Source organism: Buteo buteo, chromosome 4 (genome assembly GCF_964188355.1).
Source record: "Buteo buteo chromosome 4, bButBut1.hap1.1, whole genome shotgun sequence".
Taxonomy (NCBI): Eukaryota; Metazoa; Chordata; class Aves; order Accipitriformes; family Accipitridae; genus Buteo; species Buteo buteo.
In genome coordinates, this window is record NC_134174.1 from 27,200,005 (window position 1) to 27,336,471 (window position 136,467).

Here is a 136,467-nt window from a genome sequence, read left to right on the forward strand (position 1 = left end):
AGGTCGAAGCACTTGTGCAAGGCTCCAGGAGGAGTTGATTTGGTGCCCGCCTTTGCTAACTGCAGGTGGGTGGCCTGCAGCGGGCAGGGAATGGGACAGGCCTGCTCGCAGGAATGCCGTGGGAGGGGAGGTCCGTCGCTCAGGGAGACAAGGATGAAGGGTGGGCCCTGAGGGTTGTGGTGCTTCTCTTCCCAGGTCCCCATTCCACGTGAGGAAGCTCTGCTTCCCTGGCAATGGCCAAACATCTGCCTGCCCTTGGGAAGCCCCGGGGAGCTCCCTTCGGGAGTCTCTGTGGCGCAATCGGTTAGCGCGTTCGGCTGTTAACCGAAAGGTTGGTGGTTCGAGCCCACCCAGGGACGCCTCTGCCCTCCTGCCTGCCTATGCCACAGTGTGCTAGCCTTGTTTAAGTTCCTTTCCAACCCAAAGCAGCCTATGGCTCTAGAAAAAAACACAGGCTCTTCAGTCCCCTCAGCAAAGCCAGAGGAAGGAAAGAAAACCGATAGCACCAGTTCCTTATTCTGATTTGCCTGCCCAGCTTGGGGAGCAGGGCTTAGCTCCCACCTGGGCTCAACCCACCACATAATTTGCCTTAGTTCTACTTTCTCTAAAGACACTAACAGTAGCGTGCTCTAAAAACATTTCTCCTTCTTCTTGATGCTCATAAGACTCATTTCTTTACTCTTAGTAAACTTAATTGCTTTAATGTTCTGCCTTTCACCTGGGCTCAACCCAGCACATAATTTGCCTTAGTTCTACTTTCACTAAAGACACTAACAGTAGGGTGCTCTAAAAACATTTCTCCTTCTTCTTGATGGTCATAAGACTCATTATTTTAGTAAACTTAATTGCTTTAATGTTCTGCCTTTCACCTGACTTGATCCCCATCCACTGCTGCTTGTTCTTCTCCAGACTCCTGCCTTCAGGCACAAGGGCCTGGGACACCCCACCAGTATCAGTCCCCTGCCGAAGGAAAAGTCTTCTCCTCTGGAGCCCAAGGCTCCGCCACTTGGTCTCCTCACCCCCCCGGCATCTGGGACCCCACCATTTCATGGTCACTACAGCCAAGGATGACACTGAGTATCACATCCCTGACCACAGCTTCCTTGTTTGCCCGTACTGGAGCCAGGTGAAGCACCCAGGGCCATTGCTGGCCCACCTAGGAGCTGTCTGAAGAAGTTGTCCCAAGATCCTCCAGACTCTTTGCATCCTGTTGGACCTGGTCCGTGAATGCCAGGGCAGTTACAGTCCCCAACAGGAACTGGCTCATTGACCTGCAGTCTTCCTTGGGCTGCTGACAGAAGACTTTTCCTGCTTCCTCACCCTCGTGGAGAGGTTCAGAACTGCCAGCACGATGTCACCCTTACTGCTTCCTCTAATCCTCAGTGACAGAAGCTAACTCATCCTGGAAGAGCTCCATACATCTGAGCCGCCCCTTCACACAGGGCCAGCCCCATGCTCACCTTCCCTGGCACTCTCTTCTGCAGAGCCTCTACCCCTCTTTTGCAGCACCCCAGGTGAGCAAGCTGTCCCACCACATCTCATTTCATCCAAAACCTGCACCGTGCCGCGAGGCTCCAGCTCCTCCTGCCTGTGCACGTTTGGGCTGCAGCATCTCGGCCGTGGCACCAGGGCTGGGCGCAGACTCCTTGCAGGCAGGTACGGTGACAGGGACCCAGGACCCCACGCCGCTTCACGCGCTGGAGTGTTTGACAGAGGTTCATGCAACAAGGAACTGAGCTGCCCGCAGACTGCCCTGCTGTCTCCAAGGCCAGAGAAACGCGGCTGGGGAATGACACCGTGTCCAGAGAGGCGTTTGGTGACTCTGCAGGAACTCTGCAGGGCTTGTAGGGCAAACCTACAAGAAATAAGAAAGATGGGGAGAGATTTTTTTAGTACAGCCTGTTGTGATAGGACAAGGGGTAATGGTTTTTAACTAAAAGAGGGTGGATTCAGACTAGATCTTAGGGAGAAATTTTTTACAGTGAGGGTGGTGAAATACTGGCAAAGGTTGCCCAGGGAGGTGGTAGATGCCCCATCCCTGGAAACTTCAAGATCAGGTTGGATGGGGCTCTGAGCAACCTGATCTAGTTGAAGATGTCCCTGCTCATTGCAGGGGAGGTTTGGACTAGATGACCTTGAAAGGTCCCTTCCAACCCAAACTATTTTATGGTTCTATGATTCTATGAATGTTGCTACACGTTCCACCCAAGACTGCCCTTCTCTGGGCTGAACAAGCCCAACTCTCTCAGCTTCTCCTCACATGGCAAGTGCTCCAGCCCTGACTTTCCTGGTTGCCCTCCCCTGAACTGGCTCCATTTTGCCAATGCCTTTCTTCCATTGTGTGGCGTCAAAACCTGAGAAATTCTTCTGGATGTAGTCGAACAAGTGCTGCGCAGAGGAGGACAATCCCTTCCACTGGCTGTGCTCCTGCTCACATAGCCCAGGGTACAGACAACCCAGAGCCTTCGACACGCAGCTGCAGCCCAGCCAGGCAGTCTTTGACCGCTGTGATTACAAGGGGTTAGATCGCCACAGTAATTTGGATTTGTCCTTGCTGGGTATCAGGAGGTTCCTGTCCATCCCCCAGTCCAGTCTATCAACATCCCTTGGGATGGCACCACTGTACTCCAGTGAACTGTCTGCTCCCCCGAATTTGGTGTCATCTGCAAATTGATGAGAAAGCCAAAGCTATTGCCCACTAGGCTCTAAGTTGATGCCCCCAGGCGTCTCTCAGCATTGCTCCTTTAAAGCTTGCAGTTACCTGCACATATCTTGGGCCCCCTCTGGCCCCTCAAATGTCACTAGGTGTTTGCATCAGAAAACATGACTCCCAGCCTCCATCTCCATTAATTAGCAGGGCAGATGAGAGCTTTCCTGAGTTTGTGCTTTGAGTTTCTTACTGCTGGTGAGGGTTGGGGAGGGGGAGAAATGGAAAAGAAGATGTTAAGTTTGGACAAGAGACTGAGGCTGAAAGATCAGTAGGTCTGCTGAAAACCTGGTAACATCCCATGACCCACTCGTCAGCCTAAGACTGCAGCAGCATCACGTTTTTCTGGTTGTTTTCTTCTGATCTGCTCCTCTGGACCACCAAACACCAAGAAGTCCCAGCGTGTGCCCTGCCACTGGAAGGTTTCTGCAGCGCAGAGCTGAGTGCGCACACAGGGTGGGATGCAAAAAGACAGAGAAACAGCTAGAGGGGCAAAGAGCTCCAGGTGGTGGAGATACGTCAGGAGAAGAGAGGAAAGTGCTGTCAGAAGTGCTACTGAGGGCGGATTTGAGCAACTCCCTGTCCATTCCTCCGGTGCAGATGCCTTCTGCTGAGCAAGCCCCTCGTCTCCTCTCCCACCCGGAACGGTTTCTACCACAAAGACCGCGGCATCCAGGGCATGAGCTGCCTCCTCTGCAGCCAGAGCTCTGGCAGAGGAGAGGTGTGTGTCTGCTGACACTGCCCCTTTCCTCCTGCATGACAGAGGGACTTGGAGCGACTCCCCAGCAACGTCGATGTCAGGAGGGGTGTGCACAGCACGGTAAGGTAATGGCTCTTCAGGGTATTTCTCTGCCTCTTTGCCTTATTCAGCATGAGGGTCATGGTATTTCCCCATGTTTCTACATCTGCCCATGCCGCTGTTTTTGATATTGTTTGCAGGCTCTCTGTGGGTTGGAGCTTCAGCTGTAGTTCAGACACTGACCCTGAGAATCCTTCCACAGAGGTGTCTCCACGGGAATAAGATGTCCATACCCACCTCTGACTCTCTCTGGTGTGGACACAACCCCCCAGAGTGGTGGGGTGTTGGCCTGGTCATCTGCGTGAGGACTCACAACTTCTGTGTCACTCTCTGCCTGTCTGGGTTGAGAACAAGAGAGAGGAGTTTGGAGATCTGCACTTTGGATCTGGAAACCCCTGCTCTGCACAGTTCCTTTCTCAGAGTGACTTCGGAGTGTGATCATCCTCCAGCTGAGACAGGCAGGACAGGGCGGCTGGGAACAAGACCCCTCCCCACTAGATAACTTCATGCTCAGCAATAAAAAGCGGGATCAGAGAAGAAGGGGTGAGAAGATATCTCCCAGGGTGGGTGTAACTCTGAAACTGGCCGGGCAGCTGGGAGGTGGTGAGTGTTTGCTTTTGCATCGCTTGTTTTTCGTTCTTGTTCTTTCACTTATTAAACCATCTTTATCTCACCTCCTCCAAGTTTACTGCTTAGCTGCTGGCCAGGGTCAACTCACAGGCCATCTCTATGGCTGGGGTTTTCCTCCTACCTCCCAGAACCTGACTTTCGCTTTCGGTCTCTGACTCACCCATTTCCCAGAATAGGAGGAGAGGGCTGGCTGTATGCACAGGGCAAAAGGCAGGGCAGGACCCCGATTGCAGCAAAGCAGTTGCAGCCCAGGGCAGGAGAAGAAGACAACGGTGAGTCCCTTCCCCTAATCCCTCCTCCCCACCCCATGCAAGCAGCCCTGGACACTGGGGCCGCAGAGTGACTCCTTCCATCTGACCCCAGCAAACAACAGGGAGCCCAGTAAGTGACAGGCATCCCACCAGGGAGGAGGAGGAAGAGCTCCAAAGGTCTGCTCAGGCTCCGGGATGGAGCAAGGGGAATGGGTGGCTGGGAGCCTGTGTTCAACCCCCCCAGGCTTTGCATGCAAGTTAAGACTCGCCGAAGCTTGGAGCCCGTGCACTAAGCTTTCCTCTCCTCCCTGCTGTGCTGGGGGTACCTGTGACATGAGGGGCAGCCCCTTGTCCCCGATTGGCAACCCCCTTGATGTTCCTGGGAGAGGTCGGGGCTTGCGAGGTCCTCAGAGAGGGTTCGAAGCCCAGAAGCGGGCAGTGTCCGTGGAGCTCGCCATTGCCGGAGCAAGTCCCGGGGTGTCCGGGAGGTTGCAGTGGGGCAGCTTCTGGGTCTGGGCATGGGATGAGCCATCGTGCTGCCGCCACGTCCGTGGGTTTACTGGTACCTGGCAGGGGCTGGGTGATGGCTGGGGCTGTGCAAGGGAAGGGTCTGGACTGGGTGAAAGCCCCCCTGCCACTGGCAGTCTCACCGTCCGGGCGAAAGGCAAGGAGAGGCGGGGGCTGAGCACTGGAGTGTGTGGAGGGGGTCACCCACCAACGCACAGAGGAGGAAAGGCGAGATGGGAGCCTCGCAAGGGCAAGCACCAAGCATGTGCCCGTGAGAGGCACAGAGGGGCGTGAGAGGGGCTTTGATGAGGTCAGGCATCAGAAATTAATGAAGAAATTCATAAGCAGCTCCCCTAAGCTTCAATTTCCCCCCCCTAACCTATCCTTCCCTTAGTGCCTGTGTCACTCGTCAGTCATCCCTCCTGCCCCAGAGCCCCGCCTGAGGCCATTGCTATGTCCCGCACCCATTTTTGCACAATTAAGCATTCAGCAAACTTTAAATTGGTGTTCAGGACATAATGCAGAGTACTCCCACTATCCCACCGGGCTTTCAGAAATTGAGCTATTTCTGCTGTGGGGCAAACGGGGAGGGGTTGTGCACCTCTTCCAAGTGTCACTGTTGTCTTCACAGCATCACTTGGGAGGGGCAAAAAGAGGACGCGTGGTGGAAGGAATTGGGTGCAAGGCACGATTTGCTTGGAAAAATGAAGTAGAATGATAATAACTGTCCTTGTTTGGACTGTGGGGTGGTGCCCCCACCTCGTTAACCAGCCCATCTCGCCATCTCCTCTGCAGGCTGCGTTTGCTGTCGGCAATGGCATCTGAAACCCACATGCCGGTGCCTGTCTGCCTCATTGAGAACACCCCGGCGAGGGGGCTGGTGGTCCGGCCGGAGGCTCTGCAGGTGCTGTCAAAGATCACCCAGCCTGTGGTGGTGGTGGCCATCACCGGGCTGTACCGCACCGGCAAGTCCTACCTCATGAACAGGCTGGCTGGTCAGAGGAGAGGTGAGGGAGGTCCCAGCCCTGGGTGGCCAAGGTACCTGCGTTTTCCTACTCTGTATTTAACACCGTGGAGACCCTTGTGTCCTCCCCACAGGTTTCTCCCTGGGCTCCACCGTGCAGTCCCACACCAAAGGTATCTGGATGTGGTGTGTACCTCACCCCTGCCGGCCTGGACACACTCTGGTGCTGCTGGACACCGAAGGGCTGGGCGACGTGGAGAAGGTGTGGAAGAAATGGGAGCTCCCTTTGTGCAATTCCAGCACTTTGTGGAAGCTCTTGAGGGCCCAGCCGTGGTGACCAGAGTCAAGGTGTCGCCACCACCTATGGTGGCCTTCAGCCTGTGTGCTGGGAAGAGCCAGAGGCCATGGGGAAGGAGGTCGGGGTAGACAATTTGCCAAATTCCTCTGCTTCTCTGGAAAAGAGCAGCAAACGGGAAGGACGAGCTCAGGGAGCACTTTGATAGAGGTCTGTGGGACCCTGAGAGTAAAGAGTTGAGGATAAGGCCAGCTACAGAAAGACATGGTGATGGCATGGGGGTGGGTCCCTCCAAAAATTGGTCTTGCCGTGGCCTGTTGGTTAGGGGCATTCAAGGTCTGGGGATTTGGTGCTTTGCTCATTCTTAGGGGGTCTTGTTGATAAGAGCCGAGGGTTGTTGTTCCAGGGCGACACCAAGAATGACACATGGATCTTTGTGCTAACCATACTGCTCTCCAGCACCCTGATCTACAACAGCAGAGGCACCATTGACCAGCTGGCCATGGACCAGCTGCAGTATCCTTGGTGGGACAGCAGCACCAGGGATGCCCTCCTCCCCCTGTGTGGTGGGTTAGGGGTTGACAAATCGCAGTTCCTCAGACAGCTGCAGAACCTTCTGGTGGTGCCCAGCGATGTGCTTTGAGTCCTTGGGAGTCCCATGTTGTGGACCTCGGGGCTGAGGGGTTTTCTCCCTCCTCCTTCTGGCGGTTGCCGGCTGTTCTCTGTCCCGCAGAGTCTCCTCTCTTCCCCATGAAGTGCTGAGGGGTTGCAGGATGGCGATGCCCCTGCGTTCAGAGCTGAGGTCCCTGTTTCCTTAGCCAGCTCCCTAGCTATGTGGTGAAGCTGACTGACCATGTCAAGTTGAAAGCAGCACCCAAGGAGAGTGAAGATGAACTGGATGATTCAGAAAAATTTGTCCTCTTCTTCCCTACTTTGATCTGGGCTGTCCGGGATTTCACACTGCATCTGAAGAAGGATGGGAAGGAAATCTCTGAGGACGAATACTTGGAGGAGGCACTGAAGTTAAAGGCTGGTAAGGGAATGATGCTGTGCTGCTGGAGATGTCCAGCCCCAGACACAGCAGCATTTCAGTGTAAGTCAACAACAGCCCAAGCCCGGTCAACTTGCTCCGTGTCCTCTTACCCCACAGGTAGCAGCCAGGAGACCCAACGCTACAACCAGCCCCGGGAATGCATCCGCCAGTTCTTTCCAGATCGCAAGTGCTTTGTTTTTGAGCAGCCGGCCAGCAGGAAGGACCTGGTCCGCTTGGAGGATCTTCAGGATGATGAGATCAATCCTGAATTCCAGCAGCAGGTGGAGAAATTCTGCAGCCACGTCTGGGAAAAGTCTCCGCCTAAGACCATCCCCGGTGGCCACATCATAACAGGAAACCGTGAGTTTATCCAAACCCTGCCCAGAGGGTTGGATGGCCAGCAGCTCCTGGGACTGTGTCTGGGGAAGGAGCAAATGCAGAGTCAAATGATGCAGGTGGGGAAAGGGAGAGATTTTCTGCTGGCTGCTGTCCCTGCCTCTGGATTTGAAGCTTCTGGATGCTGCAGGTGGGGTGGGAAACAATTAGGAAAAGATGTTCAGGAAGACTCTGGCAGGAAGGCAGCAGGGATATGGCAGGACCCAGGGCCGAATGGGAGCCTGCGTTTTGTTCAGGCTGCAGATCTCTCATCCTTGGTCCTCCTTGGCAGTGCTGGGGAAACTGGCAACGACCTACGTGGAGACCATCCGGAGCGGGGCAGTGCCGTGCCTGGAGAGTGCGGTGCTCGCCCTGGCAGAGATTGAGAATGCAGCAGCAGTGAAAGAGGCTGTGACGTTGTACCAGGATCTGATGGCGCAGCGGGCAAAGCTGCCGACAGAGAATATTCAGGAGCTGCTGGAGCTGCACAGCCAGTGCGAGCAGGAGGCGCTGGAGCTGTTCATGGCGCGGGCGTTCAAGGATGGCATCTGCCATTTCCAGGCAGATCTCATAGTAGGTGCTCCCCAGCCCAGCCAGGGTTCCCCCAGGGACACCATCATCCCCTTAGCTTTTGGTCCTGGGATACAGGGGTCTCCTTGCCTCCTGCCAGAGGACAGCGCTGTGCCCTCTCCAGAGCTGACTCAGTCCCAATGCCTGCTCTCACGCTCTGCAGACTGGCAGTCGTCCCTGCTGCACTACCCCTTCTCCCTAGGTTCAGAAGCTGCGCTGCAATGGGGACGAAGCTCAGCCCTGCCCCTCTCTCGCTGCAGCCCGGAGGTGTCTCTGCCCTGGCTGGAAGCCTGTAGCCTTCCACACTTCCCCTGTCCTGCTGACCAATTCTTGTCCCTGCGTTTTGTGGAGCCCGTGGTCCCTGGCGTGCTCTCTGTTCCTGTGCACCTTGGCCCAGAGACGCCCACGGGCATGGACTGCCCTCCCCACCCGTCACCTCCCAGCTGATTACCCCACAGACTGGAGATCCCAATTCCCATGTTGACCTGGCTTGATTTTTGCCTAGCATGAGAAAGGCGGGTGCAGCTCAGCCTGGGCTGATGCATTCCGTCTGCATCTTTCCGGACAGAGCCAGGTAGAGGCAGTCAAGGCAAAGTTCTGCAAGGACAACGAGCAAGCGTCCTATGAGAAGTGCAAGGCTGCTCTCGGGGACCTCTCCCAAGACTTGGAGAAACGAATCAGTGATGGTGTCTACAGTGTGTCAGGGGGCTATGAGCTGTTCAAAGAAGACCAGCAAGCGCTGGTGGAGAAATATTGGGAACTGCCTGGCAAGGGGGTGAAGGTAGGAATGAGAGCAGCTCCTCTTCAAGGGGAGAGGCTCCGTGTCCCATCCCCTTCCCCCAGGAAACCATTTCCCCGCAGATGCTGTGTCTCCCCTTGACTCCTCTTCTACCTGTGGTTCTACAGGCTGATGCTGTCCTGCAGGAGTTCCTCCAGAGCAGAAAGACTCTGGCCGAAAGCATCCTCAACACGGACCGCTCCCTGACGGAGAAGGACAGGGAGCTAAAAAGTACCTTCTGGGCTGGAGAAACGCCACTGCCTGTGGGGGGCCAAGCTTGATGGAGGGGGACAAGAGGACTCCTTGGGGTCAGCTCCTGCCCTTGCAACATCTCTCTTTCTCTGTCACCAGGTAAGCAAGAGCAGCATGAGAGAGCTGAGCAGGAGAGGGCGGTCCAGAGGCAGAAGGAGGCTGAAGAGAGACAGAAGCTGGAGGACCAGTTACGCAGCTGGGAAAAGCATGTGCTTCAGCTGAGAAAGAAGCTGGAGAATTGCAGTGAGAAGCAGCTGAAGGAGCAACAGAAGATGATCAGACATAAATCAAAGGTACCAAGTGGGAGGGTGCAGGTGCCAAGATGTGGCTAGCAGGCAGGAATGGCAAAGGGGTCCCAGCTGGATCCCTCCCATTGCTTCTTGTCTCTGTGGCCCTCCCCCTGCACACACTGTGCCCTTGCCGACAACCTGACTGTCTTCACAGGAGGAGGCTGTGTTGCTCAAAGATGGCTTCTGTGATAAAGCCACCCACCTGCGCATGGTAACCTCTAGACTGCAGCAGGAATATGGCAGCACCAGGAGCGAGTTGCCAACCTGGATCAACATAATGGTATTGATACTGTTTGGCTTGGTATCTGTCCTATTTCGCTTTAGAACACTAAGATTTTTTTAATAACCCCTCTAATAACAAAGTAAGAGAGGTGTGCAGTGCCCCCACATACAATTCTGTGAAATTTTGAAAGCCCTTCCTGGAAGATGCTTGCCATAGACCATGAAAGTGGCCTCCACGTTCACTTGTCCTGCACCACCTAGCGCTTTCATGTGTGTCTCCTCCAGGAGAAATCCTCCTCTTCCCTCCCAGAGCACCTGGTCTCTCACTTCAGCTGAAGGCACGGGAAACATCTAAAGCCAGGGTGGCTTGGGGCGCAGAAAGGCCATAATGCCAGCAGGCGGGTCTGGGAGCATTTTGCCATGCTCAGAACATGTCATTGGGAGAGCTAACCCACCTCTTCTAGAGACCTCCTCACCAGGGCTATGGGAAACATGCCCAAGAGAGCTTTAAGCTCATGTCCTGGGGTCACACTTGTCCTGCAGCAGCATGAAGTAGCATGGAAGCTGTGAGTAAACCAGGAATCCACGTGGTGAGCGCTGCCTGGTTTGCTTGGCATCAGTCCTGGGCAGAGTCACCCAGAAGGAGTGAGCCCATGACCCAGGGAGCAGTGGATGAAAGCCATCCTCTGCTATGTAGCTACTCCCACCCTGGTCCTTAGCAAGGCTCTTCTCACTTTGAAGCCGTGAGGAAGTTCTCCCCACAGGGCTGTTCTGCTCTCTGCTCACTCACCCCATCTCCATGCTGCTCCCCCTTTCCTTCCTTCAGACCAAGAGATCCCCAAGTGCCCGTGGGGTGATAGAGCAGGAGATGGCTGTAGAGGGTTCATGGGAGGTGTGTGTCCCATTGCACTGGCTTTGGCTGGGATAGAGTTAATTGTCTTCATAGCAGCTGGTGTGGTTCTGTGTTTCGGATTTGTGACCAAAACAGTGTTGATAACACCCCCCTGTTTTAGCTGCTGCTGAACAGTGCCTGCCCAGCGTCAAGACCTTTTTTGTTTCTCACCCACGGCGAGTAGGCTGGGGGGTGGGCAAGAAGTTGGGAAGGGACACAGCTGACCCCAACTGACCAAAGCAATATCCCAGACCATATGACACTGTGCTCAAGCAATAAAAGCTGGAGGAAGGGGGGGACACGTTCGGAGTGATGGCTTTTGTCTTGCCAAGTAACTGTTACGCGTGCTGGAGCCCTGCTTTCCTGGAGATGGCTGAACACCTGCCTGCCCATGGGAAGCGGTGAATGAATTCCTTGTTTTGCTTTGCTTGTGCACCCGGCTTTTGTTTTACCTATTAAACTGTCTTTATCTCAACCTATGAGTTGTCTCACTTGTAGCCTTCCCATTCTCTCCTCCATCCCCCAAGATGTGTGGGGCTTAGCTGTCTAACAGGATTAACCCATGACACTCGTGGACAAAGGGGTTTCCCTCTTCCCTACAGGGAATTAAATCTTCAGCAGCACCATGAGAAGAAGCAGGAACACCAACCGTTCCAGTAGTGTGAAGGCGTGGAGGTTTTTGAGTTCTTTATGGACAGAGGGGCTGGTCCAAAGGCAGTCACTCCAGTGGCACTAGCTCCTGAAATGACTTTCCTGACGTGTGGGCACTCCACCCCTGCAGGGGAGGTCTGCAGAGCACAGCCCCTCCTCACCCAGCAAGGTGCTGGGGAACCTCCTGAGGATAAAGCCCAAGCTCTGTTCCTCCATGTACCATTGTGCTGGTGCTGCTTTCCCTCCTGAGCCCCCACGCCATAAGAGCCTGTGTCCCTCCATCGCAAGGCTCCAGACCTGGGAGCCATCCCACCACGTGTCCGTGATCCCAACAAGATCGTAGCCCTGCAGCTGCACGCAGAGCTCTAACCCCTCGTGTTTATTCCCCATACCACGTGCGTTAATGTACAGACACTTTAGAGAAGTACCCCAGCACCTTGAGTTCCTGGAGAGGGTTTGGGGATTTTTCCATCGTGGTGCCATGTTGGCACTGCCTTGCTTTCACGCAAGTGCTGGAAGTGACCCGCTTAAGGTCTGTTTTGTTGATTTTGTGATCCCTTCCCATCACATCACCCCCTGCCCTTTGCTCATTGACCCTGTCTGTCACTCCCTCACAGCACTGCTGGATACTCCCTCCCTCTCATCCTTAGTTTAAAGCCCCCCTTACGAGGTCAGCCATTCAATCAGCAAAGATTCCTCTGCCCCTTTGGTGGGGTGGATCCTGTCTCTCCCAGGCAGACGCTGATCTGCATACCGGGTCCCATGGTCGTAGAGCCCCAAACCCCCTTGCCAACATCATTTCTTCAGCCAACTGTTGACCTGCATTAGCAGTGCTCTCCTCCACACACCCTCGCCCCTGGGGCCAGCAGGCAGGAATTTCCTCCAAACCACGGAGATCTGGGATGTGGTATGACTTGAGGTGTCTTCAGGCTCTGCCTTCTGAAATGAGAGGGCACCAAAATGCCTCCCTGAGGCAAAAAGAGGCCTGTTTTGGGGGGACCTCTGGTGAGCTGATCTACTGATATGTCCTCCTGGTTAGGATTCCTTGCTTCTGCAAAGGAGAGGCACAAGGTCCTGCTTCGCCCCAGCGTAGGCAAATGAACATGGTTCCTCTCAGCCTTGTTTGACTTCTTCCCGAGCATAAGCACCTCCAATATCCGGAAAGGCAGCAGAGGTGGGCCAGTGGTGCTCTGGTGGTTTGAGGCAGGTGAGATGAAGCTCACTGAGACAGCAAAGTTTGCTCCAAATCACATGGAGAAGTGTAAAGGCTCTCTGCCTCTGTCTACATCCATGCTGCTCCACGTGCCGCCTCTCTGCCCCTTCCACTAAGTGAAGATGGCATTGAGGTCTGCCTTTTGCCTTCTAAGACTGAGAAAACCCACTTCACTCAGCCTCTTCTTCTGCTTTATAAGCATCAGTCCCCTGACCGTCTTGGTGGCCCTGATCAGATAAGATTTAGAATCCCAACCACCACACCAATTTGTCGTGGGTGGGCGATTTAGACCGCTTAAAGAATCACCACCAAAGGTATCAGCAAAAGTGGGTTTTATTGAAATATGGTGTTGTAAAAGCGCAACTTATCAAAGTTCAATGGCAAGGTTCACTCTATTACCTACTGCAAAAAGAATGTAACGATGATTCAGAACTACCAAGACAAAATCAAAGTTACCAATATGAAACCTTAGTGCACTGTAATACAAGATTATACACAACATCGGTCACTTACCAAAGATCTGCAGCTGGTGAGAGGTCTCTGCCTCGAGGAGCAACCTTGAGAGGCGTCCCAGCTCAAGGGGAGAGCACTGCCACACAGCCAGCTGCTCCGCAGGGAGAGCTCAAGGGTGGCTCACTCAGGCTGTCGTACCGGGTCCTGCACTTGAGTCACAACAACCCCACACAACGCCACAGGCTTGGGGAAGAGTGGCTGGAAAGCTGCCCAGCAGAAAAGGACCTGGGGGTGTTGGTCAACAGCTGCCTAAATACGAGCCGGCAGCGTGCCCAGGTGGCCAAGAAGGCCAACAGCATCCTGGCTTGTATCAGAAATGGTGTGGCCAGCAGGACTGGGGAAGGGATTGTCCCCCTGCACTCGGCACTGGTGAGGCCTCATCTTGAATACCGTGTTCGGTTTTGGGCCCCTCACTACAAGAAAGACATTGAGGTGCTAGAGCGTGTCCAGAGAAGAGCAATGAAGCTCGTGAAGGGTCTGGAGAACAAGAGAAGGGGCTAAGGGAACTGGGGTGGTTTAGCCTGGAGAAAAGGAGACCAAGGGGAGACCTCCTCGCTCCCTACAACTATCTGAAAGGAGGTTGTGGTGAGGTGGGGGTCGGGCTGTTCTCCCAGGTGACAGGACGAGAGGAAACGGCCTCAAGTTGCACCCTGGGAGGTTTAGGTGGGATATTGGGAACAATTCCTTCACCCAAAGGGTTGTTGGGCACTGGAACAGGCTGCTCAGGGAAGGGGTTGAGTCACCATCCCCGGAGGTACTTAAAAGACGCGTAGACGTGGCGCCTGGGGACACGGTTAGTGGTGGAGTTGGTAGTGTTAGGTTTATGGTTGGACTTGATGATCTTAAGGGTCTTTTCCAACCTAAATGATTCTATAATTCTATGAATAAAGTGGCTGTCTTGTAGTCAAATTACATGCGATGGAAAAAGTATGCATGAGACTCCTTGTACCCACAATTTTCTTTGTTCCTTGATAAATGAGTCTTGGCAAAGCCGCTCGCTGTTCATGTGTTAATTGCATGATCGGTGTTCCAAGCTCATATGTATCGATACTCACTGCGTCACTATTTCTTTGGGGGGTTTCAGAGAACAGATTGGAGCTAAAAAAGTTCTTGGCCCGGTTATGGCTTAGACCTTTACCTCCATCGGAGCCTGAACAAAACTACCACTAGTTTGGTCAAGGAGTCACAGAATCATAGAATGGTTTAAGTTGGAAGGGACCTTAAAGATCATCTCATTCCATGGGCAGGGACACCTTCCACTAGACCAGGTTGCTCAAAGCCCCATCCAGCCTGGCCTTGAACACTTCCAGGGAGGGGGCATCCACAACCCCTCTGGGCAACCTGTTCCAGTGTCTCACCGATCTCATAGCAAAGATTTTTTTCCTAATATCTAAACTAAATCTACCCTCTTTCAGTTTAAAACCATTACCCCATATCCTATCACTAAACTCCCTGATAAAGAGTCCCTCCCCATCTTTCCTGTAGGCCCCCTTGAAGTACTGGAAGGCCTCTATAAGGTCTCCCAGAGCCTTCTCCAGGCTGAACAACCCCAACTGTCCCAGCCTATCCTCATAGGAGAGGTGCTCCAGCCTCCTGATCATCTTCGTGGCTGTATTGGGTCTGGCTGAGATGGAGGTAATTCTCCCCACAGCAGCCCTCCTAGTGCTGTGCATCAGTAGCTAGAAAGGTGTTGATAACACACCAGTGTTTTGGCTACTGCTGAGCAGTGCTGGCACAGCATCAAGGCTGTCTCTCCAACGTTTTTTGCCCCCCCTCAATGGCAGGCTGGGGCTGGGCAAGACCTTGGCAGGGGACATAGCCAGGACAGCTCACGTAAACTGACCAAACAGATATTCCATACCATGTGGTCAGCTCATCTGTAAAAGCTCAGTAAAGGGAGATGGAAGAGGGGGGGCATTCGTTATTTTACATTTGTATTCCGGAGCAACCGCTATGAGTACTGAAGCCCTGCTTCCTGGGAAGTGGCCAGACATCGCCTGCTGATGGGATATAGAGAAAAAAATCTTTTGTTTTCCTTTGCTTTTGCAGGCGACCTTTGCTTTTGCTTGATTAAACTGTCCTTATCTCCACCCACGAGCCTTTCATTATATTTTCTCTCCTCTGTCCAGCTGAGGAGGGGGCGGGATAGAGCAGCTTTGGTGGGCACCTGGCATCCAGCCAGGGTCAACCTACCACAGTCCTTTTGGGCGTCATGGGCAGGATACGACAACGGCAGTTTTGCATTAAGCGTGCTATAGCTATAGTAGTTTTTAAGCGGCAAGCTCCTATGCCGGTCAGGGAGTTTGTTGGCTGCTTTGCTTATCTCTATTTTGCTGAGCTTGGGAACATGGTAATACAAATAATGGCTATATGCTTTGCCCTGGAATTAATGTCCTTGCTGGGCCGGGGGAGCTGTTTTGCGGGGAGGATGAAGGAACGTGAGAACGTGCTAATACAAACAATGGCTATGTGTTTTACCCTGGCACTGGTGGCCTTGCTGTGCTGGGGGAGCTATCTTGTGAAGGAGATGAGGGAATACATCTCCCTCTCCCTACCTGGCATTGATGTGAATGGTTTTACTGTGCAGGCTCCCGAGGTCCTCGTTCACCCTTACGTGAGCTGTTCAATACTACTAATTAATACTGGTCGCATATTATGGCGTTTGTGGAATCTGGTCTCATCCTGGTATAAGAGAAGACAACTTTTGGGTGAGGCAATACTGAAATGTGCCCTCAAGCAGCTGGTCCCTGGGTGGCAGGGTGTATAGAAGGAGTTGGGCAGATTCCTAGGATGGTTATCATCTCTCATAACCTGGGACTTTACACCCGAACAGTCAAGCAACCCTGACAAACTGACGTGCCACCTGATAGAGGGGTGCCTTGCCTACCCCAGTGAAAACCAGCAGCTTCTCGCACTCTACTGGGGCCTGGCCTGTGCCTATCGAGCCACAGTTCAGTACTCAGAGGACTGTGGTTGATGCAGGGACCCAAACTGCATCTGAGGACACCATGCTTGAGATAGGGACCCAAACAACAACAACTATAGTAATTGCCCCAGTAGTGAAAAAGAAACAGTGGACGAGGAGATCAATGGGTCCATATCATCAATTAGTAGGGGAAGAGGAAGATGAGGAAAGGTTGGATCAAGAAGCCAGTCCTTCGATAAAGAATTCAGCCAGGGAGCGGAAACTACCCGGTCCGTGACCTCCTCAGAACTTGGAGACATGCAAAAAAATTACAGCTGCCAGCCAGGTGAACGGATTGCTGCCTGGCTGCTCCGATGCTGGGATGCTGACAGTCAGCAACTGGAAGGTAAGAAAGCCCAACAGCTGGGATCCCTTGCTAGAAACTGGGGAATTGAGACAGGAATTGGGGAAGAGGCAGCAATTTGCAGTCTCTAGAGACAGCTCCTCTAAAGTGTGGGGGCAAGATATCCATTCAAGGAAGATCTTGTGAACTCCTCAGGAAAGTGGACTACTGCAGAGGAAGGCATCCAGTACCTGAGAGAGTTAGCAGGGCTGAAAGTCATCTACAGTGATCTAGATGATGATGAGGTCTCCAAAGATCCAGAGGATGTCCTGTGCACATGGGCCATGCGGAGGAAGGTGATTCAAGGTGCCCCAGCGTCATATTCTAACAGCTTGGCAGCAATGTATTGCCCAGGTATGGATACACCAACAGTGGAGGAAGTGTTGTCTTGGCTCCAAAACTTTGAAGAAAATCTCCATATCTCCTCATCCCTACAGGACAGTGCCTTAGCTGTTAGGGACACCCCAAGAAATCAGTCCTCTCCCACCCTGGTCAGAGGGAAAGGGAGCCCGCGGTGTATGCTGCATGGTGCACTCTCATTCTTCCTGCGTGACCAAGGGGAGGACATGAAGAAGTGGGATGGTGAACCCACCTTTAAGCTGGAAGCCTGTGTACGTGAACTGAGAGGGAAGACAGCTGTTAAGAAGAGGTCACCCGAGAGAAGGCTGTCAGCGTAGTTGCTGTAGAGACCCAAGAAAGCAATCAGCGATCTTCCAGGCATAGAAGAACTGAAACCACCTCCCTTGATTCTGGTGAGGGGATTTCTGGTCTGGCACCACAAGGGTCAGACAGTGAATACTCTGACGAGGAACAGCAATAGATGATCCTTGCCTTCGGCCAGGAGGAGGAAAGGGATGACTGGATATACCGGACTGTGTGGATTCAATGGCCTGGCACGTCAGACCCACCGAAGTGTAAGGCTTTGGTAGACACTGGTGCACAGTGTACCCTGGTGCCATCAGGGTCCAGGGGCACAGAACCCATCTGGATCTCGGGAGTGACAGGGTGATGCCAAGAATTGGCTATGTTGGAGGCTGAAGTGAGCTTAACAGGGGACAAGTGGGAAAAGCACCCCATCGTGACCGGCCCAGAGGCCCCCTGTATCCTTGGCATAGACTACCTCAAGAGAGGGTACTTCAAGGACCCAAAGGGGTACCGATGGGCTTTTGGTGTAGCCACTGTAAACACAGAGAAGATCAAACAGCTATCTACCCTGCCCGGCCTCTCGGAAGTTCCCTTCATTGTGGAATTGCTGCGAGTTGAAGAACGGCAGGTGCCAATCGCTACCAGGACGGTGCGCCAGCGGCAATATTGCACAAACTGACTCCCTGGCTCCCGTCCATGAGTTGATTCATCAACTGGAGAGCCAAGGAGTCATCAGCAAGACTCACTCACCTTTTAATAGTCCCATACGGTCGGTGCAGAAGTCTGATGAAGGGTGGAGGTTAACAGTAGACTATCGTGGCCTGAACAAAGTGACACCACCACTGAGTGCTGCTGTACCAGACAGGGTAGAGCTCCAATATGAACTGGCATCAAAGGCAGCCACGTGGTATGTTACAATTGACATTGCCAATGCATTTTTCTCAATTCCTTTGGCAGCAGAGTGCAGGCCACATTTTGCTTTCATGTGGAGAGGTGTCCAATACACCTGGAATTCACTGCCCCAGGGGTGGAAGCACAGCCCTACCATTTGTCATGGACTAATCCAAACTGCACTGGAACAGGGTGATGCCCCTGAACATCTATAATACATAGATGCCATCATCGTGTGGGGCAACAAGGCAGAAGAGATGTTTGAGAAGGGAAAAACAGTAATACAGATTCTTCTGAAAGCTCATTTCGCCATAAAGGAAAGCAAGGTCAAGGGACCTGTGCAGAAGATTCAGTTCTTAGGAATAAAATGGCAGGATGGGCGCCATCAAGTGCGTATGGATGTGGTCAACAAGATAGCAATGATGTCTCCACCAGCTAACAAGAAGGAAACACAAGCTTTCCTAGGCCTTGTGGGGTTCTGGAGAATGCATATTCCAGGTTATAGTCAGCTTGTGAGCCCTCTCTATCGAGTAACCTGAAAGGAGAACTATTTTGAGTGGGGCCTTGAGCAACAACAAGCCTTTGAGCTTATCAGAAAGGAAATAGCTCGTGCAGTAGCTCTTGGGCCTGTCCGGACAGGACCAGATGTACAAAATGTGCTCCACACTGCAGCTGGGGAGCGTGGTCTCACCTGGAACCTCTGGCAGAAAACACCAGGAGAAACCTGAGGCCGACCATTAGTGTTTTGGAGCCAGGGGTATTGAGGATCAGGAGCCTACTACCCCCCCGACTGAAAAAGAGATCCTAGCAGCATGTTGGGGGCCCCAGAGCTGAATGCAGTACTCCAACTGGGGTCTCATGAGAGTGGAGCAGAGGGGGAGAATCCCCTCCCTCAACCTGCTGGTCACGCTGCTTTTGAGGCAGCCCAGGATGCGATTTGCTTTCTGGACTGCAAGCGCACATTGAGTCGAGTTGCATCCGTCACACTCCACCCTGTGACTACAGTCAATCCACTTCATCAATTGATAGAGTGGTAGTAGGGTTACCTCTTGCCCTTATGTCATAAATATGTGGCATATTGCAGGTCAGTGGTAAGGGTACAATTATTCAGTAAATTGCTTAGCTTAAGTGTCACAATTAATGCTAATTATATACCATTTCACATACAGAATCAGTTGATTGCATATGCTTTGCATGTTGGATTGACATAATTTGTTTCGTATTTCACTGAACTTTGATATACAGAATGATTATAAGCAATAAACACAATAAAGTCAAACCTAAGCATCCAAAGAAGAGCAACAAAGCTGGTGAAGGGTCTAGAGAACAAGTCTTATGAGGAGTGGCTGAGGGAACTGGGTTTTTATAGTCTGAAGAAGAGGAGGTTGAAGGGAGACCTTATCGCTCTCTACAACCACCTGAAAGGAGGTGGGGGTTGGTCTCTTCTTCCAAGTGAAAAGTGATAAGGTGAGAGGAAATAGCCTCAAGTTGCACCAGGGGAGGTTTAGACTGGATAGTAAGAAAAATTTATTCACTGGAAGTGTGTCAAGCACTGGAAAACCCTGCCCAGGGAAGGGGTTGAGTCACCGTCCCTGGAGGTATTTAGAAGACGTGTAGAGGTGGCATGTGGGGACATGGCTTAGTGGTGGACTTTGCAGTTTTACGGTAATGGTTGAATGTGACAATCTTAGGGTCTTTTCCAACCTCAGTGATGCTGATTCTGCAATTCTAACTGGATGTAAAATGAAATTCAAAGGTCCAGTTGCTGTTGGTGACCATCCAAGGAGGGTTTCCCACCAGTGATGTTCTCTGTCTTTCCTCACTTTTTCTAGGATGCAGTGTATCCTCTTTGCATTATGATGGATGATAGTCAGGGTTCTCTGTCCATTGTTCCAAATTCGTTTTAGCAATTGACACGGGTCATCATGCTGCAACAGCTTTCTTACCAATGTGAGATTCATTCCAATGGGGGTAGGCAATAAATCTTGATACAATGTGTAGTTAGATGGCAGCAATTGGTGGGATGTGACAGGAGCTGGGTAGTTAAAGTTATATTCCATAATTTCAGTAAAACTACAAATACAGGTATTTGAGTGATTGCATATGCCTACAGTGGTGTTGTCTATAAATATGGAATCACAAAGGGTTCTCATACAAGCACATCCGTTTCCAACATACATGAGTACGGTTTCAGGGGTTTCATCAGGATGTATTTCAAAATGACGAATATTTTGTTCAGTGTCAAGACAAATGTCTTGGGTCCTAATGGTATTACTTTCACAGATAAATCCCTGTTGTTCCCATACAACACATGCATCAACATCAATGGTTTGCCATTTGTTCCCGTTTTGTTGGGCCCATACTCTGTGTTCTAACGGATAGAGTACAGTTCCATGGTGATTTCATCCCAGCGCAATGATTGTGTATATGGTCCACAGCGAAGCATTGTGTATTGCTAAAACAAAAGCTGTGGCTTTACTGTTGGTGGGATCATAAATGAAATTAACCAAATACCAGCAAGATTGGAAATCCTTTTCACATTGGGTTGCATTATCCCAAATTACCTTTTGAATCTCAGTGGGCAAGGTGTCCTCATCGCCTTCCCTTGTAATTGCTGCTACGGTAGTTTGCACCTGTAACTGAGCTTGGGTGCAGCTAAGAGCTGGAGACACATTATTCTGGGCAACGCCAAATGCATCTACAATTAGTTGGTGGTCTTTCTCATTAATTCTTTCCCACTTAGGCAACGTATCAGCTAAAAGCCATTGACTAGTTCCCAGTGCCGTCAAAGATCGTAATGGGTGTTCTGGTTTATGCAAATCACTTGTTGCCAAGCTTACTTTGTTTGCTAAAAATTCAGCGTCTGTGGTGCTTAATACTCCTTGTCCTGTCCGAGGGATGCCAGTCACATCTCTCCTTGATGATTTTGGGGAGGTGAGGGTTCCCCCATTCAACCATGCTAACCAGCCTGTATAAGATGTATTGAGGAATGGTGAGCAGGTATGTTTAATTGCAGAGATATTAACCCGCACTGATAGTTCCACTTGTCTGAGGGACCCTGGTGGATTAAATAGCACTTGTTGCTGGCCTGTATATTTGATGGCATAGGGTCCACCTTTAGAAGTCAGTGGGTATGTAGTTTGGTCGGTTGTGGGAGTAGATTGATAGTCCGTAGGGGTAGCTGTTGGAGTAGTGTGAGGTCTGGGAATAGGTGTTAGCATGATCTTTAAGGATAGTCCATTTCCATTATTTTTTCCTGTATCTGCCCACAGGGATACTGCTTCCACAGTTGTGTCACTAACAAAGAAGCTAACCATACAATAGGGGCGTGAGAAGTGGTTTGTTCTGCTTTTTGATCAAGCTTGATTTGTCCTTTTGATGACCACATAGGTATTTCCCTTTAAATAATTTGTTACGTTGCATTCAATAGAGATCTGTCACCTGGTGTAGCAGAAATAAGGTAACTTTTATTTGCTTTTACCATTATGTGATTACCAGTGATTGCCATTGTAAGATTTTGTGCTGGCTTTTCCCAATATTCCTGTATTCGGGTCAAATGGAAACATGTATGGTGCAGAGTATATTACAGTTACCATATTGATTAGCACAAATAAAGGAGGTGAGGGTCTCCACCCCATGTGTCGAGCTTGTTGACATACAAGCTGAATTTGGTCCATGCTGGCGATGCTTGCTCCTGCGAGAAGGATAAGCAATCCTCCGATGGTTGACCCAATCTCCAGGGGAGGCGTGCTGTGTGGTATCATTCCCGGTATCGTTCCTGGAAAGAGAAAACAACACAAGTCTTGGTGGGGTTTTTCTGGACTGGTTTCCCCTTCTAGTTAGTGGCTAGGATGTATCCACCTGGTGCCAATACCATGTTTAGCTCCATTGTTGTCTTCTGCTTCCTAGGCCGGAGGGCTGTGGGGTTTTGTTGGTGTCAGTGGAACAGTGCCAATTTGTGGTAAGTCTACCATAACAGGTTGCTGTGCTTGAAGGGCAGTGGGGTGTATCTTTTCATCTGATGGGGTGCTCCGTGAGATGTTGATGGAAAGAATGCACGAGTCACTGGGCTCCCTGTTAGACTGTATCCATTCTTTAATTGGTGAATCACTTTAGGCAATCAGGTATCCCAGTGTTGTCCCACAAGTGGGGTTCAGTACCCAGTGTGCAATAAGCCAATCCTACACACAGAGCCGAGATATTTATTTCATGTCTGCGCAGAGATAGGTGCCAGGTCGTAACTCCACAAAGCTAGCACACCACACCAAAGAAAAGGTATTTATTCTGTTACATGATTAGTAAAAACCTGCCTAAATTCACGTTCATTGGTTAGTAGTCACCATCTCATCTAGTATTGCCCGGTTATATTTAAATTAACCTCACTTGCTATGTAAATTAGCACACATGCTCCTTGCAGTCATGGGGTGCAAGTTCTTCCAGCCTTGAATTGAGTTGGTGGTCATGATCTCCCCCTGCCGCCTTTCCCTTTCCCTTAGTTCATGCTTCTTTGGCAATCATCCAGCCTTCGGTGCCTTCTGGAGCAGGATGTTTCCTTTTATCAGTCTTTAGTTCCTTCTTCAAGGGCATAGTCGGCAGCAAAGCACGCATTGTTTATACAAAGTAATCAGGCTTGCATAGTGAAGCTGTCCAGTACTGGTCCTCCTTAAAGGTCAACTCATCATGTTTAGCCCTAAACTGAGCAGTATCACCACGACTAGGCCGTAGCTCAAACATATGACTGCACCAGTGGGGCTCATGTGGTTTAAGGCTTCTTTTTAATAGTCCATTTACTTGCTCTTTCTACTATCCCCTTTGATTGAGGGTAGTAGAGGGTAAGGAATACCCATTAAATTTCTTCCTGCTTTGCCCATTCCTGCACTTCCTTGCTGGAAAAATGTGAGCCATTGTCACTTTGGATGACATCAGGGGTTGGTAGGCCTGAAAACCAAGAGGATAATCCTCTAATGGTGCTCTGACCATTAACATTCTGACATTTAGTTGCCATAATTAGGCCTGAGGTGACCTCTACTCCTGTGAGAATGTACCCATATCCCGAGGAGGGTTTAAAGGGTCCAATGTAATCAATTTGACATGTTGACCATAGGGTTTTTCCTTTATTAATGTGTAGGGGTGGTGTTTTAGAAGGGTGATCCGTTTGCAATTTCAATTTACATTGGGAGAATTCTGTAAGGATGGTGTTGCGGTTTAACCCCAGCCAGTAACTAAGCACGATGCAGCCGCTTGCTCCCTCCTCCCCGGTGGGATGAGGGAGAGAATTGGAAGGGTAAAAGTGAGAAAGATCATGGGCTGAGATGAAGACAGTTTAATAGGTAAAGCAGAAGTTGTGCACACAAGCAAAGCAAGACAAGGAATTCATTCAGCACTTCCCATGGGCAGGCAGGTGTTCAGCCATCTCCAGGAAAGCAGGGCTCTATCACATGTAATGGTGACTTGGGAAGACAAACGCCATCACTCCAAACATCTCCCCCCAAGATTTATATGCTAAGCACGACATCATATGGTCTGGAATATCTCTTTGGTCAGTTGGGGTCAGCTGTCCCGGCTGTGTCTCATCCTAACTTTTTGTGCACCCCCAGCCTACTCGCTGGTGGGGTGGTACGAGAAGCAGAAAAGGTCTTGGCTCTGTGTAAGCACTGCTCAGCAATAACGAAAACATCTTGGCATTATCAAGACTGTTTTCAGCCCAAATCCAAAACATAGTCTCGTACTAGCTACTGTGAAGACAATTAATTCTACCCCAGTCAAAACCAGCACAGATGGTTTCACATATTTTCCTATTTAGAGGCCAACCTTGGCTTTGGGCTGCAAAATAAAGTGATTCTCGGCCTGTGTGGCCTAATTTCCGATGCAGCCATTCTCCCAGTCGGTACCATTCAGGATCTGGCGTACCTCCTGTTTTTATTCCCCTAATTCTGGCTAACTCATCCACTTTTTGGTTCCGTTTTGTGGCTGGTTGATCATTGTTTACATGGGCTTTTACCCACCCTAGTTTAAATGGCACTTGTCTCCCTGTATCTAACAGTAATTGCCAGTCTTCGGTTATCCAAACTGGGGATCTACTAAATTCCCAGTTTGGGGCTTCCCATTGACAGAGCCCTTGTGTGTCACCTGGCACAGGAGTCGACATAGATAACTTTTGCTGCGTTTTGTGCTGCTACAACAACTGCCCTTAATTCTCCTACTTGTGCACTACCTTCACCTTCTTCTATTACTTATTTCTAATGTGGTGGCTTTATACCACCACCTACTGTTTACCCTCTTTGCTGATGTATCAGTGTCCTGGTTTTGGCTGGGATGGATTTTCTTTCTAGTAGCTGGTATAGTGCTATGTTTTGGGTTCAGTATGAGAAGAATGTTGATAATACACTAGATTTTCTTTCTAGTAGCTGGTATAGTGTTATGTTTTGGGTTCAGTATGAGAAGAACGTTGATAACACACTGATGTTTTCACTTGTTGATAAGTAGTGTTTAGTCTAAGGTCAAGGATTTTCCAGCTTCTCATGCCCAGGCAGCAAGAAGGCCGGAGGGGACACAGCCAGGGCAGCTGACCCAACTGGCCAAAGGAATATTCCATACCATGTAACATCATGCCTAGCATATAAACTGGGAGGAGTTGGCTGGGGGGGGTGGATCGCTGCTCGGGAACTAACTGGGCATCGGTTGGCGAGTGGTGAGCAATTGCATTGTGCATCACTTGTTTAGTATATTCCAATTCTATTATTATTATTATCATTATCATTTTATTATTGTTATTATTATCATTATTATTTTCTTCCTTTCTGTCCTATTAAACCGTTCTTATCTCAACCCACGAGTTTTACTTTTTCTTCCCAATTCTCTCCCCGATCCCGCTGAGTGGGGGGAGGTGAGCGAGCGGCTGCGTCGTGCCTAGTTGCTGGCTGGGCTTAAACCACGACACTACATTAGGGGGTAAAACAAGCCCGTACATGAAGGCAGGGTTGGACCTGAAGTGGGTGAGGAGCAACCTTGCGGAGACGGGCCTGGGCATTATGAGGGATGCCATACAGGGCAGTGGTGTAAACATGAGTATGGCCATGTGCATACTGGTCTGCACTGGGAGGAGCGTAGCCACCCAGGCAAGGGGAGTTGTCACCCCCCTCCCTGCCCCCGACTGAGCACTGGTGTGGCCACATCTGGAATAGTGTGTCCCAGTGTGGGGGTCCCTGTTCTGGAGGAGCGGGGAGGAACTGGAGTGGGCCCATAGGAGGTCTGCCAAGATGGGATTAGGGACCGTGTGTGGAAAGGCTGAGACGTGGGGGCTTCATTGGCCTGGTGAAGTGGAGGCTCAGGCAAGTACAGCAGTAACTTGAGAAAGCTTGACGGTTAGTTTCAGAGTTGAGTGCGTGATATTTGGTAACGGGAGACAGCACGAGAAAGGAAAACCACAAGTAACGGCAGGTTTGGATGGCCAGATGGACATGAGGAGGAAGAAACGTCACTTGAAGGGTAGCGCTTTGATGCAACAGGTCACTCGGAGGGAGTCTGGGTTAGCCCATGATTTTGTGTTTGGAGGGACAGCCAGTGAGGATGGAGAGGTGTCAGTAAAGGTAGGGACATGCTGGGGGGAGAACAAGGTGGGGAAGTGTGCCAGATGTCTACAGCCTGCAGGGAAAGAGGCACATGGGACAGTGTATGGCAGCCTATGGTGGAGATGGCCAAGGGTGCCTGCAACGCTGACAGGCCCTGACAGAGCTGAGGTCTTTGTCCCCTCAGCATGGCTGATATCTCTGCCACCAAGGCCTAAGAGGAGACCCATTGTCCTCATGGCGCTGAGGTTACGTTGCCTCCTTGCACCTCCCCGGGCAGGCTGGGAGGTGTCGTACTGTTGTCCTTCACTTGGCATCACACCCCCTCGCAGCCCATGAAGAGCCCTGAGCCATGCGTGATGGACAGGATCTCTCTTCTGAGGGGCTGGGGTCAGGGCTTGGCATTTGGCTTGATAAAACACACCAAGGCTTTACTCAGCATCAGAGCCACCGGCACTTTGCCTTTGCCTGCCTGCCATCACTGCATCCAGTTTCCTGCTCTAACGAGTCCATGGGGAGGCTGTGTTGGTAATGGCCCTCAGTGGGGCTCATTAATACTCCAAGAAACTTCAGCACTTTCTTCTGACTTTGCTCCTTGAGCAGCTTGTGCAATCTCCTCTCAGCATTGCAGATCCATGGACTCAGCACCAAAACCATCATGGGGCTCATTACAAGGCAGAATCCCTCAGGTGCCTTGTCTCTTCCCATAGTTTTCTTCAAGTCTTCAAGACTTGTACAGCTAATTGGAGAGGTTTCAGGATGGTAGTTAAAGAGGAAGAGTTCAAGGAGCTTTTAAGATAAAAGGCTTTTTACTTTTAAAGGTAATTTTTTGTTGGTTTTCTTTGTTTACAGAAGAAGTGATGGCAGCATTCTCCAATTGATATTGATCCAGAGGGTCGCCTAAGCAGCTATGGGCAGGTAGGAAAAGCAATCCCTTGAGGCCAGACACTTTATGGACAGCCTTGCTCATCACCTCCCCAACCCCAGCGTTTTTCTGTTTGGACCTCTGGGCTTCGCATCACTTGTCCTTGCATCGGACCTCTTCACCGAAGTCTGCAGCTGGATGTTACAGCTCCTCGGCACCAACTCCCACCTGCTTTCCTCAGAGAACTGGCTGCACACAGGCACGGGAGGACTTCTCCTCATTGCCAAAACCCAAAAGTTACACATGATGCAATTTAATAAGCTTTAAAACACTCTCCTCAACTGTAGGCCAACTCCAGGCTGCAAGTGCAAGAGCTAGGAAAGGATAGATACAAACATACTTAAGGAGTTGACTCAAGAGTTGATTCAGCTTCTCAGAGATGGAGCAAGTTTCTAACTCCCTGAAGCTCAAAGCAGCAACCAGATAGTTTGGAGGTATCTGAATGATCAAAGAGCAAGGGGAGAGGGAAATCTGGAGAGATACAAGGGTGTGCATCCATATAGTCTGCTGAAAAGATGCCTTTAGAGATGGTCATTTGACCAGGAGAGGTGGGAACACCTGAAAGGTGAGGGAGATCAAACACACAGTGTAATAGAGTAGTGGTAACGCAAGTGCAGAAGGAGATCAATATTTCTTCTCCCATGATTAACGCGCTTCCCGGAAATCCCCTTTCTGGCACAGTGGGAAAACATTGCCATTTTATTAAAAGCCCTCAGGTGTTTCAGCCTGAGCTTGAACCAGCTGGATTTCAAAAACCTCCCAGGACAGAGACTGCACGGCCTATCTGGCTGACCTGTCCCAACAGCTGATTGAGCTGATGGTGAAAATTTTTTTCCTTATGTCTAGGCTGAACCTCTCCTCTTCCACCTTCCACCCATTGTTTTTGTCCTCCCACAATGCACCATCACGAAGAGCCTGGCTCTTTATTCTCTGTGACCTCCTCACAGGTGAGGCAGGCTGTGATGAGGTCTCCCTCAGCCTCCCTTGGCCTCTTGGCCACTTGGCGTCTGCTCACAGGCCCCCCCACCTGGGGGCCATTCACTGAACCCGCTCCAGCTTGCCAACGTCTTTCCCGTATTGAGGATCTGAAATATGGATGCAGTAACCTGGATAATCCCTCCCCTCGATCTCCTGGCCATGTTCCTGGTCATACAGCCGAGGACGCTGTTGGCCTGCCTTGCTTCGGGGAACACAGCTGCCTCCTGTCCAGATCGCTGACCACCAAGACCTTCTCCACAGAGCTGCTCCCCTGCCAGGATGCTCCCAGCCTGTGCCATTGCCAGGGTGAGTGCATTGCAGGGGCAGAAACCGGCATTTGTCCTTGTGGGGTTTCACGAGGTTCCTGCCAATACATGCTCTCCTCCTCCTTGAACCCTCTCCCTAACACAGGGTAGGGTCCCGGCGAGCTTTTCAGTAAAGATGAAGGCAAAGAAGGCATTGAGTCCCTCAGCCTCATCTGCGTCTGCTGTTACTAAATCACCGTCCCCATTCAGCAGCAGCCCTGCATTTTTCTTGTTCAGCCTTGGTCTCCAACGAGCGATCAAAGCTCGCTGTTTTCCTCTCGACTTTCCTTGCAACCAACTGCAGGTAAGCTTTGCCTGTGCCAAAGTCATACCTGCACAACGAAGGCAATGCACACGAATTCCTTGTTTGTACCTGTCTTTGCTGTCACCCTCTGGATGCTGCTTTGTGGCCCCGTCATCACCCTGTCCCTTGGATGGCCAAGCAACGGAGCTGCAAATATTGTTCCAGCCCAGCCCAGTCTCTCCTGTGCCTGCGTGTCTCGGCTCCCATCCACGAGCCCTGGCTGTGCACCACAACCCCCTGGTGTGAATCCTCACCCTGCATGGTCACACAGCTCAGCTAACGTTGGTGTTGTCCTCTCCCAACTTTCCAGCCCGGCCCAGTCCCTTCTTGGCTCTTCTCATCTTGCCGGCGAAAGAGCAGCCTGCCCCAAGCTGGTGCATGCAGAAGTAGGTTTCTCCTGGTCATTTATTCCCCCTGGAAGCACAGAGTTGCTCCTCTGCTCTTCCCCAGGGACACCCCTGTCCCAGAGAGCCTTTCCCCATGGGAGCGTGTCCGTGCTGGCCTGGCCGTCCACTCCTGCCCCCTCCTTGTGCTCCCCGCAGAGCCCTGAGGTGGTGCTGCTGCCCTGCAGACTGAGAGGGCTGTGGTGCCCGAAAACCATGGGGAGACAGTCCCAGGGAGATCCCTTCTGATCATTCACCATCTCCACGGGCACTGGTCACACAGCCCAGGCCTCCTTCCCCAACACATCGCTCCTTGCCCTCCTCCCCAGAGCCCATGGAGAACCCAAGCACCACACCATGTAGGGGCAATCTCTTCAGCCTGTTTTTGACTTCAGCTTTGGAAGAAGAGCCCAACCTCCAGACACTGGCACTGAGCCTTTTATTACAGAGATGCGACGCAGGAGACCAGCTGTAACATCATGCCAGAGACATGTACGAAGGTCTCTGGGTCGGACAGACTGGGTTCATGTCACTGGAGAAGTGGAGTGGATGCAGACATTCCTGGACAAACAGGATTATCACAAACCAAATCCCCAAAGCAGAGGAGGAACAGTTCCTGAGATGAACTGGAAATGACTTGTAAAGGTTATTGCTGCTGAAAGACAAGTGATTGAATCAGCTTCTTCAGCGTGTCTTTGAGCTCCTGGTTCCTCATGCTGTAGATGAGGGGGTTCATTGTTGGGGGCACCGCCGTGTACAGAACCGCCACGACCAGATTCAAAGATGGTGAAGAGATGGAGGGGGGCTTCAGGTAGGCAAACATGCCAGTGCTGAGAAATAGAGAGACCACGGCCAGGTGAGGCAGGCACGTGGAAAAGGCTTTGTGGCGTCCCTGCTCAGAGGGGATCCTCAGCACAGCCCTGAAGATCTGCACGTAGGACAGCACAATGAAAACAAAACAGCCCCAAAATACGAGAGCACTAACCCCAAGAAGCCCAACTTCCCTGAGGGAGGAGTCTGAGCAGGAGAGCTTGAGGATCTGGGGGATTTCACAGAAGAACTGGTTCACGGCATTGCCTTGGCAGAGCGGCAGTGAAAATGTATTGGCAGTGTGCAGCACGGCATAGAGGAACCCACTGCCCCAGGCAGCTGCTGCCATGGGGGCACAAGCTCTGCTGCCCAGGAGGGTCCCGTAGTGCAGGGGTTTGCAGATGGCAACGTAGCGGTCGTAGGCCATGAGGGTGAGGAGATAAAACTCTGAGGACATCACAAAGACAAACAGAAAGACCTGGGTAGAACATCCTGCATAGGAAATGGCCCTGGTATCCAAAAGGGCATTGGCCATGGATTTGGGGACAGTGGTGGAGATGGAGCCCAGGTCAAGGAGGGAGAGGTTGAGGAGGAAGAAGTACATGGGGGTGTGGAGGTGCTGGTCACAGGCTATGGCGGTGATGGTGAGGGTGTTCCCCAGGAGGGCAGCCAGGTAGATGCCCAGGAAGAGCCAGAAGTGCAAGAGCTGCAGCTCCCGCGTGTCTGCGAATGCCAGGAGGAGGAACTGGGTGATGGAGCTGCTGTTGGGCATTTGCTGCTTCAGGGCACTGTTCAAGAGGGAAAAGGCAGTGAGAAAGTTAGAGAAGACTTCTCTGAGCAAAAAGGAAGGAATTTCTCATGGATTCTCCCCCTGCTACACACCGCCCCCTTTTCCTTTTCCAGGAGACCTTCCTTCACCTCCGTGGTTGGAGCTTTGGTTGCTGCTGGCTGAGTGCGCCGTGAGGAGCAGAGCCTCTGCTGACAGAGTGCCCAGGAGTCAGCCCTGCTCTGCAACAGCGGGTTCATGGGAATGGTAGGGGTGGGAGACATCGCCCTCATATGCTTCTCTGAAAAGCCACCAAGCAGTGCTGAGAGCAGAGGGATCCACTGCAGACCATTAAATGTCTCACCTCTTCTCAAGGTCTCAGCACCCCACCTCTAGCCAAGGACACACGTGGCTCATTTCACCAACCCAACAGCATTTCTTCAGTCGTAGCATCTCTGCGCTTCTCCATGGGGCTTTCAGATAACACAAAGGTGTTATTGGGCAGACTTGCACCCTGGAGGGCAGCTCGCAGCTTGGAAGGACCCCTCAAGGAGATAGCCAAGTGCCCTAACGATGGTATCTCATCAAGGGGTGACATCAACATTGGTGGGCAGCTGCTCTCGGCCTCTGTGCTCTTCAGAGGGAAATGGGCGAGATGCTGGAGAGCTGCGCCACGGCTCTGCTGCAGCTCTGGCTGCAGAGGAAGCGGTTCATGGTTCGGACCCCACAGCCCCGAGGGCAGAGGCTTTGCTGGGTGGGAGAGAGGCAAGGGTCTTGCTCAGAGGAAGGGATCTGCATTGGAGGGGATGATACGGACTTTTCTGAATTCTCCCTCCCATAACATTTCTGGTTTTAGTTTCCTCTCATTCTCTGATCGTATCCCTGCTGCCTGGAGATTTTCCTCCGGGGAGATGTTTCCCTGTCCCATGCCTTTGCCCTGTCAGGGCTCAGAGCTCCCATCCCAGCCTCTGTGCACTCGTCTTTGCTCCAAGAAACCTGCCTTTTGCAGGGCACTGGCTGAGCACATGTTCATGCTTGCAGGTGGAAAAGGGCAGGTCAGAACAAACCTGATGGGTCCAGCAAAGCTGATGCTGGTGCTGTCCATAGGCAGAGGAGTGGCTGAAGGCACTTCAGGAGGCTCCTGGCAGATCTACTGATCACTCAAAGTTACAGTCCCGGAGTGTCAGTGACTTCTTCAAACCTAGGAGTTCCTTTTCCATTTCTTCCTCTCCCCCCACCTCGCAACCGTAGGAAACTAAAAAAACCCCTGACCCTTTAAAGCTCTTTAACTTTACAGTAATCCCTGCTTTGACTTTCCTCTCAAAAAGTCCCCCAGGAAATGTCCTGGGGTGATGCGGAGCCCCGAGCAGCCCTGGCCCACGCAGCACCCTCCCGACAGCAGAAAGACCTGCCCTGCCGGGGGTTGCTCCTTCCACCCACAGCTTCCCCCCAGAGAGCCGCGGGGAGCAGAGCCCCGGCACGCAGAGCCCTGGGGTGCGGGGACCCTGCTCTGAAGGACAGCCCTGGGCACCCCTGGGTGCACGCCCGGCTTCACAGCCCTGCAGTCAACCCCGGGAAAAGGGACCTCTCCCTCAGAGGGTGCCGCAGGGAAGCCCTGCTCTGCACCACATCCTCTTGCTCTACACTAGAGAAACTGTGAAAGTCCTCCTGGCAGAGGCCATAGGTTGTGGACAGCTTTAGGAGATCCCTCCAGGAGCAGCAGCTTCATTGCCCTGCACGCACAGACTTACCACGTGGAGGACTGTGACGATTTCTCAGCATCCACCTACCCCACACTGCCTGTAACCTCTCCCTGCCTCGCTCCTCTCCCCTCGCTGCCTGCAGGCAGTGCCCTCAGCCCTGCTGCGCTTTGCAGGGGAGCTGCTCCTGGGCAGAGCTCTCTTTGTGCAGCGCTGCTCGTTTGCCACCAGCTCCCTCCGTCCCAGGAGCCCAGCTCAGCAGCAGAGGACCAGCCCAAGGCGTCACCTTCTCTGCTCCTTCTGGGCTCCCTCTGGGCGTCCCTGGGGCCCTACCGTGAACCAGGCTGAAGGAATCACTGATGTCTCCTGTCAGAGACAGGGCTGGGCGTGAGAATAATCTTTCTCATCCCATTATAAGACAGGACAGCCAGACAGTGACAGGCAGGGATCGCATTTGTCCAAGCTGAGGGAAGCGATTCAGCTGAGTCAATCAAGGCATCTCATTCTGGGTTTGTAGTCCTGGGGCTAGAAGGGGACTTTGCTCCCTCCCATGCCTGCCACAAACCCTCAGCAGGTGGGATTCCTCTCCTTAATTCAGGTGTGCACCTGTGTGTGAGCTGCTTGTTTCAGCTCCCATGCTAATTAATGGAAATGGAGGGTAGGAGTGAGCTGCTCAGATGAAAACACCTGGTGACATTTGAGATGCCAGAGGTTGTCCGAGGTATGTGCAGGACAGCTGAACCTGTCCCTGTTTCTTGTCTTCTGGGCAGCCTACACGGGTTTTCAGTTGACCAAGTCATGTCATGTACCATAGGGAGATCTCAGCTTGACTCTGTCTTCACCGTCAGCTGGGTTTTCTAGATCTCCTTTGACTATAATGACAGTTGTCTCATCAACATCCCCACATGGCCTAATGAAATTCAAAGCAGTTACTCTATTTATTGGCTAAATACAGACCTGTAGTGCTATGGGAGAGGGGTGGCTGGAGAGTAGCCCTGCAGAAAGGGCTCTGGGGGTGCTGGTCGACAGCAGGCTCAGTATGAGCCAGCAGTGTGCCCTGGCAGCCAAGAGGGCAAACCCCATCCTGGGGGGCATCAAACCCGGCATAACCAGCCGGTCAAAAGAGGTGATTATCCCACTGTATTCAGCGTTGGTGTGGCCTCACTTTGAATACTTTGTGCAGTGCTGGGCCCCACAATTTAAGAACGATGTGAAGGTCCTTGAGTGTGTCCACGGGAGGGCAACAAAGCTGATGAAAGGGCTGGAAGGAATGTCCTATGAGGAGTGGCTAAGGACTTTGGGCTTGTCTAGTTTGGAGACACGGAGGCTGAGGGGCGATGTCATCGCTCTCTACAGCTTCCAGAGGAGGGGAAGTGGAGAGGGAGGTGCTGACCTCTTCTCCCTAGTATCCGGTGATAGGATGCGTGGGAATGATTCAAAGCTGCACCAGGGGAGGTTTAGACTGGACATTAGGAAGCGTTTCTTTACCAAGAGAATGGTCAAACACTGGAATAGGCTTCCTAGAGAGGTAGTCATTGCCCCAAGCCTGTCAGAGTATAAGAGGCATTTGGACAATGCCCTTAAGAACGTGCTTTAACTTGGTCAGCCCTAAATCCGTCAGGCAGTTGGACTAGACGATCGTTGTAGGTCCCTTCCAACTGAAATAGTCTTGTCTCTTCTCTTCTCTTCTCTTCTCTTCTCTTCTCTTCTCTTCTCTTCTCTTCTCTTCTCTTCTCTTCTCTTCTCTTCTCTTCTCTTCTCTTCTCTTCTCTTTCCTCTCCGATGCCAAGGCTTTCCCAAAAAGCTTCATGTATCTGGCGGGGATTGCCTGGTTCAGCCAGGTAGCTGATGAGAGAAACGGTGGGGTTGGGGAGCAGGGACACAGACTGCCCATGGAGTGTCTGACATGAAGGTTACTGATTTCCCTACACATTCAGGCTCCATTAGGAGATGCTTAGGATCAATCTCAAGTGGAGATTGCTGACATCACTTAATCTGTAAGTACAAAAATGAAGAAAGCTGGAAAACAGAGAAGGCCTTTCTTAGTTTTAGTTACTATTGAAAAGTTTTCACTTTGGCTGCACTCCCGAAATCTCTCTGATCAACCAAAGAAGAACTGAGGAATTAAGGGAAATTACACCCAGAGACTTGGCTTGTTAGGGTGTTGTGCGTGTTAATGAGCCCTCTGGTGCCAAGCTCCTGAACTGCAGATACTGGAAGTTTGAAGAAGCCTCTAGAGAAGTAAAAGTCAAAAGCAAACATCCAGGTTTCTGAGGGTGTTAGCGGGCCTCACCGAGGGCCATCACTGAAGAGCCCATGGATGGAAGGACCAGACAGGTTGCCCACCCCTGGCGGCTGGTGAAGCAGGAAGTCGGCGGCACCGGTTACAGGTGGAAAATCAAATGTGGAGGTGGCTCTGAAAGCCTTCGATGTGTTTTGCCAAGCAAGACGGCCAAGCCTCGACCCTCATCCCCTGCAAAGCGGGAACCCTTCTCTTGACCCTCATCCCCTGCAAAGCAGGAACCCTTCTCTTGACCCTCATCCCCTGCAAAGCGGGAACCCTTCTCTTGACCCTCGTCCCCTACAAAGCGGGAATCCTTCTCTTGACCCTCGTCCCCTACAAAGCGGGAACCCTTCTCTTGACCCTCGTCCCCCGCAAAGCGGGAACCCTTCTCTCACGGGATGCTCAGGGCTCTTCCTGGGGGCAGTATGATGTGGGGGTGCGCGATGCTGAGGGGAGCACAGCTCTAGGACACCTCCCATGCTCCATGGTGGTGAGGAAGCAACGAGACCCTGGGGTTGTAAGGAACCGACGTCCTCTCCTGGGCCTCACTGGAAAAGACAACAGCCATAGCTGAGAGGACAAGGCCCTCAGTTCTGTTGGGAGTGGGTCTGGGCCCCACCAAGTCCCTTGGCTGTCCCTACCAAGTTGCCCTACACTACCCTACGCCTGCGCCCGTTTCCCTGCAGACTTCAACCCCCTCCCTTCACAGTAGGTTCCTCCGGAGCCCCAGGGACACGTGGAGGGAGCCCAGAGGGGTCAGAGAAAGAGCTGCCTTGGGCTGGTCCTCTGCTGCTGAGCTGGGCTCCTGGGACGGAGGGAGCTGGTGGCAAACGAGCGGCACTGCACAAAGACGGCTCTGCCCAGGAGCAGCTCCCCTGCAAAGCGCAGCACTGCCTGCAGGCAGGGAGAGGAGAGGCGAGGAGCAGGAGAGAGGTTACAGGCAGTGTGGAGCGGGAGGATGCTGAGAGCTCACTGGGGAAGAAATCATCACAGCTCATAACCCAGTAAGTCTCTGGCTGCAGGGCAATGTACCCGAGTTTCCTGGAGGGGTCTCCTAGAGCTGGCACATCCCAGGGCAGATAGGATCTGGCAGGGTGGCTCTCAGGGTTTCTTTCGCGTGGAGAAGGATGCGCAGCAGAGCAGGGCTTCCCTGCGGCACCCTCTGAGGGACAGGGCATCACAGGTCCCTTTTCCCGGGGTTGACTGCAGGGCTGTGAAGCCGGGCGTGCACCCAGGGGTGCCCAGGGCTGTCCTTCAGAGCAGGGTCCCTGCACCCCAGGGCTCTGCGTGCCGGGGCTCTGCTCCCCACGGCTCTCTGGGGGGAAGCTGTGGGTGGAAGGAGCAACCCCCGGCAGGGCAGGGTCCTTCTGCTGTTGGGAGGGTGCTGCAGGGATCAGGTCTGTTCGCAGATCCAGATCACCCCCAGGACATTTCTGAGGGCAGTTTTCATAAGAGTTGTTGATGCAGCATTTATTACAAAGACAAAGAGCTTTGCACTTTCGGTTTCCTACTGCTGCTGAGGGCTGGGGAGAGGAGAGGGATGGGAAAGGAGATCACAGAATCACGGAGCAGGAAGATGCTGAGCAGCCTTCCCCTGTGACAGGTTCCTCTCGGGTGAGCGAGGATGTGCATGTAGTGATAGTCACCCCCTGCCCCTCTGTCATGACCACGTCTGCAGCCAAAGGGCAGGTGGAGGGCAATCGTTTGGAAGGCAGGTTCAGTCTCAGTGGTGACTGATTCAGACCCGGTCACCTCTGTTCAAAAGGGTAAAACCAGAAAAAGGAAAGCCCTCCCAGGGCACCTTTCCAGAGGCAGGTGGCCCAAGTGCTAATGTCATGTCTGCCTTCAGGATGTAGAGACTATTCCCATGGGGGCATTTCATCCAGGCTCCTGCACTCAGCCCAGGGTGTCTGTTGTCAGTGACCACCCCGATATACGGGGCCTTTTGCTGCTTCTGTCTGCCAGCTGCTGTAGAGCGGGTCTGACTCCTGAGGAGCCCATTGGATGAGGCTCCTCCTCCTCATGGCACAGTCAGCCAGAGTAAATCAGAACAAAATCAGAACTGCCATCCCTTTGTACTGGGCACTGGTGAGACCACACCTCAAATACTGTGTTCAGTGTTCTTTCAACACAAGAAAGACATTGAGGTGCTGGAGTGCATCCAGAGAAGGGCAACGAAGCTGGTGAAGGGTCTAGAGAACAATTCTTATGAGGAGCGGCTGAGGGAACTGGGGTTGTTTAGTGTGGAGAAGAGGAGGCTGAGGGGAGACCTTATCGCTCTCTACAACTATCTGAAAGGAGGTTGTAGCGAGGTGGGGGTCGTTCTCTTTTCCCAGGAAATAAGTGATAGGACAAGAGGAAACAGCCTGAATTTGGACCAGGGGAGGTTTAGATTGGATATTAGGAAAAATTCATTCACTGAAAGTGTTGTCAAGCATTGGAGCAGGCTCACCAGGGAAGTGGTTGAGTCACCATCCCTGGATGTATTTAAAAGCTGTGTAGATGTGGTGCTTAGGGACCTGGTTTAGTGATGGACTTGGCAGTGTTAGGTTTACGGTTGGACTCTGATCTTAATCATCTTTTCCAACCTAAATGATTCTATGATTCTGTGACTGGGGGGAGCAGCATGAAGTTCCTCTTGAGAAGGACAGAAACAATGTGGGCAGTTTCTCTGAGAAACAGGTTTTCCTCAGAGAAGCCTGCGCTGACTTCTCCGTGTATTTTTCTCCTTGTACAGCACCCAAATCCGAGAGGCAGCAAATGTCCAACAGCAGCTCCATCACCCAGTTCCTCCTCCTGGCATTCGCAGACACGCGGGAGCTGCAGCTCTTGCACTTCTGGCTCTTCCTGGGCATCTACCTGGCTGCCCTCCTGGGCAACGGCCTCATCATCATCGCTGTAGCCTGCGACCGGCACCTCCACACCCCCATGTACTTCTTCCTCCTCAACCTCTCCCTCCTTGACCTGGGCTCCATCTCTACCACTGTCTCCAAATCCATGGCAAATTCTCTCTGGGACACCAGGGTCATCTCCTTCTCAGGATGTGCTGCACAGGTTTTTTTCTTTTTCTTTTTGATGTCAGCAGAATTTTTTTCTCTCACCCTCATGGCCTACGACCGCTACGTTGCCATCTGCAAACCCCTGCACTACGGGACCCTCCTGGGCAGCAGAGCTTGTGCCCCCATGGCAGCAGCTGCCTGGGGCAGTGGGTTCCTCTATGCCGTGCTGCACACTGCCAATACATTTTCACTGCCGCTCTGCCAAGGCAATGCCGTAGACCAGTTCTTCTGTGAACTTCCCCAGATCCTCAAGCTCTCCTGCTCAGACTCCTCCCTCAGGGAAGTTGGGCTTCTTGGGGTTAGTGCTCTCGTATTTTGGGGCTGTTTTGTTTTCATTGTGCTGTCCTACGTGCAGATCTTCAGGGCTGTGCTGAGGATCCCCTCTGAGCAGGGACGCCACAAAGCCTTTTCCACGTGCCTGCCTCACCTGGCCGTGGTCTCTCTATTTCTCAGCACTGGCATGTTTTCCAACCTGAAGCCCCCCTCCATCTCTGCACCATCCCTGGACCTGGTCATGGCAGTTCTGTACACGGTGGTGCCCCCAACAATGAACCCCCTCATCTACAGCATGAGGAACCAGGAACTCAAGAACGCCATTAGGAAACTGATTTCATCAACACCTTTGTAGTAGTGATAGACTTCCCATCTCTCTCCAGAAATGTCTTCCAGGCTATCCCATAGAAGTCTTGACCTTTTTCTTGTTCTTCTTCTTATCATTATAATTTCTGTTTAGAATGTGACTACAGAAATGTTTGTTTTCTTCTATTGAGGCATGAACTTGCTCTCTGTCACCTGGAGCCAGTATAAAGGTGTCGACCACTGGGTCAGAGTTGAATCCCTCATAGCATCTAATGGAATGGGATGTCCTGTGTGCCATGGGCTTTTCTTCCAATGCTGGTGTCAGGAGTAGGCATGAGCGATTGCACCCCCAGAAGGGCATTGGTCAGGATTCTGCATGGCTGTAGGAGCAAAAACCTGTCAGTCACATTGTTACCCGTTAGCAGCTGAGGAAGGGATTTTGGACTCACCCATCAGTGTCTGGTGACAGTGGAGGCAATGCCTGGTCACCGTGTTTCATACTTGGGGTTCTCCCCTATTGACTTGGCAGACGACATCATTCTTGAGGGTGACTGGAGCTGCCTGGAGAGCCTGAGGGATCTTTTGTGCACACTTGAACTGCGGCAAGAGGAATCCCAGCTCCTGTGGGTCTGTGGGGTGCGTGGGGGGAGTTGAATACCCAGCCAGGCCAAGGGTTTCTAACCAGTGGTAGGATATCTGCCTTGGCTCAGCTGAACCACTGCCCTACTGTCCTGGTTTCAGCTGGGATAGAGTTAATTTTCTTTCTAGTAGCTGGTAGAGTGTTGTGGTTTGGGTTCAGTATAGAAGAATATTGATAACACACTGATGTTTTCAGGTGTTGCTAAGTCATGTTTAGTCTAAAGTCAAGGATTTTTCAGCTTCTCATGCCCAGCCAGTGAGAAAGCTGGAGGGGCACAAGAAGTTGGCACAGGACGCAATCAGGGCAGCTGACCCCAGCTGGCCAAAGGGATATTCCATACCATGTGACGTCATGCCCAGTATATAAACTGGGGGGAGTGGGGGTGGGGGGATCACCGCTTAGGGACTAACTGGGCGTGGGTTGGCGGGTGGGGAGCAATTGCATTGTGCACCACTTGCATATTCCAATCCTTTTATTATTATTGCCGTTTTATTATTGTTATTGTTAGTTTCTTCCTTTCTGTTCTATTAAACTGTTCTTATCTCAACCCACAAGTCTTACCTTTTTTTTCCCGATCCCCTCCCCATCCCACTGGGGGGTGGGGGGGGGGGGGGGGAGTGAGTGAGTGGCTGCGTGGTGCTTAGCTGCTGGCTGGAGTTAAACCACAACACCTACACAAGGGAAAATGTACCTCTGGCTGCCACTGCCTAGGTGTCCAGCCAAGAAAAGTAAAAGAAGTAGGGGTTAACAGAGGAAGAATCTCCATCTCTTTTTGGTACCCATTCTCTGATAAGCCAGATCACACTGCTGGAATTAGCTGCTCTCTGCTCTTTGGAGAAGGAGCTCAAGGATGCACTGAGCAAATGGATTTCATAGCCATTTTTCACCTGTAATAACTTGCTAAGCCCTGTGTAGTCATGACACCCATGGTATCTCAGGTCAGCTCTGCATTCTGCTTGGTGTTCATTGTTATTGTTTGTGGTCTATGTGATCCTCATGTTCATACAGAAATGTCTGGATTCATCCCAACTTTGCTAATGCATAAACCTGTTGTGTCTGACCTCGAAGCATGTTGTGTATGTTTACAACATTGTCACAGCTGACTCCCTAGTACTATCTCTTTAAAAAATGTCATCTCACTGCAGAGATCTTCAGGGCAGGTCCTGAAGACCGGGCTATAATTCCAAAGATCATGCAAAGAATACAGGGAATAAATGGCACCCAAAAAGATCCTCTGGCTTTGCTTTGGTTCCCCAGTGGCCTGAAGGAGGAGCTCAGCATCCCAGAGTGATATGATGGGGACCCAGGTCTGGATCCAGGGCTCAGGTGTCAGTGCCTAGTACAAACAGAGTTGGACAATTGTCTCATAGTTACCTGCCTTGAGCTGCCACACGTGCTATAGAGCTAATCGCAGACGCTCATCCTTCTGGAGGGGAACCGGGAGAGCTCAGGGGCTCTGCAGGGACCGTGTGAGCCCAGGGGTGAGCAGGGAGCTTCACAAAATGAGAAACCATCCAAAGTGTAGTCTTAAAAAGGGAAAGCACTAAATCCAAGTGTGCAACGTGAATTGAGGACTCTGCAATCCCAGGAGAGGCAGCAAGCAGGAAGAATTGTTGATTCCCTCCGTGGTAGAGAGGCCTTATAGAGACATCTTGATAGATTAGAGTGCTGGGCAATCACCAACCAGATGACATTCAACAAGAGCAAATGCTCAATTCTGCACCTGGGATGGTGCAATACTGGAGGTGCATATAGACTGGGGGACAAGAGGCTGGAATGCAGCCCTGTAGAAAGGGATCTGGGGGTTTTGATTGCTGGTAAGCTCAATATAAGTCAACAATGTGCCCTGGTGGCCAAAAGGGCCAACCATGTCCTGGGGTGCATTAAGCACTGTACAGCTAACCAGTCAAAAGAAGTGATTGTCCCACTATACTCAGCATCAGTGTGGCCTCACCTCAAGTCCTACGTGCAGTTTTGGGCTCCACAGTACAAGAAGGATATAAAAATATTAGCATGTGTCCAAAGGAGGGCAACAAAGATGGTGAAAGGACTAGAGGGCATGACTTATGACGAGTGGCTGAGGATACCAAGTTTGTTCAGCTTAGCAAAGAGGAGACTGCGGGGTGTCCTCACTGCTGTCTACAACTTCCTCATGAGGGAGATGGAGAGAGAGGTGCTGATTGCTTCTCTCTGGTGTCCAGTGATAAGACACAAGGGAGTGCCTTAACACTCAGGGAAAGTTCAGATTAGATATTAGGAAAAAGTTCGTCACTGAGAGGGTGGTCAAGCACTGGAACAAGCTCCCCAGGGAAGTGGTGATGGCCCCAAGCTGTTAGTGTTCAAGAAGTGTTTGGACAATGCTCTTGGATATGTAGTTTAACCTTTAGGTTGCCCTGTGTGGAGTTGGGAGTTGGACTCAATGATCCTCATGGTTTCCTTGCAACCCAGGATATTCTATGATTCGATTATTCTTTTATAAGATTTGGGGTATAGCCACAAAACCAATCCCTCCAAAAAAGCCTGAGCCTGACTGTCCCTTCCCACAGTAGGGGCAAAGGATAGCAGTGGAGGGTGCTGCAAGCCCACTGAGTCCAAGGCAGATGAGGACTTTGTCTGCAACAGTAAATGATAACAGAACAGGAAGAGATATTTTTTCCCCCTCAGTCTCTGCAAGGAAGAAATAACTAAAAGTGCCTGATTGATCCTAGTCATTGCTTAGGAAAAAATCCCTGAGTCTTGAGTTCAGCACATATCCATTACTGACAATTGCCAATGGTATTTTTGGCATGCCTAAGAGAAATAGATCAGCTCTTAATTATGTCCCTTGCAACCAATTAACAATGCCTATCACTGGTGTGGACACAGCAGTCCCTAGGTGGATTAAAGAATATGCACCACCCCCTCCATAAGAGCTGGTAGCTGCTGGCCCCTTGCCTAAAAGGACAGGAGGGCTAGGACTATCAGAGAGGCTGGTGATGCCTCCAGCCACGAGGGCTGCAAGCCTGCTCCACACCTGAATATCCTTCTGGCCAGTGCAGGTATGGTTTCTGGCTCATTTTTCTCCTGGCTCCACAGTTTTCCTTTCTGCATCCTTATTTTCCAGTGCTGGGGACTGGAGGGGAGGAGAGGGAGAGGTCCTGTAGCAGGACCCTGCACACAGCCCTGCTGTCCTGGCATGCATTAACCCTTGCAGAAGGAAGAAGGTCTGAGTTGCATACAAAACCCCTTTGCATCACTGCCCTTTGTATGAGGAAGGAAACATGCCGTCTATGTCCACCACTATCCCAGGGCAAATGGTTCCCTCGTTCCTGGGGAGAGCTAAGACTCTTCTCCACATGTCTCCTCTTGGAAACTACTGCAGCACCGGCAGCTGTTTACACAAGCTCCCCTTGCTGGAATAACCCTGACTTGGGGTCAAGGATTGCCATGGGTTTGCAGTGGCAGTTAGCTGTGCTGCTCAAACCCTATTTTACCTGCTTTTCTTCCCCATCCGCTCAGCGCAGCATTGCCAGCAGCTCCAGCGCTTCAGCTTATACAGCTCTTCACATGTCACTGAGAGCTAACACAACCCTTGTATGAGTGAGAGGCTCTGAAATGATGTTCCCTTCCTTGCAGGTCTCAGGAGGTCTTTCAGTCACTTTCCCAAAATCACAGCTTACAAGAAAGACTTCACAGACCCTCCTCCACCCCTCTATCTCCAGGCTGTAACTTTCCTGCCCTTGCAGTGATTGCCTGCAGCATGCTTGCACGTAGGTAGGTGTTGCCACTTTCTCCACTGTGAAGATGAGAAATGGGACTTCCCCGAAGGGGATGGTGCTTTCTAGGTGAGCTCCAGCCACTGTGCCATCACAGCTCCCCAGATCACAGAGAAGGAGCCACGTGTCCCTGAGCTACCTGTGCGCTCTCAGGAGCTGCAGCAAGGCCAGGAGCTGCCCACAGCGCCCACCCGCCGTTGCGTGCCCCAAGCCAACGCACAACACTTGTTGTCCCAGGAGGACAACCAACACTGCAAGCACAGAGGCCAGGAAAGGGGTTTTGTGAGGCACACTCAAGCAAAAATTCTCTTTGTCACAGCAGCAGGCCACCTTGTACTTTCTGTGACCCGGGTGCTGTTTTTCTTGCTGCCTGATGTCCAGAGAAAACCTTTCATTTCCATGGAGAACAACAACCAAACCCTCGCCACAGACTTCATCTTCCTGGGTTTCTCCAGCCTCGCGGAACTGCAGAAGCTGCTTCTTGTGGTGTTTTTGCTGCTGTACCTGGTCACTCTGAGCATGAATACCACTATAATGATTATCATTTGGGCTGATCGGAGCCTTCACACACCCATGTACTTTTTCCTTTGCGTCTTGTCATTTTCCGAGACTTGCTACACCTTTGTCATTGTCCCCAAGATGCTGGTAGACTTGATAGCAGAGAGAAAAACCATTTCCTTCCTAGGCTGTGCTGTACAAATGTACTTCTTCCTTTTCTTGGGGTGCTCCCACTCTTTCCTCCTGGCAGCCATGGGCTACGACCGCTGCGTTGCCATCTGCCACCCCCTGCACTACAACAGAATCCTGAATTGGCGAGTGTGTGTTCAGCTGGTGGTTGCTTCTGCTCTGAGCGGCTTTCTGGTTGCCCAGGTGGTTACCCCCTTGATATTTTGTTTGCCTTTCCAGACATCCAGGAAACTCAACCATTTCTTCTGTGACATCTCCCCTGTCCTCCAGGTGGCCTTTACTCACACAAACCTCAGTGAGGCCATTATCTTCACACTGGGTATCTCTGTCCTTACAATCCCACTGATGCTGATCCTTATTTCATACCTCTTTGTTGTCTTAGCCATCCTGCAGATCCCTTCAGCTGCAGGGAGGCACAAAGCCTTCTCCACCTGCAGCACTCACCTGATAGTAGTGATTGTTCATTACAGCTGTGCCTCCTTCATCTACCTGAGACCCGACTCCAGCTACTCATCGGATCAGGATGCACTGATCTCTGTCACTTATACCATCCTCACTCCCCTGCTCAACCCTATGATTTACAGCCTAAGGAACAAGGATGTCAAAATGGCTCTTCAAAAAGCAATCAGGAAAAATATACTATCTCATAAAGTTTTCCAGTGAAGAGGTTAAGATGAGCTGCTTCCTGACCAGGTATTTTCAGCCAACAACTTCCAAAAAACCATCACCCCTTTTCCGTACATCCTTTTTTGCTCACAGAGAAGCTTTCAGGAATGACATGACAGCTAATCATGACTGCTAAGAACCTGACATTAACAATCAACAAATTCGAGTCACAGTGAGTCTGGAAACGTGACTTTCAGTGAAACACAATTTTTTTTTAAATTTAGAAACCCACATTTTCACTGCAGTGCTTTACACATGACACTGGGTAAATCAGGCACCACCAGCAATGACTTGAGCCCATTTTCATGCAAAAAATGGATTGTGGAAGGAAGAAGCCTCTGCAAAAATGGTCCAAGCAAGAGATGGTGAAGGAATCAGCATTTCACCCAAACAGTGAGAGCCTGACAGACTGCAGGAGGAAAACCCTCTCCTTTCTGTTAATTGAAACTAAACCAGGCAAGTCCTTCCCTTGCTTTATGTCCTTCTTCATTAACTCCTGGTATAATGCTGTTAATGGTCTCAATAAAGGAGTTGCAGAGCAGTTCCCCAAGGAAGTTTGTTTTTGCAGGGGCTGTTTGCAGACCTCTTGTGGTCCTTGGCTCATTTGCAGGGTTCAGCTCCCACCCGGCAGCAGTGGTGCCAGCGAGGAGCAGGCTGGGGCTGCCTGTGCCACCCTGCGGTGTCCTGTCTGTGGTGCCACCATCATGAAGAAGGGTGGAGAAACTGAAGCTGGAAGGGCCTTCCCAAGCCCTGTTCAGAACATCACCAGCTTCAAAGGCAGACCCGGTTCTCCAGGGCCTTTTGACAATTGCTTTGCAGGAATGGCTGCGGGAAAAATCTGTGAAATGATGGATGAGAGGCTTGGCTCCTCTTGGCACAGAGTTTGGAAATGCCAGCCTGCCCCAGCAATCGCGTTGGAGCCCCCTGAGACCAGGCATCTCCCAGGACCTAGCTATCCAGGCTTCCCTCTGCCCATGGCACTGGCAACCTTGCCCTCTACCTGTGACTTGCAAAGGGAAGGGGGGACTCTGGCATGGGGGGAGGGGGTGGATCCTGGATCTGACATTGGAAAGGCTCTTGGCTTGGCATTTTTACGGACACAGGTGGGGGAGGTGTGTGGGGGGGTCTTGAAGTCTCCCTGAAGAAGCCCAAATATTGCCCATTGCAGCAAGGAGAGCAGGGTGATGCCACGGCCACGTGGGAAAGCCGTGCTGCAGCAGATCAGCCTTTCAGCAGGGAAGGGCATTTCCATCTCTCGCAGAGGGCTGTGGCCACTGCTGCACGGTGCCAGCAGCTCCCCATATCCCACCGTCATTGTCCTTGCTGTCTCCTGAAGCAGCTGCTTCTACTGGGTCCCTTCTCCTTGCCCGTGGGAGATCCTGGAACCTGTCTCCCATGCTCCCTGAGGAAAATCCCTGCCCTGGCACTTCAAATCCTCATTGGCCTTTGTCTCTACGTTGCTCCCCAAAAGCTGCCATCAAGCACGGTCTGACTGATCTGGGGCAGGTAAAAGACAGCAAGGGTGGGGAAGGGTTTCGGTGCAAGGGATAGACTGGGCAGGAGGCAGGTTGGAGGTCCATGAAGTCAGGAGCCACATGGGAAAGACATACAGGGGCTGGGTGCTCAACACCCCTCCAAAGACACTGGCACATAGGGAGGCAAACCAGGAGCTACGTGGTCAGCACACAGACACGGGGAAGTGTTTCTCTGGGTGCAGGGTTCACCCACAAGTCTCCCCGAAGCTGGCTGGCTGGCCCTGGTGTGAAGCCAGACCTCGCTGTGGCTGTACCTGGAGGCTCAGCCCAGATCCTACACCTCCCTCTTCGCACAGGGAGCCCCGGCTGCCCCGGCCATCTCCATCCTGCAGGTACGTGCAGGAAGAGAGGTTTCACAGAGAAATAATATCACCTGTACTGCGGAGTCTATGCCGGATCTGGTGCTCCGGCAATGAAGGCACCTTTCAAGAACCACATACTTCAAGAACCATGAGATGGTCTTGCAGGTCGCATGGTCATGGACCTCGCTAAGACAACCTTTGAGAAGCTGGGTGCCCCGTTCCTCTGGAGAAGGGATCTGCCTGGGACTGCCTTCCCGTGGCTTTCAGGCATCACAGCCTGCTCACTCTGCACAGCAACCCCACCAGCTCGGGGCCCTGCGGGGAGCATGGGGAGGGGGTGGGAATGGCTGGCCAGGCCAGCATGGACACAGTCCCATGGGGAAAGGCTCTCCTGGGGCAGGGATGTCCCCAGAAAGAGCAGAGGAGCAACTCTGTGCTTCCAGGGAGTAAAAAATGACCAAGAGAAACCTATTTCTCAATGCACAGGGAGACACTGGCCTCTGTCTCCTCATGCCATGGCTGGCCCCCAGTGCCGGGGCTGATGCAGAAGACAACCCACCTCTCTGCCCTCCAGGACCTGCTGTGCCCTTCAGACGGGACGGTGTTGTCGTGTGAGTGCCCAGAGCTCTGCAGCACCCTGTGGTGGGCGCTGCCATGGGGTCAGCCCACACTGGGCTGCTGCGCTGGGGAGAAGTCGTGGTGGAGAGCAATGGAGAAGCAGGGCTGGGCTAGAAAGTGCCTGGCAGAGGAAAATGCCAAAGTTAATGGGTTAGTTTTGTCTGTGCAGCCACCTCCATCCTCCTGCTGGATCAGTGCCTGTACCGGGGACCGGCCAGGCCTCCCAGCTTCTCTCCTGTCCCAGACCCCAGAGCAGGATTGTCTGCGAAGCCTCTTGTGGGGCACGTCCTGAGCAAGGCAGGGACTGGGAGCTGGGAGAGGCTGCCTAGCAGGAGGTCCATGGGGGGGACAGGGCACCACGGGCTGTCCTGGGCATTGTGCCGGGGGGACCATTCCACACCCCCAAACATACCCTGTGCCCGCAGAGCAGGGCCGTGGGACCCTGTGTGGGGCAGCGGGGCTGGGCCAGCACAGGGACAGGGCAATGACAGGGGCCACAAAGCAGCTGCCAGGGAGCGACAGCAACGACGGGTACAAACAAGGCATTTAGCTGCTTTGCCTTCACCGCCCAGGTATGATTTTGGGAAAGCCTGAGATTGCTGGTGGTTGCAAGGGGAGTCAAAAGGAAAAAGAAGAGCGTTGATCATTGCGTTGGAGACCAAGGCTGAAGATGGAAAATGCAGGGCTGCTCCGGAACAAGGAGGGTGATTTAGATGGGGCTGAGGGACTAAATTCCTTCTTTGCCTGAATCTCTACTGAAAAGGTCTCTAGGACTCTGTGCCCAGTGAAAGCGTTCAAGGAGGAGGAGAGCACATATTGGCAGGAAGCTCGTGAAATCTGGTAAGGACAAATGCCAGTTTTTGCCCTGGAAGGGGACTAACCCTCGCAATGGCACAGGCTGGGAAGAGCCCTCTGGGAATGGTCTTGGTGGCCAGTGAGCTGGACAGGAGGCAACCATGTGGCCTGACAGCAAGGAAGGTGTTGTGGTTTAAGCCCAGCCAGCAAGTAAGCACCATGCAGCTGCTCACTTACTCCCCCAAGTGGGATGGGGAGGAGAATCAGAAAGAAAAAGTAAAACTCGTGGGTTTGAGATAAGAACGATTTAATAACTCATGTAAAATAAAATGTAATACTAACATTACTAACAATACTACTCCGACTAACAACAACAATAATAATAAATATAACAACAACAATAATAATAATTACTATAATTAAAAAAAAATTAAAGAAAAATAAACCCCAAGAAATGACAAGTGATGCACAATGCAATTGCTCACCACGTGCTGACCAATGCCTGAGCAGCGATCCACCACTCCCAGCCAATTCCCCCCCCAGTTTATATACTGAGCATGATGTTCTATGGTATGGAATATCCCTTTGGCTAGTTCGGGCCAGCTGTCCTGGCTATGGTCCCTCCCAACTTCTTGTACACCTGCTTGCTGGCAGAGCATGGGAAACTAAAAAACCCTTAATTTAGGATAAGCGCTACTTAGCAACAACTAAACCATCAGTGCTTTAACAACATTATTCTCACACTAAATCCAAAACACACTGCACCAGCTGCTAAGAAGAAAATTAACTCTACCCCAGCTGAAACCAGGACACAGGCAAAGTGGGATCATGCCTTTGGAGATGTGGGTTTGTATGGCAAGGTTTTGGTAGCATGTTAGTGTCTTTAGTGAACATAGAACTAAGGCAAATTATGTGGTGGGTTGAGCTCAGGTGGGAGCTAAGCCCTGCTCCCCAAGCTGGGCAGGCAAATCAGAATAAGGAACTGGTGCTATCGGTTCTCTTTCCTTCCTCTGGCTTTGCTGAGGGGACTGAAGAGCCTGTGTTTTTTTCTAGAGCCATAGGCTGCTTTGGGTTGGAAAGGAACTTAAACAAGGCTAGCACACTGTGGCATAGGCAGGCAGGAGGGGAGAGGCGTCCCTGGGTGGGCTCGAACCACCAACCTTTCGGTTAACAGCCGAACGCGCTAACCGATTGCGCCACAGAGACTCCCGAAGGGAGCTCCCCGGGGCTTCCCAAGGGCAGGCAGATGTTTGGCCATTGCCAGGGAAGCAGAGCTTCCTCACGTGGAATGGGGACCTGGGAAGAGAAGCACCACAACCCTCAAGGCCCACCCTTCATCCTTGTCTCCCTGAGCGACGGACCTCCCCTCCCACGGCATTCCTGCGAGCAGGCCTGTCCCATTCCCTGCCCGCTGCAGGCCACCCACCTGCAGTTAGCAAAGGCGGGCACCAAATCAACTCCTCCTGGAGCCTTGCACAAGTGCTTCGACTTCAAGAAGCACAAGAAGAAGCGGGAGGGCAAGACGGGTTCCCTCCGAGCGCCCCTCGTCCAAATGCCTGCCGCTGGAGAACGCCCAGCTCAGCCGCTTGCCCTGCGCCTGGCACACTCAGCTCCCAGGACTGCCGGAGCCCTCGGCACTGCAGGTGCCTACAGGAACCTCCTGGCCCCATGAGAAGGCCCCACCTTCTTCTCCCATGGGTCAGCACCGCTGGGGAGGGCTGCCAGTCTCCTCCCTTCAGGCGGTGCTGCCTCGGATCGCTCCCCTCGGCTGTCACTGTGCCCTGCTTTGGGGCCCGCCCTCCCCTCAGGGCTGCCTCTGACTGGCCCCAGGGCTCAGGCTGCCCAGGTGCCCCTGAGGTGATGCTCTCTGGGATTGGCCGCCTGCTGCGTGTGCTGCCCGCCCTCCCCTGAGGCGATGTTTCCTCCGATTGGCTGCCTGAGACTGCTCCTCCCATCCGGCGATGGGTCAGGCGGCTCATCAGTCAGCTGTGCTCTGCTCTTGCCAGCTGTGATTGGTGGAGCGGGCATGCCCCGCCTCCAACCAGCACCCCCCCACACACCCCGGCAGGGTGCCCAGCTTTTGCCCCTCTTGCCGCCTTTCCTGCAGGCCTCGAAGCTTGACTGGTGGGTTACCTGTCCATCACATGCCTTGCCCCCGCCTCCTCAAACGCGATTGGCTGACTCCCCAGGGACTGCTGGGTGGAGGTTGCCAGGCAACGAACTCCACCTTTAGGGCTGAGCGCCTCAGCGTGGAGCTGCGGGCCCTGAGGAAAGGCAGGGGGTCATCAAAGGCGGGTTTGGACCCTAAAACCGAGGATTTCGGCCCGAAACAGGAGGCTCTGGGCACTACGAAGGATAGGCGCGATGCTACAGCTGACGCTGGGGACCCTGCGAAGGAGGGGAACCTCTTGGTTCCTCTGCCCTTTGCCCCAGGGTGCCGTGTATGGGGCAGGACTCTGGACTCGAGAGGGAAACTTCCTCTGGCTCGCGGGCCAGAGCAGAGCACGCAGGAGGTTGCCACCTCTGAAGACCGGGACGAAGGAAGACTGGCCAGCTTGGCCCTTGCCGGTGCCCCCGCCACAGCAGGAGCCCCCCTCAGCCTGCTGTTCAACCCAGAAAGGGGCTCCGTTCCCGCTTACATCCTCACCTTTACCAAGGAACACCTTTAGGAAGGACTGGGCAAGGCGGAAGCACGTGCTTCCTTTGAGCGAACTTTGCAGAGCGTTCCGTTTGGGTCACGCGTGTGGTGGGACCCGCGGGACAGGGGGCTGAGGCTCACGTGGGCTCGCAGCCGGGCCGGCGTGCACAGCAGCCCGAGGGACAAAACCACGTCTCTGCTGGTGGCCTCCCTGTGTGGAGCTGCCCCTGCCCCCTGCAGATGTGCAGAGGCTCGCTGGGGGTGAGGAACAGCACCAGCGGGGCCTGGGTTAACGGGCAGGGGTCTGATGGGCCAGCCAGATGCTACTCTCCGTCCCTCTGCTCGGCCCCTGTGCCACTGCTGACCCTTTATGTCCCCCCGCCATTCCCCACTCGTCCCCCAGTGCCCCCCTTCCGCCCCCTGCCCACACACCTGTAACCTCCTGTGACCCCCTCGGTTCCCCCCAGTGCCCCCTACTCCCCCCAGTGTGTCACTGGGCAGTGCCGTGGGGGGGCCCAGCGTGATGGGACACCGGGAGGGCGAAGCCTGCTGTGGCGATATGGTCGGGGCTCTCCCGGGCTGTTCCCTGCACCAGCGCGGGCTGGTGCTGGAGGTGGTCGTGCCACGGCGGGAGGGGTGGCGAGGGGATCCCCATGGGCAGTGGGAGGGCACGGCAAGGCCCCAGGACCCCACGGGGAGACCCCTGCTCTGGGGTCTGTCCCGGCATGACTCCATTGTCCCCAGCCCGGGAAGATCTGAGAGGGGCCCCACAGCTGGCAGCCCCCAGCCTCGGTGTCACCCACACGTTGTCTCACCAGCCGCCGGGGTGCTGTTAGGGAAAGAACAGATATACTCCCCTTTCGGTGTCTTTTGATGAGCTTTAATTAACTCTGTGGTGCTGGCTGGGGCCAGGTATTGCGGAGGGATTCCTCTAGCGCCTGCCTCGCTCGGAGGTCCCTGTCGTCCTGCGGTCCCGAGAGATCTGGAACAACACCACAGGCAGCGCCGTGGGGACCTGGTCCCGGCCAGGTGCTCCCCTGGCCACCCCGCTCCAGGGACCCGTTCGCCGGGGATCTTCCCACAAAAAAAGACATCCCAAGCAGCAGTATCTCAGTAAAAGTCCTCTGACCCCTTCCTTCCCCATCTCCTGCCTTACCTCAGCAAAGAAAGCTGTAGCTGTCATCGCAGTTGAACTGAGCAGGAATTCAGCCACAGCAAGAGGTTCTTCACCAGACCGGGGGAGATGACCCCAGTGTGGAGCAGTAAGCTGCGCAGGGGTCACAAGCGAGGGACACAGTTACCCAGGAAGGCCACAGGCCGGGCCTCCAAAATTCACTTGTGCTGATGCAGACACTACTCTTCAGCTCCCGACGGCTTCCCAGGCACACCGGGAGGGTTCCAGCGGCCATTTCCCTGGGCACAGCCCTGCAGGAGTTGGCCAGATGCATCCCTGGGGCTCTTACCTGATCAGGAGACGCACCCCCTGAGGGTGAGCCACGGGGTCTTCCAGGCGAGCCCACACTCCCCAAATCTCGAGCAGCTGCATCCATCTCTGCCCCATGCATTTGCCCAGCACCAACTTTATAGCTGAAAGGAAAATCCTGGCAAAAGAAACAAAGCGCAAAATAAACAAACCCAATCAAACAAAACAAGTCCAAATAGCACCACTGCCAGAAACCCCAAGAACTCTCAAATGGCAGCAGGTTAGGGGAAGACTGATCTGCAGCAGAGCTAAATACCCCTGGAAAGATGCTTCACAGCCTTTCAGACTGCAGCTAACGACACTGGCATTTTCTTCATGCCCCAGACCCACCGAAGCAGAAGAAAACCCACGCCTCTAGACTGACTCCACGCTAGGTGTCAACCAAGGCCAACACCTCATACCTCTTCCCACCAGCCTTTGGCCAAGAATGACACCAGGGCCCGCAAGAGTCACTTCTCCAGCGGGGGTCCATTGAGGGAGTGCAATGCTATTGTGCACACAAGGGTATGCAGGAGGCAAGAGGACGGCCGTCCGCAGTATGAGCTGCGTAAGACCTTCCTGCCTGGGAGCTGGAGTTTCTCCATGAAGGAACAGAAGTAAAACCAACCACGACGACCGCTTTCCACATCTAGGAAGTGGGGCAGGCGAAGCCCTCCCTCAGCCCCACAAAGGCACATGCCTTGGCACGGGGAACTGAAGCCAGCCCCTCCATCTGCCCCTTCGGCTCTTTACCTGCACGGCTTCTCCACATGCAGTTGTTTCCAGCTGGTCATGAGCAAAAGCTGCCTCTCCCCACCCAGCATTTCACTGGCCCACCTGAGCAGGCTGGGAAGGAGGTGGGGAAGCAGTTGCATGAGCTCCTCCGTGCTCCTCAGGTCAAACACCACCTCGGAGATGGCACGGGTGATCTGCAGAGAAACATGACCAAGAACCACCTGTTCAGGGAAGGCCTTTTCCCACCAGCCTGGTTCCCCCGCCTGCCCGGGGTGGGGGGTCACTGTCCACACTTGTCACTCCTGCGACAGCCTTGTGGCTCAGGAGTACCAAACTGCCCTGGCTCCCCACACTCCTTGAGGCCGGCCCAGCACAGCGCCCTGCGAATCTCCACAGGCACCCGCAAAGGGCACCTGACTCCCTTGCGCCCAAGTGTGAGTTAGCAAGCAGATGCCGAGCTGCAGAAACGTGTCTGCCGTTGAACGTACCTTCAGAGTCTCCAGAGCAGTCTGACAGCTGTGCTGCTCACAAGTGGAGGAGTCCGTCCCCAGGCGGTCGTTTCCTGCTCTGTTTAATTTCTCCACTAAGCACCTCAGGATCTGAATGCCGAGGATGCTTCTCCCCAGGCTCCTCCACAGCTCCACCGTGTCACTGCAAGGGAAGAGACGTTCACCCCTGAGCCCGTATCCTTGCGGTCCTGCGGTGCCCTCAAACCTCCTCACCTGCAATGGGGCTTACAATGCCCCACTCACAGCAGAGACACAAGCATGCAGTCTTGCAACACTCCAGACTGCTTGGGCAGAAAAAAAAGACCTGCTTCTCAACCGGACCCCCCCAGGGCAAGGAAGCTGCAGGGTCCCTGTTTGACTACAGTGGGGAGGTGGGTAGTGCCCGTACCTGTCCATGAGCAGACTCTTCTGGAGGAGACTGCTGATTACAGGCTCCTGGTGAAAGCGGGTGAGGAGAAACACTGCACGGAGCACGAAGGGCCTGTGGGTGCTCTGCTGCACGTAGCTGTAAAGGGTGCTCAGGATTTTTGGCACCTGAATGGAAGAAGAGGAGAAAGAAGGGCTCCTTTACCCCCTCCTGTGGGGCCCAGACACAGTCATTCGGCAGACAAGCGATGCCTGCTGCCTCGACACAGAGTCCAGATCCAGCTCGAAACCTCACGCCTTCCACCCTGCCTGACCCTGGCTCACATCTGGAGCCCAGTGTGCTCTTGGCAATCGTGCACCTGCATGCACACACGCACACGCATGCACACGCTCACATGCACAGCCTCGGTCGCTGCACGTGCCGGGGCCCAACCCTATGAGCAGCTGCGTGCCCTGTGTGCACACAGAGGACACGGACCCATTTCACGCTCAACGCTTGGCTAACTCTCCCCATGTGTCCATAGCGATGCAAGACCACGACCAAACACGCTCTTTGAGACCCCGCAGATGCCTTGCAGGGCCTCTGCAAGCGCACGTGTCTCCTTCCAGAGGAACCCCGTTCTCCAGGGACGCTTTTCCTTGCCTCCACCCTCCTGAGACTGAGTTAGTCTGCACTGCTTGAGCCACTGGTGGCCCTAGAGCCCAAGCGGAGCGCAGCAGAGCGTGAGCGGAGGAGAACAGGAGCCTTGAAAGGGCAGGCACAGCACGAGGCCAGAGGCTCCCAGGCTACAGATGGGCAGCAACTAGTGGCTAAAGGAAGGGCACCTCACAGGCTGGGTAACACCACAGTCGGGGAAAGCAATGAGAGCAATGAACAGCGATGCAACCTGTGGAAAACCTAGCGTGCCCAGCAAAGCTCAGAGTAGATGGAATTGGGGACCAGTGAAGAAAGAGAAGGGTGAGGTGGGTCCCAGGGCAGGGAGGACTGACAGTGACCCCAGAGGAAGGGGAGGAATGGCAAGGCTGGTGCCTCCCAGTGCCTCACTCATGGGAAGGACCCAGACCAATGGCAGACTTTGGACAAGAAGTGCCCATAGCCTTGTCACCAGCTGGAGCAGGCGCCAGCAGCGGGTGCTAATGCACGACTCGGACCATCAGTAGCCCCTTGGCTTGGCACACAGGCGGCATTTCTTGAGCCCATGCCAACTGCACAGGGTGTAGTGCAACAGCCAACAGGAGAAAAGACAAAGTCTAATGGCAAAAAAGCTCTCCTTTACCTCCTGGACTATCTCCTCTCTGCATTCCACCAGGAAGATGAACACCCACTTTCCCACTGCTCTTGCACGTGGGCGCGTGACATGCAGCAAGCTGTCCAGGATGGCAGTCAGAAAGTCCACAGCCTGTGCTGCAGGGATGCACCTGCAAACAGCCTGGAGAGAAGTCAGGAACAGGAGAGCCCGCATCACAGCTCTGCCCCAGCGATTCGGAAAGGAAAGGCAACTTGACGGGACTGTTAGTTCAGCAGTCATGGAGGGGCCAGTCTCTTGGCCCTCCTGCTGTGCCTACAGTGCTGTTTACATCTGGTGCAGCTAACCGATTTGGAAGTGTCTACCCCCTTGTTGTTTGCTTATATACCAAATTGGTATTCTGACAAGAGCACTCACGCACACACACGTGTGTGCAAACACACACATCACGGTGTCTGCTCCAGCGTGCCTAAAGGACGGTCTTGCCTCAGAGCCTCCTGCTACTTGCTAACAACAGCTGTCCTGGACAGCCCGCTCTGGAGACAGAGACTCTGGAGGGGAGCAGGGAGACGTGCAGGAGCCCAGGAGCTGGGCCCCCACCCCACTGTTTCGGGGCCAGTTACCTTTGTTATTTGGGTACAGGTCTCCGCAACAGTCTCGGTGTCCGGGCTGTTCAGCTCCTCATAAAGGCACCGGATCTCATCTGCCTGCGGCACCTTCATGCTCTTGGCTGGAACAAACAGCAGGAGAGAAGAGGAGTCACGTCTACAGAAAGCCAACCTCTGGCCCCAGATACCAGTAAAGGAGAACCCCCCGTGGTGGCAGGGAAGGCCACAGGGAAAGCCAGGGCTCTCCTGAACTTGGGGCAGCGGGATTTCCTGAGCCCGATAAATGGCTGACAAATCCCGGGCTGGAAAGAGCCCTCTTCCTCCTTAAACCATTTGCTGGGGCTTCAGGGTTTCAGCAGCCTCTGCTCCTAGCAGCTGCGTCCCCTATTCCCACACAGGCCACCATCGTCTCTGGGAGGCAGGAAACCTCCCTGTGACTTCCCCAGCACAGGCAGACCCTGCTGCCTGAAGAGGAAAGGGTGCAAACACAACCCTTTGCAGCACGCTCTGGGCCTGCAGCTCAGATCCCTCCTCCCTGCCCAGTTTGCTCTGGGCAGCAAATTGGCTTCCCCTCTTGTGCTCCACAGGAGATTTCTTCCCTGCCAGGGATGACTTTGGAGACTGCCTGGGTAGCTGCCTGTCTCTCCAGGCTGAAGGCAGGGAGCGAGGGGGCAGGCACCCTCTGAAACGTCGGGGACCTCATCCGAGCGAGTTGTCTGACCACCCTCTGTCTCTCCTGGACCGTGGAGAGGGACAGACGTGGAGGGGGACAGTCCCCAGCACTGGTGACGATGTCCTGCTCTCAGACAGCAGTGAGGGATGGCCCTGACCACCCAACCTCACGCACGCCCCGGGGAGGTGGGACTCGGCAACACTCTCTCAGGGATCCTTCCTGAGATGGGCAGGGGGGCAGAGGGCTAACAGGGTGGGGGCACAAAACCAGCCGAGCACGTTGCCTCCCCCTTCCCTCCACGGGACCCCGGTGGCGCCAGGCCAGGAAGGGAGGGAGGGAGGATTGGGCTGAGCAAGGCTGGGAAGCGCCTGCTCTCCTCACCTTGCATTTGGAGAAGGTAGTCAAGGCAGACCCATGCCCTCTGATGGCACGTGTCCAGGCAGTCGCTGGTCAGAGACCCCAGCAGTCCCACCAGGGAGCCGAACTGCTTGTAGGAACATCCTCTCTGCAGGGGACAGCAGCAGGAAAAAGGTTGCAGGCAGCCCCAGCGCCCGCTCGCCTCTACTGCCCAGCCTGCTCCCTGGGCAGCGACCAGGCAGAAGGGCAGGCAGAAGGGCTGCCCCATAATCCCAGGGGCCCCGAAAGCCAGCACCCAGCTGGGCAGGGCTCCTTTCCAGGGCCACGAATGGTGGCAAAGGGGCACCAGGGCACGCGGAGGGTCCCTACTCACCGTGAGCTCACATCGCTCCTTGCAAGCGCCCAGCACGTGGGTGCAAACCTGCAGGGCTCTCTCCCGCTCCCCTTCTTTGGCTGAGGTGAGCCAGCCCTTCAGGACCTGGGGCAGGGGGCATCTCTCTCGCAACAGGAATCTTTCTCTCCCCGAGATCCCTCTCCCTCTCCCTTCTTCTCTGGCCCCTTCCTGGTGCATCCCCCGCCCCACCAAGCACCGGCCCTGCAGCCTTCACCGCCTCGCGCTCTGCAGCCGCCTCTGCCCTGCCCTCGGTCTTGCTTCCCTGCTGGCGTCTCCCTGCTCCGGCCTTCCCCCCAGGGCTGCTCTCGCCCAGCTCAGGGCTGGCTCTTGGCTTTCCCTCCACCAGGGCCCACTTCGCTGCCTGTCCTGGGGCTGCAGTGGCCGGGCGCTCCTGACCCCCAGCCCCGGCCAGATGCACAGCCCCAGAGCAAGGAGCCAAAGCCCCATTTGTCTGGAGGAAAGGTATCCACCTCCTATCACCCACTAAGGTCTCGATTCTCTGCCCTGGCAACGCTTTCCCTGTTGCCCCGTGGCTACTCACGTGGAACGCTTTGCAAAAGCAGGCAGAGGTCGCCTCAGCCTCCAGAATGGTTTCTATGAGGTGGCCCAGATCTTCCATGCCTCTCCTGCGCAGAAGCTAAAAGCAGCAAAGGAGAGCTGAGGCTATGCATCATGGGGGCTGCCAGCGCGTGCTGAGGTGGGATCCTGACCCAGAGGTGGGCAGGCACTGGCCGGTGGGTACCTCCATGTTCGCAGCTGCCCTCACACTCTTCCTTCCCTTTTTCATCTGCTCCTTGGAAGGATGGGACAAAACACTCTGGCAGCACACTGCCAGCAGGTTGCCATTTTCCTTCCTGCTCAGAGGCGGCCTCAGCTTGCTGGCCAGAGGAAGAAGGGAGACAAAACAGAAAGGGGATTTACTAGCCCTCTCCAGGGTGGTTTAAACCACAACTGAGTCCCTCCTAATCGAGGGCCCCAAATCCAACCCCCCCAGCCCATGCCAGCGAGCACTGCCTTCAGCTCCAGCAATTCCTACCTCCTCCCAGGCAGCAGGCAACCCCCCCCACCAGGTTAAGGAACCCCTGGGGCTCCCTTCTTCTGGGAGACACCTGGAATGGGGAACACCCTCCCACTCCACAGCCCCAGCAGCTCCTGGCCCCATGCTCAAGCTGGGCTGGGGCACACTGGGAGTGCCCAGAGCCTGGGGAACAGACCTCACCTCAACTCCTCCAGGGCCTGAAACACTCCATACACCAGGGAGTCCCAGGGCTCCCTCTTTATCCAGTCCTGCAAGTCCCAGAGACAAGTGCAGAGTTGGCAGCGGGCAGGGACACCGGACAGCCCTCCCGCCGCCCCGGGGACAGGCTCTGCTGCCAGGCCTGGGCAGACGCTGCCCCATCTCCCCCACGGAACCCCAAAGGCACTGCAGGAGGGACCCTGCTCCTCAGCCACAGCCACCCAGTACCAGCACCCAAGGGCCCCACCAGCTGCGGACACAGCTCCAGGAGCTCACGTGAAGCCGAGAGGCCATCGTGCCTCTGGGGAAACCAGGCTGATGGCGCAGCCCAAAACTCCCCCGTGTGACGGCTCCAGCTACGGACACTCACCAGCAGGGTCCGCATCGCCTCCTGCTTTAAGGAGAGCTCAAAGCTGCCGCAGTCGCCCGCAGCCTGGATGGCACAACTGACCTCGGTGATGCTCTGCACCAGGGCGAGCTTGAGCTGCAAGTCCTGAGGCCAAAGAGAGCAAAGCACCCCTTGAACTCTTTGAAGGGCTGAGAGGTGGAAGAGGAGCATGGGCAGGGGGAACCCACGGAGGGCTTGCATCTGCACGTTGAGGACAAACCCCTCCTTGGGAGGTCTTTAGGAAGAGACCGCCCATCTCGGTAGACCCCAGCCCCGAGGGTCCGGAGCTGGGGCACCCGGGCATCCCCACCCTACGCGCCCTGTGCTCCTACCCTCTCTTTATCTCTGGAGAGCCTCAGGATGTTGCCCATGATTTCTTTATCCACACAGGTGAGCAGCTGCTCCTTGGGGGCATGCAGCGCAATGCCGCTGTAGGTGCGCATGAGAGCAGCACGAATGGTCCGGGTTCGCTCCATCTTCCGCCGCCGCTGTACCTGTGTCGACAGAAGTGCCCTGAGACATCAGCCCCGGGACTCCTGCGGCGGGCTCCTGCGGCAGGCCCTGCCCCGCACCCTCGCCAGCTCTTTGTTTCCCCCAGCACCTCCCAGCAGCTCCCCGAGCTGCGAGTGCTGGGGCTGGGAGTTGTTCCCACCCCGCAGCTTGAGTTCTCTCCCTCGGAGAGGGAGGAGGTGCAGCCAGCATCGCACACGCTGCTGGCTGTTACACCACTGACTCGAGAGGTCGAGGAGCTGTCTGGAACCTTTCTGCGGACAGGTACCCGACATAGCCTGTCACGGTCCTGCTCAGAGCCGTGCAGCCTGTGCGGGTCAGTGGCGCAGATGAGCCTGGTCTGCTCACCTCCCCAGGCCAGGCTGCACTGCTCTCTCTGCAGGGCCCTGCCCTGCCCAGAAAGGCTTCCCCACAGCCCCCAGGTGGGGAGCAGAGCCAACGAGACCTCACCAGGCTCCTGCTCCCAGCCCTCAGCTTTGAGGAAGGGGCAGAGTGTCACACTGTGCCCACCCCCTTGTCACCAGCTCCTGCTGAAGTTAAGTCAGGGCAATGTGGCTGCGAGCAAGCGAGCAAGCAAGCAACTGCTGCAGCTGCCCCAGCTGGGTGGCTCTGATCCACCAGGTGCCAAACCCCATCCTCTCCAAAGACACCTCAGGGGCCCCAAGGCCAGGATGTCCCCTCTGAAACACAGGTCTCGGGTAGCTCTTCCAAGAAGGTTAATCTAAAGGCAGCTGCCACAGGGTGGCTGCTGCAGGTGTAGAAGTGGAAAGAAGGCCAAAAAAGGAAAGCCAACCAGCAAGCCCCTCATTCCCTTACCTCCCAGCCCGTGGAAGCCTGGCGGGACCAGTCTTTGGTGAAAGCGGCAGAGAACATAGTCACCGTGCCCAAGACCAGGTGGAAGTGGCTCTCGGCAGCGTGGGACACAACAGAAATCATTCCCTGCAACCACGGAGAAACGGGGAGTCGGTTCCAGTCCAGGCATTCAGCCGTGGCCAGCGACAGTGGCCAGGCAGGACGTTGCAGCAAGCAGGAAACAGCAGCAACGGGGAAAGGAAGGAGGTCTGGAGCTGGCCCAGGAGCAGCCCTCCCTCTCCCCCAGGAAAATCCAGGGGATGCTCAGGACAGGAGCATCACCCCACCTTGGCCTCAGACAGCTCCACAGGGTTTGTCTCCTGGAGGAACCTCAGCACCTGCCCTTGGACGTGTCTGAGGTCCTGACAAGCTGCCAGCACCGTCCCAAGAGCCTTGTACAGGAAAAGCTGAAAGAGAAGAAGCCGAGCCCGAGATGCAGTCATGGCCCGGCCCGTCAGGAGAGGGCTGGCCCCAGATGGACCCCACCACCTCCGGGAGCAGGCAGAGCCGGCCACGATGCCAGGCTGTGGCCAGCCGCTGGGGCAGCCCAGGGGAAACGCCTTTTGGGGACGAGGGAAAGGAAAGCAGTGAAATCTGCCTGCGTGGGCAGAGCACCAGCGCCAGCTCCAGCCCCAGTGCCGGGCAGGACACACACCTTCTCCCAGGAGCCGGCAGCAGAGCTGCCCAGCCGCTGGCTCAGCTCCTGGCTCAGGCCTACGGTCCAGGCCTTGTCCTCCACGGGCTCCAGCGACGCTCGCAGAAACTGGTGTGAACGGGAAAGGAAGCGAGTGTTCCCCGGACCTTGGCCAGGGCCCTTTCCACGCTCACGTGTCCCGGGATGCTGCGGGGGAGAGCTGCCGGGAACGGCAGTCTCTTCCCTCACCCCACCCAACCCTCTTTTCACCAGCTTCCCTCTTCTCCTAACGCCTCATGTGAGACCCCCCGGCAGGCCGGACTTAGAGGAGGAGGCAGTGCTAAGGCGCGTGCCACAGCGTTAGAGGGCATTAGCCATCAGCCGTGGCACGTGTGCAGGCAGCAGCTCCTCTTGAGTGGGCCGGCACCTACTGCCGGGGGAGGCGCAGGGTGCTCAGGAGGTGCCCCCACCTCCTGGTGCCTACACAGGCAGCCCCGAGCTTCCTCCCACAACTTTGCTCCCTCTTCTCCCCCCTCGATTTGTGACACCCCCGCAAGGATGCTGTACCTTAAGCACACGGCGCTCCCACTCTGCAGAGGCCAGGGAGCTCTCAGTTCTGCCTAGGAAGCAAGAGGAAGCAAAAGCTCTCGCAGCTATTTAAGCTCACGCCAAAGACGAGTCCGGCGCTCTCCTCTGCAGTCCGACCTCCCAAAAGTCCCAGGCCATCAGGCTAGAGAGGGCCTACGCGAAAGCCCTTGCGAGGCCAAAGACACAGGAGGGATCCCAGGGGCGGCCGTCAGAGGCATTGACTCAATCTGGGGAAGGACGCACTGGCCGCAGCAGATCCCCACGGAGCGACTGCAGCTCCCACAACAACTCCAACCACCCGGTCCCAACACACATTTTCTCCCGAACCACCCATTGCCTTTTGCCCATTTCCAGCCCTTCTCCCAGGCTACTGCCGAGGACAGCTGCTGCAAACCTCGCCTGGCCTGGGGACTTGGTCCTCCAAAGCCGAGGGCTGCACCCCCTCCAGGAGCACCAGTCCTGTCCCTCTCCCAGACACCATCCTTGGGTGATGCCAAGACCTGCCCTCCGAGGGGACATCAACGGCCCCGTCCATCCCCTGGGCCGAACTGATGCCAGGGGACAGCTGCCCCCAGCCTCAGCACCGGCTCCCTGGAAGGGGAAAGGCAGCAGAGCAAGTGCTGGAGAACTGGGGACAATTGCCCTCCGTCGCGCCGGGCAGCTGCGTTTTCCTGCCCCCCTCCCTCCCCTCCAGCCTCTCCCTCCCCACCTGCACTTTACCTTCCAGGTACTGCAGCAGGAGGGGGATCTCGGTCGCCCACGCCGCCCCCAAGCCTCTGTGGATCCTGCCGTGGAGGGCCTGCAGCAGCTGCAAGGCAGCGACTGCGCGTTCGCGGCTCGGGTAAGGAGCTGCCGCCACCACCTAGAGGAGGGCAGGAGAGAAGGGTCGCTCCTGCCGCCAGAGCCACAGCTTCTCCCAGGAGGGAGCTCGGGAGGGAGCTCGCTGCCGCTTGGCTGGCAGCAGGCAGCCGATGGCTTCACCCAGGGTGCTGCCAGCCCTGAGAACGGAGTGGGATCCCTGATGGGCTCGGGCATGCTGCCTCCTCCTTGGGGGCTCCCGGCACTGGCCTCAACAGCATCTCCACCCCGGGATCTCCCACCACCCCTGGCCAGAAAAGCTCTTTCCCCAGGGCCCCGCTACTCACCAGCAGTCGAGCCAGCAGGGCCTGGGGAGCCGGCAGCCGGGCTGTGGGGAGGCAGAAAGGCTGGGTGAGCTGACGAGCCTCACGCCTCCGATAGCCCCACACAGGGCTGAGGGCTGAGAGCAGCTGCGCTGCAATAGCGCTGGCTGGGGGGCTCCCCAGGGCTGCCCAGCAGGAGATGAAGGCAGCTCCAGCACGGCCAGGAGCGAGCCCCGGCTCACCAGGAGAGCGCTGCGAGCAGGAGAGCCAGGCCTCTGCGCCGGGCAAGGGGCCACGCAGGGCAGAGCCCCTCGTGCCCAGCAGCAGAGCCTGTCTCTGCCCTTTGCTTTTCCTGGGCTCCTGCTCAGGGCTGGTGGGGCGCAGGGAGACGCGGGCTGGCCTGACCCCTGGCCAAACCCAGCAGCAGCACTCGCTGGGGCTCCTACCTTGCTCCTGGGAGTCCATGGCATCCGGCTCCTCCTCCTCCTCCTCGCACCCCGCTCTCTCCCGTCTCTCAACCAGGGCTCGGAGGCAGCGGGAGAGCGGGATCAGCATGCCGCTGTACTGGGCTGGCACCACGTACTGCAGCAGCCTCGGCCACAGGAGCTGCAGAGAAGAACCGGGCAATTCGCCACACTGGCATTTCCGCTCAGCGCGAAGACGAAAAGGACGGTCTGCGTTTCCCTGAGCCTGGTGCGCTTCAGCGCAGGAGGGGACAGGTTCAGGGCACGGGGGAGCACACGGAAAAATGTCCTGAAGGCAAGGAGTGGCCACAGCAGCAGGACAGAGGGCAACTTACTTTGGTCATCCCTCTCAGAGTGACGTCCAGTGAGCCCACAATGTCCAGGCACAGGGCTCGAATTGCTCCATCCTCTGGGTTTTCCCAGGCAAAAAGGCCTCCTGCCACCTGTAAGACAGAGTTGGCAAACCCCCAATTACCTTCAGCTCCCAGCTGATGAGGCTCAGGCACGCCTCACCAGTGCTCCTCTTGCTCCCGTGCCTGCCTCCCTCCCGATGGCCAGACGGACCCAGCTCAAGGACCGGGTCCCAGACCCTGGGAAGGACTGGGAAGCCTGGGAGCAGACAGTGCCGCTGCTTGTCTACTCGGTCCCCTGGGGCCCAAATGCTGCTGTCGTGCCACCAAAGCAGAGGTGAGGAACGTGCCCTTCAGCAAGGCTGTGCTCAGTGCCAGCCCTGGAGGCAGCACACCCAGCCCGACGGATGTGGAGGAGCACCCAGAAGCCCTTTCCTTTGCCCTGCTCCCAAAGCAGAGCCTCCCCGAGCCTCAGAGCGACGCACGTGGATCTCCCAGCTAGAGGGAAGGTGCGGCCAGAGGGAATGTCCTCGGCGAGTCAGCGGGAGGCTCGGCCATCCCCAGCTTTCACCTCCTGGGCACCCAGCTGAATGCTGGGAAATGCTCACCACAGGGACTGCCAAACAGCCCGTCCCCTTGCCAGAAGGGATGTGGGCCCCCAGACTGTTACTGGATGGGCAGGGTGTGCTTTGGAGGGCCAGAGCACGAGAACACCACAGAAAGCTCCTCTAGCCAGGCCCACCTGTCTGCACTGGCTGTGTTTTGCTCACCGTCCACCAGCATTTAAGGATGGAAGATGTCCTGCCCCTACGAGACCCTCCCTTTGCAAGGCGGCTTTGCCGAAGGCGCCTGTGGGCACAGCTCGGCACCACAGTGCCGGGTGGCATGACGAGGTGTAAACCCACATCATCCACTGACATCTCCACCAACATCGGCACAGACACCCACGGGGAACGGCCATTCGGAAGCGGCTCTGACGGCAGTGCCAGCGCCGATGGCTCTGCAGCATGGAGCTCTCCAAGGCCGAGGCCGCCGGCAGGAGCTCTCAGCACGGTCCAGGCACTGGTCAAAAAAACCAGCCCTGGGTGTCCTGCTCTGCCCTTACCAGTCTGCCCGAGGTCCGGCTGAACTCGCTGAAGATGTGCCCCACCACATCCCATGGCCAGCAGCTCTGGGATCCGGAGCTGAGCCGCTCCCTGCTGAACTCCAGAACTGCCCTCCGCACCTGCCAGGGGAGAGTGTGGTTATGACCCTCCTGTTCAAAACCCAGAGGGTTTGCGCCTTTGTGGCTCGCAGAGAGGTGGCGAGGCCACGGCAGAAGCTTTCGCTCCTGGCGTCAGGGCTGGGCTTCAGCACCAGGCTGGATGGGCATTTGCCCCACAGAGCGCAGAGACCTCCCTGCTCTGCCCTGCCAGCTCTCCCCAGGGATGAGCCATCAGCCACCACCTGGGCAACGCGCCAGCACTTCCCCAGGCCCCCTGGCTCTGTCCCACGGGAAAGGGTTTCTCTGCCTCCCCTGGCGGCACCCTCCCTTCCCAAGCCAGTTCACCTGGGCACTGGGGTCACTGCACAAGGAGCGCGTGGCCTCCACCAGCTGGGGCAGCTTCTCTCTCACCGCAGGTGCTGGAAGAGATACGGAGAGGTGTGCATTGAGGCAGAGCCCCAGTGGCAGAAAGGATCCCCTGAAGCTTCCAATGGGACAGAAGAGCGGGGCCTGACTGGCTTCACGGGAAGCAGCGGCGTAGCCGGAGCAACCCCACTTCCAGAGGCTATTTTACAGGGACCGAAGGCTATGGCAACAGAGAGAACAAGAGAAGCAGCACGGGTACGAGCAGCTCCTGTGCAAAGCAGCCCACCTGCCCGCCCACCAGCCTGCCCGTGTTACAGAGCTTGGAGCGTCGTCCCTGGTGTGCCGGCATTTCTAACTGCCGGGGGAGAGCCCTGCTGCGGGGCGTCAGCTCGGCTGGGGGACCCGCTCTTCGCAGCTCCCTTTGGGTGCGGGTGCCCCACTTTCGGCCCGTTCCTGCTGTCAGCCCAGCAGCCCCAACCCCTGCCTTGCGTCCCTGGTCTGTGGCACTGACCGTCAGCGCGGGCCAGCACTCCCAGCAGGCCCAGGGCTGCCACGCGACCGGCCTCGCTCCCACCGCTCAGCTGGGAGTGCAGAAACATGACTGTCTCCTCGGGGCGCATTCGTGCTGCGGGGAAGAAAGCGCATTCTGCATCAGCAGGCAGCTGTCCCCAACAGCCAAGGACAGGGAGAGAGCTGCCACGGCACGGCGGGCCATCGCCCAGTCTCCTCTCCTTACCCTGCAGCATGATGCAGCGGGACAGCACTGCCTTCTGGGCCGGGCCAGGCTCCTCGGTCACATCAGGGAGCTGTGGGAACAAGATCCATTTTAGAGAAAGTGGCATCAGTGCTGAGAGGGACTGAAAAGTAATGGTGCTCTCCGTTCTCCTCTCCCTGGGCACTCTGGGCATGGGACCCACAGCCGAAACCCAGCCCACCCCACGGTGGCCCCGGGCACACACAGAGGTTTGCGGCAGCCCAGGCTGCCCAGGAGCTGAGGCTGAGCAGCGCTGAAAGGCTGCCCTCAGGGTGCTGGCGCTCCAGAGTCCTCCTGCGACTTGGCCGAGAGGGAAATGGCTGTGGGAACCGGGCTGCCGCTCAGGCCCGTGCCAAACAGCCAGGATCAGGCCTCCTGCAGCCTTAAGATGGCACCCGGATCGAAGTCCTGGCATGCTCCGGGCCTGCAGGAAGGTCCCAGTGGAGGAACGCCCTGCTCTGCCCTGCCAGCCGGCAGGTCCTTCCCCTCCGTGGCAATCACGGGTGCAGGCCCCAGGCTTGCGGCAGGGCGCAGGGCTCCCCTTACCTGGCGGCGCACAGCGGTGCCGGTGGCAAGAGCCGTGCCCTGTGGCATTGGGGTCTGAACTCCCTCCAGTATCTCCAGGACATAGCTGAGGCTCTACAAGAGAACGGGGGGGAAGAGGAGGCTAAAGCCACCTAAAGGCACTTGGGAAGGGAGAAACCCAGCACATCTGGGATAAGGGGAGCCCCAAACATCAGCTCCCAGGGAAAAGCCCGACGAGCAGAGCAGCATCAAGAGGGTCTCTTTCCTCGGAACGGAGCCCGGGCTTGACAACTCAGTTTCCCACTCATCAGACCTCGCCAGTCGCCGCATGGGACTGGACATGGCCCTGGGCGTTCGGGCAAAGCTCTTCCTGCACACAGAGCCTCAGGGAGCTGGCAATGCCTCCCTTCCCAAGCAGTTGAGCCCCAGGGACTCTTGCCTCCCTCCCGCCCTGCCCCGGGTTTCTCCTCTTCTGCCCAAAGAGCCCAGGAAACCTCAGGCCTCCTCTGCTCTTCCTGTTCCTTCTCTAAGGGCTTCCCAGCTCCTCCTGGCACCCCACAGCTCCCCAGTGCCTCTTAGCACTCGCGCAGACCCACCCCAGCAGCCACGCCAGGCCCTGCGCAACATCTCACCTTGGTGAGCCGGGAGTTGTCTCGGACCTCCTGGCATTGCAGCAGGAGCCAGAGGAGCGGCTCCCAGGTCTGCTCTCGGTACTGCTCCTCATGCAGAAGGACCCCCAGCATGGCAGCCACTGCCCCGAGGACAGCCTGCTTGTCCTGAAGAGGGAAGGGAGAGGCTCCGCTTGGAGGGCCGAAGGTCTGCCTAGTGCTCAGCATCCCCTGGACACCGGTCTGCCCTTCCCAGTGGGAAGGAGTTTCCCTTTCCCTTCTGCCCTGCAGAAGAAGGGCTCGCTCCAGAGGAGAGAGAGCACTTCCCCACCCTGCTACCCCAGCCCTCCCTGCAGAAAGGCCCCAAGGCTCGGCTGCTTCCCGTCGGGAAGCCCCCCTCCCCTCGGCCCTCTGCTCGCACCCCACTGGGCACAGACGGACCCAGCGCCACGGTCATCCCTGCTGCAGCCCCGGGCGTGGAAAGCAGCACTTCTCACCTCTTCCTCCTTGCAGTCCAGCCAATTTGCCACCACATAGCGGAAGAGCGGGTAAATGGCTTCACAGAACTGTGCTACCCCCTTGCGAGGGAAGGGGCATTGCTCCCAGCTGCAGAGGTATGTACTGACTCCTTTCGACCATTGCTCCAGGACTGCACCAGGACAAAGGAAAAGGGAGCATGTGAGAGTCTGCAGCAGGGACGGTACCTTGCGTTCACGCCCAAGCCTGCTTTAAGGACGGTCCCAGGCTCGGCAGGGCTCAGCCCAGCACTAGATCTGGATCCGAGGGCAAGCCGTGCTCTTGAGGTGCCTGGGTTCAAACACCCCACCGTTTCTCTCCTCCTCACACCCATCGCACCTTCTCCTCCTCAGCGGCCCCTTCCCCTCCAGCATTTCCAGCTGCACACCCTTCCCTTCCCTTTTCCCTTCCCTTTTCCCCTCCCTTTTCCCTTCCCTTTTCTTTTCCCTTCCCTTCCCTCATACTCGCCCTTTCAGAGCAGGGAGTTTAATCCCGGAGGGAAGCGGGGGAACAGAAACCATGGGAAGGGACCCAGGAGTTTCTCCGTGCAGCGCTGCCGCGTCCCGCCCACAGAAACCTCCTGGCCTTCTCCCGCTTCTCCTACCCACTCGCTGCAGTTTGGGATTGCCCCGGGCTCACACCCACCACGTTCCCTCTGAGATCACATGGAGGCATCGAAGGCCGCCCCTGCCCCTAGGACCCCAGCCAAGGAGCCGACACTCACCGCTGCAGACGGCATGCAGGACCTCGCCGCTCCCCACCCGGGTCAGCACGGCGCGCAGGGCGAGCAGCGTCATTCCCACAAAGGGGATGCACCGCAGGGCTGCAGAGGAGGCAGGGACAGAGGGACCGAGAGGGTCGGTGAGAGACACGGGAGACTGGGGTCCATCCCTGCCAGGGCTGGGGCTGCTGGGCCACGCAGGACGTGCCGGAGGGCGTGGGACGGGCTGCCTTCGCCAGGGGGGAAGCCCTTTGGGGAAATGGGGAGGACGGTGGGGGGCCAAGACCCTGCGGGTTTGTCTCCAACAGGTTCCCACCCTTTGGGAACTGGGATCGGGCTGATAAGGCAGAGCTGCCAACTGGCCCTGGCGCGGAACAAGGAGGCACGGCAACTCCGTAGCCCCCCAGTTCAACACAGGGCGTTTAGGGAGGGGGAGGATCCCTTCTCCTTGTTATCACAGATCTCTACCCAAGGCCCAGGGTGCCATACCATATCTGCGGGCCATTTTGCCCAAGGTGAGGAGCACAATCTCATCAGGGACCTTCCTCATGGCCTTCAGGTGGCTCTGGAGCTCGGACATGACAAAGTGGAAGTGGGAGCGGGCCAGAGCTACCAGGACGTCACTAGCGGCCATCTTCACGTCACCTGTCACACCCTGCAAAAGCGTCACGGGTTAAACACTCCGGAGAAAAAGGCTGAGGCACTAGGGCAGGCTGAATGACCCCATCTCCTCTGCGAGACCCCTCGGGACAGCTGTGCTCGGGGCCGAGCGGCTGCTGCCTCTTGTACCCTGGGATAGGCGAGCAGTTCCCTGGCGAGATGAGGGAGGCTTTGCCCCAGAACAGCCCTGTGCTGCTGCCCCCTCTCCCTCTCCATGCAGATGCCAGGATCAAACTGCCGCAGACTCAGGACCCCCCTGGGACCTCTCCGTGGGGCTGGTGGGTTGCCACGGCTCTTCCTCAAAGCAGGACAAACAGTGTTGAGCTTGAACCCAGCTGTCGCTCAGTTAGAAACAGCCCCGAGTCCGCTTCTCTGCACAGTTCCCTGCCTCCCTGTGGAGTGACTGCTAGAAGTGACTTATCAGTGTGTTCCCCGCACCCCCTTGAGGGAAGGCAAAACCTCCAGGGTGGAATGCAGTGGACACGCAAGGAATCGGTTCCCTAATAATTCTCTGTGCAACGTAACCTGCAACCTTAGATGTTAGCAACACCAAGGGAGTTTGGTGTGCTGACCCTAAGAGAAGTAACACGGAGGGTGGAGTGGAGCGGAGACGCCACGGCCAGTCTCTGTGATATTATCACAGGGATAGGGAACTGGAACGATAGGAACGGTAGGTCCCTGCATTGAATCCACGGAAGCAAGGAGGTAAAATCATGGGGGTTCTGTCGATCTACCGCCCTACTTCTGATTTATCTCCTAAGTGCCCTGTCCTGGGGTACTGACACGCAACATCACGTCCTCTGGGTGAACTTTGCTCATTATAATACCAAAACACACCTCCATCCCAAAAGCTACCCGCCTCCAAAGTGCAACCACCCCTCACTGAGCCTGCGCTCTGAATTTTTTTCTAGCATGTCCTTTTAAAAGCAAGGCGAGAGAACTTAATACCAATCAAAGTAAAGGCATGCATGACTTGAGTCACTCGAGCTCCACCTAAATAGGAAAATAGTATAAAAAGGCCCAAAGAGAGGGGGACTACTAGGGAAGATACCATCGTGGACAAGTTGGGAGGACATCACTGCCTTCTGGGGTCAGTCGACAGGCTGAACCTCTCTTCCCCCCAGAGGGACACCTCTTGGGTGAGATTCGAACACTCGGCTGTACCGAGTGCTTTCCCGGGAAACTTAGAATTCTTTAGAGCTCTTTTTCTTCCATAATTGAATGCGCTTGTAGTCGACTGTATTATTATTTGCACGTGCCTTGCAGACAGTGTATTTATCATCGGCAATCCAAAAGAACCTGTACTCCTGTTGCTTTAACAAACTGTACTATTCATTAAAATCTAGCCATGATAGTTCATTGAACGCAACCAAGCTCCTTAAGTCTGGCTGTGATAGTTCATTGAACGCGACTAAACTGAAAGTACAGTGCGCTATTTGTGCGTCCATAATCGTGATAGTTCAACACATTGAACGCGACCGGACTTACAGTGCTGAATTGGGCATCACCCAGAATCTAAGCCTAGCCGCCCCCAGCCCCTCTGACATCTAAAGACAAGCTGGAACGCAAGGGGGGTTATTTTCTGCCAGAAGTCTTTACCCTTTAACACAACACTCCCCTCTCCAAATTCCCTGTCATGACGAGTCCCCAGAGCCTCTCCCTTAGGACCTCTGCTGGGTCTGAACAACCGAGGAACATCTCTGCGCCACTCTGTATTTCCCCCAAAACCAGGGGCAGAGGCAGGCTGCTTGGGTGGCCTTGAAAGAGAACAAGCTCACCTGGGCTGCTCGCATGTCACTCAACGCCTCTGCTATCAGGCGGTTCACAACGCCACTCGTCAAACAGCCGTCGTCTCCCCACAAGACGCTCTCCAGCTCCCGGTACGTCTCCACTCGGTCACCCTGGGGACGGACCACAAAGGGGAGTGATGGGACTTGCTTTGCCCTTGTTCCCAGGGAGCCACGACAGAGACCTGCTGCCCCCCAAATCATCTGCGTGACACAGGCACGAGGGACGAGTTGCAGGCATCGGTCAGGACAGCCACGGGGAACAGCAGGATCTTCCACGGCGCCTCTGACACGAGCAGAGAGTCAGACAGGGAGATCGACTCCACCGGGGCAAAAGGCCACATGGGAGCCTGGGCGGTCACTCCTGAAAACGGGGGATGGCGGAGGTCAGGGGGAAAGTGCCGGACAAGGAAGGGTGTGACTGTTCACTCAACTCCTGCCTAGATTTTGGCTAACCCAGCTCCTGCTAAGGCCTGGTGTATGCTGGGAGCAGCACCATTAGGTCAAAGCGAGAGCACCGCGTAGGCAGGACGGGTGGCCAGAGAGAGCTAAAGGGCCATGATGCAGCCACTACCAGCTGCGGATGGCTGTCTCCGGCAGCCATTACCTTTTGTCTGGTAGTTTCCTCAGAATCCACTAATGTACGGAAATGGTATAGACCCAGCCTCCAAGCTGGAGGGTATAAAACATCAGCTTACTCAAAAAGCTTTTGAAGCAGATCCAACAGCAGCTGAACTGCTGAGGCTTTCATGCTTCCCGGTGCGACACAGGGGACGCCCACACCGTGATGGAGGAGGAAGGGTGAGCGCTCTCTCAGTTGGCTCATAGGTTCATAGCAAAAAAATTCTTTTTTTTGCTCATACGTGCGCGATATTAAGAGTTACAGATTATAAGTTATGAAACCTTACGACTTGACTGGTGAAGGAGTGAATTCACGTGATAGACGAGTCTGGGAGAAGGGAATTGAGCCCCTGTCATGGTTTTTTATTGTATTTCTGACTGAGCTCATGAAATAAAGTTGAAATCACAGCGTATGTTGTCCTGTACATTTGAGAGATCCCAATGGACCGTGACAAAGGGGAAGGCATGGGAACGAGACCATGCCCCGAGGAGGGGAAGCCGTGAGCACCCTGCGCCTTGGGGCCCAGTGTTGCTCCTCGCATGGGCAGGAGCCCCAGCACTGGGAGCTCCCGGGGAAAGGAGTGGGGAGCAATGGCATTAGTCCAGCTTGAGCAGCAGGATCGGCGCCTGGGGACAAAGCGCCTGCAGGAGGGCAGAGGTGCTGTCAGGTGAGACGCCCCTCTGCCACGGCACCCGGGGAAGCCAGGGGCATGGAGGGGAGCCCTCAACCCCCACCTCACCTCATGGTCTTGCAGTCGCTTTAGCAGAGAAGTCCCGACGGCCACAAAGGTAGTGACGGCCGCAGGGACGGTCCCCGTCACCCCGCCTCTGTCCTCAGAACGCGCAGGTCTGGACTGGGAACGCACGCATGAGCAGAGAGCTGCAAGAAAAGAAAGAAATGGCTTTGCTGGCTGCGGGGCTTCGCGCCAGGGAGGGGTGAGGATCTTCCCAGACTGCCCCAGCACTATCAGCCTGTGCTGGGCTGTACTGGCAAGAGGGAAGTCAGTGGGATGAGGGGAGGGAGTCTTCCCCTCACCGCGGCAGTGGGAAGACCATCTTGGGGGACTGGGCCCGTCCCGGGCTCCTCAGTGACAGAACGGCAGCAATGCGCTGGAGCGAGTCCAGCACAGGGGCCCTGAGCTGGCCAGGGGACGGACATGGGCTCCGCAAGGAGAGGCCGGCAGGGCTGGGGCTGGGCAGCCCTGACAAGAGCCGGCCAGCCCAAGTCACCTCGGAGCGGCCCCCAGCTGCCTCACGGTGGCCAGGGAGAGGATGGAGCCAGGACCCTCCGGGACGTGCCTGGCAGCAGGATGAGAGGTGATGGGAGGCAGCCCCCAGCACCCGGCTGGGACAGACACTGCCCCCAGCACGTATCAGACCCCAGCCTCCCACCAGCCCCTCACCTCTGAGCGCTCTCATCCTCCGCATGGGCAACAGGATCCCACGGATCGACACGCTGCTCCTCCACGCAAAAGCCATGAGAAACTGGGGCAGCACCAGCCCCAGGAGGAAGATGTAGAGCCCAACCACTGTGACCTCACAGAGGGCTCCGGTGACATGGGGACATGTGCTGGGGACGCAGCAGCACCCTGGGGACCCCCCCAGGCCCAGAAATGCAGGATTTTCCATCACTTGAATTTGCTCATGCTCCTCAAACAGTTTTAGCAAAGACTTGCTCCAGACAGCCCTTCCCAGCTCTGTCCCTGGGAAGACTGGGACTTCTTTTCTCTCTCAGAAGAGAAGACTTTTCCTTCGGCAGGGGACTGATACTGGTGGGGTGTCCCAGGCTGAAGGCAGGAGTCTGGAGAAGAACAAGCAGCAGTGGATGGGGATCAAGTCAGGTGAAAGGCAGAACATTCAAGCAATTAAGTTTACTAAGAGTAAAGAAATGAGTCTAATGACCATCAAGAAAAAGGAGAAATGTTTGTAGAGCACGCTACTGTTAGTGTCTTTAGAGAAATGTGATGGGTTGACCCTGGCTGAACGCCCAGAGATAAGGACAGGAGAGATCATTCACTAATTACCGTCCCAGGCAAAACAGACTCAGCTTAGGGAAAATTAGCTCAGTTTATTACAAATCAGCCAGAGTAAGGTAATGAGAAATAAAACGAAATCTCAGAACACCTTCCCACCCCCCTCCCTTCTTCCCGGGCACAACTTCACTCCCGGATTTCTCCACCAAGCCCCCCCAGCGGCACAAGGGGGACAGGGATGGGGTTTACGGTCATCACACGTTATTTTCTGCCGCTTCACCTCCTCAGGGTGAGGGCTGATCACACTCTTCCCCCGCTCCAGCGTGGGGTCCCACCCACGGGGTCAGTCCTCCACGAACTTCTCCAACGTGGGCCATTCCCACGGGCTGCAGCTCTTCACGAACTGCTCCAGCATGGGTCCTTTCCACGGTGTGCAGTCCGTCAGGAGCACACTGCTCCAGCGCGGGTCCCCCACGGGGTCACAAGTCCTGCCAGAAAACCTGCTCCACGGGCTCCTCTCTCCGCAGATCCGCGGGTCCTGCCAGGAACCTGCTCCAGCGCGGGGTTCCCACGGGGTCACAGCCTCCTTCGGGAACCCACCTGCTCCGGCGTGGGGTCCTCCACGGGCTGCAGGTGGAGATCTGCTCCACCGTGGACCTCCCTGGACTGCAGGGGGACAGCCTGCCTCACCAGGGTCTTCACCACGGGCTGCAGGGGAATCTTCGCTCCGGCGCCTGGAGCATCTCCTCCCCCTCCTTCTTCACTGACCTTGGTGTCCGCAGGCTTGTTTCTCTTACATGTTCTCACTCCTCTCTCGGGCGGCTGTTCCAGAGGCGTTACCACTATCACTGAGTGGCTCGGCCTTGGCCGGCGGCGGGTCCGTCTTAGAGCCGGCTGGTATGGGCTCGCTCTCTCTCAAACACAGGGGAAGCTTCCAGCAGCTTCTTACAGAAGCCACCCCTGTAACCCCCCCCCGCTACCAAAACCTCTGTGTATCACATTTTTAAGAACGGTCATTAAAATCTACATTCATCACACAAAATCTTCACTCACATCAACAAAAAGAATTCCCCACTTATCAAGCAGCTCTTAACTCTCTAGCTGCGTTCAGTCCATGTTTTGCCCGTTACCTCTCTCAGTTACTATCCTTATCTCAAATTCCTCACACTGCCCGCATTCTCCACCAAAAAGACTGTGATGGGTTGACCCTGGCTGAACGCCAGGTGCCCACCAAAGCCGTTCTATCACTCCCCCATCCTCAGCTACAAGAAAGTAGAACTAAGGCAAATTATGTGGTGGGTTGAGCTCAGGTGGGAGCTAAGCCCTGCTCCCCAAGCTGGGCAGGCAAATCAGAATAAGGAACTGGTGCTATCGGTTTTCTTTCCTTCCTCTGGCTTTGCTGAGGGGACTGAAGAGCCTGTGTTTTTTTCTAGAGCCATAGGCTGCTTTGGGTTGGAAAGGAACTTAAACAAGGCTAGCACACTGTGGCATAGGCAGGCAGGACGGGAGAGGCGTCCCTGGGTGGGCTCGAACCACCAACCTTTCGGTTAACAGCCGAACGCGCTAACCGATTGCGCCACAGAGACTCCCGAAGGGAGCTCCCCGGGGCTTCCCAAGGGCAGGCAGATGTTTGGCCATTGCCAGGGAAGCAGAGCTTCCTCACGTGGAATGGGGACCTGGGAAGAGAAGCACCACAACCCTCAAGGCCCACCCTTCATCCTTGTCTCCCTGAGCGACGGACCTCCCCTCCCACGGCATTCCTGCGAGCAGGCCTGTCCCATTCCCTGCCCGCTGCAGGCCACCCACCTGCAGTTAGCAAAGGCGGGCACCAAATCAACTCCTCCTGGAGCCTTGCACAAGTGCTTCGACTTCAAGAAGCACAAGAAGAAGCGGGAGGGCAAGACGGGTTCCCTCCGAGCGCCCCTCGTCCAAATGCCTGCCGCTGGAGAACGCCCAGCTCAGCCGCTTGCCCTGCGCCTGGCACACTCAGCTCCCAGGACTGCCGGAGCCCTCGGCACTGCAGGTGCCTACAGGAACCTCCTGGCCCCATGAGAAGGCCCCACCTTCTTCTCCCATGGGTCAGCACCGCTGGGGAGGGCTGCCAGTCTCCTCCCTTCAGGCGGTGCTGCCTCGGATCGCTCCCCTCGGCTGTCACTGTGCCCTGCTTTGGGGCCCGCCCTCCCCTCAGGGCTGCCTCTGACTGGCCCCAGGGCTCAGGCTGCCCAGGTGCCCCTGAGGTGATGCTCTCTGGGATTGGCCGCCTGCTGCGTGTGCTGCCCGCCCTCCCCTGAGGCGATGTTTCCTCCGATTGGCTGCCTGAGACTGCTCCTCCCATCCGGCGATGGGTCAGGCGGCTCATCAGTCAGCTGTGCTCTGCTCTTGCCAGCTGTGATTGGTGGAGCGGGCATGCCCCGCCTCCAACCAGCACCCCCCCACACACCCCGGCAGGGTGCCCAGCTTTTGCCCCTCTTGCCGCCTTTCCTGCAGGCCTCGAAGCTTGACTGGTGGGTTACCTGTCCATCACATGCCTTGCCCCCGCCTCCTCAAACGCGATTGGCTGACTCCCCAGGGACTGCTGGGTGGAGGTTGCCAGGCAACGAACTCCACCTTTAGGGCTGAGCGCCTCAGCGTGGAGCTGCGGGCCCTGAGGAAAGGCAGGGGGTCATCAAAGGCGGGTTTGGACCCTAAAACCGAGGATTTCGGCCCGAAACAGGAGGCTCTGGGCACTACGAAGGATAGGCGCGATGCTACAGCTGACGCTGGGGACCCTGCGAAGGAGGGGAACCTCTTGGTTCCTCTGCCCTTTGCCCCAGGGTGCCGTGTATGGGGCAGGACTCTGGACTCGAGAGGGAAACTTCCTCTGGCTCGCGGGCCAGAGCAGAGCACGCAGGAGGTTGCCACCTCTGAAGACCGGGACGAAGGAAGACTGGCCAGCTTGGCCCTTGCCGGTGCCCCCGCCACAGCAGGAGCCCCCCTCAGCCTGCTGTTCAACCCAGAAAGGGGCTCCGTTCCCGCTTACATCCTCACCTTTACCAAGGAACACCTTTAGGAAGGACTGGGCAAGGCGGAAGCACGTGCTTCCTTTGAGCGAACTTTGCAGAGCGTTCCGTTTGGGTCACGCGTGTGGTGGGACCCGCGGGACAGGGGGCTGAGGCTCACGTGGGCTCGCAGCCGGGCCGGCGTGCACAGCAGCCCGAGGGACAAAACCACGTCTCTGCTGGTGGCCTCCCTGTGTGGAGCTGCCCCTGCCCCCTGCAGATGTGCAGAGGCTCGCTGGGGGTGAGGAACAGCACCAGCGGGGCCTGGGTTAACGGGCAGGGGTCTGATGGGCCAGCCAGATGCTACTCTCCGTCCCTCTGCTCGGCCCCTGTGCCACTGCTGACCCTTTATGTCCCCCCGCCATTCCCCACTCGTCCCCCAGTGCCCCCCTTCCGCCCCCTGCCCACACACCTGTAACCTCCTGTGACCCCCTCGGTTCCCCCCAGTGCCCCCTACTCCCCCCAGTGTGTCACTGGGCAGTGCCGTGGGGGGGCCCAGCGTGATGGGACACCGGGAGGGCGAAGCCTGCTGTGGCGATATGGTCGGGGCTCTCCCGGGCTGTTCCCTGCACCAGCGCGGGCTGGTGCTGGAGGTGGTCGTGCCACGGCGGGAGGGGTGGCGAGGGGATCCCCATGGGCAGTGGGAGGGCACGGCAAGGCCCCAGGACCCCACGGGGAGACCCCTGCTCTGGGGTCTGTCCCGGCATGACTCCATTGTCCCCAGCCCGGGAAGATCTGAGAGGGGCCCCACAGCTGGCAGCCCCCAGCCTCGGTGTCACCCACACGTTGTCTCACCAGCCGCCGGGGTGCTGTTAGGGAAAGAACAGATATACTCCCCTTTCGGTGTCTTTTGATGAGCTTTAATTAACTCTGTGGTGCTGGCTGGGGCCAGGTATTGCGGAGGGATTCCTCTAGCGCCTGCCTCGCTCGGAGGTCCCTGTCGTCCTGCGGTCCCGAGAGATCTGGAACAACACCACAGGCAGCGCCGTGGGGACCTGGTCCCGGCCAGGTGCTCCCCTGGCCACCCCGCTCCAGGGACCCGTTCGCCGGGGATCTTCCCACAAAAAAAGACATCCCAAGCAGCAGTATCTCAGTAAAAGTCCTCTGACCCCTTCCTTCCCCATCTCCTGCCTTACCTCAGCAAAGAAAGCTGTAGCTGTCATCGCAGTTGAACTGAGCAGGAATTCAGCCACAGCAAGAGGTTCTTCACCAGACCGGGGGAGATGACCCCAGTGTGGAGCAGTAAGCTGCGCAGGGGTCACAAGCGAGGGACACAGTTACCCAGGAAGGCCACAGGCCGGGCCTCCAAAATTCACTTGTGCTGATGCAGACACTACTCTTCAGCTCCCGACGGCTTCCCAGGCACACCGGGAGGGTTCCAGCGGCCATTTCCCTGGGCACAGCCCTGCAGGAGTTGGCCAGATGCATCCCTGGGGCTCTTACCTGATCAGGAGACGCACCCCCTGAGGGTGAGCCACGGGGTCTTCCAGGCGAGCCCACACTCCCCAAATCTCGAGCAGCTGCATCCATCTCTGCCCCATGCATTTGCCCAGCACCAACTTTATAGCTGAAAGGAAAATCCTGGCAAAAGAAACAAAGCGCAAAATAAACAAACCCAATCAAACAAAACAAGTCCAAATAGCACCACTGCCAGAAACCCCAAGAACTCTCAAATGGCAGCAGGTTAGGGGAAGACTGATCTGCAGCAGAGCTAAATACCCCTGGAAAGATGCTTCACAGCCTTTCAGACTGCAGCTAACGACACTGGCATTTTCTTCATGCCCCAGACCCACCGAAGCAGAAGAAAACCCACGCCTCTAGACTGACTCCACGCTAGGTGTCAACCAAGGCCAACACCTCATACCTCTTCCCACCAGCCTTTGGCCAAGAATGACACCAGGGCCCGCAAGAGTCACTTCTCCAGCGGGGGTCCATTGAGGGAGTGCAATGCTATTGTGCACACAAGGGTATGCAGGAGGCAAGAGGACGGCCGTCCGCAGTATGAGCTGCGTAAGACCTTCCTGCCTGGGAGCTGGAGTTTCTCCATGAAGGAACAGAAGTAAAACCAACCACGACGACCGCTTTCCACATCTAGGAAGTGGGGCAGGCGAAGCCCTCCCTCAGCCCCACAAAGGCACATGCCTTGGCACGGGGAACTGAAGCCAGCCCCTCCATCTGCCCCTTCGGCTCTTTACCTGCACGGCTTCTCCACATGCAGTTGTTTCCAGCTGGTCATGAGCAAAAGCTGCCTCTCCCCACCCAGCATTTCACTGGCCCACCTGAGCAGGCTGGGAAGGAGGTGGGGAAGCAGTTGCATGAGCTCCTCCGTGCTCCTCAGGTCAAACACCACCTCGGAGATGGCACGGGTGATCTGCAGAGAAACATGACCAAGAACCACCTGTTCAGGGAAGGCCTTTTCCCACCAGCCTGGTTCCCCCGCCTGCCCGGGGTGGGGGGTCACTGTCCACACTTGTCACTCCTGCGACAGCCTTGTGGCTCAGGAGTACCAAACTGCCCTGGCTCCCCACACTCCTTGAGGCCGGCCCAGCACAGCGCCCTGCGAATCTCCACAGGCACCCGCAAAGGGCACCTGACTCCCTTGCGCCCAAGTGTGAGTTAGCAAGCAGATGCCGAGCTGCAGAAACGTGTCTGCCGTTGAACGTACCTTCAGAGTCTCCAGAGCAGTCTGACAGCTGTGCTGCTCACAAGTGGAGGAGTCCGTCCCCAGGCGGTCGTTTCCTGCTCTGTTTAATTTCTCCACTAAGCACCTCAGGATCTGAATGCCGAGGATGCTTCTCCCCAGGCTCCTCCACAGCTCCACCGTGTCACTGCAAGGGAAGAGACGTTCACCCCTGAGCCCGTATCCTTGCGGTCCTGCGGTGCCCTCAAACCTCCTCACCTGCAATGGGGCTTACAATGCCCCACTCACAGCAGAGACACAAGCATGCAGTCTTGCAACACTCCAGACTGCTTGGGCAGAAAAAAAAGACCTGCTTCTCAACCGGACCCCCCCAGGGCAAGGAAGCTGCAGGGTCCCTGTTTGACTACAGTGGGGAGGTGGGTAGTGCCCGTACCTGTCCATGAGCAGACTCTTCTGGAGGAGACTGCTGATTACAGGCTCCTGGTGAAAGCGGGTGAGGAGAAACACTGCACGGAGCACGAAGGGCCTGTGGGTGCTCTGCTGCACGTAGCTGTAAAGGGTGCTCAGGATTTTTGGCACCTGAATGGAAGAAGAGGAGAAAGAAGGGCTCCTTTACCCCCTCCTGTGGGGCCCAGACACAGTCATTCGGCAGACAAGCGATGCCTGCTGCCTCGACACAGAGTCCAGATCCAGCTCGAAACCTCACGCCTTCCACCCTGCCTGACCCTGGCTCACATCTGGAGCCCAGTGTGCTCTTGGCAATCGTGCACCTGCATGCACACACGCACACGCATGCACACGCTCACATGCACAGCCTCGGTCGCTGCACGTGCCGGGGCCCAACCCTATGAGCAGCTGCGTGCCCTGTGTGCACACAGAGGACACGGACCCATTTCACGCTCAACGCTTGGCTAACTCTCCCCATGTGTCCATAGCGATGCAAGACCACGACCAAACACGCTCTTTGAGACCCCGCAGATGCCTTGCAGGGCCTCTGCAAGCGCACGTGTCTCCTTCCAGAGGAACCCCGTTCTCCAGGGACGCTTTTCCTTGCCTCCACCCTCCTGAGACTGAGTTAGTCTGCACTGCTTGAGCCACTGGTGGCCCTAGAGCCCAAGCGGAGCGCAGCAGAGCGTGAGCGGAGGAGAACAGGAGCCTTGAAAGGGCAGGCACAGCACGAGGCCAGAGGCTCCCAGGCTACAGATGGGCAGCAACTAGTGGCTAAAGGAAGGGCACCTCACAGGCTGGGTAACACCACAGTCGGGGAAAGCAATGAGAGCAATGAACAGCGATGCAACCTGTGGAAAACCTAGCGTGCCCAGCAAAGCTCAGAGTAGATGGAATTGGGGACCAGTGAAGAAAGAGAAGGGTGAGGTGGGTCCCAGGGCAGGGAGGACTGACAGTGACCCCAGAGGAAGGGGAGGAATGGCAAGGCTGGTGCCTCCCAGTGCCTCACTCATGGGAAGGACCCAGACCAATGGCAGACTTTGGACAAGAAGTGCCCATAGCCTTGTCACCAGCTGGAGCAGGCGCCAGCAGCGGGTGCTAATGCACGACTCGGACCATCAGTAGCCCCTTGGCTCGGCACACAGGCGGCATTTCTTGAGCCCATGCCAACTGCACAGGGTGTAGTGCAACAGCCAACAGGAGAAAAGACAAAGTCTAATGGCAAAAAAGCTCTCCTTTACCTCCTGGACTATCTCCTCTCTGCATTCCACCAGGAAGATGAACACCCACTTTCCCACTGCTCTTGCACGTGGGCGCGTGACATGCAGCAAGCTGTCCAGGATGGCAGTCAGAAAGTCCACAGCCTGTGCTGCAGGGATGCACCTGCAAACAGCCTGGAGAGAAGTCAGGAACAGGAGAGCCCGCATCACAGCTCTGCCCCAGCGATTCGGAAAGGAAAGGCAACTTGACGGGACTGTTAGTTCAGCAGTCATGGAGGGGCCAGTCTCTTGGCCCTCCTGCTGTGCCTACAGTGCTGTTTACATCTGGTGCAGCTAACCGATTTGGAAGTGTCTACCCCCTTGTTGTTTGCTTATATACCAAATTGGTATTCTGACAAGAGCACTCACGCACACACACGTGTGTGCAAACACACACATCACGGTGTCTGCTCCAGCGTGCCTAAAGGACGGTCTTGCCTCAGAGCCTCCTGCTACTTGCTAACAACAGCTGTCCTGGACAGCCCGCTCTGGAGACAGAGACTCTGGAGGGGAGCAGGGAGACGTGCAGGAGCCCAGGAGCTGGGCCCCCACCCCACTGTTTCGGGGCCAGTTACCTTTGTTATTTGGGTACAGGTCTCCGCAACAGTCTCGGTGTCCGGGCTGTTCAGCTCCTCATAAAGGCACCGGATCTCATCTGCCTGCGGCACCTTCATGCTCTTGGCTGGAACAAACAGCAGGAGAGAAGAGGAGTCACGTCTACAGAAAGCCAACCTCTGGCCCCAGATACCAGTAAAGGAGAACCCCCCGTGGTGGCAGGGAAGGCCACAGGGAAAGCCAGGGCTCTCCTGAACTTGGGGCAGCGGGATTTCCTGAGCCCGATAAATGGCTGACAAATCCCGGGCTGGAAAGAGCCCTCTTCCTCCTTAAACCATTTGCTGGGGCTTCAGGGTTTCAGCAGCCTCTGCTCCTAGCAGCTGCGTCCCCTATTCCCACACAGGCCACCATCGTCTCTGGGAGGCAGGAAACCTCCCTGTGACTTCCCCAGCACAGGCAGACCCTGCTGCCTGAAGAGGAAAGGGTGCAAACACAACCCTTTGCAGCACGCTCTGGGCCTGCAGCTCAGATCCCTCCTCCCTGCCCAGTTTGCTCTGGGCAGCAAATTGGCTTCCCCTCTTGTGCTCCACAGGAGATTTCTTCCCTGCCAGGGATGACTTTGGAGACTGCCTGGGTAGCTGCCTGTCTCTCCAGGCTGAAGGCAGGGAGCGAGGGGGCAGGCACCCTCTGAAACGTCGGGGACCTCATCCGAGCGAGTTGTCTGACCACCCTCTGTCTCTCCTGGACCGTGGAGAGGGACAGACGTGGAGGGGGACAGTCCCCAGCACTGGTGACGATGTCCTGCTCTCAGACAGCAGTGAGGGATGGCCCTGACCACCCAACCTCACGCACGCCCCGGGGAGGTGGGACTCGGCAACACTCTCTCAGGGATCCTTCCTGAGATGGGCAGGGGGGCAGAGGGCTAACAGGGTGGGGGCACAAAACCAGCCGAGCACGTTGCCTCCCCCTTCCCTCCACGGGACCCCGGTGGCGCCAGGCCAGGAAGGGAGGGAGGGAGGATTGGGCTGAGCAAGGCTGGGAAGCGCCTGCTCTCCTCACCTTGCATTTGGAGAAGGTAGTCAAGGCAGACCCATGCCCTCTGATGGCACGTGTCCAGGCAGTCGCTGGTCAGAGACCCCAGCAGTCCCACCAGGGAGCCGAACTGCTTGTAGGAACATCCTCTCTGCAGGGGACAGCAGCAGGAAAAAGGTTGCAGGCAGCCCCAGCGCCCGCTCGCCTCTACTGCCCAGCCTGCTCCCTGGGCAGCGACCAGGCAGAAGGGCAGGCAGAAGGGCTGCCCCATAATCCCAGGGGCCCCGAAAGCCAGCACCCAGCTGGGCAGGGCTCCTTTCCAGGGCCACGAATGGTGGCAAAGGGGCACCAGGGCACGCGGAGGGTCCCTACTCACCGTGAGCTCACATCGCTCCTTGCAAGCGCCCAGCACGTGGGTGCAAACCTGCAGGGCTCTCTCCCGCTCCCCTTCTTTGGCTGAGGTGAGCCAGCCCTTCAGGACCTGGGGCAGGGGGCATCTCTCTCGCAACAGGAATCTTTCTCTCCCCGAGATCCCTCTCCCTCTCCCTTCTTCTCTGGCCCCTTCCTGGTGCATCCCCCGCCCCACCAAGCACCGGCCCTGCAGCCTTCACCGCCTCGCGCTCTGCAGCCGCCTCTGCCCTGCCCTCGGTCTTGCTTCCCTGCTGGCGTCTCCCTGCTCCGGCCTTCCCCCCAGGGCTGCTCTCGCCCAGCTCAGGGCTGGCTCTTGGCTTTCCCTCCACCAGGGCCCACTTCGCTGCCTGTCCTGGGGCTGCAGTGGCCGGGCGCTCCTGACCCCCAGCCCCGGCCAGATGCACAGCCCCAGAGCAAGGAGCCAAAGCCCCATTTGTCTGGAGGAAAGGTATCCACCTCCTATCACCCACTAAGGTCTCGATTCTCTGCCCTGGCAACGCTTTCCCTGTTGCCCCGTGGCTACTCACGTGGAACGCTTTGCAAAAGCAGGCAGAGGTCGCCTCAGCCTCCAGAATGGTTTCTATGAGGTGGCCCAGATCTTCCATGCCTCTCCTGCGCAGAAGCTAAAAGCAGCAAAGGAGAGCTGAGGCTATGCATCATGGGGGCTGCCAGCGCGTGCTGAGGTGGGATCCTGACCCAGAGGTGGGCAGGCACTGGCCGGTGGGTACCTCCATGTTCGCAGCTGCCCTCACACTCTTCCTTCCCTTTTTCATCTGCTCCTTGGAAGGATGGGACAAAACACTCTGGCAGCACACTGCCAGCAGGTTGCCATTTTCCTTCCTGCTCAGAGGCGGCCTCAGCTTGCTGGCCAGAGGAAGAAGGGAGACAAAACAGAAAGGGGATTTACTAGCCCTCTCCAGGGTGGTTTAAACCACAACTGAGTCCCTCCTAATCGAGGGCCCCAAATCCAACCCCCCCAGCCCATGCCAGCGAGCACTGCCTTCAGCTCCAGCAATTCCTACCTCCTCCCAGGCAGCAGGCAACCCCCCCCACCAGGTTAAGGAACCCCTGGGGCTCCCTTCTTCTGGGAGACACCTGGAATGGGGAACACCCTCCCACTCCACAGCCCCAGCAGCTCCTGGCCCCATGCTCAAGCTGGGCTGGGGCACACTGGGAGTGCCCAGAGCCTGGGGAACAGACCTCACCTCAACTCCTCCAGGGCCTGAAACACTCCATACACCAGGGAGTCCCAGGGCTCCCTCTTTATCCAGTCCTGCAAGTCCCAGAGACAAGTGCAGAGTTGGCAGCGGGCAGGGACACCGGACAGCCCTCCCGCCGCCCCGGGGACAGGCTCTGCTGCCAGGCCTGGGCAGACGCTGCCCCATCTCCCCCACGGAACCCCAAAGGCACTGCAGGAGGGACCCTGCTCCTCAGCCACAGCCACCCAGTACCAGCACCCAAGGGCCCCACCAGCTGCGGACACAGCTCCAGGAGCTCACGTGAAGCCGAGAGGCCATCGTGCCTCTGGGGAAACCAGGCTGATGGCGCAGCCCAAAACTCCCCCGTGTGACGGCTCCAGCTACGGACACTCACCAGCAGGGTCCGCATCGCCTCCTGCTTTAAGGAGAGCTCAAAGCTGCCGCAGTCGCCCGCAGCCTGGATGGCACAACTGACCTCGGTGATGCTCTGCACCAGGGCGAGCTTGAGCTGCAAGTCCTGAGGCCAAAGAGAGCAAAGCACCCCTTGAACTCTTTGAAGGGCTGAGAGGTGGAAGAGGAGCATGGGCAGGGGGAACCCACGGAGGGCTTGCATCTGCACGTTGAGGACAAACCCCTCCTTGGGAGGTCTTTAGGAAGAGACCGCCCATCTCGGTAGACCCCAGCCCCGAGGGTCCGGAGCTGGGGCACCCGGGCATCCCCACCCTACGCGCCCTGTGCTCCTACCCTCTCTTTATCTCTGGAGAGCCTCAGGATGTTGCCCATGATTTCTTTATCCACACAGGTGAGCAGCTGCTCCTTGGGGGCATGCAGCGCAATGCCGCTGTAGGTGCGCATGAGAGCAGCACGAATGGTCCGGGTTCGCTCCATCTTCCGCCGCCGCTGTACCTGTGTCGACAGAAGTGCCCTGAGACATCAGCCCCGGGACTCCTGCGGCGGGCTCCTGCGGCAGGCCCTGCCCCGCACCCTCGCCAGCTCCTTGTTTCCCCCAGCACCTCCCAGCAGCTCCCCGAGCTGCGAGTGCTGGGGCTGGGAGTTGTTCCCACCCCGCAGCTTGAGTTCTCTCCCTCGGAGAGGGAGGAGGTGCAGCCAGCATCGCACACGCTGCTGGCTGTTACACCACTGACTCGAGAGGTCGAGGAGCTGTCTGGAACCTTTCTGCGGACAGGTACCCGACATAGCCTGTCACGGTCCTGCTCAGAGCCGTGCAGCCTGTGCGGGTCAGTGGCGCAGATGAGCCTGGTCTGCTCACCTCCCCAGGCCAGGCTGCACTGCTCTCTCTGCAGGGCCCTGCCCTGCCCAGAAAGGCTTCCCCACAGCCCCCAGGTGGGGAGCAGAGCCAACGAGACCTCACCAGGCTCCTGCTCCCAGCCCTCAGCTTTGAGGAAGGGGCAGAGTGTCACACTGTGCCCACCCCCTTGTCACCAGCTCCTGCTGAAGTTAAGTCAGGGCAATGTGGCTGCGAGCAAGCGAGCAAGCAAGCAACTGCTGCAGCTGCCCCAGCTGGGTGGCTCTGATCCACCAGGTGCCAAACCCCATCCTCTCCAAAGACACCTCAGGGGCCCCAAGGCCAGGATGTCCCCTCTGAAACACAGGTCTCGGGTAGCTCTTCCAAGAAGGTTAATCTAAAGGCAGCTGCCACAGGGTGGCTGCTGCAGGTGTAGAAGTGGAAAGAAGGCCAAAAAAGGAAAGCCAACCAGCAAGCCCCTCATTCCCTTACCTCCCAGCCCGTGGAAGCCTGGCGGGACCAGTCTTTGGTGAAAGCGGCAGAGAACATAGTCACCGTGCCCAAGACCAGGTGGAAGTGGCTCTCGGCAGCGTGGGACACAACAGAAATCATTCCCTGCAACCACGGAGAAACGGGGAGTCGGTTCCAGTCCAGGCATTCAGCCGTGGCCAGCGACAGTGGCCAGGCAGGACGTTGCAGCAAGCAGGAAACAGCAGCAACGGGGAAAGGAAGGAGGTCTGGAGCTGGCCCAGGAGCAGCCCTCCCTCTCCCCCAGGAAAATCCAGGGGATGCTCAGGACAGGAGCATCACCCCACCTTGGCCTCAGACAGCTCCACAGGGTTTGTCTCCTGGAGGAACCTCAGCACCTGCCCTTGGACGTGTCTGAGGTCCTGACAAGCTGCCAGCACCGTCCCAAGAGCCTTGTACAGGAAAAGCTGAAAGAGAAGAAGCCGAGCCCGAGATGCAGTCATGGCCCAGCCCGTCAGGAGAGGGCTGGCCCCAGATGGACCCCACCACCTCCGGGAGCAGGCAGAGCCGGCCACGATGCCAGGCTGTGGCCAGCCGCTGGGGCAGCCCAGGGGAAACGCCTTTTGGGGACGAGGGAAAGGAAAGCAGTGAAATCTGCCTGCGTGGGCAGAGCACCAGCGCCAGCTCCAGCCCCAGTGCCGGGCAGGACACACACCTTCTCCCAGGAGCCGGCAGCAGAGCTGCCCAGCCGCTGGCTCAGCTCCTGGCTCAGGCCTACGGTCCAGGCCTTGTCCTCCACGGGCTCCAGCGACGCTCGCAGAAACTGGTGTGAACGGGAAAGGAAGCGAGTGTTCCCCGGACCTTGGCCAGGGCCCTTTCCACGCTCACGTGTCCCGGGATGCTGCGGGGGAGAGCTGCCGGGAACGGCAGTCTCTTCCCTCACCCCACCCAACCCTCTTTTCACCAGCTTCCCTCTTCTCCTAACGCCTCATGTGAGACCCCCCGGCAGGCCGGACTTAGAGGAGGAGGCAGTGCTAAGGCGCGTGCCACAGCGTTAGAGGGCATTAGCCATCAGCCGTGGCACGTGTGCAGGCAGCAGCTCCTCTTGAGTGGGCCGGCACCTACTGCCGGGGGAGGCGCAGGGTGCTCAGGAGGTGCCCCCACCTCCTGGTGCCTACACAGGCAGCCCCGAGCTTCCTCCCACAACTTTGCTCCCTCTTCTCCCCCCTCGATTTGTGACACCCCCGCAAGGATGCTGTACCTTAAGCACACGGCGCTCCCACTCTGCAGAGGCCAGGGAGCTCTCAGTTCTGCCTAGGAAGCAAGAGGAAGCAAAAGCTCTCGCAGCTATTTAAGCTCACGCCAAAGACGAGTCCGGCGCTCTCCTCTGCAGTCCGACCTCCCAAAAGTCCCAGGCCATCAGGCTAGAGAGGGCCTACGCGAAAGCCCTTGCGAGGCCAAAGACACAGGAGGGATCCCAGGGGCGGCCGTCAGAGGCATTGACTCAATCTGGGGAAGGACGCACTGGCCGCAGCAGATCCCCACGGAGCGACTGCAGCTCCCACAACAACTCCAACCACCCGGTCCCAACACACATTTTCTCCCGAACCACCCATTGCCTTTTGCCCATTTCCAGCCCTTCTCCCAGGCTACTGCCGAGGACAGCTGCTGCAAACCTCGCCTGGCCTGGGGACTTGGTCCTCCAAAGCCGAGGGCTGCACCCCCTCCAGGAGCACCAGTCCTGTCCCTCTCCCAGACACCATCCTTGGGTGATGCCAAGACCTGCCCTCCGAGGGGACATCAACGGCCCCGTCCATCCCCTGGGCCGAACTGATGCCAGGGGACAGCTGCCCCCAGCCTCAGCACCGGCTCCCTGGAAGGGGAAAGGCAGCAGAGCAAGTGCTGGAGAACTGGGGACAATTGCCCTCCGTCGCGCCGGGCAGCTGCGTTTTCCTGCCCCCCTCCCTCCCCTCCAGCCTCTCCCTCCCCACCTGCACTTTACCTTCCAGGTACTGCAGCAGGAGGGGGATCTCGGTCGCCCACGCCGCCCCCAAGCCTCTGTGGATCCTGCCGTGGAGGGCCTGCAGCAGCTGCAAGGCAGCGACTGCGCGTTCGCGGCTCGGGTAAGGAGCTGCCGCCACCACCTAGAGGAGGGCAGGAGAGAAGGGTCGCTCCTGCCGCCAGAGCCACAGCTTCTCCCAGGAGGGAGCTCGGGAGGGAGCTCGCTGCCGCTTGGCTGGCAGCAGGCAGCCGATGGCTTCACCCAGGGTGCTGCCAGCCCTGAGAACGGAGTGGGATCCCTGATGGGCTCGGGCATGCTGCCTCCTCCTTGGGGGCTCCCGGCACTGGCCTCAACAGCATCTCCACCCCGGGATCTCCCACCACCCCTGGCCAGAAAAGCTCTTTCCCCAGGGCCCCGCTACTCACCAGCAGTCGAGCCAGCAGGGCCTGGGGAGCCGGCAGCCGGGCTGTGGGGAGGCAGAAAGGCTGGGTGAGCTGACGAGCCTCACGCCTCCGATAGCCCCACACAGGGCTGAGGGCTGAGAGCAGCTGCGCTGCAATAGCGCTGGCTGGGGGGCTCCCCAGGGCTGCCCAGCAGGAGATGAAGGCAGCTCCAGCACGGCCAGGAGCGAGCCCCGGCTCACCAGGAGAGCGCTGCGAGCAGGAGAGCCAGGCCTCTGCGCCGGGCAAGGGGCCACGCAGGGCAGAGCCCCTCGTGCCCAGCAGCAGAGCCTGTCTCTGCCCTTTGCTTTTCCTGGGCTCCTGCTCAGGGCTGGTGGGGCGCAGGGAGACGCGGGCTGGCCTGACCCCTGGCCAAACCCAGCAGCAGCACTCGCTGGGGCTCCTACCTTGCTCCTGGGAGTCCATGGCATCCGGCTCCTCCTCCTCCTCCTCGCACCCCGCTCTCTCCCGTCTCTCAACCAGGGCTCGGAGGCAGCGGGAGAGCGGGATCAGCATGCCGCTGTACTGGGCTGGCACCACGTACTGCAGCAGCCTCGGCCACAGGAGCTGCAGAGAAGAACCGGGCAATTCGCCACACTGGCATTTCCGCTCAGCGCGAAGACGAAAAGGACGGTCTGCGTTTCCCTGAGCCTGGTGCGCTTCAGCGCAGGAGGGGACAGGTTCAGGGCACGGGGGAGCACACGGAAAAATGTCCTGAAGGCAAGGAGTGGCCACAGCAGCAGGACAGAGGGCAACTTACTTTGGTCATCCCTCTCAGAGTGACGTCCAGTGAGCCCACAATGTCCAGGCACAGGGCTCGAATTGCTCCATCCTCTGGGTTTTCCCAGGCAAAAAGGCCTCCTGCCACCTGTAAGACAGAGTTGGCAAACCCCCAATTACCTTCAGCTCCCAGCTGATGAGGCTCAGGCACGCCTCACCAGTGCTCCTCTTGCTCCCGTGCCTGCCTCCCTCCCGATGGCCAGACGGACCCAGCTCAAGGACCGGGTCCCAGACCCTGGGAAGGACTGGGAAGCCTGGGAGCAGACAGTGCCGCTGCTTGTCTACTCGGTCCCCTGGGGCCCAAATGCTGCTGTCGTGCCACCAAAGCAGAGGTGAGGAACGTGCCCTTCAGCAAGGCTGTGCTCAGTGCCAGCCCTGGAGGCAGCACACCCAGCCCGACGGATGTGGAGGAGCACCCAGAAGCCCTTTCCTTTGCCCTGCTCCCAAAGCAGAGCCTCCCCGAGCCTCAGAGCGACGCACGTGGATCTCCCAGCTAGAGGGAAGGTGCGGCCAGAGGGAATGTCCTCGGCGAGTCAGCGGGAGGCTCGGCCATCCCCAGCTTTCACCTCCTGGGCACCCAGCTGAATGCTGGGAAATGCTCACCACAGGGACTGCCAAACAGCCCGTCCCCTTGCCAGAAGGGATGTGGGCCCCCAGACTGTTACTGGATGGGCAGGGTGTGCTTTGGAGGGCCAGAGCACGAGAACACCACAGAAAGCTCCTCTAGCCAGGCCCACCTGTCTGCACTGGCTGTGTTTTGCTCACCGTCCACCAGCATTTAAGGATGGAAGATGTCCTGCCCCTACGAGACCCTCCCTTTGCAAGGCGGCTTTGCCGAAGGCGCCTGTGGGCACAGCTCGGCACCACAGTGCCGGGTGGCATGACGAGGTGTAAACCCACATCATCCACTGACATCTCCACCAACATCGGCACAGACACCCACGGGGAACGGCCATTCGGAAGCGGCTCTGACGGCAGTGCCAGCGCCGATGGCTCTGCAGCATGGAGCTCTCCAAGGCCGAGGCCGCCGGCAGGAGCTCTCAGCACGGTCCAGGCACTGGTCAAAAAAACCAGCCCTGGGTGTCCTGCTCTGCCCTTACCAGTCTGCCCGAGGTCCGGCTGAACTCGCTGAAGATGTGCCCCACCACATCCCATGGCCAGCAGCTCTGGGATCCGGAGCTGAGCCGCTCCCTGCTGAACTCCAGAACTGCCCTCCGCACCTGCCAGGGGAGAGTGTGGTTATGACCCTCCTGTTCAAAACCCAGAGGGTTTGCGCCTTTGTGGCTCGCAGAGAGGTGGCGAGGCCACGGCAGAAGCTTTCGCTCCTGGCGTCAGGGCTGGGCTTCAGCACCAGGCTGGATGGGCATTTGCCCCACAGAGCGCAGAGACCTCCCTGCTCTGCCCTGCCAGCTCTCCCCAGGGATGAGCCATCAGCCACCACCTGGGCAACGCGCCAGCACTTCCCCAGGCCCCCTGGCTCTGTCCCACGGGAAAGGGTTTCTCTGCCTCCCCTGGCGGCACCCTCCCTTCCCAAGCCAGTTCACCTGGGCACTGGGGTCACTGCACAAGGAGCGCGTGGCCTCCACCAGCTGGGGCAGCTTCTCTCTCACCGCAGGTGCTGGAAGAGATACGGAGAGGTGTGCATTGAGGCAGAGCCCCAGTGGCAGAAAGGATCCCCTGAAGCTTCCAATGGGACAGAAGAGCGGGGCCTGACTGGCTTCACGGGAAGCAGCGGCGTAGCCGGAGCAACCCCACTTCCAGAGGCTATTTTACAGGGACCGAAGGCTATGGCAACAGAGAGAACAAGAGAAGCAGCACGGGTACGAGCAGCTCCTGTGCAAAGCAGCCCACCTGCCCGCCCACCAGCCTGCCCGTGTTACAGAGCTTGGAGCGTCGTCCCTGGTGTGCCGGCATTTCTAACTGCCGGGGGAGAGCCCTGCTGCGGGGCGTCAGCTCGGCTGGGGGACCCGCTCTTCGCAGCTCCCTTTGGGTGCGGGTGCCCCACTTTCGGCCCGTTCCTGCTGTCAGCCCAGCAGCCCCAACCCCTGCCTTGCGTCCCTGGTCTGTGGCACTGACCGTCAGCGCGGGCCAGCACTCCCAGCAGGCCCAGGGCTGCCACGCGACCGGCCTCGCTCCCACCGCTCAGCTGGGAGTGCAGAAACATGACTGTCTCCTCGGGGCGCATTCGTGCTGCGGGGAAGAAAGCGCATTCTGCATCAGCAGGCAGCTGTCCCCAACAGCCAAGGACAGGGAGAGAGCTGCCACGGCACGGCGGGCCATCGCCCAGTCTCCTCTCCTTACCCTGCAGCATGATGCAGCGGGACAGCACTGCCTTCTGGGCCGGGCCAGGCTCCTCGGTCACATCAGGGAGCTGTGGGAACAAGATCCATTTTAGAGAAAGTGGCATCAGTGCTGAGAGGGACTGAAAAGTAATGGTGCTCTCCGTTCTCCTCTCCCTGGGCACTCTGGGCATGGGACCCACAGCCGAAACCCAGCCCACCCCACGGTGGCCCCGGGCACACACAGAGGTTTGCGGCAGCCCAGGCTGCCCAGGAGCTGAGGCTGAGCAGCGCTGAAAGGCTGCCCTCAGGGTGCTGGCGCTCCAGAGTCCTCCTGCGACTTGGCCGAGAGGGAAATGGCTGTGGGAACCGGGCTGCCGCTCAGGCCCGTGCCAAACAGCCAGGATCAGGCCTCCTGCAGCCTTAAGATGGCACCCGGATCGAAGTCCTGGCATGCTCCGGGCCTGCAGGAAGGTCCCAGTGGAGGAACGCCCTGCTCTGCCCTGCCAGCCGGCAGGTCCTTCCCCTCCGTGGCAATCACGGGTGCAGGCCCCAGGCTTGCGGCAGGGCGCAGGGCTCCCCTTACCTGGCGGCGCACAGCGGTGCCGGTGGCAAGAGCCGTGCCCTGTGGCATTGGGGTCTGAACTCCCTCCAGTATCTCCAGGACATAGCTGAGGCTCTACAAGAGAACGGGGGGGAAGAGGAGGCTAAAGCCACCTAAAGGCACTTGGGAAGGGAGAAACCCAGCACATCTGGGATAAGGGGAGCCCCAAACATCAGCTCCCAGGGAAAAGCCCGACGAGCAGAGCAGCATCAAGAGGGTCTCTTTCCTCGGAACGGAGCCCGGGCTTGACAACTCAGTTTCCCACTCATCAGACCTCGCCAGTCGCCGCATGGGACTGGACATGGCCCTGGGCGTTCGGGCAAAGCTCTTCCTGCACACAGAGCCTCAGGGAGCTGGCAATGCCTCCCTTCCCAAGCAGTTGAGCCCCAGGGACTCTTGCCTCCCTCCCGCCCTGCCCCGGGTTTCTCCTCTTCTGCCCAAAGAGCCCAGGAAACCTCAGGCCTCCTCTGCTCTTCCTGTTCCTTCTCTAAGGGCTTCCCAGCTCCTCCTGGCACCCCACAGCTCCCCAGTGCCTCTTAGCACTCGCGCAGACCCACCCCAGCAGCCACGCCAGGCCCTGCGCAACATCTCACCTTGGTGAGCCGGGAGTTGTCTCGGACCTCCTGGCATTGCAGCAGGAGCCAGAGGAGCGGCTCCCAGGTCTGCTCTCGGTACTGCTCCTCATGCAGAAGGACCCCCAGCATGGCAGCCACTGCCCCGAGGACAGCCTGCTTGTCCTGAAGAGGGAAGGGAGAGGCTCCGCTTGGAGGGCCGAAGGTCTGCCTAGTGCTCAGCATCCCCTGGACACCGGTCTGCCCTTCCCAGTGGGAAGGAGTTTCCCTTTCCCTTCTGCCCTGCAGAAGAAGGGCTCGCTCCAGAGGAGAGAGAGCACTTCCCCACCCTGCTACCCCAGCCCTCCCTGCAGAAAGGCCCCAAGGCTCGGCTGCTTCCCGTCGGGAAGCCCCCCTCCCCTCGGCCCTCTGCTCGCACCCCACTGGGCACAGACGGACCCAGCGCCACGGTCATCCCTGCTGCAGCCCCGGGCGTGGAAAGCAGCACTTCTCACCTCTTCCTCCTTGCAGTCCAGCCAATTTGCCACCACATAGCGGAAGAGCGGGTAAATGGCTTCACAGAACTGTGCTACCCCCTTGCGAGGGAAGGGGCATTGCTCCCAGCTGCAGAGGTATGTACTGACTCCTTTCGACCATTGCTCCAGGACTGCACCAGGACAAAGGAAAAGGGAGCATGTGAGAGTCTGCAGCAGGGACGGTACCTTGCGTTCACGCCCAAGCCTGCTTTAAGGACGGTCCCAGGCTCGGCAGGGCTCAGCCCAGCACTAGATCTGGATCCGAGGGCAAGCCGTGCTCTTGAGGTGCCTGGGTTCAAACACCCCACCGTTTCTCTCCTCCTCACACCCATCGCACCTTCTCCTCCTCAGCGGCCCCTTCCCCTCCAGCATTTCCAACTGCACACCCTTCCCTTCCCTTTTCCCTTCCCTTTTCCCCTCCCTTTTCCCTTCCCTTTTCTTTTCCCTTCCCTTCCCTCATACTCGCCCTTTCAGAGCAGGGAGTTTAATCCCGGAGGGAAGCGGGGGAACAGAAACCATGGGAAGGGACCCAGGAGTTTCTCCGTGCAGCGCTGCCGCGTCCCGCCCACAGAAACCTCCTGGCCTTCTCCCGCTTCTCCTACCCACTCGCTGCAGTTTGGGATTGCCCCGGGCTCACACCCACCACGTTCCCTCTGAGATCACATGGAGGCATCGAAGGCCGCCCCTGCCCCTAGGACCCCAGCCAAGGAGCCGACACTCACCGCTGCAGACGGCATGCAGGACCTCGCCGCTCCCCACCCGGGTCAGCACGGCGCGCAGGGCGAGCAGCGTCATTCCCACAAAGGGGATGCACCGCAGGGCTGCAGAGGAGGCAGGGACAGAGGGACCGAGAGGGTCGGTGAGAGACACGGGAGACTGGGGTCCATCCCTGCCAGGGCTGGGGCTGCTGGGCCACGCAGGACGTGCCGGAGGGCGTGGGACGGGCTGCCTTCGCCAGGGGGGAAGCCCTTTGGGGAAATGGGGAGGACGGTGGGGGGCCAAGACCCTGCGGGTTTGTCTCCAACAGGTTCCCACCCTTTGGGAACTGGGATCGGGCTGATAAGGCAGAGCTGCCAACTGGCCCTGGCGCGGAACAAGGAGGCACGGCAACTCCGTAGCCCCCCAGTTCAACACAGGGCGTTTAGGGAGGGGGAGGATCCCTTCTCCTTGTTATCACAGATCTCTACCCAAGGCCCAGGGTGCCATACCATATCTGCGGGCCATTTTGCCCAAGGTGAGGAGCACAATCTCATCAGGGACCTTCCTCATGGCCTTCAGGTGGCTCTGGAGCTCGGACATGACAAAGTGGAAGTGGGAGCGGGCCAGAGCTACCAGGACGTCACTAGCGGCCATCTTCACGTCACCTGTCACACCCTGCAAAAGCGTCACGGGTTAAACACTCCGGAGAAAAAGGCTGAGGCACTAGGGCAGGCTGAATGACCCCATCTCCTCTGCGAGACCCCTCGGGACAGCTGTGCTCGGGGCCGAGCGGCTGCTGCCTCTTGTACCCTGGGATAGGCGAGCAGTTCCCTGGCGAGATGAGGGAGGCTTTGCCCCAGAACAGCCCTGTGCTGCTGCCCCCTCTCCCTCTCCATGCAGATGCCAGGATCAAACTGCCGCAGACTCAGGACCCCCCTGGGACCTCTCCGTGGGGCTGGTGGGTTGCCACGGCTCTTCCTCAAAGCAGGACAAACAGTGTTGAGCTTGAACCCAGCTGTCGCTCAGTTAGAAACAGCCCCGAGTCCGCTTCTCTGCACAGTTCCCTGCCTCCCTGTGGAGTGACTGCTAGAAGTGACTTATCAGTGTGTTCCCCGCACCCCCTTGAGGGAAGGCAAAACCTCCAGGGTGGAATGCAGTGGACACGCAAGGAATCGGTTCCCTAATAATTCTCTGTGCAACGTAACCTGCAACCTTAGATGTTAGCAACACCAAGGGAGTTTGGTGTGCTGACCCTAAGAGAAGTAACACGGAGGGTGGAGTGGAGCGGAGACGCCACGGCCAGTCTCTGTGATATTATCACAGGGATAGGGAACTGGAACGATAGGAACGGTAGGTCCCTGCATTGAATCCACGGAAGCAAGGAGGTAAAATCATGGGGGTTCTGTCGATCTACCGCCCTACTTCTGATTTATCTCCTAAGTGCCCTGTCCTGGGGTACTGACACGCAACATCACGTCCTCTGGGTGAACTTTGCTCATTATAATACCAAAACACACCTCCATCCCAAAAGCTACCCGCCTCCAAAGTGCAACCACCCCTCACTGAGCCTGCGCTCTGAATTTTTTTCTAGCATGTCCTTTTAAAAGCAAGGCGAGAGAACTTAATACCAATCAAAGTAAAGGCATGCATGACTTGAGTCACTCGAGCTCCACCTAAATAGGAAAATAGTATAAAAAGGCCCAAAGAGAGGGGGACTACTAGGGAAGATACCATCGTGGACAAGTTGGGAGGACATCACTGCCTTCTGGGGTCAGTCGACAGGCTGAACCTCTCTTCCCCCCAGAGGGACACCTCTTGGGTGAGATTCGAACACTCGGCTGTACCGAGTGCTTTCCCGGGAAACTTAGAATTCTTTAGAGCTCTTTTTCTTCCATAATTGAATGCGCTTGTAGTCGACTGTATTATTATTTGCACGTGCCTTGCAGACAGTGTATTTATCATCGGCAATCCAAAAGAACCTGTACTCCTGTTGCTTTAACAAACTGTACTATTCATTAAAATCTAGCCATGATAGTTCATTGAACGCAACCAAGCTCCTTAAGTCTGGCTGTGATAGTTCATTGAACGCGACTAAACTGAAAGTACAGTGCGCTATTTGTGCGTCCATAATCGTGATAGTTCAACACATTGAACGCGACCGGACTTACAGTGCTGAATTGGGCATCACCCAGAATCTAAGCCTAGCCGCCCCCAGCCCCTCTGACATCTAAAGACAAGCTGGAACGCAAGGGGGGTTATTTTCTGCCAGAAGTCTTTACCCTTTAACACAACACTCCCCTCTCCAAATTCCCTGTCATGACGAGTCCCCAGAGCCTCTCCCTTAGGACCTCTGCTGGGTCTGAACAACCGAGGAACATCTCTGCGCCACTCTGTATTTCCCCCAAAACCAGGGGCAGAGGCAGGCTGCTTGGGTGGCCTTGAAAGAGAACAAGCTCACCTGGGCTGCTCGCATGTCACTCAACGCCTCTGCTATCAGGCGGTTCACAACGCCACTCGTCAAACAGCCGTCGTCTCCCCACAAGACGCTCTCCAGCTCCCGGTACGTCTCCACTCGGTCACCCTGGGGACGGACCACAAAGGGGAGTGATGGGACTTGCTTTGCCCTTGTTCCCAGGGAGCCACGACAGAGACCTGCTGCCCCCCAAATCATCTGCGTGACACAGGCACGAGGGACGAGTTGCAGGCATCGGTCAGGACAGCCACGGGGAACAGCAGGATCTTCCACGGCGCCTCTGACACGAGCAGAGAGTCAGACAGGGAGATCGACTCCACCGGGGCAAAAGGCCACATGGGAGCCTGGGCGGTCACTCCTGAAAACGGGGGATGGCGGAGGTCAGGGGGAAAGTGCCGGACAAGGAAGGGTGTGACTGTTCACTCAACTCCTGCCTAGATTTTGGCTAACCCAGCTCCTGCTAAGGCCTGGTGTATGCTGGGAGCAGCACCATTAGGTCAAAGCGAGAGCACCGCGTAGGCAGGACGGGTGGCCAGAGAGAGCTAAAGGGCCATGATGCAGCCACTACCAGCTGCGGATGGCTGTCTCCGGCAGCCATTACCTTTTGTCTGGTAGTTTCCTCAGAATCCACTAATGTACGGAAATGGTATAGACCCAGCCTCCAAGCTGGAGGGTATAAAACATCAGCTTACTCAAAAAGCTTTTGAAGCAGATCCAACAGCAGCTGAACTGCTGAGGCTTTCATGCTTCCCGGTGCGACACAGGGGACGCCCACACCGTGATGGAGGAGGAAGGGTGAGCGCTCTCTCAGTTGGCTCATAGGTTCATAGCAAAAAAATTCTTTTTTTTGCTCATACGTGCGCGATATTAAGAGTTACAGATTATAAGTTATGAAACCTTACGACTTGACTGGTGAAGGAGTGAATTCACGTGATAGACGAGTCTGGGAGAAGGGAATTGAGCCCCTGTCATGGTTTTTTATTGTATTTCTGACTGAGCTCATGAAATAAAGTTGAAATCACAGCGTATGTTGTCCTGTACATTTGAGAGATCCCAATGGACCGTGACAAAGGGGAAGGCATGGGAACGAGACCATGCCCCGAGGAGGGGAAGCCGTGAGCACCCTGCGCCTTGGGGCCCAGTGTTGCTCCTCGCATGGGCAGGAGCCCCAGCACTGGGAGCTCCCGGGGAAAGGAGTGGGGAGCAATGGCATTAGTCCAGCTTGAGCAGCAGGATCGGCGCCTGGGGACAAAGCGCCTGCAGGAGGGCAGAGGTGCTGTCAGGTGAGACGCCCCTCTGCCACGGCACCCGGGGAAGCCAGGGGCATGGAGGGGAGCCCTCAACCCCCACCTCACCTCATGGTCTTGCAGTCGCTTTAGCAGAGAAGTCCCGACGGCCACAAAGGTAGTGACGGCCGCAGGGACGGTCCCCGTCACCCCGCCTCTGTCCTCAGAACGCGCAGGTCTGGACTGGGAACGCACGCATGAGCAGAGAGCTGCAAGAAAAGAAAGGAATGGCTTTGCTGGCTGCGGGGCTTCGCGCCAGGGAGGGGTGAGGATCTTCCCAGACTGCCCCAGCACTATCAGCCTGTGCTGGGCTGTACTGGCAAGAGGGAAGTCAGTGGGCTGAGGGGAGGGAGTCTTCCCCTCACCGCGGCAGTGGGAAGACCATCTTGGGGGACTGGGCCCGTCCCGGGCTCCTCAGTGACAGAACGGCAGCAATGCGCTGGAGCGAGTCCAGCACAGGGGCCCTGAGCTGGCCAGGGGACGGACATGGGCTCCGCAAGGAGAGGCCGGCAGGGCTGGGGCTGGGCAGCCCTGACAAGAGCCGGCCAGCCCAAGTCACCTCGGAGCGGCCCCCAGCTGCCTCACGGTGGCCAGGGAGAGGATGGAGCCAGGACCCTCCGGGACGTGCCTGGCAGCAGGATGAGAGGTGATGGGAGGCAGCCCCCAGCACCCGGCTGGGACAGACACTGCCCCCAGCACGTATCAGACCCCAGCCTCCCACCAGCCCCTCACCTCTGAGCGCTCTCATCCTCCGCATGGGCAACAGGATCCCACGGATCGACACGCTGCTCCTCCACGCAAAAGCCATGAGAAACTGGGGCAGCACCAGCCCCAGGAGGAAGATGTAGAGCCCAACCACTGTGACCTCACAGAGGGCTCCGGTGACATGGGGACATGTGCTGGGGACGCAGCAGCACCCTGGGGACCCCCCCAGGCCCAGAAATGCAGGATTTTCCATCACTTGAATTTGCTCATGCTCCTCAAACAGTTTTAGCAAAGACTTGCTCCAGACAGCCCTTCCCAGCTCTGTCCCTGGGAAGACTGGGACTTCTTTTCTCTCTCAGAAGAGAAGACTTTTCCTTCGGCAGGGGACTGATACTGGTGGGGTGTCCCAGGCTGAAGGCAGGAGTCTGGAGAAGAACAAGCAGCAGTGGATGGGGATCAAGTCAGGTGAAAGGCAGAACATTAAAGCAATTAAGTTTACTAAGAGTAAAGAAATGAGTCTAATGACCATCAAGAAAAAGGAGAAATGTTTGTAGAGCACGCTACTGTTAGTGTCTTTAGAGAAATGTGATGGGTTGACCCTGGCTGAACGCCCAGAGATAAGGACAGGAGAGATCATTCACTAATTACCGTCCCAGGCAAAACAGACTCAGCTTAGGGAAAATTAGCTCAGTTTATTACAAATCAGCCAGAGTAAGGTAATGAGAAATAAAACGAAATCTCAGAACACCTTCCCACCCCCCTCCCTTCTTCCCGGGCACAACTTCACTCCCGGATTTCTCCACCAAGCCCCCCCAGCGGCACAAGGGGGACAGGGATGGGGTTTACGGTCATCACACGTTATTTTCTGCCGCTTCACCTCCTCAGGGTGAGGGCTGATCACACTCTTCCCCCGCTCCAGCGTGGGGTCCCACCCACGGGGTCAGTCCTCCACGAACTTCTCCAACGTGGGCCATTCCCACGGGCTGCAGCTCTTCACGAACTGCTCCAGCATGGGTCCTTTCCACGGTGTGCAGTCCGTCAGGAGCACACTGCTCCAGCGCGGGTCCCCCACGGGGTCACAAGTCCTGCCAGAAAACCTGCTCCACGGGCTCCTCTCTCCGCAGATCCGCGGGTCCTGCCAGGAACCTGCTCCAGCGCGGGGTTCCCACGGGGTCACAGCCTCCTTCGGGAACCCACCTGCTCCGGCGTGGGGTCCTCCACGGGCTGCAGGTGGAGATCTGCTCCACCGTGGACCTCCCTGGACTGCAGGGGGACAGCCTGCCTCACCAGGGTCTTCACCACGGGCTGCAGGGGAATCTTCGCTCCGGCGCCTGGAGCATCTCCTCCCCCTCCTTCTTCACTGACCTTGGTGTCCGCAGGCTTGTTTCTCTTACATGTTCTCACTCCTCTCTCGGGCGGCTGTTCCAGAGGCGTTACCACTATCACTGAGTGGCTCGGCCTTGGCCGGCGGCGGGTCCGTCTTAGAGCCGGCTGGTATGGGCTCGCTCTCTCTCAAACACAGGGGAAGCTTCCAGCAGCTTCTTACAGAAGCCACCCCTGTAACCCCCCCCCGCTACCAAAACCTCTGTGTATCACATTTTTAAGAACGGTCATTAAAATCTACATTCATCACACAAAATCTTCACTCACATCAACAAAAAGAATTCCCCACTTATCAAGCAGCTCTTAACTCTCTAGCTGCGTTCAGTCCATGTTTTGCCCGTTACCTCTCTCAGTTACTATCCTTATCTCAAATTCCTCACACTGCCCGCATTCTCCACCAAAAAGACTGTGATGGGTTGACCCTGGCTGAACGCCAGGTGCCCACCAAAGCCGTTCTATCACTCCCCCATCCTCAGCTACAAGAAAGTAGAACTAAGGCAAATTATGTGGTGGGTTGAGCTCAGGTGGGAGCTAAGCCCTGCTCCCCAAGCTGGGCAGGCAAATCAGAATAAGGAACTGGTGCTATCGGTTTTCTTTCCTTCCTCTGGCTTTGCTGAGGGGACTGAAGAGCCTGTGTTTTTTTCTAGAGCCATAGGCTGCTTTGGGTTGGAAAGGAACTTAAACAAGGCTAGCACACTGTGGCATAGGCAGGCAGGACGGGAGAGGCGTCCCTGGGTGGGCTCGAACCACCAACCTTTCGGTTAACAGCCGAACGCGCTAACCGATTGCGCCACAGAGACTCCCGAAGGGAGCTCCCCGGGGCTTCCCAAGGGCAGGCAGATGTTTGGCCATTGCCAGGGAAGCAGAGCTTCCTCACGTGGAATGGGGACCTGGGAAGAGAAGCACCACAACCCTCAAGGCCCACCCTTCATCCTTGTCTCCCTGAGCGACGGACCTCCCCTCCCACGGCATTCCTGCGAGCAGGCCTGTCCCATTCCCTGCCCGCTGCAGGCCACCCACCTGCAGTTAGCAAAGGCGGGCACCAAATCAACTCCTCCTGGAGCCTTGCACAAGTGCTTCGACTTCAAGAAGCACAAGAAGAAGCGGGAGGGCAAGACGGGTTCCCTCCGAGCGCCCCTCGTCCAAATGCCTGCCGCTGGAGAACGCCCAGCTCAGCCGCTTGCCCTGCGCCTGGCACACTCAGCTCCCAGGACTGCCGGAGCCCTCGGCACTGCAGGTGCCTACAGGAACCTCCTGGCCCCATGAGAAGGCCCCACCTTCTTCTCCCATGGGTCAGCACCGCTGGGGAGGGCTGCCAGTCTCCTCCCTTCAGGCGGTGCTGCCTCGGATCGCTCCCCTCGGCTGTCACTGTGCCCTGCTTTGGGGCCCGCCCTCCCCTCAGGGCTGCCTCTGACTGGCCCCAGGGCTCAGGCTGCCCAGGTGCCCCTGAGGTGATGCTCTCTGGGATTGGCCGCCTGCTGCGTGTGCTGCCCGCCCTCCCCTGAGGCGATGTTTCCTCCGATTGGCTGCCTGAGACTGCTCCTCCCATCCGGCGATGGGTCAGGCGGCTCATCAGTCAGCTGTGCTCTGCTCTTGCCAGCTGTGATTGGTGGAGCGGGCATGCCCCGCCTCCAACCAGCACCCCCCCACACACCCCGGCAGGGTGCCCAGCTTTTGCCCCTCTTGCCGCCTTTCCTGCAGGCCTCGAAGCTTGACTGGTGGGTTACCTGTCCATCACATGCCTTGCCCCCGCCTCCTCAAACGCGATTGGCTGACTCCCCAGGGACTGCTGGGTGGAGGTTGCCAGGCAACGAACTCCACCTTTAGGGCTGAGCGCCTCAGCGTGGAGCTGCGGGCCCTGAGGAAAGGCAGGGGAGCTGCTCCTGGGCAGAGCTGTCTCTCACAAAGCGCTGCCCACTTGCTGGGAGCTCCCTCCGTCCCAGGAGCCCGGCCCAGCTCAGGAGCAGAGGACCAGCCCAAGGCTTCACTTTCTCTGCCTCTTCTGGGCTCCCTGGAGATGTCTCAGCTCCTGAAAGGCAGCGGAGTCACCCTTGGGGAATGGACTTTTTAGCTGACTGCAGTAATCGCCAACTGTCCCTCTCTAAAGAGTGGAGAGAGAGCGATTCCAAAAGCATGGCTTGTCCTACCAGAGCGCAGATGTCTATGGGAGGTGTAGATGTTCCCCTCTGGGCATGGATATTCTTGGCCCATAACAAAAAGGACACACAGGCAGTGACAGGGAGGTGTTGGTTAAACGCTCTGGCTGGGCAGGGATTCAGCTGAAGCGATGCAGACATCTCATCGCCAGCTGGAAGCCCTGGGGATGAGGCAGGATTCAGATCCCCCCATGCATCCCACAGACCCACGGTGTTAAGGGATGTCAAGACTGGCCACCGCTTCCAGGCACTGCAGCCAAGGACCCCTCTTACCGTGCCCCTGTAGCCCAGTCCAGTACCACCAGTACAGTCCTGCCTGGCTGCTGGAGCCCAGCCTGGTGCCTGGGGATCTGGAGTCTTTGCCCAGGCTGAGGGATGCAGCTGCCACTTTTCCGCTTGCAGATGCAACTTCTAGCGAAGCTGAGCACGCATCCCAGAGATGCACACGCACAGACACACCTGCGGAGAGGACACTGACACGGCCAGTCACACAGACGAGGCGCTGCCGTCAACAGTACCCACGTGGAGGACTCACATAAAACACAGAGACAGCCAGGTCCCCTCCTCCTCTTGGGCTGCCAGAGACAGGAGGTCACTAGTGCAGGCACACACACAACACACTGTGCGTTCACAAGCACACGCATGTTCATGGATCCCCAGAGTACCGGCACAGCCTCTCTGCCCTGCCAGTACCCCTGCCTGGATTCCGGCCCTCTGACCCACCCCACGAGTCGCCTACTTGCTGACTGGTCCGTCTTGGTGGTCCCTGCAAACGTGCAGCACTCACACATTTGTGGTGCAGGAACCCCACAGCCACCCAGCACAGACCCTCTGCCCACCCGATATCCCAGCCAGGGCCCGGCTGCACTGGGACCCACGCCAGTAGCTGGCACCACAAGCCAGGGGTGCCTATGCCCCCCGGTTGACTCCAGTAGCTGGCACCCAGTCCACCCACGCCAAGCCCCCCAGTAGCTGGCACATAGTCCTTTCAGTACACATCCACACAGGATAGAGAGTGAGACTGTGCAGAGAGATCGTTAGGAAAAGATTTAATAAGAACATATAAGAAGACAGGACAGACATCATCTGGGTCCTGCTACCAATCACTTGTCTCTGGACAGCCTCCGGTGTCATCAGGTTGTCCGTCATCTGAAACTTCTTCAACAAGATTAGAGGGGACGAAGCCTCTTGTGCCGTTGGTCGGCTCTCCCACATACCAACCATCTTCATCCACGTCTCCAAAGATGTACACGTATTGCCCAGCAACTAGAGGAAGCTCTAGTTCAGGCCGCTCATTGGGACCACTGAAAGGATCGTAGCTGTATCGAGCTACGAATGCTCGCAGCTCCGCCGGTTGTTTTCTCATAGCCGCCAGGAGGATGGACTCCTTGTCTGCAGCCCCGTTAGCCTGGCGCGGCCTGGGAGTGATACGCTTGGATCTTTCTCTTTCCAGCCATTCAAGTTCCCCAAGTAGCTGCTGGTGTTGCTCATTTAGCTTCTGATACCAAACCAGCTGGGCTCGAAACAGTTGCAGGGTTTCTTGGGGTTCCCTGGGTGCTTCTGCCTGAGCCCTCGGCAAACACTTGCCTTGCTCTTCTTTCCTCTGGAGCGCTAACTTTGTCTCCTCAAGTTCCTTCTCCAGCTGTTGACTCCGTTCTGCCATTTCTCTCATGGCTTCCAGTTTGCGCTCTGCCTCTTCCAGCTGGGTTTGAAGACAGACCTTCATTTGGATGGCAGCGTCTCACTCCGCTGCCACTCGTGCCAGTTGCCCTTTCAGGGCGGCATTTTCAGCTCGAACGTGTTCTGCCAAACCCATCTGCCCACGGAGGCGAGCGTTTTCTTCAGCCAGGCGGGCGTTTTCATTTGTCACCTCCGAGAGCTGCACCTCTAACTCCTCACCAGTTCAGCTGTGGGCGCTCACATGATCAGAGGCCTCTTCACCTGCAGCCACGTGGGCCTGAAGCTCCTCAGCTACCTTCTCTGAGAAGCCAGCAAAGCTCCAGCAGGCTCTCCCATTTCTCCACCCCTCTGCTGAGGAAGCGATGCCGTGCACAGTTCCTCAGTGGGGCTTTGGATGGGCAGTGGCACTTGAGTGTTGATCAGGCAATCAGTGGTCGCCTGCAGTTGCCTGCATCTTTCTCCCAGCTGCGAGGCGAGGGCAGCTAGGCGCGCATTTATCTACTGCAGCCTCTCTGCCTCCTTGCGCGCTTCTGGAGAGCCTTCCTTTCTCAGGAGGCGGTTCTCCATCTCAAGGGCACTCTGTTGCCTCTCCAGGTCTCCTAGAAGGCGCCGCAGGTGGCTGTTCTGCTTCAGGAGCACCAGGTCTTGCCCCTCTGGCACCTGGAGCCGAGCATCTGCCACAGCCTTGCATGTTGTTTGCTGCCCAGCGCTGCGGCTTTCCGGCGGTCTTTCCTGGGGTGCCGCCGGGGCCTGGGGCCCTTCTCTGCCAGAGGAGCAGGAGCTCTGCGTCTCCTGACGGCCCTGGTGCCCAGGAGGGCCTTCGGGCTGGGCCGTGCAGGGGGAGGCAGGCAGCTCGCCCTCGAACCGCTGCAGGATGTATTTGAGGAAGAGTCTCCTCTCCAGCTGCAGCTGGTTCTGGAGGTGGCGGATGCGGGCGGGCTGGTAGCCATCCGTCTCCCACCGTAGCTTGCTTCGGACCTCCTGGAGCTTGCTTCGGGCCTCCCTGCCGCTCTTGGTGGGCCTCACCATCTCCTCGGCCAGCTGCCGCTGCAGGTCCCGCGTCTGGTCGACGGCGGCAGTACATGCCTGCCGCAGCAGCTCCTGTCCCTCGCGGAGCTCGGCCTCCTTCCAGCGCAGCAGCTGGCGGGTCTCTGCCACCCGCTCCTGCTGGTTCAGCTCCTGCAGCCGCCGCACCTCCTGAGCCTGTCGCTGCTCCCACTCAGATCGGAGCCGCTCTGCCAGGAGCTGCCGCTCCCTCTCCAGGGCCGCCTTCAGCTCCCGGGTTTCGGCAGCGAAGCAGCGGCGCAGCTCTTGGGTGCGGAGCCGCTCTTCCTCCAGCTCGGCCTGTCGCGCTTCCCGCTCCCGCCTCTGCTCCTCCTTCTGCGCAAGGCTGCCGGGGGCTCGCGCCGGGCCCCGGCGGGGCAGGGGGTGGCTGCGCGCCACCGGCCCCCGTGCCGCAACGCCCCGCGCCATGGCGTCGGCCACCAAGCACTGCTGCCAAAGGTCACCGACCTGCCAAAAGTTGCGTTCCCTGGGTCTGCGAGGGGCGGCAGCCCCCCGACCCCGTTGCAGCTGCTGCCTCCCTTCCCTGTGCAGAAGCAAAGACAGCAACTGCCGCGGCCTGGGTGGCTGAGCGTGGCCTTATATACCTGTCCTGGTCCCCTGCTCACAATGAGGTGTGGGGCAGTATGGCCCTCTATGGCATGTCCTGGCCCCTGCTCACGAAGGAGGGGTGCAGCACTTTACGTAACAAAATGCCAAAAGACAAAGATGTCTCCGGAGACATGGGCAAGAGAACTTGACCAACTGACCTCTTCCGTAGAAGTGGGTTTGCTGCTAGAAGAAACCAGGCCAAACTGGCTGAAAGCGGCAAAGCGGCAGCAAAATTGTGCAAACTCAGCTAATAAACATGCATTAAGCACGCTTGCACGGGCGGGGTTGCGTGTACAAATGCTCGAAAGCGAGTGGTAACAGGCGATATCATGGCCAAAGCCAACAGTTTGTGTAAATTGTAAACAGGAACACGTGAGTAGTTTTAGGGTTGCGTATAAGGACTCGAGAGCTGTAGCACGGGGTCCTCCTCACGCTCCCAGCCGAGAGGCACCTTCATTGCCGGCAAGAAAAAGGGGCTACAACTAGTGTGCACTTCTGCTGCCTTCTTTCCGGTACTGGCACACGAACTAGAAGAGAAGAAAAAAATGCAAACAAATCCACTTTGGGAACACCTCTGAAGTCCTAACCCTGCAGCAGAGAGCCTGGGAGCTCTGAGATCCCTCCCTCTGCTCTGCATTTGGGCCCTGGAGGTGAAATTACCCCCGTCAGAGGCGTTTTGATGTTCTTTACAGCCTAAAGCACCTCACAGAGCAGGGGCTACACTGGGACACCTCAGGAGGGATCACGCTCCTCTGGAGCAAAAGCTTCGGTGTTCCTAGGAATCTCAGGAGGCACGGCATGCCGATAGCTCCCTTTGTTCAGGGAACTGGTCAAATGACCTGTCTCCGTTTCCCTGATGGTGTCTGAGATGCCTGGCTCGTGTGCGCACTCTGTGGACGCTGAAATGCATTGAGCAACCTGGTCTGATGTCAGAGCTGACCCTGCTTTGAGCCCTAGGTTGCACTAGGGACCTCTGAAGCTCCCCTCCACCCTGAATTGTCCCATGAGGCTATGACTTAGATGCCATCTATTTTGAAAAGTAGGTACATGTTTAGATGTCTTCACGTCCCGCTGAATCCCTTTTCCTAAGGAACACTGCAGGAGCTTGCAACACAAGCTCATGGAAGTGGCTGGAAGGGCCTGGCTGGGGGTCTCTAGCTGAGCCTCCTGCCCAGAAGGAAACGATCACCCACCCTGGGATCAGGTTGGCCGCAACGCTCCAGAGTGAAAGCTGAAGACCTCCAAAGATGGAAATCACGGACACCCTCTGAGGGTCCAGTAGGTTTCTAGGGTGTCTTGGGACCACTTCTTCACACAGGTGCCCGGTAGGCCAACAAAGGTGATGCTCACCTGACTCTGGTCCTTGTAGAAGCGGGAGTGCTGATCAGGGTGTGAGAGACTGAATTGTGATCTCGAGCTGTTTGTCTCAAAGAGTGTTTGCTGCGAGAGACTGGACTGTCATCTCAAGCCATTCATCTCAAGGATTGTTTGCTGTGATGAGCCACTTATCCCAGAGATGGCTTGTTTAAGCAGGGCACTCCTCTGTCCAAAAGGAGGACTATCAGGCCACTGAGGCATCCAGGGGAGGAGACAGGCTGGAGCCGGCAAAGCATGCAGGAATGTGGAGACTATCATTGTCATGGAAACTGCAGTCTTTGAGATAAGGTACTGGTTCCTGGCGTTGATCACGCAAAGGTCATGTGATAGGTGAAACCTGCAGCGCATGAACCGTGCGTGAACAGTATGTATGCGCGTGCATCGGACTATGCCCTACAAAAAACCGCGGAGATAAGCCATGGTGTGCACCCATCACCGAAGAATTGAAGATTGAGGACCAACTGGATGCTGCTGGATCCATGGTGGTGACTATTCTTGCAACTCTATCCCGACTGCTTGCTTAATTTCTGCCTTTTCTTCCATTCTATCCTAGCGCTACTATTTTCTACTTTTGATAATAAAAGCTCTTTTGGGTATAGGGCATTTGACCTTGCTTGTGTCTTAATCTTGCTCTTGGGATCATATCGACACCTTCCCCGACATTGGATCGGGACACAGGGATGGAAAAAACATTGTCAGCCTTGGCTGTAGTGACCATGAAACAGCGGGTGAAGATTCTTGCCTCTTCCGGGGACTTTTGGTGGGAATCCCATGGGCAGCAGCACTCAAGGGCACCAGACCTCAGTACAGCTGGTCTTTCAGGCCTAGGGCCACCTCTGCCTTCCACTGAGGCACCCGGAGTAACCCCCTTGGAGGAGCTCTACATGTCTGCGGTCGGGACGTCCGTCCATGAGAGATCTTCAGCAGAAGGTCCCCTTCCATCCCATAGTGACCTGGGAAGCCAAGTCACCAGAGGCAGGGCTTGCTTTAGTCTTGTTTGCAGACCTTGCGCTTAGACAGCTCTCCAAACTCCTTGTTTCCGTATCATCCCTCTCTCCGCATCTGCCCTCTTGATTCAGCTAAGGATGTCATTCTCCAGCCTGAGGAGCAAAACAGGTCGACCACAACTCTCCTCCCTCCTCTGCCAGGCCCAGCCTTGGAAACCAGCTGGCAGCGTCGTGAGTGATAACAAGGGGTGGGAAGTTTAGGCAAGGGGCACGGGGAGGCATGGCCCTGGTGAAGGCTGGGGCCTGAGACAGCTTTCCCAGAAACAGTCATGGACATCCCTCCCCACACCTTCTCCTCCCTCCACCCCCAGACTAGGCAGGCAGCCCCAGCTCCAGCTGTGCTCCTCTAGCTCCAGCTGTGCTCTGCCCCTCGCCCTTCACCTTGAGGTGCAATGGGTGAGGAAGCCCCCATGTGTCCCAGAGCCTTCGGACCTTGGATGAGCAGGCTTCCCCTCAGCCCTCCTTCCTTGCCGGAAGGCCCCCACCCATCTCTGCTCCCTGGGGCTCAGCATGATGGGGCCAGACCATGGTGGGAAGGCAGGGAAATCTGCCGGCCGTTGCGGGGACACCCCAAGTGAGGTGGGGTTTGTCCTGGCCTCTGGAGGGATTTCTGCCTGAAGTTTTGAGAGCAGCAAGAGGGACAGCCACATCTGAGCGAGTCGCCCATGGTGCCTGTTCTGCTCCCAGAGCAGGGAACGTGCCACAGCCCAATCTCTGGGTCCCAGCACCCCAAGAGCCTGGCCCCAAAGTGTTGTCAAGCATTGGAGCAGGCTGCCCAGGGAGGGGGTTCAGTCACCATCCCTGGAGGTATTTAGTAGACGTGTAGAGGTGGCATGTGGGGACATGGCTTAGTGGTGGACTTTGCAGTTTTACGGTAGTGGTTGAATGTGACAATCTTAGGGTCTTTTCCAACCTCAATGATGCTATGATTCTGCAATTCTAACAAAACTACAACTGGATGTAAAATGAAATTCAAAGGTCCAGTTGCTGTTGGTGACCATCCAAGGAGGGTTTCCCACCAGTGATGTTCTCTGTCTTTCCTCACTTTTTCTAGGATGCAGTGTATCCTCTCTGCATTATGATGGATGATAGTCAGGGTTCTCTGTCCGTTGTTCCAAATTCGTTTTAGCAATTGACACGGGTCATCATGCTGCAACAGCTTTCTTACCAATGTGAGATTCATTCCAATGGGGGTAGGCAATAAATCTTGATACAATGTGTAGTTAGATGGCAGCAATTGGTGGGATGTGACAGGAGCTGGGTAGTTAAAGTTATATTCCATAATTTCAGTAAAACTACAAATACAGGTATTTGAGTGATTGCATATGCCTACAGTGGTGTTGTCTATAAATATGGAATCACAAAGGGTTCTCATACAAGCACATCCGTTTCCAACATACATGAGTACGGTTTCAGGGGTTTCATCAGGATGTATTTCAAAATGACGAATATTTTGTTCAGTGTCAAGACAAATGTCTTGGGTCCTAATGGTATTACTTTCACAGATAAATCCCTGTTGTTCCCATACAACACATGCATCAACATCAATGGTTTGCCATTTGTTCCCGTTTTGTTGGGCCCATACTCTGTGTTCTAACGGATAGAGTACAGTTCCATGGTGATTTCATCCCAGCGCAATGATTGTGTATATGGTCCACAGCGAAGCATTGTGTATTGCTAAAACAAAAGCTGTGGCTTTACTGTTGGTGGGATCATAAATGAAATTAACCAAATACCAGCAAGATTGGAAATCCTTTTCACATTGGGTTGCATTATCCCAAATTACCTTTTGAATCTCAGTGGGCAAGGTGTCCTCATCGCCTTCCCTTGTAATTGCTGCTACGGTAGTTTGCACCTGTAACTGAGCTTGGGTGCAGCTAAGAGCTGGAGACACATTATTCTGGGCAACGCCAAATGCATCTACAATTAGTTGGTGGTCTTTCTCATTAATTCTTTCCCACTTAGGCAACGTATCAGCTAAAAGCCATTGACTAGTTCCCAGTGCCGTCAAAGATCGTAATGGGTGTTCTGGTTTATGCAAATCACTTGTTGCCAAGCTTACTTTGTTTGCTAAAAATTCAGCGTCTGTGGTGCTTAATACTCCTTGTCCTGTCCGAGGGATGCCAGTCACATCTCTCCTTGATGATTTTGGGGAGGTGAGGGTTCCCCCATTCAACCATGCTAACCAGCCTGTATAAGATGTATTGAGGAATGGTGAGCAGGTATGTTTAATTGCAGAGATATTAACCTGCACTGATAGTTCCACTTGTCTGAGGGACCCTGGTGGATTAAATAGCACTTGTTGCTGGCCTGTATATTTGATGGCATAGGGTCCACCTTTAGAAGTCAGTGGGTATGTAGTTTGGTCGGTTGTGGGAGTAGATTGATAGTCCGTAGGGGTAGCTGTTGGAGTAGTGTGAGGTCTGGGAATAGGTGTTAGCATGATCTTTAAGGATAGTCCATTTCCATTATTTTTTCCTGTATCTGCCCACAGGGATACTGCTTCCACAGTTGTGTCACTAACAAAGAAGCTAACCATACAATAGGGGCGTGAGAAGTGGTTTGTTCTGCTTTTTGATCAAGCTTGATTTGTCCTTTTGATGACCACATAGGTATTTCCCTTTAAATAATTTGTTACGTTGCATTCAATAGAGATCTGTCACCTGGTGTAGCAGAAATAAGGTAACTTTTATTTGCTTTTACCATTATGTGATTACCAGTGATTGTCATTGTAAGATTTTGTTCTGGCATTTCCCGATATTCCTGTATTCGGGTCAAATGGAAACATGTATGGTGCAGAGTATATTACAGTTACCATACTGATCAGCACAAATAAAGGAGGTGAGGGTCTCCACCCCATGTGTCGAGCTTGTTGACATACAAGCTGAATTTGGCAGGGTTGGACCTGAAGTGGGTGAGGAGCAACCTTGCGGAGACGGGCCTGGGCATTATGAGGGATGCCATACAGGGCAGTGGTGTAAACATGAGTATGGCCATGTGCATACTGGTCTGCACTGGGAGGAGCGTGGCCACCCAGGCAAGGGGAGTTGTCACCCCCCTCCCTGCCCCCGACTGAGCACTGGTGTGGCCACATCTGGAATAGTGTGTCCCAGTGTGGGGGTCCCTGTTCTGGAGGAGCGGGGAGGAACTGGAGTGGGCCCATAGGAGGTCTGCCAAGATGGGATTAGGGACCGTGTGTGGAAAGGCTGAGACGTGGGGGCTTCATTGGCCTGGTGAAGTGGAGGCTCAGGCAAGTACAGCAGTAACTTGAGAAAGCTTGACGGTTAGTTTCAGAGTTGAGTGCGTGATATTTGGTAACGGGAGACAGCACGAGAAAGGAAAACCACAAGTAACGGCAGGTTTGGATGGCCAGATGGACATGAGGAGGAAGAAACGTCACTTGAAGGGTAGCGCTTTGATGCAACAGGTCACTCGGAGGGAGTCTGGGTTAGCCCATGATTTTGTGTTTGGAGGGACAGCCAGTGAGGATGGAGAGGTGTCAGTAAAGGTAGGGACATGCTGGGGGGAGAACAAGGTGGGGAAGTGTGCCAGATGTCTACAGCCTGCAGGGAAAGAGGCACATGGGACAGTGTATGGCAGCCTATGGTGGAGATGGCCAAGGGTGCCTGCAACGCTGACAGGCCCTGACAGAGCTGAGGTCTTTGTCCCCTCGGCATGGCTGATATCTCTGCCACCAAGGCCTAAGAGGAGACCCATTGTCCTCATGGCGCTGAGGTTACGTTGCCTCCTTGCACCTCCCCGGGCAGGCTGGGAGGTGTCGTACTGTTGTCCTTCACTTGGCATCACACCCCCTCGCAGCCCATGAAGAGCCCTGAGCCATGCGTGATGGACAGGATCTCTCTTCTGAGGGGCTGGGGTCAGGGCTTGGCATTTGGCTTGATAAAACACACCAAGGCTTTACTCAGCATCAGAGCCACCGGCACTTTGCCTTTGCCTGCCTGCCATCACTGCATCCAGTTTCCTGCTCTAACGAGTCCATGGGGAGGCTGTGTTGGTAATGGCCCTCAGTGGGGCTCATTAATACTCCAAGAAACTTCAGCACTTTCTTCTGACTTTGCTCCTTGAGCAGCTTGTGCAATCTCCTCTCAGCATTGCAGATCCATGGACTCAGCACCAAAACCATCATGGGGCTCATTACAAGGCAGAATCCCTCAGGTGCCTTGTCTCTTCCCATAGTTTTCTTCAAGTCTTCAAGACTTGTACAGCTAATTGGAGAGGTTTCAGGATGGTAGTTAAAGAGGAAGAGTTCAAGGAGCTTTTAAGATAAAAGGCTTTTTACTTTTAAAGGTAATTTTTTGTTGGTTTTCTTTGTTTACAGAAGAAGTGATGGCAGCATTCTCCAATTGATATTGATCCAGAGGGTCGCCTAAGCAGCTATGGGCAGGTAGGAAAAGCAATCCCTTGAGGCCAGACACTTTATGGACAGCCTTGCTCATCACCTCCCCAACCCCAGCGTTTTTCTGTTTGGACCTCTGGGCTTCGCATCACTTGTCCTTGCATCAGACCTCTTCACCGAAGTCTGCAGCTGGATGTTACAGCTCCTCGGCACCAACTCCCACCTGCTTTCCTCAGAGAACTGGCTGCACACAGGCACGGGAGGACTTCTCCTCATTGCCAAAACCCAAAAGTTACACATGATGCAATTTAATAAGCTTTAAAACACTCTCCTCAACTGTAGGCCAACTCCAGGCTGCAAGTGCAAGAGCTAGGAAAGGATAGATACAAACATACTTAAGGAGTTGACTCAAGAGTTGATTCAGCTTCTCAGAGATGGAGCAAGTTTCTAACTCCCTGAAGCTCAAAGCAGCAACCAGATAGTTTGGAGGTATCTGAATGATCAAAGAGCAAGGGGAGAGGGAAATCTGGAGAGATACAAGGGTGTGCATCCATATAGTCTGCTGAAAAGATGCCTTTAGAGATGGTCATTTGACCAGGAGAGGTGGGAACACCTGAAAGGTGAGGGAGATCAAACACACAGTGTAATAGAGTAGTGGTAACGCAAGTGCAGAAGGAGATCAATATTTCTTCTCCCATGATTAACGCGCTTCCCGGAAATCCCCTTTCTGGCACAGTGGGAAAACATTGCCATTTTATTAAAAGCCCTCAGGTGTTTCAGCCTGAGCTTGAACCAGCTGGATTTCAAAAACCTCCCAGGACAGAGACTGCACGGCCTATCTGGCTGACCTGTCCCAACAGCTGATTGAGCTGATGGTGAAAATTTTTTTCCTTATGTCTAGGCTGAACCTCTCCTCTTCCACCTTCCACCCATTGTTTTTGTCCTCCCACAATGCACCATCACGAAGAGCCTGGCTCTTTATTCTCTGTGACCTCCTCACAGGTGAGGCAGGCTGTGATGAGGTCTCCCTCAGCCTCCCTTGGCCTCTTGGCCACTTGGCGTCTGCTCACAGGCCCCCCCACCTGGGGGCCATTCACTGAACCCGCTCCAGCTTGCCAACGTCTTTCCCGTATTGAGGATCTGAAATATGGATGCAGTAACCTGGATAATCCCTCCCCTCGATCTCCTGGCCATGTTCCTGGTCATACAGCCGAGGACGCTGTTGGCCTGCCTTGCTTCGGGGAACACAGCTGCCTCCTGTCCAGATCGCTGACCACCAAGACCTTCTCCACAGAGCTGCTCCCCTGCCAGGATGCTCCCAGCCTGTGCCATTGCCAGGGTGAGTGCATTGCAGGGGCAGAAACCGGCATTTGTCCTTGTGGGGTTTCACGAGGTTCCTGCCAATACATGCTCTCCTCCTCCTTGAACCCTCTCCCTAACACAGGGTAGGGTCCCGGCGAGCTTTTCAGTAAAGATGAAGGCAAAGAAGGCATTGAGTCCCTCAGCCTCATCTGCGTCTGCTGTTACTAAATCACCGTCCCCATTCAGCAGCAGCCCTGCATTTTTCTTGTTCAGCCTTGGTCTCCAACGAGCGATCAAAGCTCGCTGTTTTCCTCTCGACTTTCCTTGCAACCAACTGCAGGTAAGCTTTGCCTGTGCCAAAGTCATACCTGCACAACGAAGGCAATGCACACGAATTCCTTGTTTGTACCTGTCTTTGCTGTCACCCTCTGGATGCTGCTTTGTGGCCCCGTCATCACCCTGTCCCTTGGATGGCCAAGCAACGGAGCTGCAAATATTGTTCCAGCCCAGCCCAGTCTCTCCTGTGCCTGCGTGTCTCGGCTCCCATCCACGAGCCCTGGCTGTGCACCACAACCCCCTGGTGTGAATCCTCACCCTGCATGGTCACACAGCTCAGCTAACGTTGGTGTTGTCCTCTCCCAACTTTCCAGCCCGGCCCAGTCCCTTCTTGGCTCTTCTCATCTTGCCGGCGAAAGAGCAGCCTGCCCCAAGCTGGTGCATGCAGAAGTAGGTTTCTCCTGGTCATTTATTCCCCCTGGAAGCACAGAGTTGCTCCTCTGCTCTTCCCCAGGGACACCCCTGTCCCAGAGAGCCTTTCCCCATGGGAGCGTGTCCGTGCTGGCCTGGCCGTCCACTCCTGCCCCCTCCTTGTGCTCCCCGCAGAGCCCTGAGGTGGTGCTGCTGCCCTGCAGACTGAGAGGGCTGTGGTGCCCGAAAACCATGGGGAGACAGTCCCAGGGAGATCCCTTCTGATCATTCACCATCTCCACGGGCACTGGTCACACAGCCCAGGCCTCCTTCCCCAACACATCGCTCCTTGCCCTCCTCCCCAGAGCCCATGGAGAACCCAAGCACCACACCATGTAGGGGCAATCTCTTCAGCCTGTTTTTGACTTCAGCTTTGGAAGAAGAGCCCAACCTCCAGACACTGGCACTGAGCCTTTTATTACAGAGATGCGACGCAGGAGACCAGCTGTAACATCATGCCAGAGACATGTACGAAGGTCTCTGGGTCGGACAGACTGGGTTCATGTCACTGGAGAAGTGGAGTGGATGCAGACATTCCTGGACAAACAGGATTATCACAAACCAAATCCCCAAAGCAGAGGAGGAACAGTTCCTGAGATGAACTGGAAATGACTTGTAAAGGTTATTGCTGCTGAAAGACAAGTGATTGAATCAGCTTCTTCAGCGTGTCTTTGAGCTCCTGGTTCCTCATGCTGTAGATGAGGGGGTTCATTGTTGGGGGCACCGCCGTGTACAGAACCGCCACGACCAGATTCAAAGATGGTGAAGAGATGGAGGGGGGCTTCAGGTAGGCAAACATGCCAGTGCTGAGAAATAGAGAGACCACGGCCAGGTGAGGCAGGCACGTGGAAAAGGCTTTGTGGCGTCCCTGCTCAGAGGGGATCCTCAGCACAGCCCTGAAGATCTGCACGTAGGACAGCACAATGAAAACAAAACAGCCCCAAAATACGAGAGCACTAACCCCAAGAAGCCCAACTTCCCTGAGGGAGGAGTCTGAGCAGGAGAGCTTGAGGATCTGGGGGATTTCACAGAAGAACTGGTTCACGGCATTGCCTTGGCAGAGCGGCAGTGAAAATGTATTGGCAGTGTGCAGCACGGCATAGAGGAACCCACTGCCCCAGGCAGCTGCTGCCATGGGGGCACAAGCTCTGCTGCCCAGGAGGGTCCCGTAGTGCAGGGGTTTGCAGATGGCAACGTAGCGGTCGTAGGCCATGAGGGTGAGGAGATAAAACTCTGAGGACATCACAAAGACAAACAGAAAGACCTGGGTAGAACATCCTGCATAGGAAATGGCCCTGGTATCCAAAAGGGCATTGGCCATGGATTTGGGGACAGTGGTGGAGATGGAGCCCAGGTCAAGGAGGGAGCGGTTGAGGAGGAAGAAGTACATGGGGGTGTGGAGGTGCTGGTCACAGGCTATGGCGGTGATGGTGAGGGTGTTCCCCAGGAGGGCAGCCAGGTAGATGCCCAGGAAGAGCCAGAAGTGCAAGAGCTGCAGCTCCCGCGTGTCTGCGAATGCCAGGAGGAGGAACTGGGTGATGGAGCTGCTGTTGGGCATTTGCTGCTTCAGGGCACTGTTCAAGAGGGAAAAGGCAGTGAGAAAGTTAGAGAAGACTTCTCTGAGCAAAAAGGAAGGAATTTCTCATGGATTCTCCCCCTGCTACACACCGCCCCCTTTTCCTTTTCCAGGAGACCTTCCTTCACCTCCGTGGTTGGAGCTTTGGTTGCTGCTGGCTGAGTGCGCCGTGAGGAGCAGAGCCTCTGCTGACAGAGTGCCCAGGAGTCAGCCCTGCTCTGCAACAGCGGGTTCATGGGAATGGTAGGGGTGGGAGACATCGCCCTCATATGCTTCTCTGAAAAGCCACCAAGCAGTGCTGAGAGCAGAGGGATCCACTGCAGACCATTAAATGTCTCACCTCTTCTCAAGGTCTCAGCACCCCACCTCTAGCCAAGGACACACGTGGCTCATTTCACCAACCCAACAGCATTTCTTCAGTCGTAGCATCTCTGCGCTTCTCCATGGGGCTTTCAGATAACACAAAGGTGTTATTGGGCAGACTTGCACCCTGGAGGGCAGCTCGCAGCTTGGAAGGACCCCTCAAGGAGATAGCCAAGTGCCCTAACGATGGTATCTCATCAAGGGGTGACATCAACATTGGTGGGCAGCTGCTCTCGGCCTCTGTGCTCTTCAGAGGGAAATGGGCGAGATGCTGGAGAGCTGCGCCACGGCTCTGCTGCAGCTCTGGCTGCAGAGGAAGCGGTTCATGGTTCGGACCCCACAGCCCCGAGGGCAGAGGCTTTGCTGGGTGGGAGAGAGGCAAGGGTCTTGCTCAGAGGAAGGGATCTGCATTGGAGGGGATGATACGGACTTTTCTGAATTCTCCCTCCCATAACATTTCTGGTTTTAGTTTCCTCTCATTCTCTGATCGTATCCCTGCTGCCTGGAGATTTTCCTCCGGGGAGATGTTTCCCTGTCCCATGCCTTTGCCCTGTCAGGGCTCAGAGCTCCCATCCCAGCCTCTGTGCACTCGTCTTTGCTCCAAGAAACCTGCCTGTTTGCAGGGCACTGGCTGAGCACATGTTCATGCTTGCAGGTGGAAAAGGGCAGGTCAGAACAAACCTGATGGGTCCAGCAAAGCTGATGCTGGTGCTGTCCATAGGCAGAGGAGTGGCTGAAGGCACTTCAGGAGGCTCCTGGCAGATCTACTGATCACTCAAAGTTACAGTCCCGGAGTGTCAGTGACTTCTTCAAACCTAAGAGTTCCTTTTCCATTTCTTCCTCTCCCCCCACCTCGCAACCGTAGGAAACTAAAAAAACCCCTGACCCTTTAAAGCTCTTTAACTTTACAGTAATCCCTGCTTTGACTTTCCTCTCAAAAAGTCCCCCAGGAAATGTCCTGGGGTGATGCGGAGCCCCGAGCAGCCCTGGCCCACGCAGCACCCTCCCAACAGCAGAAAGACCTGCCCTGCCGGGGGTTGCTCCTTCCACCCACAGCTTCCCCCCAGAGAGCCGCGAGGAGCAGAGCCCCGGCACGCAGAGCCCTGGGGTGCGGGGACCCTGCTCTGAAGGACAGCCCTGGGCACCCCTGGGTGCACGCCCGGCTTCACAGCCCTGCAGTCAACCCCGGGAAAAGGGACCTCTCCCTCAGAGGGTGCCGCAGGGAAGCCCTGCTCTGCACCACATCCTCTTGCTCTACACTAGAGAAACTGTGAAAGTCCTCCTGGCAGAGGCCATAGGTTGTGGACAGCTTTAGGAGATCCCTCCAGGAGCAGCAGCTTCATTGCCCTGCACGCATAGACTTACCACGTGGAGGACTGTGACGATTTCTCCCCCAGCGAGCTCTCAGCATCCACCTACCCCACACTGCCTGTAACCTCTCCCTGCCTCGCTCCTCTCCCCTCGCTGCCTGCAGGCAGTGCCCTCAGCCCTGCTGCGCTTTGCAGGGGAGCTGCTCCTGGGCAGAGCTCTCTTTGTGCAGCGCTGCTCGTTTGCCACCAGCTCCCTCCGTCCCAGGAGCCCAGCTCAGCAGCAGAGGACCAGCCCAAGGCGTCACCTTCTCTGCTCCTTCTGGGCTCCCTCTGGGCGTCCCTGGGGCCCTACCGTGAACCAGGCTGAAGGAATCACTGATGTCTCCTGTCAGAGACAGGGCTGGGCGTGAGAATAATCTTTCTCATCCCATTATAAGACAGGACAGCCAGACAGTGACAGGCAGGGATCGCATTTGTCCAAGCAGAGGGAAGCGATTCAGCTGAGTCAATCAAGGCATCTCATTCTGGGTTTGTAGTCCTGGGGCTAGAAGGGGACTTTGCTCCCTCCCATGCCTGCCACAAACCCTCAGCAGGTGGGATTCCTCTCCTTAATTCAGGTGTGCACCTGTGTGTGAGCTGCTTGTTTCAGCTCCCATGCTAATTAATGGAAATGGAGGGTAGGAGTGAGCTGCTCAGATGAAAACACCTGGTGACATTTGAGATGCCAGAGGTTGTCCGAGGTATGTGCAGGACAGCTGAACCTGTCCCTGTTTCTTGTCTTCTGGGCAGCCTACACGGGTTTTCAGTTGACCAAGTCATGTCATGTACCATAGGGAGATCTCAGCTTGACTCTGTCTTCACCGTCAGCTGGGTTTTCTAGATCTCCTTTGACTATAATGACAGTTGTCTCATCAACATCCCCACATGGCCTAATGAAATTCAAAGCAGTTACTCTATTTATTGGCTAAATACAGACCTGTAGTGCTATGGGAGAGGGGTGGCTGGAGAGTAGCCCTGCAGAAAGGGCTCTGGGGGTGCTGGTCGACAGCAGGCTCAGTATGAGCCAGCAGTGTGCCCTGGCAGCCAAGAGGGCAAACCCCATCCTGGGGGGCATCAAACCCGGCATAACCAGCCGGTCAAAAGAGGTGATTATCCCACTGTATTCAGCGTTGGTGTGGCCTCACTTTGAATACTTTGTGCAGTGCTGGGCCCCACAATTTAAGAACGATGTGAAGGTCCTTGAGTGTGTCCACGGGAGGGCAACAAAGCTGATGAAAGGGCTGGAAGGAATGTCCTATGAGGAGTGGCTAAGGACTTTGGGCTTGTCTAGTTTGGAGACACGGAGGCTGAGGGGCGATGTCATCGCTCTCTACAGCTTCCAGAGGAGGGGAAGTGGAGAGGGAGGTGCTGACCTCTTCTCCCTAGTATCCGGTGATAGGATGCGTGGGAATGATTCAAAGCTGCACCAGGGGAGGTTTAGACTGGACATTAGGAAGCGTTTCTTTACCAAGAGAATGGTCAAACACTGGAATAGGCTTCCTAGAGAGGTAGTCATTGCCCCAAGCCTGTCAGAGTATAAGAGGCATTTGGACAATGCCCTTAAGAACGTGCTTTAACTTGGTCAGCCCTAAATCCGTCAGGCAGTTGGACTAGACGATCGTTGTAGGTCCCTTCCAACTGAAATAGTCTCTTCTCTTCTCTTCTCTTCTCTTCTCTTCTCTTCTCTTCTCTTCTCTTCTCTTCTCTTCTCTTCTCTTCTCTTCTCTTCTCTTCTCTTCTCTTCTCTTTCCTCTCCGATGCCAAGGCTTTCCCAAAAAGCTTCATGTATCTGGCGGGGATTGCCTGGTTCAGCCAGGTAGCTGATGAGAGAAACGGTGGGGTTGGGGAGCAGGGACACAGACTGCCCATGGAGTGTCTGACATGAAGGTTACTGATTTCCCTACACATTCAGGCTCCATTAGGAGATGCTTAGGATCAATCTCAAGTGGAGATTGCTGACATCACTTAATCTGTAAGTACAAAAATGAAGAAAGCTGGAAAACAGAGAAGGCCTTTCTTAGTTTTAGTTACTATTGAAAAGTTTTCACTTTGGCTGCACTCCCGAAATCTCTCTGATCAACCAAAGAAGAACTGAGGAATTAAGGGAAATTACACCCAGAGACTTGGCTTGTTAGGGTGTTGTGCGTGTTAATGAGCCCTCTGGTGCCAAGCTCCTGAACTGCAGATACTGGAAGTTTGAAGAAGCCTCTAGAGAAGTAAAAGTCAAAAGCAAACATCCAGGTTTCTGAGGGTGTTAGCGGGCCTCACCGAGGGCCATCACTGAAGAGCCCATGGATGGAAGGACCAGACAGGTTGCCCACCCCTGGCGGCTGGTGAAGCAGGAAGTCGGCGGCACCGGTTACAGGTGGAAAATCAAATGTGGAGGTGGCTCTGAAAGCCTTCGATGTGTTTTGCCAAGCAAGACGGCCAAGCCTTGACCCTCATCCCCTGCAAAGCGGGAACCCTTCTCTTGACCCTCATCCCCTGCAAAGCAGGAACCCTTCTCTTGACCCTCATCCCCTGCGAAGCGGGAACCCTTCTCTTGACCCTCGTCCCCTACAAAGCGGGAATCCTTCTCTTGACCCTCGTCCCCTACAAAGCGGGAACCCTTCTCTTGACCCTCGTCCCCCGCAAAGCGGGAACCCTTCTCTCACGGGATGCTCAGGGCTCTTCCTGGGGGCAGTATGATGTGGGGGTGCGCGATGCTGAGGGGAGCACAGCTCTAGGACACCTCCCATGCTCCATGGTGGTGAGGAAGCAACGAGACCCTGGGGTTGTAAGGAACCGACGTCCTCTCCTGGGCCTCACTGGAAAAGACAACAGCCATAGCTGAGAGGACAAGGCCCTCAGTTCTGTTGGGAGTGGGTCTGGGCCCCACCAAGTCCCTTGGCTGTCCCTACCAAGTTGCCCTACACTACCCTACGCCTGCGCCCGTTTCCCTGCAGACTTCAACCCCCTCCCTTCACAGTAGGTTCCTCCGGAGCCCCAGGGACACGTGGAGGGAGCCCAGAGGGGTCAGAGAAAGAGCTGCCTTGGGCTGGTCCTCTGCTGCTGAGCTGGGCTCCTGGGACGGAGGGAGCTGGTGGCAAACGAGCGGCACTGCACAAAGACGGCTCTGCCCAGGAGCAGCTCCCCTGCAAAGCGCAGCACTGCCTGCAGGCAGGGAGAGGAGAGGCGAGGAGCAGGAGAGAGGTTACAGGCAGTGTGGAGCGGGAGGATGCTGAGAGCTCACTGGGGAAGAAATCATCACAGCTCATAACCCAGTAAGTCTCTGGCTGCAGGGCAATGTACCCGAGTTTCCTGGAGGGGTCTCCTAGAGCTGGCACATCCCAGGGCAGATAGGATCTGGCAGGGTGGCTCTCAGGGTTTCTTTCGCGTGGAGAAGGATGCGCAGCAGAGCAGGGCTTCCCTGCGGCACCCTCTGAGGGACAGGGCATCACAGGTCCCTTTTCCCGGGGTTGACTGCAGGGCTGTGAAGCCGGGCGTGCACCCAGGGGTGCCCAGGGCTGTCCTTCAGAGCAGGGTCCCTGCACCCCAGGGCTCTGCGTGCCGGGGCTCTGCTCCCCACGGCTCTCTGGGGGGAAGCTGTGGGTGGAAGGAGCAACCCCCGGCAGGGCAGGGTCCTTCTGCTGTTGGGAGGGTGCTGCAGGGATCAGGTCTGTTCGCAGATCCAGATCACCCCCAGGACATTTCTGAGGGCAGTTTTCATAAGAGTTGTTGATGCAGCATTTATTACAAAGACAAAGAGCTTTGCACTTTCGGTTTCCTACTGCTGCTGAGGGCTGGGGAGAGGAGAGGGATGGGAAAGGAGATCACAGAATCACGGAGCAGGAAGATGCTGAGCAGCCTTCCCCTGTGACAGGTTCCTCTCGGGTGAGCGAGGATGTGCATGTAGTGATAGTCACCCCCTGCCCCTCTGTCATGACCACGTCTGCAGCCAAAGGGCAGGTGGAGGGCAATCGTTTGGAAGGCAGGTTCAGTCTCAGTGGTGACTGATTCAGACCCGGTCACCTCTGTTCAAAAGGGTAAAACCAGAAAAAGGAAAGCCCTCCCAGGGCACCTTTCCAGAGGCAGGTGGCCCAAGTGCTAATGTCATGTCTGCCTTCAGGATGTAGAGACTATTCCCATGGGGGCATTTCATCCAGGCTCCTGCACTCAGCCCAGGGTGTCTGTTGTCAGTGACCACCCCGATATACGGGGCCTTTTGCTGCTTCTGTCTGCCAGCTGCTGTAGAGCGGGTCTGACTCCTGAGGAGCCCATTGGATGAGGCTCCTCCTCCTCATGGCACAGTCAGCCAGAGTAAATCAGAACAAAATCAGAACTGCCATCCCTTTGTACTGGGCACTGGTGAGACCACACCTCAAATACTGTGTTCAGTGTTCTTTCAACACAAGAAAGACATTGAGGTGCTGGAGTGCATCCAGAGAAGGGCAACGAAGCTGGTGAAGGGTCTAGAGAACAATTCTTATGAGGAGCGGCTGAGGGAACTGGGGTTGTTTAGTGTGGAGAAGAGGAGGCTGAGGGGAGACCTTATCGCTCTCTACAACTATCTGAAAGGAGGTTGTAGCGAGGTGGGGGTCGTTCTCTTTTCCCAGGAAATAAGTGATAGGACAAGAGGAAACAGCCTGAATTTGGACCAGGGGAGGTTTAGATTGGATATTAGGAAAAATTCATTCACTGAAAGTGTTGTCAAGCATTGGAGCAGGCTCACCAGGGAAGTGGTTGAGTCACCATCCCTGGATGTATTTAAAAGCTGTGTAGATGTGGTGCTTAGGGACCTGGTTTAGTGATGGACTTGGCAGTGTTAGGTTTACGGTTGGACTCTGATCTTAATCATCTTTTCCAACCTAAATGATTCTATGATTCTGTGACTGGGGGGAGCAGCATGAAGTTCCTCTTGAGAAGGACAGAAACAATGTGGGCAGTTTCTCTGAGAAACAGGTTTTCCTCAGAGAAGCCTGCGCTGACTTCTCCGTGTATTTTTCTCCTTGTACAGCACCCAAATCTGAGAGGCAGCAAATGTCCAACAGCAGCTCCATCACCCAGTTCCTCCTCCTGGCATTCGCAGACACGCGGGAGCTGCAGCTCTTGCACTTCTGGCTCTTCCTGGGCATCTACCTGGCTGCCCTCCTGGGCAATGGCCTCATCATCATCGCTGTAGCCTGCGACCGGCACCTCCACACCCCCATGTACTTCTTCCTCCTCAACCTCTCCCTCCTCGACCTGGGCTCCATCTCTACCACTGTCCCCAAATCCATGGCCAACTCCCTCTGGGACACCAGGGATATTTCCTATGCAGGATGCACTGCTCAGGTCTTTTTCTTTCTCTTCTTGATGTCAGTGGAGTATTTTCTTCTCACCCTCATGGCCTACGACCGCTACGTTGCCATCTGCAAACCCCTGCACTACGGGACCCTCCTGGGCAGCAGAGCTTGTGCCCACATGGCAGCAGCTGCCTGGGGCAGTGGGTTCCTCTATGCCGTGCTGCACACTGCCAATACATTTTCACTGCCGCTCTGCCAAGGCAATGCCGTAGACCAGTTCTTCTGTGAACTTCCCCAGATCCTCAAGCTCTCCTGCTCAGACTCCTCCCTCAGGGAAGTTGGGCTTCTTGGGGTTAGTGCTCTCGTATTTTGGGGCTGTTTTGTTTTCATTGTGCTGTCCTACGTGCAGATCTTCAGGGCTGTGCTGAGGATCCCCTCTGAGCAGGGACGCCACAAAGCCTTTTCCACGTGCCTGCCTCACCTGGCCGTGGTCTCTCTATTTCTCAGCACTGGCATGTTTTCCAACCTGAAGCCCCCCTCCATCTCTGCACCATCCCTGGACCTGGTCATGGCAGTTCTGTACACGGTGGTGCCCCCAACAATGAACCCCCTCATCTACAGCATGAGGAACCAGGAACTCAAGAACGCCATTAGGAAACTGATTTCATCAACACCTTTGTAGTAGTGATAGACTTCCCATCTCTCTCCAGAAATGTCTTCCAGGCTATCCCATAGAAGTCTTGACCTTTTTCTTGTTCTTCTTCTTATCATTATAATTTCTGTTTAGAATGTGACTACAGAAATGTTTGTTTTCTTCTATTGAGGCATGAACTTGCTCTCTGTCACCTGGAGCCAGTATAAAGGTGTCGACCACTGGGTCAGAGTTGAATCCCTCATAGCATCTAATGGAATGGGATGTCCTGTGTGCCATGGGCTTTTCTTCCAATGCTGGTGTCAGGAGTAGGCATGAGCGATTGCACCCCCAGAAGGGCATTGGTCAGGATTCTGCATGGCTGTAGGAGCAAAAACCTGTCAGTCACATTGTTACCCGTTAGCAGCTGAGGAAGGGATTTTGGACTCACCCATCAGTGTCTGGTGACAGTGGAGGCAATGCCTGGTCACCGTGTTTCATACTTGGGGTTCTCCCCTATTGACTTGGCAGACGACATCATTCTTGAGGGTGACTGGAGCTGCCTGGAGAGCCTGAGGGATCTTTTGTGCACACTTGAACTGCGGCAAGAGGAATCCCAGCTCCTGTGGGTCTGTGGGGTGCGTGGGGGGAGTTGAATACCCAGCCAGGCCAAGGGTTTCTAACCAGTGGTAGGATATCTGCCTTGGCTCAGCTGAACCACTGCCCTACTGTCCTGGTTTCAGCTGGGATAGAGTTAATTTTCTTTCTAGTAGCTGGTAGAGTGTTGTGGTTTGGGTTCAGTATAGAAGAATATTGATAACACACTGATGTTTTCAGGTGTTGCTAAGTCATGTTTAGTCTAAAGTCAAGGATTTTTCAGCTTCTCATGCCCAGCCAGTGAGAAAGCTGGAGGGGCACAAGAAGTTGGCACAGGACGCAATCAGGGCAGCTGACCCCAGCTGGCCAAAGGGATATTCCATACCATGTGACGTCATGCCCAGTATATAAACTGGGGGGAGTGGGGGTGGGGGGATCACCGCTTAGGGACTAACTGGGCGTGGGTTGGCGGGTGGGGAGCAATTGCATTGTGCACCACTTGCATATTCCAATCCTTTTATTATTATTGCCGTTTTATTATTGTTATTGTTAGTTTCTTCCTTTCTGTTCTATTAAACTGTTCTTATCTCAACCCACAAGTCTTACCTTTTTTTTCCCGATCCCCTCCCCATCCCACTGGGGGGTGGGGGGGGGGGGGGGGAGTGAGTGAGTGGCTGCGTGGTGCTTAGCTGCTGGCTGGAGTTAAACCACAACACCTACACAAGGGAAAATGTACCTCTGGCTGCCACTGCCTAGGTGTCCAGCCAAGAAAAGTAAAAGAAGTAGGGGTTAACAGAGGAAGAATCTCCATCTCTTTTTGGTACCCATTCTCTGATAAGCCAGATCACACTGCTGGAATTAGCTGCTCTCTGCTCTTTGGAGAAGGAGCTCAAGGATGCACTGAGCAAATGGATTTCATAGCCATTTTTCACCTGTAATAACTTGCTAAGCCCTGTGTAGTCATGACACCCATGGTATCTCAGGTCAGCTCTGCATTCTGCTTGGTGTTCATTGTTATTGTTTGTGGTCTATGTGATCCTCATGTTCATACAGAAATGTCTGGATTCATCCCAACTTTGCTAATGCATAAACCTGTTGTGTCTGACCTCGAAGCATGTTGTGTATGTTTACAACATTGTCACAGCTGACTCCCTAGTACTATCTCTTTAAAAAATGTCATCTCACTGCAGAGATCTTCAGGGCAGGTCCTGAAGACCGGGCTATAATTCCAAAGATCATGCAAAGAATACAGGGAATAAATGGCACCCAAAAAGATCCTCTGGCTTTGCTTTGGTTCCCCAGTGGCCTGAAGGAGGAGCTCAGCATCCCAGAGTGATATGATGGGGACCCAGGTCTGGATCCAGCGCTCAGGTGTCAGTGCCTAGTACAAACAGAGTTGGACAATTGTCTCATAGTTACCTGCCTTGAGCTGCCACACGTGCTATAGAGCTAATCGCAGACGCTCATCCTTCTGGAGAGGAACCGGGAGAGCTCAGGGGCTCTGCAGGGACCGTGTGAGCCCAGGGGTGAGCAGGGAGCTTCACAAAATGAGAAACCATCCAAAGTGTAGTCTTAAAAAGGGAAAGCACTAAATCCAAGTGTGCAACGTGAATTGAGGACTCTGCAATCCCAGGAGAGGCAGCAAGCAGGAAGAATTGTTGATTCCCTCCGTGGTAGAGAGGCCTTATAGAGACATCTTGATAGATTAGAGTGCTGGGCAATCACCAACCAGATGACATTCAACAAGAGCAAATGCTCAATTCTGCACCTGGGATGGTGCAATACTGGAGGTGCATATAGACTGGGGGACAAGAGGCTGGAATGCAGCCCTGTAGAAAGGGATCTGGGGGTTTTGATTGCTGGTAAGCTCAATATAAGTCAACAATGTGCCCTGGTGGCCAAAAGGGCCAACCATGTCCTGGGGTGCATTAGGCACTGTACAGCTAACCAGTCAAAAGAAGTGATTGTCCCACTATACTCAGCATCAGTGTGGCCTCACCTCAAGTCCTACGTGCAGTTTTGGGCTCCACAGTACAAGAAGGATATAAAAATATTAGCATGTGTCCAAAGGAGGGCAACAAAGATGGTGAAAGGACTAGAGGGCATGACTTATGACGAGTGGCTGAGGAGACCAAGTTTGTTCAGCTTAGCAAAGAGGAGACTGCGGGGTGTCCTCACTGCTGTCTACAACTTCCTCATGAGGGAGATGGAGAGAGAGGTGCTGATTGCTTCTCTCTGGTGTCCAGTGATAAGACACAAGGGAGTGCCTTAACACTCAGGGAAAGTTCAGATTAGATATTAGGAAAAAGTTCGTCACTGAGAGGGTGGTCAAGCACTGGAACAAGCTCCCCAGGGAAGTGGTGATGGCCCCAAGCTGTTAGTGTTCAAGAAGTGTTTGGACAATGCTCTTGGATATGTAGTTTAACCTTTAGGTTGCCCTGTGTGGAGTTGGGAGTTGGACTCAATGATCCTCATGGTTTCCTTGCAACTCAGGATATTCTATGATTCGATTATTCTTTTATAAGATTTGGGGTATAGCCACAAAACCAATCCCTCCAAAAAAGCCTGAGCCTGACTGTCCCTTCCCACAGTAGGGGCAAAGGATAGCAGTGGAGGGTGCTGCAAGCCCACTGAGTCCAAGGCAGATGAGGACTTTGTCTGCAACAGTAAATGATAACAGAACAGGAAGAGATATTTTTTCCCCCTCAGTCTCTGCAAGGAAGAAATAACTAAAAGTGCCTGATTGATCCTAGTCATTGCTTAGGAAAAAATCCCTGAGTCTTGAGTTCAGCACATATCCATTACTGACAATTGCCAATGGTATTTTTGGCATGCCTAAGAGAAATAGATCAGCTCTTAATTATGTCCCTTGCAACCAATTAACAATGCCTATCACTGGTGTGGACACAGCAGTCCCTAGGTGGATTAAAGAATATGCACCACCCCCTCCATAAGAGCTGGTAGCTGCTGGCCCCTTGCCTAAAAGGACAGGAGGGCTAGGACTATCAGAGAGGCTGGTGATGCCTCCAGCCACGAGGGCTGCAAGCCTGCTCCACACCTGAATATCCTTCTGGCCAGTGCAGGTATGGTTTCTGGCTCATTTTTCTCCTGGCTCCACAGTTTTCCTTTCTGCATCCTTATTTTCCAGTGCTGGGGACTGGAGGGGAGGAGAGGGAGAGGTCCTGTAGCAGGACCCTGCACACAGCCCTGCTGTCCTGGCATGCATTAACCCTTGCAGAAGGAAGAAGGTCTGAGTTGCATACAAAACCCCTTTGCATCACTGCCCTTTGTATGAGGAAGGAAACATGCCGTCTATGTCCACCACTATCCCAGGGCAAATGGTTCCCTCGTTCCTGGGGAGAGCTAAGACTCTTCTCCACATGTCTCCTCTTGGAAACTACTGCAGCACCGGCAGCTGTTTACACAAGCTCCCCTTGCTGGAATAACCCTGACTTGGGGTCAAGGATTGCCATGGGTTTGCAGTGGCAGTTAGCTGTGCTGCTCAAACCCTATTTTACCTGCTTTTCTTCCCCATCCGCTCAGCGCAGCATTGCCAGCAGCTCCAGCGCTTCAGCTTATACAGCTCTTCACATGTCACTGAGAGCTAACACAACCCTTGTATGAGTGAGAGGCTCTGAAATGATGTTCCCTTCCTTGCAGGTCTCAGGAGGTCTTTCAGTCACTTTCCCAAAATCACAGCTTACAAGAAAGACTTCACAGACCCTCCTCCACCCCTCTATCTCCAGGCTGTAACTTTCCTGCCCTTGCAGTGATTGCCTGCAGCATGCTTGCACGTAGGTAGGTGTTGCCACTTTCTCCACTGTGAAGATGAGAAATGGGACTTCCCCGAAGGGGATGGTGCTTTCTAGGTGAGCTCCAGCCACTGTGCCATCACAGCTCCCCAGATCACAGAGAAGGAGCCACGTGTCCCTGAGCTACCTGTGCGCTCTCAGGAGCTGCAGCAAGGCCAGGAGCTGCCCACAGCGCCCACCCGCCGTTGCGTGCCCCAAGCCAACGCACAACACTTGTTGTCCCAGGAGGACAACCAACACTGCAAGCACAGAGGCCAGGAAAGGGGTTTTGTGAGGCACACTCAAGCAAAAATTCTCTTTGTCACAGCAGCAGGCCACCTTGTACTTTCTGTGACCCGGGTGCTGTTTTTCTTGCTGCCTGATGTCCAGAGAAAACCTTTCATTTCCATGGAGAACAACAACCAAACCCTCGCCACAGACTTCATCTTCCTGGGTTTCTCCAGCCTCGCGGAACTGCAGAAGCTGCTTCTTGTGGTGTTTTTGCTGCTGTACCTGGTCACTCTGAGCATGAATACCACTATAATGATTATCATTTGGGCTGATCGGAGCCTTCACACACCCATGTACTTTTTCCTTTGCGTCTTGTCATTTTCCGAGACTTGCTACACCTTTGTCATTGTCCCCAAGATGCTGGTAGACTTGATAGCAGAGAGAAAAACCATTTCCTTCCTAGGCTGTGCTGTACAAATGTACTTCTTCCTTTTCTTGGGGTGCTCCCACTCTTTCCTCCTGGCAGCCATGGGCTACGACCGCTGCGTTGCCATCTGCCACCCCCTGCACTACAACAGAATCCTGAATTGGCGAGTGTGTGCTCAGCTGGTGGTTGCTTCTGCTCTGAGCGGCTTTCTGGTTGCCCAGGTGGTTACCCCCTTGATATTTTGTTTGCCTTTCCAGACATCCAGGAAACTCAACCATTTCTTCTGTGACATCTCCCCTGTCCTCCAGGTGGCCTTTACTCACACAAACCTCAGTGAGGCCATTATCTTCACACTGGGTATCTCTGTCCTTACAATCCCACTGATGCTGATCCTTATTTCATACCTCTTTGTTGTCTTAGCCATCCTGCAGATCCCTTCAGCTGCAGGGAGGCACTAAGCCTTCTCCACCTGCAGCACTCACCTGATAGTAGTGATTGTTCATTACAGCTGTGCCTCCTTCATCTACCTGAGACCCGACTCCAGCTACTCATCGGATCAGGATGCACTGATCTCTGTCACTTATACCATCCTCACTCCCCTGCTCAACCCTATGATTTACAGCCTAAGGAACAAGGATGTCAAAATGGCTCTTCAAAAAGCAATCAGGAAAAATATACTATCTCATAAAGTTTTCCAGTGAAGAGGTTAAGATGAGCTGCTTCCTGACCAGGTATTTTCAGCCAACAACTTCCAAAAAACCATCACCCCTTTTCCGTACATCCTTTTTTGCTCACAGAGAAGCTTTCAGGAATGACATGACAGCTAATCATGGCTGCTAAGAACCTGACATTAACAATCAACAAATTCGAGTCACAGTGAGTCTGGAAACCTGACTTTCAGTGAAACACAATTTTTTTTTAAATTTAGAAACCCACATTTTCACTGCAGTGCTTTACACATGACACTGGGTAAATCAGGCACCACCAGCAATGACTTGAGCCCATTTTCATGCAAAAAATGGATTGTGGAAGGAAGAAGCCTCTGCAAAAATGGTCCAAGCAAGAGATGGTGAAGGAATCAGCATTTCACCCAAACAGTGAGAGCCTGACAGACTGCAGGAGGAAAACCCTCTCCTTTCTGTTAATTGAAACTAAACCAGGCAAGTCCTTCCCTTGCTTTATGTCCTTCTTCATTAACTCCTGGTATAATGCTGTTAATGGTCTCAATAAAGGAGTTGCAGAGCAGTTCCCCAAGGAAGTTTGTTTTTGCAGGGGCTGTTTGCAGACCTCTTGTGGTCCTTGGCTCATTTGCAGGGTTCAGCTCCCACCCGGCAGCAGTGGTGCCAGCGAGGAGCAGGCTGGGGCTGCCTGTGCCACCCTGCGGTGTCCTGTCTGTGGTGCCACCATCATGAAGAAGGGTGGAGAAACTGAAGCTGGAAGGGCCTTCCCAAGCCCTGTTCAGAACATCACCAGCTTCAAAGGCAGACCCGGTTCTCCAGGGCCTTTTGACAATTGCTTTGCAGGAATGGCTGCGGGAAAAATCTGTGAAATGATGGATGAGAGGCTTGGCTCCTCTTGGCACAGAGTTTGGAAATGCCAGCCTGCCCCAGCAATCGCGTTGGAGCCCCCTGAGACCAGGCATCTCCCAGGACCTAGCTATCCAGGCTTCCCTCTGCCCATGGCACTGGCAACCTTGCCCTCTACCTGTGACTTGCAAAGGGAAGGGGGGACTCTGGCATGGGGGGAGGGGGTGGATCCTGGATCTGACATTGGAAAGGCTCTTGGCTTGGCATTTTTACGGACACAGGTGGGGGAGGTGTGTGTGTGGGTCTTGAAGTCTCCCTGAAGAAGCCCAAATATTGCCCATTGCAGCAAGGAGAGCAGGGTGATGCCACGGCCACGTGGGAAAGCCGTGCTGCAGCAGATCAGCCTTTCAGCAGGGAAGGGCATTTCCATCTCTCGCAGAGGGCTGTGGCCACTGCTGCACGGTGCCAGCAGCTCCCCATATCCCACCGTCATTGTCCTTGCTGTCTCCTGAAGCAGCTGCTTCTACTGGGTCCCTTCTCCTTGCCCGTGGGAGATCCTGGAACCTGTCTCCCATGCTCCCTGAGGAAAATCCCTGCCCTGGCACTTCAAATCCTCATTGGCCTTTGTCTCTACGTTGCTCCCCAAAAGCTGCCATCAAGCACGGTCTGACTGATCTGGGGCAGGTAAAAGACAGCAAGGGTGGGGAAGGGTTTCGGTGCAAGGGATAGACTGGGCAGGAGGCAGGTTGGAGGTCCATGAAGTCAGGAGCCACATGGGAAAGACATACAGGGGCTGGGTGCTCAACACCCCTCCAAAGACACTGGCACATAGGGAGGCAAACCAGGAGCTACGTGGTCAGCACACAGACACGGGGAAGTGTTTCTCTGGGTGCAGGGTTCACCCACAAGTCTCCCCGAAGCTGGCTGGCTGGCCCTGGTGTGAAGCCAGACCTCGCTGTGGCTGTACCTGGAGGCTCAGCCCAGATCCTACACCTCCCTCTTCGCACAGGGAGCCCCGGCTGCCCCGGCCATCTCCATCCTGCAGGTACGTGCAGGAAGAGAGGTTTCACAGAGAAATAATATCACCTGTACTGCGGAGTCTATGCCGGATCTGGTGCTCCGGCAATGAAGGCACCTTTCAAGAACCACATACTTCAAGAACCATGAGATGGTCTTGCAGGTCGCATGGTCATGGACCTCGCTAAGACAACCTTTGAGAAGCTGGGTGCCCCGTTCCTCTGGAGAAGGGATCTGCCTGGGACTGCCTTCCCGTGGCTTTCAGGCATCACAGCCTGCTCACTCTGCACAGCAACCCCACCAGCTCGGGGCCCTGCGGGGAGCATGGGGAGGGGGTGGGAATGGCTGGCCAGGCCAGCATGGACACAGTCCCATGGGGAAAGGCTCTCCTGGGGCAGGGATGTCCCCAGAAAGAGCAGAGGAGCAACTCTGTGCTTCCAGGGAGTAAAAAATGACCAAGAGAAACCTATTTCTCAATGCACAGGGAGACACTGGCCTCTGTCTCCTCATGCCATGGCTGGCCCCCAGTGCCGGGGCTGATGCAGAAGACAACCCACCTCTCTGCCCTCCAGGACCTGCTGTGCCCTTCAGACGGGACGGTGTTGTCGTGTGAGTGCCCAGAGCTCTGCAGCACCCTGTGGTGGGCGCTGCCATGGGGTCAGCCCACACTGGGCTGCTGCGCTGGGGAGAAGTCGTGGTGGAGAGCAATGGAGAAGCAGGGCTGGGCTAGAAAGTGCCTGGCAGAGGAAAATGCCAAAGTTAATGGGTTAGTTTTGTCTGTGCAGCCACCTCCATCCTCCTGCTGGATCAGTGCCTGTACCGGGGACCGGCCAGGCCTCCCAGCTTCTCTCCTGTCCCAGACCCCAGAGCAGGATTGTCTGCGAAGCCTCTTGTGGGGCACGTCCTGAGCAAGGCAGGGACTGGGAGCTGGGAGAGGCTGCCTAGCAGGAGGTCCATGGGGGGGACAGGGCACCACGGGCTGTCCTGGGCATTGTGCCGGGGGGACCATTCCACACCCCCAAACATACCCTGTGCCCGCAGAGCAGGGCCGTGGGACCCTGTGTGGGGCAGCGGGGCTGGGCCAGCACAGGGACAGGGCAATGACAGGGGCCACAAAGCAGCTGCCAGGGAGCGACAGCAACGACGGGTACAAACAAGGCATTTAGCTGCTTTGCCTTCACCGCCCAGGTATGATTTTGGGAAAGCCTGAGATTGCTGGTGGTTGCAAGGGGAGTCAAAAGGAAAAAGAAGAGCGTTGATCATTGCGTTGGAGACCAAGGCTGAAGATGGAAAATGCAGGGCTGCTCCGGAACAAGGAGGGTGATTTAGATGGGGCTGAGGGACTAAATTCCTTCTTTGCCTGAATCTCTACTGAAAAGGTCTCTAGGACTCTGTGCCCAGTGAAAGCGTTCAAGGAGGAGGAGAGCACATATTGGCAGGAAGCTCGTGAAATCTGGTAAGGACAAATGCCAGTTTTTGCCCTGGAAGGGGACTAACCCTCGCAATGGCACAGGCTGGGAAGAGCCCTCTGGGAATGGTCTTGGTGGCCAGTGAGCTGGACAGGAGGCAACCATGTGGCCTGACAGCAAGGAAGGTGTTGTGGTTTAAGCCCAGCCAGCAAGTAAGCACCATGCAGCTGCTCACTTACTCCCCCCCCCCCCCCCAGTGGGATGGGGAGGAGAATCAGAAAGAAAAAGTAAAACTCGTGGGTTTGAGATAAGAACGATTTAATAACTCATGTAAAATAAAATGTAATACTAACATTACTAACAATACTACTCCGACTAACAACAACAATAATAATAAATATAACAACAACAATAATAATAATTACTATAATTAAAAAAAAATTAAAGAAAAATAAACCCCAAGAAATGACAAGTGATGCACAATGCAATTGCTCACCACGTGCTGACCAATGCCTGAGCAGCGATCCACCACTCCCAGCCAATTCCCCCCCCAGTTTATATACTGAGCATGATGTTCTATGGTATGGAATATCCCTTTGGCTAGTTCGGGCCAGCTGTCCTGGCTATGGTCCCTCCCAACTTCTTGTACACCTGCTTGCTGGCAGAGCATGGGAAACTAAAAAACCCTTAATTTAGGATAAGCGCTACTTAGCAACAACTAAACCATCAGTGCTTTAACAACATTATTCTCACACTAAATCCAAAACACACTGCACCAGCTGCTAAGAAGAAAATTAACTCTACCCCAGCTGAAACCAGGACACAGGCAAAGTGGGATCATGCCTTTGGAGATGTGGGTTTGTATGGCAAGGTTTTGGTAGCATGTTAGTGTCTTTAGTGAACATAGAACTAAGGCAAATTATGTGGTGGGTTGAGCTCAGGTGGGAGCTAAGCCCTGCTCCCCAAGCTGGGCAGGCAAATCAGAATAAGGAACTGGTACTATCAGTTCTCTTTCCTTCCTCTGGCTTTGCTGAGGGGACTGAAGAGCCTGTGTTTTTTTCTAGAGCCATAGGCTGCTTTGGGTTGGAAAGGAACTTAAACAAGGCTAGCACACTGTGGCATAGGCAGGCAGGAGGGGAGAGGCGTCCCTGGGTGGGCTCGAACCACCAACCTTTCGGTTAACAGCCGAACGCGCTAACCGATTGCGCCACAGAGACTCCCGAAGGGAGCTCCCCGGGGCTTCCCAAGGGCAGGCAGATGTTTGGCCATTGCCAGGGAAGCAGAGCTTCCTCACGTGGAATGGGGACCTGGGAAGAGAAGCACCACAACCCTCAAGGCCCACCCTTCATCCTTGTCTCCCTGAGCGACGGACCTCCTGAGCACCAGGAACCAAGCACCGGACCAAGAATGTCTGGCTCTGCACTGTGAGCGTGCTTCAGGTTATTCACGGTCTGGCAGCAGTTTTGAACGAGCTGAACATCATCATTTTTTGCGATGCAAACGCTAGCCCAGGTCAGATCCCGTATTACCTCCTCCTGATCATTCTGGTCATTCCTGGCCCTCTCCTTGTGCTCCCCACCGACCCTCAGAGCTGGGTGCGCATCATTGCCGCGAAGCCCCACTCAGGGGCTCTGTGGAGATGAAGGTGCTTGAAGGGAATATGGTACATTTCCAAGGAGAGCAGATGTTCAGTTGTGCCTGAAGCTGACATGAATGACTCTCCAGCCTCTCTTCCATGCGCCTGCTGGCTCCCCATTTCCTCCTCGGGGATTGTAGAGCGCTTCTTTTCCTTTGGATGCCTGCGTTTAGCACTTTCCTTTGAGTGAGTCCACTGCAGGCCATCTCCCACTGTGTGGGGCTCCAGTCACTGCCCGTCCGAGGCACACGCTGTCCATGGAGACCCCTGGGGTCTCCAGGCAGCTCCAGACTCTCTTCCTGAAGGACATCATGCTCATGTCACATGTGCCACAGCCCAGGCCATGTACCTCAGTGACTCCGTGACTGCTCACCATCTCCACTGTCACTAGACACCAGTGGGTAAGTCCCAAATCCAACCTGCAGTCTCTGAAAGGCACCAGTAGGACAATGATTTTTTTGCTCCTGAATCCATGGAGCAACAGGCCCCTTTGGGGAGCATTTGCTCATGCCTGTTCTTGTCGCCAGCTTTGGATGAAGAGCGCGGACTTCAGGCAGCGCGCTGGGGAGATGCCATTTTATTACGAGGAAGCTATGGGAGATGCAGCTGTGATGCAGTCTTAGAAAGATTTGTCATCTGAGAGTCAGGTGACACAGAGAAGGTACATTCATCCTTAGCAGTAAAGTCAATCCAAATATTTATGTTCTACAGATAATAATAATAATAATAACAATGATAAACGAACAAAGCACATGCCTGCAATAGGATACCATGGGAGTCATTTGTGTAGAGAGAAGAGAAGTTTGTAACTACTGAAAAATGTCCATTAAAACACTTTCCTAATGGCATCCTTGAGATCTTGGTTCCTCAAGCTGTAGATGAGGGGGTTCACTGCGGGAGGCACCACCGAGTACAGGACTCCTACCACCAGATTGAGGGAATGCGAGGAGATAGAGGGGGGCTTCAGGTAGGCAAACGTGGCAGTACTGACATACAGGGAGACCACGGCCAGGTGAGGCAGGCACGTGGAAAAGACTTTGTGGTGTCCCTGCTCAGAGGGGATCCTCAGCACAGCCCTGAAGATCTGCACGTAGGACAGCACAATGAAAACAAAACAGCCCCAAAATATGAGAGCACTAACCCCAAGAAGCCCAACTTCCCTGAGGGAGGAGTCTGAGCAGGAGAGCTTGAGGATCTGGGGGATTTCACAGAAGAACTGGTCTACGGCATTGCCTTGGCAGAGCGGCAGTGAAAATGTATTGGCAGTGTGCAGCACGGCATAGAGGAACCCACTGCCCCAGGCAGCTGCTGCCATGTGGGCACAAGCTCTGCTGCCCAGGAGGGTCCCGTAGTGCAGGGGTTTGCAGATGGCAACGTAGCGGTCGTAGGCCATGAGGGTGAGAAGAAAATACTCCACTGACATCAAGAAGAGAAAGAAAAAGACCTGAGCAGTGCATCCTGCATAGGAAATATCCCTGGTGTCCCAGAGGGAGTTGGCCATGGATTTGGGGACAGTGGTAGAGATGGAGCCCAGGTCGAGGAGGGAGAGGTTGAGGAGGAAGAAGTACATGGGGGTGTGGAGGTGCCGGTCGCAGGCTACAGCGATGATGATGAGGCCATTGCCCAGGAGGGCAGCCAGGTAGATGCCCAGGAAGAGCCAGAAGTGCAAGAGCTGCAGCTCCCGCGTGTCTGCAAATGCCAGGAGGAGGAACTGGGTGATGGAGCTGCTGTTGGACATTTGCTGCCTCTAGGCATCAGGGTCTGTTTAAGAAGGAAAAGGCAGTGAGAAGTTTTGAGAGATTCTTCAAGGAAAAAACCCTAAAATCTTCTGACAAAAATGGAGCATCAGCACCTAGTTCCCATTGAAGACATCTCCAGGGCAGGTCCTCCAGGGTCACTGTCAGACAAGAAGCTGACCTGCACACCCACCCAAACCCCAGAGACCAAGGGCACCACGTACATGTGGAGAAACAAGGAGGAATATCTCAGTACTCCCACCAGATGAAGCAAAGTGACAAGGACAGACAGGCATGCAGCGAAGCCTTCTCCTTACCTCCCTGTACTCACCACCTCACAGACAGTGGCACTCCCGGGCAGGTGCTTTTAGCCACGTTGTTGTGTAGCATGTTGGAAGACACACGCAGCTCTCCTCTTCTGGAGGTCCAGCTGCCAAGGAGGTGTCTCATGCCCTGGACCCCACAGCCTTGGGAGCAGAGGCTCTGCTGAGTGGGAGAGGAGTCCAGAGGATTCCTCAGGAGAAGGTGTCTGCACCACAGGGGATGACAGGCAGGTGCTTGAATCACCCACCTCCCACGGCGTTTCTGCAAGTAGTTGACTCTCCATCCCTCTTTGTGTCTCTGCTGCCTGGAGCAGTCCCTGCTGGCAGCTGCTTCTCTGTCCCCACATCTCTGTCATGTCATCCCTCACAGACCCCATCCCACCCACTGCGTGCTCAACTCTGCCCTGCAGATGCCTCCTGGCAGCAGGACACTGCCCAGGGGCATTTCTGCGTATGCAGGGTCTGAGGAGCAGCTCAGACAAGTCCGAATGAGAGCTGGGGTCTCAGTGCCTTCTCCAGAATAGAGAAATAAATTCCTATCCCCCACTGCCCGCCCAGACAACCAAGAGGAGGAAACACAAAGCACAGACTCCTTCCCTTTCATTTAATCACCACCTTGGCATTCCTCTTCAAAACTGCCCTCAGAAATGTCCTGGGGGTGATCTGGATCTGCGAACAGACCTGATCCCTGCAGCACCCTCCCAACAGCAGAAGGACCCTGCCCTGCCGGGGGTTGCTCCTTCCACCCACAGCTTCCCCCCAGAGAGCCGTGGGGAGCAGAGCCCCGGCACGCAGAGCCCTGGGGTGCAGGGACCCTGCTCTGAAGGACAGCCCTGGGCACCCCTGGGTGCACGCCCGGCTTCACAGCCCTGCAGTCAACCCCGGGAAAAGGGACCTGTGATGCCCTGTCCCTCAGAGGGTGCCGCAGGGAAGCCCTGCTCTGCTGCGCATCCTTCTCCACGCGAAAGAAACCCTGAGAGCCACCCTGCCAGATCCTATCTGCCCTGGGATGTGCCAGCTCTAGGAGACCCCTCCAGGAAACTCGGGTACATTGCCCTGCAGCCAGAGACTTACTGGGTTATGAGCTGTGATGATTTCTTCCCCAGTGAGCTCTCAGCATCCTCCCGCTCCACACTGCCTGTAACCTCTCTCCTGCTCCTCGCCTCTCCTCTCCCTGCCTGCAGGCAGTGCTGCGCTTTGCAGGGGAGCTGCTCCTGGGCAGAGCCGTCTTTGTGCAGTGCCGCTCGTTTGCCACCAGCTCCCTCCGTCCCAGGAGCCCAGCTCAGCAGCAGAGGACCAGCCCAAGGCAGCTCTTTCTCTGACCCCTCTGGGCTCCCTCCACGTGTCCCTGGGGCTCCGGAGGAACCTACTGTGAAGGGAGGGGGTTGAAGTCTGCAGGGAAACGGGCGCAGGCGTAGGGTAGTGTAGGGCAACTTGGTAGGGACAGCCAAGGGACTTGGTGGGGCCCAGACCCACTCCCAACAGAACTGAGGGCCTTGTCCTCTCAGCTATGGCTGTTGTCTTTTCCAGTGAGGCCCAGGAGAGGACGTCGGTTCCTTACAACCCCAGGGTCTCGTTGCTTCCTCACCACCATGGAGCATGGGAGGTGTCCTAGAGCTGTGCTCCCCTCAGCATCGCGCACCCCCACATCATACTGCCCCCAGGAAGAGCCCTGAGCATCCCGTGAGAGAAGGGTTCCCGCTTTGCGGGGGACGAGGGTCAAGAGAAGGGTTCCCGCTTTGTAGGGGACGAGGGTCAAGAGAAGGATTCCCGCTTTGTAGGGGACGAGGGTCAAGAGAAGGGTTCCCGCTTTGCAGGGGATGAGGGTCAAGAGAAGGGTTCCTGCTTTGCAGGGGATGAGGGTCAAGAGAAGGGTTCCCGCTTTGCAGGGGATGAGGGTCGAGGCTTGGCCGTCTTGCTTGGCAAAACACATCGAAGGCTTTCAGAGCCACCTCCACATTTGATTTTCCACCTGTAACCGGTGCCGCCGACTTCCTGCTTCACCAGCCGCCAGGGGTGGGCAACCTGTCTGGTCCTTCCATCCATGGGCTCTTCAGTGATGGCCCTCGGTGAGGCCCGCTAACACCCTCAGAAACCTGGATGTTTGCTTTTGACTTTTACTTCTCTAGAGGCTTCTTCAAACTTCCAGTATCTGCAGTTCAGGAGCTTGGCACCAGAGGGCTCATTAACACGCACAACACCCTAACAAGCCAAGTCTCTGGGTGTAATTTCCCTTAATTCCTCAGTTCTTCTTTGGTTGATCAGAGAGATTTCGGGAGTGCAGCCAAAGTGAAAACTTTTCAATAGTAACTAAAACTAAGAAAGGCCTTCTCTGTTTTCCAGCTTTCTTCATTTTTGTACTTACAGATTAAGTGATGTCAGCAATCTCCACTTGAGATTGATCCTAAGCATCTCCTAATGGAGCCTGAATGTGTAGGGAAATCAGTAACCTTCATGTCAGACACTCCATGGGCAGTCTGTGTCCCTGCTCCCCAACCCCACCGTTTCTCTCATCAGCTACCTGGCTGAACCAGGCAATCCCCGCCAGATACATGAAGCTTTTTGGGAAAGCCTTGGCATCGGAGAGGAAAGAGAAGAGAAGAGAAGAGAAGAGAAGAGAAGAGAAGAGAAGAGAAGAGAAGAGAAGAGAAGAGAAGAGAAGAGAAGAGAAGAGAAGAGACAAGACTATTTCAGTTGGAAGGGACCTACAACGATCGTCTAGTCCAACTGCCTGACGGATTTAGGGCTGACCAAGTTAAAGCACGTTCTTAAGGGCATTGTCCAAATGCCTCTTATACTCTGACAGGCTTGGGGCAATGACTACCTCTCTAGGAAGCCTATTCCAGTGTTTGACCATTCTCTTGGTAAAGAAACGCTTCCTAATGTCCAGTCTAAACCTCCCCTGGTGCAGCTTTGAATCATTCCCACGCATCCTATCACCGGATACTAGGGAGAAGAGGTCAGC

At 55.7% G+C, this 136,467-nt stretch overlaps 9 protein-coding genes and 5 non-coding genes across 15 annotated transcripts; 5 read left to right on the plus strand and 9 right to left on the minus strand.

Moving 5' to 3' along the window:
* Positions 1-285: 285 nt before the first annotated feature.
* On the plus strand, positions 286-359 carry TRNAN-GUU (transfer RNA asparagine (anticodon GUU)). The gene has a single exon. It is a non-coding gene; the product is annotated as a tRNA-Asn (tRNA).
* Positions 360-4,312: 3,953 nt separating this feature from the next.
* On the plus strand, positions 4,313-11,044 carry GBP1 (guanylate binding protein 1). Of its 2 annotated transcripts, none has more exons than XM_075025288.1 (11): positions 4,313-4,408; positions 5,690-5,901; positions 5,993-6,120; positions 6,560-6,669; positions 6,984-7,186; positions 7,304-7,546; positions 7,854-8,134; positions 8,700-8,912; positions 9,038-9,140; positions 9,261-9,454; positions 9,606-11,044. In XM_075025288.1, exons 2-11 carry the CDS (start codon positions 5,709-5,711, stop codon positions 9,792-9,794), a joined length of 1,857 nt encoding a protein of 618 aa, XP_074881389.1. In that variant the 5' UTR covers positions 4,313-4,408; positions 5,690-5,708; the 3' UTR covers positions 9,795-11,044. The 2 variants fall into 2 exon arrangements, with proteins under 2 accessions (XP_074881389.1, XP_074881390.1); XM_075025289.1 differs by lacking the exon at positions 4,313-4,408 and adding an exon at positions 4,521-4,564.
* Positions 11,045-28,895: 17,851 nt separating this feature from the next.
* Positions 28,896-29,831, minus strand: LOC142030591 (olfactory receptor 14C36-like). Its single transcript, XM_075026844.1, has one exon. It carries the CDS (start codon positions 29,829-29,831, stop codon positions 28,896-28,898), a length of 936 nt encoding a protein of 311 aa, XP_074882945.1.
* A 6,738-nt stretch (positions 29,832-36,569) lies between these two features.
* Positions 36,570-43,192, plus strand: LOC142030476 (uncharacterized). The gene is made up of 4 exons (XM_075026710.1): positions 36,570-37,492; positions 37,773-37,810; positions 37,977-38,083; positions 41,912-43,192. The coding sequence occupies exons 1-4, from the start codon at positions 36,570-36,572 to the stop codon at positions 43,190-43,192; spliced, it is 2,349 nt and encodes a 782-aa protein (XP_074882811.1).
* Positions 43,193-47,577: 4,385 nt separating this feature from the next.
* TRNAN-GUU (transfer RNA asparagine (anticodon GUU)) lies at positions 47,578-47,651 on the minus strand. The gene has a single exon. It is a non-coding gene; the product is annotated as a tRNA-Asn (tRNA).
* An 8,385-nt stretch (positions 47,652-56,036) lies between these two features.
* LOC142030477 (uncharacterized) lies at positions 56,037-83,092 on the minus strand. Its single transcript, XM_075026711.1, has 39 exons — positions 82,880-83,092; positions 82,640-82,801; positions 82,290-82,412; positions 81,902-81,969; positions 81,425-81,560; positions 81,224-81,319; positions 80,662-80,766; positions 80,313-80,436; positions 79,274-79,380; positions 78,681-78,833; positions 77,426-77,571; positions 77,017-77,179; positions 76,547-76,722; positions 75,795-75,932; positions 74,225-74,405; positions 73,827-73,957; positions 70,081-70,396; positions 68,711-68,833; positions 66,762-66,927; positions 66,276-66,374; positions 65,533-65,684; positions 65,060-65,203; positions 64,449-64,541; positions 63,885-63,954; positions 63,660-63,773; positions 63,128-63,201; positions 62,684-62,803; positions 61,564-61,671; positions 60,789-61,370; positions 60,364-60,505; positions 59,623-59,675; positions 59,077-59,184; positions 58,709-58,828; positions 58,386-58,508; positions 57,632-57,823; positions 57,392-57,553; positions 57,042-57,260; positions 56,654-56,721; positions 56,037-56,312 (listed from the first exon to the last, which is right to left on the minus strand). The coding sequence occupies exons 1-39, from the start codon at positions 83,090-83,092 to the stop codon at positions 56,105-56,107; spliced, it is 5,778 nt and encodes a 1,925-aa protein (XP_074882812.1). The 3' UTR covers positions 56,037-56,104.
* Positions 72,826-72,899, minus strand: TRNAN-GUU (transfer RNA asparagine (anticodon GUU)). Its single transcript has one exon. It is a non-coding gene; the product is annotated as a tRNA-Asn (tRNA).
* A 352-nt stretch (positions 83,093-83,444) lies between the features above and the next one.
* On the minus strand, positions 83,445-96,217 carry LOC142030478 (maestro heat-like repeat-containing protein family member 2B). The gene is made up of 20 exons (XM_075026714.1): positions 95,992-96,217; positions 95,329-95,468; positions 93,959-94,081; positions 92,010-92,175; positions 91,524-91,622; positions 90,781-90,932; positions 90,308-90,451; positions 89,697-89,789; positions 89,133-89,202; positions 88,908-89,021; positions 88,376-88,449; positions 87,932-88,051; positions 86,812-86,919; positions 85,873-86,618; positions 85,800-85,818; positions 85,612-85,753; positions 84,871-84,923; positions 84,325-84,432; positions 83,957-84,076; positions 83,445-83,756 (listed from the first exon to the last, which is right to left on the minus strand). The coding sequence occupies exons 1-20, from the start codon at positions 96,215-96,217 to the stop codon at positions 83,622-83,624; spliced, it is 2,952 nt and encodes a 983-aa protein (XP_074882815.1). The 3' UTR covers positions 83,445-83,621.
* Positions 96,218-98,073: 1,856 nt separating this feature from the next.
* Positions 98,074-98,147, minus strand: TRNAN-GUU (transfer RNA asparagine (anticodon GUU)). The gene has a single exon. It is a non-coding gene; the product is annotated as a tRNA-Asn (tRNA).
* Positions 98,148-112,248: 14,101 nt separating this feature from the next.
* LOC142030592 (olfactory receptor 14C36-like) lies at positions 112,249-113,184 on the minus strand. Its single transcript, XM_075026845.1, has one exon. It carries the CDS (start codon positions 113,182-113,184, stop codon positions 112,249-112,251), a length of 936 nt encoding a protein of 311 aa, XP_074882946.1.
* Positions 113,185-119,933: 6,749 nt separating this feature from the next.
* Positions 119,934-120,860, plus strand: LOC142030593 (olfactory receptor 14J1-like). The gene has a single exon (XM_075026846.1). It carries the CDS (start codon positions 119,934-119,936, stop codon positions 120,858-120,860), a length of 927 nt encoding a protein of 308 aa, XP_074882947.1.
* A 4,745-nt stretch (positions 120,861-125,605) lies between these two features.
* LOC142030479 (olfactory receptor 10K2-like) lies at positions 125,606-126,556 on the plus strand. Its single transcript, XM_075026715.1, is given in 1 exon segment — positions 125,606-126,556. A coding segment is annotated over 1 exon segment (951 nt).
* A 4,394-nt stretch (positions 126,557-130,950) lies between these two features.
* On the minus strand, positions 130,951-131,024 carry TRNAN-GUU (transfer RNA asparagine (anticodon GUU)). Its single transcript has one exon. It is a non-coding gene; the product is annotated as a tRNA-Asn (tRNA).
* A 1,199-nt stretch (positions 131,025-132,223) lies between these two features.
* Positions 132,224-133,181, minus strand: LOC142030594 (olfactory receptor 14J1-like). The gene has a single exon (XM_075026848.1). The coding sequence runs from the start codon at positions 133,179-133,181 to the stop codon at positions 132,270-132,272; it is 912 nt and encodes a 303-aa protein (XP_074882949.1). The 3' UTR covers positions 132,224-132,269.
* Between the last annotated feature and the right edge of the window lie 3,286 nt (positions 133,182-136,467).

What these genes read in the sequence shown, in the direction of transcription:
- GBP1 (XM_075025288.1), top strand. Translation starts at nt 5,709, where the DNA reads ATGGCATCTGAAACCCACATGCCGGTGCCTGTCTGCCTCATTGAGAAC. An exon ending in ATTTCCAGGCAGATCTCATA is followed by an intron (nt 8,135 to 8,699) that starts GTAGGTGCTCCC and finishes CTTTCCGGACAG; the next exon opens with AGCCAGGTAGAGGCAGTCAA. An exon ending in GAAGGACAGGGAGCTAAAAA is followed by an intron (nt 9,141 to 9,260) that starts GTACCTTCTGGG and finishes CTCTGTCACCAG; the next exon opens with GTAAGCAAGAGCAGCATGAG.
- LOC142030591 (XM_075026844.1), bottom strand. Translation starts at nt 29,831, where the DNA reads ATGCCCAACAGCAGCTCCATCACCCAGTTCCTCCTCCTGGCATTCGCA.
- LOC142030476 (XM_075026710.1), top strand. Translation starts at nt 36,570, where the DNA reads ATGTCCAACAGCAGCTCCATCACCCAGTTCCTCCTCCTGGCATTCGCA. An exon ending in CTGATTTCATCAACACCTTT is followed by an intron (nt 37,493 to 37,772) that starts GTAGTAGTGATA and finishes TGCTGGTGTCAG; the next exon opens with GAGTAGGCATGAGCGATTGC. An exon ending in GCACCCCCAGAAGGGCATTG is followed by an intron (nt 37,811 to 37,976) that starts GTCAGGATTCTG and finishes TTGACTTGGCAG; the next exon opens with ACGACATCATTCTTGAGGGT.
- LOC142030477 (XM_075026711.1), bottom strand. Translation starts at nt 83,092, where the DNA reads ATGTCGGGTACCTGTCCGCAGAAAGGTTCCAGACAGCTCCTCGACCTC. An exon ending in GTGACATGCGAGCAGCCCAG is followed by an intron (nt 66,928 to 68,710) that starts GTGAGCTTGTTC and finishes ACGCTTTTGCAG; the next exon opens with GGTGTGACAGGTGACGTGAA. An exon ending in CTGCCGGCTCCTGGGAGAAG is followed by an intron (nt 58,829 to 59,076) that starts GTGTGTGTCCTG and finishes CTTCTCTTTCAG; the next exon opens with CTTTTCCTGTACAAGGCTCT.
- LOC142030478 (XM_075026714.1), bottom strand. Translation starts at nt 96,217, where the DNA reads ATGGAAAATCCTGCATTTCTGGGCCTGGGGGGGTCCCCAGGGTGCTGC. An exon ending in GCACCGCTGTGCGCCGCCAG is followed by an intron (nt 89,203 to 89,696) that starts GTAAGGGGAGCC and finishes TTGTTCCCACAG; the next exon opens with CTCCCTGATGTGACCGAGGA. An exon ending in TGGAGCTGTCTGAGGCCAAG is followed by an intron (nt 83,757 to 83,956) that starts GTGGGGTGATGC and finishes CCGTGGTTGCAG; the next exon opens with GGAATGATTTCTGTTGTGTC.
- LOC142030592 (XM_075026845.1), bottom strand. Translation starts at nt 113,184, where the DNA reads ATGCCCAACAGCAGCTCCATCACCCAGTTCCTCCTCCTGGCATTCGCA.
- LOC142030593 (XM_075026846.1), top strand. Translation starts at nt 119,934, where the DNA reads ATGTCCAACAGCAGCTCCATCACCCAGTTCCTCCTCCTGGCATTCGCA.
- LOC142030594 (XM_075026848.1), bottom strand. Translation starts at nt 133,181, where the DNA reads ATGTCCAACAGCAGCTCCATCACCCAGTTCCTCCTCCTGGCATTTGCA.